Source organism: Polypterus senegalus, chromosome 10 (assembly GCF_016835505.1).
Source record: "Polypterus senegalus isolate Bchr_013 chromosome 10, ASM1683550v1, whole genome shotgun sequence".
Taxonomy (NCBI): domain Eukaryota; kingdom Metazoa; phylum Chordata; class Cladistia; order Polypteriformes; family Polypteridae; genus Polypterus; species Polypterus senegalus.
The window spans coordinates 173,580,117-173,724,295 of record NC_053163.1 but is presented as its reverse complement, the minus strand read 5'-3'; the positions used below and the strand labels follow the sequence as shown (position 1 = coordinate 173,724,295).

At 40.4% G+C, this 144,179-nt stretch overlaps 3 protein-coding genes across 4 annotated transcripts; 2 read left to right on the top strand and 1 right to left on the bottom strand.

Annotated features, from left to right (window-relative positions):
* Nucleotides 1-27,511: 27,511 nt before the first annotated feature.
* Nucleotides 27,512-89,960, top strand: slc43a1b (solute carrier family 43 member 1b). The gene is made up of 15 exons (XM_039767603.1): nucleotides 27,512-27,686; nucleotides 34,331-34,489; nucleotides 37,258-37,438; nucleotides 41,877-41,932; nucleotides 45,447-45,523; nucleotides 70,913-71,005; nucleotides 74,010-74,143; nucleotides 74,535-74,698; nucleotides 75,392-75,538; nucleotides 78,088-78,123; nucleotides 79,321-79,465; nucleotides 84,165-84,297; nucleotides 86,275-86,348; nucleotides 87,559-87,682; nucleotides 89,343-89,960. The coding sequence occupies exons 2-15, from the start codon at nucleotides 34,333-34,335 to the stop codon at nucleotides 89,520-89,522; spliced, it is 1,701 nt and encodes a 566-aa protein (XP_039623537.1). The 5' UTR covers nucleotides 27,512-27,686; nucleotides 34,331-34,332; the 3' UTR covers nucleotides 89,523-89,960.
* Nucleotides 89,961-100,758: 10,798 nt separating this feature from the next.
* tmx2b (thioredoxin-related transmembrane protein 2b) lies at nucleotides 100,759-124,424 on the bottom strand. Of its 2 annotated transcripts, XM_039767601.1 has the most exons (8): nucleotides 124,160-124,424; nucleotides 123,655-123,715; nucleotides 112,785-112,898; nucleotides 105,753-105,829; nucleotides 105,292-105,398; nucleotides 103,533-103,598; nucleotides 103,305-103,434; nucleotides 100,759-101,667 (listed from the first exon to the last, which is right to left on the bottom strand). In XM_039767601.1, the coding sequence occupies exons 1-8, from the start codon at nucleotides 124,346-124,348 to the stop codon at nucleotides 101,491-101,493; spliced, it is 921 nt and encodes a 306-aa protein (XP_039623535.1). In that variant the 5' UTR covers nucleotides 124,349-124,424; the 3' UTR covers nucleotides 100,759-101,490. The 2 variants fall into 2 exon arrangements, with proteins under 2 accessions (XP_039623535.1, XP_039623536.1); XM_039767602.1 differs by lacking the exon at nucleotides 112,785-112,898.
* A 2,646-nt stretch (nucleotides 124,425-127,070) lies between these two features.
* med19b (mediator complex subunit 19b) lies at nucleotides 127,071-137,349 on the top strand. Its single transcript, XM_039767599.1, has 5 exons — nucleotides 127,071-127,361; nucleotides 131,904-132,026; nucleotides 133,752-133,885; nucleotides 134,205-134,301; nucleotides 136,669-137,349. Exons 1-5 carry the CDS (start codon nucleotides 127,193-127,195, stop codon nucleotides 136,824-136,826), a joined length of 681 nt encoding a protein of 226 aa, XP_039623533.1. The 5' UTR covers nucleotides 127,071-127,192; the 3' UTR covers nucleotides 136,827-137,349.
* Nucleotides 137,350-144,179: the final 6,830 nt, after the last annotated feature.

Sequence of the window (144,179 nt, the reverse complement as noted above, 5' to 3'; positions counted from 1 at the left end):
ACGTACAAAATGCACTTGCAGGTGAACTAAATATTTTTTGTGATGTTTTATTGCAAAATGTGAGTTGTGGACACCAACATTTTATTAATGTTCTGGCAAAACAAGCTTATTCAGTTTGTTTGGGTTGAAATAAGCGATGAGAATAAACGTTAGAAAACATGAGTAGCTTTTGGCCATTTTCATTTTGTAAAAGTAGCTCTCAGGGGAAAAAAGGTTGGAGACCCCTGGTCTAGATAATAACAAGCCATACTCCTTACAAATATTCCCTTTTCTCCAAGCGACAAAATATCAGGCAATGCAAATCGGAGATGTAAAATCAAGTGCAGATGTATTGAAAGTGAACGAATATATATACACAAGGACAGACAAATACTCAATATTATATATATGTACACAATTCCCCTATCCCAAAGACACCGGTGAAAAATTCTACATTTAACCTATTTACCCCGAGCGCATGAATATACAGTAATAAAAGAAAACACAAAGCCCTCCCTTGCCCCTAAACAATAAATGAATAAACACGGAACACAAAACACAAACACAGATCAAAACAAACGGCAACTGGAATGGATGTGATATATGAGTCCAGAGTTATTGAAATCCCGAATTAAATGAATACTGTCTGAAATGATATTTTACTCCTTCCTGAAAAAAGCACAAAACGATCTCACCCTCGGCAATGGCTGAATGAAATTCGAACCCGGGGGGTTTCTTCTCATTGGCTGTCGCAATGCAGTTCCGGAAAACGAGAAAACAAACGGTAAAGTTGTGCAATGATTGCAGGTGATGATTTGGAAGATGAACGTGAAAATGACTCCTTTCTCTTCTCTGTCCCTCCTTTCTCTTCGATCCCCTTCTTCTTACTCTCTTTTCGTTTAAATAACAAGTATCCCGGATGTATTTGGTGGCAATAGGAAATTCCAGTCTCGGGGTCACCGTCACCCCGTATCGTCCTTCCCCGTTTGTTTTCCAGGGACAACATTTACACACAGACACAATAGTAAATGAGACAATATGAATAAAACGTGACTCAGCACAAACACAAAAAACACCTACTATTATGTAGCCCCGCTACAACTTACCCTAACCCTACTGCTAACCCTAACCTAACCATGGCTGACCATTGCAACATTCAAATGACGGTGAATGCTGCTCTAATCTCCCACTCCCTTCCTCAAACACTCGTGAGCAAGACCTCGAGGTACTGAAACTCTTCTACTTGAGGCAGCACTAGAGTAGCAGCTGAGAATCATGACTTCCGACTTGGAAGTGACAATCTTCATCCTGGCCTCTTCACACTCAGATGCAAACAACCTTTGCACGCATCTGACATCACAGCCCAGTAAAGCCAGCAGGACCCAATCATCTGCAAAAACAACAGTGAATGAGCAACATGGAACCATCCTCCAGGGGGCCTACGACCTGCAAGTGGTGTCATAAGGGTCCAGTGCATTGTGGTACGGGTGACTGGTGAATCCCAGTGTCTTCTAATTGATTTTTCGTAATTTTTATGGACAGAATTTCCAGGCACAGAGTTGAGGTTTTCCTGTTTCATTTGGTGGCCACACAAAAATGTCATTGTCAGTCCTTAAGGCGATTTGCAAAACTGCTCAGCTTCAGCTCCATGGTGGTGGAGATACACAGCGACTGCATTGTACTTTCTGGCTATGACCTTGCAGTGTGAGTCAATGGAAGGAGCTGAAAGCCGTGATTCAAGGTCTGGCAGCTGCTTTCATTCCATATTAATAATTCATTTTTATTTTATATTTTTTGGAATGAGTATCTAAACGTTTGTTTAGATAGCTTGTTTCATTTGACACGATCTAGTCTGATGAAAGCGGCATTCCTTTCTCTCCCAATTTGTTTATCTCAGATAACATCAAAGGGTATCCACATTCAGAACATGTTCAGACACAAAGAGAGACGTTTACAACAATGAGATTAAATTATGGAATGCTGAGATCTGCAATGTTTATAACTGTGTATAAAACAATGGCAAGAGGAAATTTTTAGAAAGAACAAATGTGAAGGGCGTATGGCCTTCTTTGGAGTGCATACTGCAAATGAAACACTGATGTTAAACATTTAGGTGAAAGTAAAAACAGACTTGACGTTGCCAGCTTATTTAATACTGCGGTGCTCCAGTGCAGGCTTCATCTTGTTTCTTTTGTGAAACTACATGTGAGGAATAAAGAGAAAGGACGTGTCTCTTTTCACCTACAGACTAGACTATCGGTTAATTTTGTAAACACCTCATATACACTCATGGAATGGTGATGACTATATAGGCCTTTGAATCTTGTCAGGTTCATCATGCATTTCCATTTGGTCTAATTATTGGACACATCTCACTAATGAGCATTATACTGGTACTGAGAAATTAGCAAAGAACTTAAAAATCTTTAAAATGGTACAGTAACTTAATTTTGTTCATTTGGGTACTGGAAGTACTGTTAGTTTTCAAGCACCTTGCATGAATGGAACTCGAAGGGGAAGCCCCCTACCGTACTCCTCGATGCAGCTCAGATCACCAAATGGGACCTCCTGCCTCTCTTCTAACATTTATTTCCTCGTAATGATTTGGGGAGTGCGGCAGACCAGAGAACTGTGTGAGTGTGTGTGTGTGTGTGTGTGCGGACTAGTGGACTGAAATACGCTACATGCTGTGATGGAACGAGGGAGCCAGTGAGCCCCAAACCCCAACACGAACACACACGAGGTCCTGGGTTCAAATACATTTTACCACAAAGTCACACAAGCACAGGTTATCTCTCTCTTCTAGTTACCTCTTCCCTTTCCACCACACTGCTCTCCTGCACTCAAGTGTTGTCTTCCATCCTCCCACCTCTGACTCACCCGGATAAGGGAGTGCAGCCCCTTTTTTTATTGCAGACCCGACAGTACTTCCATTGCCAGGGCTGTGCCCCGTTTGAAGCATTTCCAGTCATACGGAAGTCCAACATAACAGGGATCACATCTCCCTGCAGCACCCTCTTTTGGCACCCATGGAACGCAGCAGGGCTGTTCTGCTAGACTACATCTCCCAGCATTCCTTACTGGGTACCAATATCCGGGGTCACTGCCATCTAGCATCCTTGAGGAATAAAGAGTCCCCAGTGACATCTTCTTCTTCTGGTGGGCTGTGCATCCATCCACTCTGACCGTCTCTTCCAGGTCTGGAACCTTGCACTCCCCTGGCCGGGATGCTTGACTCCCTGCTAGCAGCCTTCTGTCTGGGTAAGGAACCATCCTCTCTCTGGTCAGGATGGCCGTCCAACCCATGGGCATTTACAATGGACAAAAGTATTGGGACATCTGACCATTACAAAAACAGGGACTTTAAAGACAGTGCATTCAAATCCATAGACTTTAACATGGCGTTGGTCCCCCCCTTTGCAACTATAACAGTTTCCACTCTTCTTGGAAGGCTTTCCACAAGGTTTTCAGGTCAGGGCTCTGTGCAGGCCAGTCACGTTCTTCCACACCGAACACATCCAGCCATGTCTTTATGGATCTTGCTTTACGCACTGGGCACAGTCATTCTGTCAATGGCCCTGCCCAGGATTGGTTCCTGCCGGTTCCAGCAGACCCCGTGACCCTGTGTTCGGATTCAACGGGTTGGAAAATGGATGGATGGATAGAATCTATGTATCATACCAGAGACCAATCATCACACTAAGACCTTCCTTGCCTCTCAAGCTGATAAGATATTGGCGACTTCAGCTAAACTTTATATAAAAAAGAAATCTTGGCTTGTGCTGTTATTTAACCATTTGCTTAATATGCCTGACTTGCATTAATACTTGCACTAAGATCAAAGCTTATACGTTTTTCTATATTTATTTATGCTAACACATGAATAAAATAATTTCTTATTTTCCATAAGAGTCACCTGATAGCTACACTTTTATTTGTTCTCAGATGGGATTTGGAGCCTCCTGTTCAGATCTACATAGTGAAGAGCCTGAACACGGAAACAGGGTCACCCAGGGACCCTACCATGACGGCACAGGCAGCCCTTTGAGTCTGGAGACCCCCACGCCTCTTGATGGTTGTGGGGGTGTCCCCTTTTCCAGTGGTTCAGGCTGCACGTAAGCACACACCCAAGGTGCATAGGGAACACTGCCGGGACAACTGAGTCAGCATCTTCAGTCAGAAACAAATTTGTAAGACAATTTCACGTACTACAAGAAACAATTTTTTTTTTTCTATAGGGTGTGAACGCGAGGGGTCACTTTTGCCCCTTTAAACCCAACAGACATACACTCAAGACACCAGGTAAAAGCACTCAGAAGTATTTGAATTCTTCTTTCTTCTATAAATAGTGCCCCTAAGCACCACAGCCACAAATAACAGGCAAATAACATAATAATCAACACAACTCTCTTTTCCTCTTTATATATTTCCTCCTCCACACCTCCCAGCAAGCTTTGTCCACCTCCACCCGACTCTGGCTCACTTGCTGGGTCTTCAGCAGTCCTTTATATAGTTCTTGACCTGGAAGTGCTTCTGTTCTTACTCCCACGTGACTTGCCAGCACTTCCGGGTCAAACGGAGAATTAAAGTTCTTTAATCACCCTGGAAGAACTTCAGGGCTTACATCCTCGTGACTTCCTAGTACTTCCGGGCTATAAGTGAAACACGACTCCCCTGGTCTTTCCACCACAGCACCCACGGCACCCAACAGGGCTGAGATGGCGAACTCCAAGTCAAAAGATTGCCCTGCGGGATTCCAGGTCACCGCTATTCTCCAGGGGAGCTGCCATCTAACGTCTTGGGGGAGACACTGTCCAAAAGTAGCTGCCTTCCCCCATCCTTCCATTTTGTTTGCGTCCCAGCCAGGTTGAGTTGCCGTCCTTAACAATGGGAAATTGGGGAAAAAAATTCTTAACAAGACAAAGGTGAGGAGTTTTATAAACATGTCTCTCTAGTATAATAAAAAAAATTTTGGGTGAAGACGTGATTTTCTCAGAAAGACACTTTGACGTCCCGCGAGACTAGACTTTACAACCTTTAGAAGCAAGACCCGTGAGACGGTGACTTTTGTACGACACGTTCTACTTACAAATAATTTAAAACAAGATCACGAACATCTAACCTCTCAGTTGTTGGAATGCTTTTGGCAGAAACACTTCATGTACTCCCCGCTCTTAAAAGTTTCATACGTTCTATATGGCACGTCAACAACTAAACGAAGAAGAAAGAGCAGCGCATCGGAAAGAGACACAAAAGCGTTGGAGAGAAAAGAAGGCAAAAAAGAACAATAATAATCTATGTGCAAATTCAGAAATAAGGAAAGTAATAATCAGCCCGAAAGACACTTTGACATCCCACGAGTCTAGACTTTACAAGCTTTAGAAGCAAGACCCATGAGACGGTGACTTTTGTACGACACGTTCTACTTACAAATAATTTAAAACAAGATCACGGACATCTAACCTCTCAGTTGTTGGAATGTTTTTGGCTGACACACTTCATGTGCTCCCATACGTTCTAGATGGTACGTCAACGACTAAGCGAAGAAGAAGGAGCAGCTATGTGCAAATTCTGAAAATAAGGAAAGTAATAAACATGCCCGCAGCAAGTGGAATTAAAAGCCTCGTAGGTCCAATCGGAGTCAGAAATAAAAGACTTCATAAAGACGTTCAAAAACTTTGGCGCGATACACATGCAGAGGAAGTTAAAGAATATGAAAGTAGTTAAATTCGAAAGCATCAAAAAAAAGGGAGTAAAGATCGCATTAGCACAAACAAATGGAAATTATTACTCAGCGAAATAAAAGAACAACAAAAAGAGATCGAATTTATGGACATAGGTGATATGTCAGAAGTATGTAGATATTGTAAGGCTTTAAAGTTTAAGTCGGAGACTTGTAGATCGTCTAATTCGTGTTGCAATCAGGGAAAAGTATAGTTGCTTCCCAATGAAGAGGCATATCTGCGATTAAAAGATTTATTGTTTGGTGAAAGTGAAATCTACAAACACTACAGGCAAAATATCCACGTCTACAATAATCTTTTCGCGTTTGCATCATTCAATGCTCAAAACGTAGATTTACACAATAATGGACCATACGCTAGGAGAATCTGAGATCTCGCAACAATTAAAGCTACGACAAGTTTAATTTTGAAGAAACCACAATTCGGTCAGGTGTATATTTATGATCACGGAAAAGCGATGCAACATAGAATCGAAAGAGTATGTAACAATTCCCATGAAAATAACAATCTTTTTTAATTGTATTTCCGGATAACCAAACCCAGGGGTGGGCGAGCGAAATGAGCAGGGGGCAGAGCCTCCTAGTTAATAATAAGTTAAATTACTAAGGGACCCTCACAACTTATCAGGCACACTATCTGGTGGGGCTTGTCCCCACTAACCCTTAAAGCTTAACTACTTCCTCCTCGTATATTGGTGGAGCAAGACTGAAGTGGAAAGACCCCACTGCGAACAGAGGATGCCCACACAGACAGATGGCCAGCTGGTCACTGGTAAGAGGGGAGGTTTCATTTCGCTCAACTGGCTAACACTGCTGCCCTCCGCAATCTGATTCCAGCAGTTTGAGTTGATATCCAGCAGCTCCGAGTGAGAGTTTGAGTTGCAACGATGCATGGGTACATTTTCAAAGGTTACACTTGATTTCCTTCCAAATGTCACAATAAATAGTTATGCCAAACTAATTAGCAATGCCAGAAGTCAATGAGTATGAGAGTCCGCCCTGCGGTGGAATGCATTATTGTCCAGGGCTGATTGCACGCAATGCTTCCTGAATAAACTCTTGCTCCCTGTTATCTTATAAACTGGATTAATCATTTTGCTGTTTATAACACACCTCTAATACATTTGACAATACATTGTGAAAAAAAAAATGTTAACCAGTTCTTCCATTGTGGCTGGTCATAATATGATGCTCCTGCGCCCTCTAGTGGTCAACTTTTTTTCAAAAAGGATAAAAGGAAACACAAATATTTCAAATTATGCTGAGTATATATTTTAACAATAAAAAAAATCTCAAAATATTTTTTTAGCAGCCGTAGAAAACAAGGAGCAATAGAAAAGAAAATTTTGTAGTGCCTCGGGGTCTGGACCTGACTGGGACACACACTTTAGGTGGCCTGTATGGAAAGGCTGGCATAAAAGCACTCAGAGATCACTGCAGATGCATCTCCTGTCTGCTATCGTCCATCAGCACTGATGCCAGGCTACCAGTGAGTCTCGGGTATGGACCCCGGATTTGCGTCAGTTCACACAACCAGGTGAAAGAGTGGCATATGGAATGTCTCCGACCCCAGATGCGCAGATTGAGGTGGTGCGTGTATGAGCAGGCAAAGGACAGAAACACCTGGGCACTATACAGCTGAAGGCCCTGTCACCCACTGAGTGTAGGCTAGTGTGGGGCACAACAAGATTGGCAGAATCAGAGGACCTTAGTGGGCAAACAGGAGCAGAGTGATGGAGAAGGTCACACTGATGTAGTCCGGTGAGAGGCCATTTAAAGCTTTGTAGGTTATTAACAGAATTTTATATTCTATCTATCTATCTATCTATCTATCTATCTATCTATCTATCTATCTATCTATCTATCTATCTATCTATCTATCTATCATATAGTGCCTTTCACATCTACCTATCTATCTATAAAATCCAAAGTCTGTCTGTCTGTCTGGTTTTCACGAGAGAACTACTTAATGGATTTTGATTGGGGTTTTTTTTCTAGAATTTGCTTGAAAATTCTGGATGATTTAGCGACTTCTCTCATCTCGCTAAGACTCATAGTTCGCTTGTGCGAGTGATATAATCGTTCAAATCCGAGACAGGGGCTGCGGGTCAAGGGGAGGTGGAAGCATGACGTCAGGAGTAGAGAGCTGAGCGGGGCCCTTCTTCGCTGTTTTGTTTCGCTACTATGAGGGCGAAGCCATGGGGGATGGCTAGTATATCATATAAATGTTTTATATATCTATATACAGTATATATATATATATATATAAAAGCCCAATACCACTGACTCACTCATCACGAAATCTCCTGTACCAGGAGGACTTGGGACTTGAAATTTGGAATGTAGGTTACCCTTGGCCCATAGGTGCTCGCTAAGAAGTGGTTTTAAAAATTTTGTGGTCCAAGCGAGAAATTTCTTATAGTTTTTGACCTGTTTGTATGTCTGTCTGATTTTCACGAGTGAACTACTTAACAGATTTAGATTGGTTTTTTTTCTATAATTTGATTTTGCAACTTCTCATATTGCGCTAAGAATCATAGTTCACTTGTGGGAGTGATATATTCGCGCTAATCCGAGAGAGAGGCTGCGGGCCCAGGGGAGGGAGAATCATGACGTCAGGAGTAGAGAGCTGGTCGGGGCCCTCCGCACTGTCCTGTTTCACCACTCCAAGGGCAAAGCCGCGGGGCATGGCTAGTGTATATATATATATATATATATATATATATATATATATATATATATATATATATATATATATATATATATATATATATATATATATAGTGACAGATAGGGGGCGCTATCGCTCCCTTGAACCCCTGTCCACGACTCCAGACACCAGGTAAAAGTCCAATCGTTGACTTTATTAAATTGCCACAGTGCACAAAGCACCCTCTCCTCCACAATACTCATGCAATAACAATAATCAATCACAAATAAACAATCTTCCAACTCCCAGACGTGTTGCCACCCTTCCAACCAGCTCAGCTCGCCGTCTAGGAGCTCTCATAGTCCTTTTATATATCCTGACCCAGAAGTGTTCCAATCCCCAGTCCATGTGACTCTCAATCACTTCCGGGTCAGGTACAAGACCTTTTCTTCTCACCCCGAAAGCACGTCCATGACTTACCTGCTGGTCTTCGGGGCACCTCCATACTGCAGGGAGGGCTCCATCTGGTGGCCTGGGAGTATTGGCCGGGATGACAAACCGGCCAGATACCACAATATATATAATATAAAAGTAAAGTATAGGAGGTCAAGTGGAATAGTTTCTTTCTTGGTGCAAATAGAATTGTTTGCATCTTAACATCAACAGAACCAAGGAACTGCTTATTGACTTTCGCCTCTACTGTATATCCGGACACTGTTCCAGGAGTGCATATGGAGGTAGTACTCAGCTACTTGGGAGTCCACATTGTTGACAGGTTGGACTGGTCTCAAAATACAGAGGAGCTACATAAGGAAGAACAGAGCATGCTCTTATTCCATAGGAGACTGTGATCATTTAATTTGGGAAGAGACTTCATTCACATCTTCTACAACTCTGTGATGGCCAGTCTGGTGTGCTGGGCTGGTAACATCACTTCAGGAGAAGCCCACCAAATTAACAAACTAATTAAAGGGCACACTCAGTTATGGGACACACTGCGGACCCCCTAGACGTCATAGTGAAGGAGAGAATGAAAACAAAACATGAACAAAGCTGCACATCCACTCTGTGACACACTAACACTGAGGACCTTCAGCCAATGAACTATTTAGTAGAAGTGTGTCAAGAAACACACCTGGGGCTCCTTTATACCAACAGCAATACAAATAACTTTTGCTTTTCTAATTGGAGCACAGGCAGGTGTAGTGATATCCTCGTAATCACACAGTGGTGTCAGCAGTGGGATTTAAACCCACAATCTCTGGGATTGAGGTCCAAAGTCCTAACTACTATGCCACACTGCCTGCCTTTCTGATCTAACTGGAGCACCTCAATATACATTACGAATATTCAGAATCAAAGATTACAGTTTTGTAGTCACAGTAACTTTTTTTTACTACTATCCATACATTTCACCAGATATTACTGAGCACACAATGCACATACTATCAAACATCTGAGATAAATAAAAAATGTCAAGAGACTATGTGGGAGATCTGAGCCCATTGGGTAGCTGTGTTGAGATCTCCGCTGAGACTCAAGAGGAGACCCTTGTGAGAATTTCAGTTTATTTTTTTGTCAGGTAAAAACTCTGGGGAGCAGGAGACAAAATAAAATGTCTTTGTTTCATTTCTTACTGATCTCATTGTTCTCTAACACAGGGCTTCTCAACGTCGGCCCTGGGGGCCCACTGTGGCTGCAGGTTTTTGTTCCAACCAGCTTCTATTTCGAATTGGACTCCTGGGCTAATTAAGTGAATTGTTATTTGCCAGATTCTGTGTTTTGGGAAAATTTTAGAAATTAGAAGAAAGAAGAAAGGTGTTTGGAGCAGGGGCACTGTGTTGTGCGTTGGACTTTATAAAGTAAAGAGTGTGATTTTTGGAACATTGTGTCTGTGTCTGTCTGTGCCGAGGCTGAACTACCACTATATATATATATGTGTGTGTGTGTGTAAATATATATATATATATATATATATATATATATATATATATATATATATATATATATATATATATATATATATATATATATATATATATATATATATATATATGGCGCACGGTGGCGCAGTGGTAGCGCTGCTGCCTCAGTTAGGAGACCCGGTTTGCTTCCCGGGACCTCCCTGCGTGGAGTTTGCATGTTCTCCCGTGTCTGCGTGGGTTTCCTCCGGTGCTCGGTTTCCTCCCACAGTCCAAAGACATGCAGGTTAGGTGGATTGGTGATTCTAAATTGGCCCTAGTGTGTGCTTGGTGTGTGGATGTGTTTGTGTGTGTCCTGCGGTGGGTTGGCACCCTGCCGGGATTGGTTCCTGCCTTGTGCCCTGTGTTGGCTGGGATTGGCTCCAGCAGACCCCGTGACCCTGTGTTCGGATTCAGCGGGTTAGAAAATGGTTGGTTGGTTGGTTATATATATATATATATACATATAAATTATATATATATGTGTAAATGATATATATATTTATACAGTGTATATATATATATATTAAACCCTCGTTTATCGCGGTTAATCTGTTCCAGACTCTACCGCGATAAATGAATTTCTGCGAAGTAGGATTCTTTATTTATAAATCAAATATTTTCGCAGTTAGCGCATAGGAAACCTGTTTACGACCTTCTAAATACTTTTTTAAACATTTTTAGAGCCCTCTAGACATGTAATAACACCCTTTAGTCTAAAGTTTAAACTGTGCTCCATGACAAGACAGAGATGACAGTTCTTTCTCACAATTAAAAGAATGTCTTCCTCTTCAAAGGAGTGTGCGTCAGGAGCAGAGAATGTCAGAGAGAGTGAGAGAGAGAGAGAGAAAGAAAAGCAAACAATCAAAAATCAATAGGGCTGTTCGGGCTTTTAAGTATGCGAAGCACCGCCGGACAAAGCAGCTGCAAGGAAGGCAGCAATGTGATGGTAGTCTTTCAGCATGTTTTAGAGGAGCGTCTGTATCTCCTAGGCCAGTGTGCGAACAGCCCCTCTGCTCACACCACCTCCGTCAGGAGCAGAGAATGTCAGAGAGGGTGAGAGAGAGACAGAGAAAAGCAAACAATCCAAAAACAGTAGGGCTGTTCGGGCTTTCAAGTATGCGAAGCACCACACGGAAAGCATATCATATATCATTGAGGAGTTTTATTTAATACGTAATACATGCTCTGATTGGGTAGCTTCTAAGCCATCCGCCAATAGTGTCCCTTGTATGAAATCAACTGGGCATATAAACTGAGGAAGCATGTACCATAAATTAAAAGACCCATTGTGCGCAGAAATCCACAAACCAGCAAAAAATCCGTGATATATATTTAGATATGCTTACATTTAAAATCCGCAATGGAGTGAAGCCGTGAAGCCAAAGCGCGATATAGCGAGGGATTACTGTACTGTATATACATATTAGAACGTACCAAACAGTTATGCAGTTATACGGGTATAATGTATTTTTTTTTCTTTTTAAAATATTTTCATCTTGATTCTCATTCTTTTTTTTTGCCAGATGTTCTACTTGTTCAATTAATCCATTATTTTCAAATTGTGGATCTAGCGCTAAAGTAGTTGCAGCCTTTAATTATTCAGTGTTGTTGTTTGCCTGGCTGTCTGCTCTGCTGGTTGTCATTATTAAGACACGATGAAGGGAGCAAACTGCACAGAGAAAGGGCAAAATATAATGAAATCAACAAAAGAGAGTTACGCATTTAAATCTATAGCAAAAGCAGAAATATTTCTAAATGTCTTATAAATGTAAAAATCATGCTGCTGTGCTTTCTTAATGTAGAATAAGAGAAGAGGAAAAAAACATACCAGCTAATTAATTGAGCTCACTGTTATCAGGTGTCCTCACTGATTATGAAGCTGGTTGGAACAAAAACCTGCAGCCACAGTGGACCCCCATGACTGACTTTGAGGACCTCTGGTGTAGGAGAAGCCAAAAGGAAATCAAGGAGATCTCTGTTTTTATGTTTTATTAATATGGAGAAGTTGTTGGCTTCCCAGCCAGGATGGATGGTTCCTTGCCTAGCCAGGAAGGCTTTGCGATGGATGGATCAAGTAAAGCAGCCTCCTAGGGCCATGTTCTCTAACAGGGTGATAGGTGGCAGTACTGCTCTGGTGGATCTTCCATGTGCACATCTGCAGGGCTGCATGGGAGTTGTAGTCCCAATAGACAGTCCTTGCAGTGATTCATGGGAGTGCTGCAGTGAGAACTTTTCCTTGTCTTAGTACTTTCTGGGTATAATGTGATAGCAGTGGATGTCACCAATTCCTTACTTGTACCTTAACGTGATGGATTACATTGTCAAAACCTTCAAATGCCATCATGCTGAAGACATTTCCTTTAACGATAATGAGTGTAAAAGCAACTAAACAATCATAAGACAAGCAAGGTAAGTTTGTGATCTCAATGACACATGGAGGTAATACTGTAATTAAATTGTTCTGACAGCCTTAAAGCTGAAGGTGGTCTTGTGAATTTCTTCCCCTCAAGCTTTTAGCGAATATGCGTCACCTGGGATTTTACTATTCCCACGACTAGACTCCTTACATTTCCCATTCACAACCAATTAATGTAAAGGGCCTGAAGGCACACCGTTGAGGTGACTCAACATCAATCGTCGGTGTGTGATAAACAGGCAGCGCATCCAAAGCTGATTCCAGAAGTGCCGTTTCCGCATTATAGGCTAGTGTGCAAAATCAGTAAGGAAACATTTTTCAGTAATTTAACTTATTATAGAGAGGAGAGGAATGAAGGTCAGTAGGACCACCAAGACAGAATACATGTGTGTGAATGAGAGGGAGGTCAGAGGAATGGTGAGGATGCACGGAGTAGAGTTGGTGAAGGTGGAGGAGTTTAAATGCTTGGGATCAGCAGTACAGAATAATGGGGGTTGTGAAAAAGAGAGTGCAGGCAGGGTGGAATGGGTGGAGAAGAGTGTCAGGAGTGATTTGTGAAAGACAAGTATCAGCAAGAGTGAAAGGGAAGGTCTACAGAACGGTAGATATATATATATATATGGGCTGGAGATGGTGGCACAGGAGACAGAGCTGGAGGTGGCAGGGTTAAAGATGCTAAGATTTTCATTGGGTGTGACGAGGATGGACAGGATTAGAAATGAGGACATTAGAGGGTCAGCTCAGGTGGGACGGTTGGGAGACAAAGTCAGAGAGGTGAGATTGCATTGGTTTGGACATGAGCAGAGGAGAGATGCTGGGTGTATTGGGAGAAGGATGCTAAGGATAGAACTGCCAGGGAAGAGGAGAAGAGGAAGGCCTAAGAGAAGGTTTATGGATGTGGTGAGAGAGGACTTGCAGGTGATCAGGGTGACAGAACAAGATGACAAGGACAGAAAGATATGGAAGAAGATGATCCGCTGTGGTGACCCCTAACGGGAGCAACTGAGGGAAAAAGAAGAAAATCTGTCTAACAACCCCTGACTTTGTCTTTGTAAGCATTTCATTTCTAATTTTCTATCATGTGCACCATGTTATTAGCCTTTTGTATGTAAAATTGCATTTACACCGAGTATTGCAAGCCTATTTAGAGTGTAAGGTGAAAGGCATTCTGAAATATAGGATGGAGCAGATTATTTAAGGCTTTGTAAACCATAAAGTCGATTCTAAATGGCACGGGTAGCCAGTGTAGTGACATCAAGACTGGGGTGATGTGCTTGGATTTTCTTTTCCTAGTTAACATTCTGGCAGCTGCGTTCTGCACTCGTTGTAGCTCAGCGTTTCTCAACCTTTAAGTATTTGCAACCCGAGTTTTCATAACAGTTTTAATCGCGCCCCCCCCTTAACATTTTTTTGAAATGTAGATGCATATTTTATTATACCTACTTAACTTTTATCAACATTTATCTAACTCTATATTTATTGTTCTAGTATCAGAATGTATTTTAAGTTAATTTGTTTTGGTTTCAACAGATTTTTTTTCATATTTTTGATTCTTGTTTTCTTTTTTTCACATCTTTGCAACCCCTTTTTGTTAATTCACGCCCCCCCTAGGGGGTCCCGCCCCACAGGTTGAGAACCACTGTTGTAACTGATTGATGTCTTTTTTGGGTGGTCCTGAAAAGAGGGCATTACAATAAACAAGCCGACTAAAAACAAAAGCGTGAACTGATTTTTCAGCATCTTGCAAAGTTTTAAGGGGTCTAATTTTTGTTATATTTCTTAGGTGAAAAAAGACGCTGTCCTAGTAATCTGATTAACATGCGCTTTAAAATTTAGGTCAGAGTCAATACTGTAATTACTCCGAAATTCTTTACCTCTGTCTTGACTTTTAAGCTTAATGAATCAAGTTTACTTCTAATACCCTCCTTATATCCATTTATGACAATCACTAAGACTTCTGATTTCTTCTTATTTATCCATCCATCCATTATCCAACCTGCTAAATCCTAACTACAGGGTCACGGGGGTCTGCTGGAGCCAATCCCAGCCAACACAGGGTGCAAGGCAGGAAACAAACCCCGGGCAGGGTGCCAGCCCACCGCAGTTCTCCTTATTTAGTTTGAGAAAATTAAGCTCGTCCTTTTTCAAAGTCGTTCAGTTTTTAAACTTGAGGTATTGCTGTCCTACTTGCACAAGTACACAGCAGCTCTGAAAGAAAAAGGAAACAGAAGACAGCATGGAGAAGTTAGAATTCACAGAAGGTTCGTAACTGGGAAGATAATTATTATATAAGACATGTAGCCAGAATCAGGAATCAGACAATGGAGGGGCAGGTTGTAAGCCAAAAAAGTACCAGAGTCAAGAAACATGAGACATAAATTGTAAATTCAAAAACTAATAATAAGATAAAGGTTTTTCTTTCACAAATCCAATCGTTTAATTAGTTAGGCACGTGCAGTGCCAGCTTTTGAAATCATTGTGCTGGAGACGTCATGACGTGCAGCCTTAGGGGACCAAATGAACGAGAATCGTGTGACTCATTCTCGGGTATTGATCTATTGACTAATTAAATGAATGAGAATTTTGAGTCATGTGCACAAGTGATGATTCATTCACAAAAACGAATGAGGAGTGTGAGGCTTGTTCCCAAGTAATGATTCATTCACACATCAAATGAATGAAGATCGTGAGACATGGAAAGCAGTGAAGCTAATATCCAATTAAAAAGAAAAGATGGTGCCGCAGGAAAAACGTGAATCAGTTTTATCAATTTTACAAACACAAGGAAGCAAAGGATGACTATCATCACTAAACTCCTTGGACACAGAATGCCCAATGACCGTACTCAGATCATTCTTTTAAGGGTCAATGAACAGGCCTGTGATGGGCTTGTTTCCTGCCTTGCACCCTGTGTTGGATGGGATTGGCTCCAGCAGACCCCCGTGACCCTGTAGTTAGGATATAGCGGGTTGGATAACAAATGGATGGATGAACAGGCGGATTCCTATAGTCCAGGAGCAGCCTCTCAATGTCACTGGTCTGCAGTCATAAGGTGAAGAGCCGTCTGCCTTCTTCGGAGCAGGAACAACACAGGATGTTTTCCACAGCAGCAGCACTTTCTGAAGCCTTAGGGACAAACTGAACAGGTGACAGAGGACACCACAAAGTCCATCAGCACAGGCCTTAAGTACTCGAGGACCGACTCCATCTGCTCCTGCAGCTCTTACTGTGTTTGGCGTCCTCAGGTGTCTCCTTACCTGGTCTTCACTTATGGTTAGAGGTGGACTTGTCACTGGCCATTCCAGCTGGCATGGCAGGAGTTGTTGATGTGGTGGGGAGACTGCACTGAAAAAAAGGGAAACGGCAGGTTGGTACATTTACGAAAATGTTTTTACTTTCTATTACATGTATTGTTGACAGTTTGTTCCACTTTTGAACATAACTGGATGTTTAATGATGTTTAATTTACTGAGCCTTGTGAGATGTACAATATACAATATACAATAAACTACTATACAATATACTAATTTCAGTCATTTAGGTAGAAGTCAAAATAGTTCTCTTTAGTTCTCACTGGAAATTAAAAGACACCAAGCGGATTCATCGTCAGCGGAGGTCGGATAGCTTGGCGGTAAAGTCACATGACTTTCAAAGAAGCGGCAGGTTGTGGGTTTGAGATCTTGTCTCCGGTTAAGAGCAAAAGGTTAGTGAAATAAAACTTAATATACACACAAACACACACGAGAAATATTCAGATACTCATTGAAAACACTTAATCACACAGACTACCGTTACTCCGTTTTGTATTTTTCCTTCCATTCTCTTTGAATGTTTTATCAATCTGTGCTCACTAAGGGTCGTCACAAGTCAGTAAATGTTCTATAAAGTTGTCTCGATTTTCTTGCTTAGTACGGGTACGTTCATGTACTTAAAAAAAAAACTTTTGCTATAATTCGCTGAAAAAAGTAAAACCTCCATTCAACTTAAAATAATGAAGGTAATGATTCACACTTAATATTTTCAATCTGAACCAATAGAATTCTGTTTATCTTGTTGAACCCACAATTTTTAAATGGAGGCAAATCATTTACAGTGGTGTGAAAACTATTTGCCCCTTCCTGATTTCTTATTCTTTTGCATGTTTGTCACCCAAAATGTTTCTGATCATCAAACACATTTAACCATTAGTCAAATATAACACAAGTAAACACAAAATGCAGTTTTTAAATGATGGTTTTATTATTTAGGAGAAAAAAATCCAAACCTACATGGCCCTGTGTGAAAAGTAATTGCCCCTTGTTCAAAAATCACCTAACTGTGGTGTATCACACCTGAGTTCAATTTCCGTAGCCACCCCCAGGCCTGATTACTGCCACACCTGTTTCAATCAAGAAATCCCTTAAATAGGAGCTGCCTGACACAGAGAAGTAGACCAAAAGCACCTCAAAAGCTGGACATCATGCCAAGATCCAAAGAAATTCAGGAACAAATGAGAACAGAAGTCATTGAGATCTATCAGTCTGGTAAAGGTTATAAAGCCATTTCTAAAGCTTTGGGACTCCAGTGAACCACAGTGAGAGCCATTATCCACAAATGGCAAAAACATGGAACAGTGGTGAACCTTCCCAGGAGTGGCCGGCTGACCAAAATTACCCCAAGAGTGCAGAGACGACTCATCCGAGAGGTCACAAAAGACCCCAGGACAACATCTAAAGAACTGCAGGCCTCACTTGCCTCAATTAAGGTCAGTGTTCACGACTCCACCATAAGAAAGAGACTGGGCAAAAACGGCCTGCATGGCAGATTTCCAAGACGCAAACCACTGTTAAGCAAAAGAACATTAGGGCTCGTCTCAATTTTGCTAAGAAACATCTCAATGATTGCCAAGACTTTTGGGAAAATACCTTGTGGACTGATGAGACAAAAGTTGAACTTTTGGAAGGCAAATGTCCCGTTACATCTGGCGTAAAAGGAACACAGCATTTCAGAAAAAGAACATCATACCAACAGTAAAATATGGTGGTGGTAGTGTGATGGTCTGGGGTTGTTTTGCTGCTTCAGGACCTGGAAGGCTTGCTGTGATAGATGGAACCATGAATTCTACTGTCTACCAAAAATCCTGAAGGAGAATGTCCGCCATCTGTTCGTCAACTCAAGCTGAAGCGATCTTGGGTGCTGCAACAGGACAATGACCCAAAACACACCAGCAAATCCACCTCTGAATGGCTGAAGAAAAACAAAATGAAGACTTTGGAGTGGCCTAGTCAAAGTCCTGACCTGAATCCAATTGAGATGCTATGGCATGACCTTAAAAAGGCGGTTCATGCTAGAAAACCCTCAAATAAAGCTGAATTACAACAATTCTGCAAAGATGAGTGGGCCAAAATTCCTCCAGAGCGCTGTAAAAGACTCATTGCAAGTTATCGCAAACGCTTGATTGCAGTTATTGCTGCTAAGGGTGGCCCAACCAGTTATTAGGTTCAGGGGCAATTACTTTTTCACACAGGGCCATGTAGGTTTAGATTTTTTCTCCCTAAATAATAAAACCATCATTTAAAAACTGCATTTTGTGTTTACTTGTGTTATATTTGACTAATGGTTAAATGTGTTTGATGATCAGAAACATTTTGGGTGACAAACATGCAAAAGAATAAGAAATCAGGAAGGGGCAAATAGTTTTTCACACCACTGTAGAGTGATTGGGTGCAATGCACTTGTTTTATACTGAAGTAAATCGGTTTTTAAGTTGTTACATTTAACTGCTGTACTTTTTACATTTATTTAAAAATCTAGTGCAAATACACCAGCATTTTGCAGTGTAAATCTTAAATATTCAATAAACAATTATTAAACGTTTCTACGACTTTCGTGAAAGTATGTTTTATTACGAGTTCTTGTTACTTAAAATTAACAGTTGAGAAACAGGGTTACTTACCAGAAATCCTCCGTTATAAAAGTCTGCTGCTGGAAATGACCAGACCTGTGTAGATAGATAGATAGATAGATAGATAGATAGATAGATAGATAGATAGATAGATAGATAGATAGATAGATAGATAGATAGATAGATAGATAGATAGATAGATAGATAGATAGATAGATACTTTATTAATCCCAAGGGGAAATTCACATAATCCAGCAGCAGTATACTGATACAAAGAAACAATATTAAATTAAATAGTAATAAAAATGAAAAGAATTAAAATAAAATTAATGTTAGCATTTACTCCCCCGGGTGGAATTGAAGAGTCGCATAGTGTGGAGGAGGAACGATCTCTTTAGTCTGTCAGGGGAACAGGACAGTGACAAAAGTCTGTCACTGAAGCTACTCCTCTGTCTGGAGATGACACTGTTCAGTGGGTGCAGTGGATTCTTCATGATTGACAGGAGTTTGCTTAATGCCCGTCGCTCTGCCACAGATGTTAAACTGTCCAACTTTAATCCTACAATAGAGCCTGCCTTCCTCACCAGTTTGTCCAGGCGTGAGGCGTCCCTCTTCTTTATGCTGCCACCCCAGCACACCACCGCGTAGAAGAGGGCACTCGCCACAACCGCCTGGTAGAACATCTGCAGCATCTTACTGCAGATGTTGAAAGATGCCAACCTTCTCAGAAAGCTCTGAGCTTTCTTACACAGAGCATCTGATGATCACAGGGTCCATGAGGGGCCTGGGCCTCCTAAAATTCAGCCACGTCCACTCCACTCGGGAAGTGTTCTTCTTTTAGCAGTTGGAAAGCCAACATGCTGGAAACTTCGACGGAAGAAAATACAAACGGTCCCTGAAACACAGCCCATGAACAACCTAAGATATTAGGTTAACTGAAATAGGATTTTTATGTTTATTCCCTCCGCCATAACTTACTTTGGTACAAACATTTTTTTAATATGATTGCGATCTGAATCTAAATATTTCAAGCTACAACACTAAATGGCTAATCTAAACTTGCTTGAAAGAGAAAATTTATGTTGAATGAACATCAACGTGGGTGGCGCTGCTGCCTCACAGTTAGGAGACCCGGGTTCGCTTCCCAGGTCCTCCCTGTGTGGAGTTTGCATGTTCTCCCCATGTCTGCGTGGGTTTCCTCCCACAGTCCAAAGACATGCACGTTAGGAGCATTGGTGATTCTAACTTGTCCAGTGGTGGGTTGGTGCCCTGACCAGGATTGGTTCCTGTGTTGCCTGGAATTGGCGCCCGTGACCCTGGGTTTGGATTCAATGGATGAACATCAGTGTTATACTTTTTACAGTGGCAGGTCAACAACTTTCAGCATTGCTGTTAATTAGTATTATCATGACATTACTCAAGCAGATATGCTGTACATACTATTAAAACAGACAGATAAATAATACACCTGAATACAATACAATGCAGTTGCTGAATTTGCTTGTTTGAAATCAGTGAAAAGTCAAGCAAAATGACCCCCTTTTATTGGCTAACTAAAAAGATTACAATATGCAAGCTTTAGGGGCAACTCAGGCCTCTTCTTCAGGCAAAGAAGGGGCCAAGCAGCAATTTTTGCACTTTATATTCTACTGATATTAAACATTTATTCCATAATATATACAGTTACATAAATATAAATAAATGTATTTTATAATATAACATTCTATTCAAGGTGCATTTTGTGTTCATAATTAGTTCTAGAGTACATTAGTCATGGCATTCTGCCACAGGCCAAAAAAGCAGTGTTCTTGTACAACTGCTGTATATTTTAGCTTTTGAATACTAATCTTTTGCATGTTTGTTAGTTTGTATATTGTTTTTACCAAATAAAACTAGTTTTGGTATAAGCTGTGGACTATGGCCAGCCGGTCATCCCGGCCAATAGCCCCAGGCCGCCAGGTGGAGCCCTCCCTGCAGTATGGAGGTGCCCCGAATGCCAGCAGGGAATCATGGACAGTGCAGTTTTCTTTTACAGCCCTGCTGGATACCTTGGGGGCCAACAGAGGACTCCGTGCCCTATCACCCGGAAGTACTGTACATCTTAGTCACAGCAACAGGAAGGATGACATATTTCTGGGATGAAAAGAAGACTTTTGATCTGACCCAGAAGTGCTAGGAAGTCAAATGGACTGCAGGTTCAGAAGCACTTCCGGGTCACGGACTATAAAAGACTGGGAGAGATCCCAGATGAGGAGCTGAGCTGGGTGGCAGGGTGGCAGCGCGTCTGGGAGAGGAGGATCGTTTGTTATTGATTATTGTGTATTTATATGAGTATTGTGGAGTGGAGGGTGTTTGTGCACTGTAATATTGTCCGAATCAATAATAATTGGTGTCTGGCGTCTGATCAGAGGGTTCAAGGGGACGATAGCGCCTCCGATCTGTCACAAAGCAAACCTGTTTATTTCTTATTAATAACTTTGAACAAGAACTATAAAATGATACATGGAACAAGAAAAACTGACAACCTAATAAGGTTATAGCTAAGTAACTCTGTGAGATGCATTTTTTAAAAAGTGTATAAAACAATTGTTAAAAAATGATGCTTTATTGACATGTTCATTTAACATAATATAATTAATTTTTAACATCCATCCATCCATTTCCTAACCCGCTGAATCCAAACACAGGGTCACGGGGGTTTGCTGGAGCCAATCCCAGCCAACACAAGGCACAAGGCAGGAACCAATCCCGGGCAGGGTGCCAACCCACCACAGGACATATAATTAATTATATAGAGAATGAAAAAGTTTCATTCATTTTATAGACAAATATCATGTTGTTTCAGGATATACTAATTAAGTGCATTAAGCATCATTAAATATTTTTTGATAAAAACTATTTTATATGTGCAAACCGATGTACATATATATTTTTTTTATTTTAATTTGCCATGCCATTTTTTTCAGTGTTGGTCATTGGGAGAAGGTGTCAGTGGGTGGGAAAAGGTATTTAAAACTTAATTCAGGCCGTTAGCTTTGCCCACGTCCCCTTCTAGCACCTGAGCCCCGTATTGCTCGAGTCCAGTAATGACGGCCAGTCCATTCTAGACATCCTTCATGTTATTCTGACTGAGTCTTTTCTTTACTATGTTGATTAGTTAAGATTTTAACCCGAACTGCACAGCTAGTTATAAATAGTGAAGTGAATACCCAGAACATTGACAAGAATTCCTATGCATTTAAATGACTGTTTCATTCAATGGTTTGTGATTTGTGGGTTAATTCAAAGAAAGAAAGAAAGTTAAGCAACAGAAGGACTCCAGTTAAAAGAAGACATTGATTGGAATGAAAACCTGCAGCCAGAGTAACACGTTGAAAACTGACTGACTGCATTCATCAATTTTCTTCATTCCAACACAAAGACAATAAAACTTGTTTTTTTTTATTTATTTATTTATTTTTTATTTTTTATTTATTTATTAGGAGTGCAGAAACTGAAGTAGCCCGAGCATAAGCCCCACAGAAAAGGCTTTCCGAAATGACGCCCTGTCCCGCTAACGCAGACCCCAAACAGAAGGACAGGACAGTCACCAACTTGTCAAAGAAGACCGCGGGCCTCCCTCCTGCGTCGTAAACACTGCCTCTCCCACCAAATGAAGCCCCTGTGGCTTTAATCTGTTTTGGACAAAAGAGGTGTGAAACGGCAGATAGGGTATCGCGAAACCCAACGCTCCAAAGATAACGGGCTTCGTTTATCGCTCGAAGAGCTCCTTTAGGCGCTGCGCCCTGCTGTCAAGGGTCGGAAAGAGGAGATAACTGTAGGAAACGACACGAGCAATAACATAAATAAAAAAAAAACAAGAAGTGTGCCTTTGTTATTGTTTGGTTTTATTTGCTCGCTTTGCTGGAGGACGTTCAGCTGAATCAACAGAGCATCCAAGGCTTTCCCCCTTCAACCCGATCTTTAGCCCTTTCCTGGAAAAATGCCAAGGAAAGGCACAAACGGACTTTAAAATGTCTAGAGGTGGGACACGGCTCGTGGAACGATGCTCTCCGTCCTACAGTTCCGATCTTTTTTTTTATATGAAGTTATCTGTTCTGCATTATGGCGGCACGGTGGCGCGGTGGGTAGCGCTGCTGCCTCGCAGTAAGGAGACCCGTGTCCTCCCTGCCTGAAGTCTGCATGTCTCCGTGGGTTTCCTCCCACAGTCCAAAGACATGCAGGTTAAGTGCATTGGCGAACCTAAATTATCCCTAGTGTGTATGCCCTGCGGTAGGCAGGCGCCCTGCCCGGAGTTTGTTTCCTGCCTTGCGCCCTAGGATTGGCTCCAGCAGAGCCCCGCGACCCTGTAGTTAGGATATAGCGGGTTGGATAATGGATGGATGTTCTACATTATGCACGCTTTGTCTGGACTACCGATGCCATCTGTCCGAATCGTCACCAGATCATCTAACGCCGGCCTGCTTGCTCTTTAAGAACTAGGGAGGCGGCTTTCAGCGTTACAGAAATCTGCGACACTTCATACCGTTGGGCCAATACACTTAACTCTAAAAACATTAAAAAAAAAATGCTTATGTAATTTGTCTTTCTTGATCGCGTATAAGAAATGACTAGCATTACGTCATACTGAGCAGATGAGGTAATTGGTTCCTTTTACAAGAACCAGCAAACATCTTTTACATCTTCTGCAATTGTGATGACCGGTAAGATGTGGTGTGCTGGGCTGGTAACATCACTTCAAGACAAGCCCACCCAATTAACAAGCTATGTAAAAGGCAAGGCTCCGTCATTTGACACACTCTGGACCCCCTGGAGGTGCACTCTTAATAATGGCATGTTGCGGTTCATTACTGGGTTGTGTGTTCCCATGTAGAACTATGGCTTGACCAAGCACCATTTCATTCAAGGAAAGGTTTCTTTTCATATGAAGTTAGTTCTTTGGGCTTTGAAAAAATTTATAATGTGTAACAAAAAAAAAAATTCTGTTACCATCTATTCGTGGTTATTTGCTGTTTACAACTTATTTTGGATTTAAATAAATGAGGGTTCTTTCACGGACCTTCATGTGGATGGGTCTTTTGGGACCCAAAAATGATTCCCCCTATGGCATCACTCTGAGGAACCGCCCTGGTGCCTTTATTTTTTAAAGTGGAAAGAGAGAATTAAAAGGAACTATAGAAGAAAAGGACAGAGCAGGCTCTTTTTTCCCTTAGGAGACTGTGTTCCTTTAATGTGGAAAGTAATGTCTTCTACAACAACTCTGTGCTGACCAGGGAGGTTTACTATGCTGTGATGTGCTGGGCTGGTAAAACCACTTTAATAGAGGTCCACCGAATTATCAACCTAATTAGAAGGACACACTCAGCTATGGGACATTATGACCACCAAAAAAACTCAAAGTGGAGGGGAAAATGACAACAAAACCAAGTGCCATTATGAACAACACTGCACATCCTCTCTGTGAAACACCAACAATGAGGACCTTCAGATAACAAGTCATTCAGACAGAAGGGCGTCAAGAAACACTAAGGTGCTCCGTAATACCAACAGCAATACACCTGCAAAATGCATACTGGGACTGAGACGGCCAAGTCAGAAGTTTTCTTTCTTTTCAACTTTCTTCCTTTTAGTCATTCTAGTGTGTGTTCAGACCAGAGGCTGTCTATCTATCTATCTATCTATCTATCTATCTATCTATCTATCTATCTATCTATCATATAATGCCTTTCATATCTATCTATCTATCTATCTATCTATCTATCTATCTATCTATCTATCTATCTATCTATCTATCTGTTATATAGTGCCTTTCACATCTATCTATAAAATGCAGTTTTATTTGCTGTTTCATAGGCTGGTTGTTAGTGACTACTTTCTTGTAATTCTATTTATTGTTTTTTTTTTCTAGGTGCCCTGATCTCAATATACGGTCACCTGACATGCTGAGAAGATGATGAGAGGAGTTCCACCAGAGAATTCTGTTAATGGTGGTCCGATCATAGACTTAAGAATGCCCAAAGGACACTGCATGATCTTTTGGTCATGGAATCCCACCAGTTTATTTTCTCCAACATCTTGCAGTTGTAAATTTCTATTTTCCTGCCCATGCAGTCTACCTGACCATAATTTGTTATTGCAATAAGTTGGACATTACAGTTCTCTACTTATAACTGTTTTTTATCTATCACTTTCACTTTTTATTGTTGTAAAGCACTTAGAGCTACTTTCATGTATAAAAATGTGATGTATAATTAAATGTTGATGATGGTGGTGCTACTGGTGTTGGTGGTAGATGACAGTTGATGATAATACAGTGGTGACCTCATTGCACCCTGTGCACGACAAGCTTCAGCATCAGTGTAGAAAGTGCTAGTTCTGGTGGGAGTACCCTCAAGGCTCACTGAAGCTTCTGTGTTGTTTAGTTTAGTTTTTGTGGCATTCTTCATGTTTTAGGACAATCATCTAATATTATTGAGGAACAGACACAAGGTCAATTGCAATCTTGGAGGAATGGATGGACTGGAAATGATAGATTCATTCTATATGCAAGATCTTTAGCCATCAGGTGAAATGGGCAACCTTGACATGTGATATTTATCAGTCCTAATAATGTCAGAAAACTCACACAGATAGATAGATAGATAGATAGATAGATAGATAGATAGATAGATAGATAGATAGATAGATAGATAGATAGATAGATAGATAGATAGAACTGTATTTGTTCTCAGGTGGACATTTACATGTAAGTTGATGAATGTGTACTGCTTTCTTTTTTTAAATATTAGCTATGCTACTCATCTACACTGGGCTGAGAATCTAAATAATCAAGTTTGACTTCAGCCTTAACATTTGCAGTTCACCATCTATTGGAATGTATTGTGCAATGCATGTAGTAATAAAATGCATTGCATTTGTCATTCCAACAGATGGCACACCAGAAACCTTTGCAGTAACAAAATGCATAACTACAAATGTTTGTGATGTTCTGTCTGCTAGAATGACAAATGCAATGCATATGCCCCTGTTTTATGCCATTTGGCATCTGATTCAAAAAAGAAGTGTTTTTCAAGCACCATCTGTTGGAATGAGAAAGACATAGCGACGGACACACAGACACTTATTTTTTTATTGACATTGTCTAGCTGTGCCACCCATCTGAGACGAGTTGAAATCTAAATAATCAATGTAGATTCAGCTTTAACATTTGCAGTGCACCATCTATTGAAATTTATTTTATAACACCTGTAGTAATCAAATGCATTTCAATTTTTCATTCCAACAGATGGTGCATCACAAATATTAGCACTGCTTTTATGAATCCCATGCCAAATAGCTGTTATGATTGGGAGTCCCAAAGCAGAACGTCTAAAATGCACTTCCAAAAATGCCCACTAGATGGTGTTATACAGCCAAACCCTAGTTCGATAGATAAACGAGAAACACAGACACATTATATAAAATAAAAAGGCTTAATTTCCACAAAAGATGCATTACTAAACATGTTTGTGATGCACCATCCGTTGGGATGACAGCACAGTGCATATGCCTTTGTTTGTTAGTGTTTATGATGCAACATCTGGTGGAATGACAGATGCACAGACAGTGACTGGACAGAACCCTGGATACACAGAGACAATTTGATTAAGATGGACTACCCGTACTGCTCTTCTAAAACAGGTTGAAATTTAAGCAATCACTGTAGACCTCAACATTAACCTCTGGAAGGTGTGATCTATTGGAACATATCTTGCAACAGATGTAGGCAATAAAATGCTTTTAATTTGCATTCAAACAAATGGCACATCACAAACATTTGTAGCATTAAGTTACATTTGCATTACTACAAATGTTCGTGATGCACCATCTGTTGGAATGACAAAGATAATACATATGTTTCTGTTATGTGCCATTTGCAATGGGTTTCATAAAAAAAGTGTTAATATTTGTGAAGCACCATCTGATGGAATGACAAATGAAGTGAACATTAAATGTTCTACAGAGACTTAGCAACCGGGGAGACACACAGAACACGTGTCCTTATATTAAGGAGGATATGTCTAAAAATGTAAGACTGACTAATTACGGTATTTTCATGTTAAATGGATTAAGAACAATATTGTATATGTGAATAAAACTGTATAATTTGTTATATTTTTTCAGTTTTGTACATAAATGTAAAGTGATGGAAATATTCTAATAATATATTTTTGATTTTGTTCAGGAATGCAAATAAAAATAACTATTCACCATTAAAAGTATTGTATGAGTTTAATTTTGCAGACTTGTGTTGTTATTATTATTATTATTATCCATCCATTTTTTAACCCGCATATCCAGGGCAGGGGTGCGGGGCAGCTGGCGCCTATCTCAGCTATCATCGGGCACAAATAGGAACAACATCTGGACAGAGCGCCAGTACATCCCATTATTATTATTATTATTATTATTATTATTATTATTGGTACTGGTGTGTTATAACTCCGGCTCTCGACACAGATAGCGCTTCTCCATTCACTCACTCATGCGTAGAACCGGCGATAACCCTTTCGATGTTAATACTTAACGACATTAGAAGCTTCACGACAGAAGTAATTTCTCAAAAGTAATTAAAATTAAATTTTACGTATTCGCGTTTTGTAAACGGGGTTATAACAAACGAGTACTTTATTATTATTATTATTATTATTATTATTATTATAATAATAATAATAATAATAATATTACTATGATTATTGAGAACAATAGCAATAGTACTTCTAACAGCCGGAGGTCACTCTAGGATCTTTGCGAGAGTCGGGCAGCAGGGTGAGCTCTCGACAGAGTGCACTGTTGTGCAGCGATCGCTCAGCGGAGTCATTTTCAGGCACTCACGGGGTGTTTCTTAAATATGAGCCTTTTATAGCAGTGAACGAGAGGCGAGGCTAAAACGTCTGCACAGGCCCTCCAAGTGTATACCAAGTGTTTTTGGTGGGACAATCGGATAAGCCAGAGGGGCTAGGAATTTGTCATCAGACTGTTAATCGGTTGAGGACAGCTAAAGAACGCAGGTAAGATCAACAGGGCAAAAGTTTTGACGGAGAACGACAAGCTGAAAGTGATTTGACACACGTGGAGAGTGGAATGTGTGAGCTCTTCACACACGTGGCATTCACAGCAGCACGCGAGTCACCCTTAATGCTCAATTTCATATTACAATAAATGTGTCTCTTATGGGCACAAAATGATAATCGAACGATTTCGGCAAAAGTGTAATATGTGGGGCGCATTCTTTTGTATTTTAACGTCAAGCTCGTCTGTCAAATTCGTTTAATCGGCATCTATAGCGGAAGGAAGAGAATTTTAAGTGTTTTTTTTTTTTAGTGTTTTGTAACTTTAATGATTCGTTATTAAGCAAATTCAACATTTGTGTGAATGGAAACCCCCTTTTAGTTCAGTAATAAAGGTACCCTGTGCGCATATTACTGGATTGTATTATTCAGAATATCGGATTTTTAATGCCACTCGGGACGACATGAATGCAGTGTACTTTTATACAGTGGAAGTTCCGGCTTTTAACTCCGATGATTTTACTTTGTGTTCGATGGCTTGCGGGAATGACTAAAATCACCAATTTGAAATGGGTATCAGCATGTAAACCAGTAACGAAAAAAAAAATGGCCCCACAACATTAAATGTTACATGTGTGTAAACGTATGGGGGTGGTGGCATAAGGTGTCAAGTTACTCCTCACCATTCATATGAAGCATTTTAAGGCGCCATCGAATGGGGGTAGTCAGGCACTCGCGCTCAGCCTTTCCATTGCAGACGTTTTCCGGGCGGGAAGTGCGTTCGCTCTCCACGGAGATGACAGTCCATGGACAAGCTGGTCATCTGTCTATGCCTGTTAAGGACAAAGGCGCTTCTGCAGCTCCTAAATATGCGCTTCGATTACGGACAGACGCTATCAGCTTCACCGTCATATAGCGCCTTTCGCGCTGACAATCGCCTGATGAAACTGCAAATAACAAGCAAAATACAAAGCTTAATGAATTACACTCTCAAAAATGATGCTCCATAAAATGGCATTTTACCGATTTGTGTGATTTGCCCCCAGAAAAGCATTGCCTTTAAAAATGAAAAATTCATTTCATTCTGGGATCGACTCTTTGCATGTGAAATTGCGTCTTTGGACTCTCAAAAAGGTCCCTAATATAAAAGTTCTCAAAACAGAAATCTTTAATGTATAGTAGTGTACCTAGCAGGATACAACAGATTTTTAAAAATACTAAAATTAGTGTTTATTGTATATGCATCAAGAGTCTCTTTAAAGTCTGGACCCCATTGGTCTCATCCCCTTCTGTATATTTTAGTCAGGGTTCCTCCCCGTGTTGAGCCATTTTAATGTTATGTTTGTGTATTATGCTCCATATGTTTTGTGGGTGCTTCCCAATCCCGCAGAGAGGCATGGTCACTGGAGGGTCTCCCACAGTTGCTGGTGGTTCATTCTGAATGTGCCATGCAGTTGGTGGGTTTTTGTCCCTCTTGCTGTGCTTTTGGTGATTTTCTGGATTTTGACCATTTTGCTTAATTTTTTGGACTTCACCTCCAAAAATCTGTACTGGGACTTATTTGATTTGGATTGCCTTTGTGCTACAGGCACATTATTTTGCCTTTTGTGCTCCACTGAGCTAAGTGAATGTCCTCCAAAGCTTCTCCCTACATTCATATTCAGTACATGTGTGTTAGAACATTCAAAGGCCAGGCCAAATCATTTGTTGCTTCTTATCTTTTCAACAAACAAACAATCTTTCATATATTAGCACATTGCAATATTAGAAAAAAATAGACTAAGTTCAAAACTTGGTCTATTTTGCAATGCATTGCATTTTTCATTCCAACAGATGGTGCATCCCAAACATTTGTAGTATTGCATTTCATTACTACAAATATGTGTGATGCACCATCTGCTGGAATGACAAATGTCTCTGTTATCTGTCATCTGGTATGGGAGTCATAAAAATAGTGTTAATGTTTGTGTGCCATCTGTTGGAATTAAAGAGACATAGCCTCCCGACAGACACACAGATACTTGGACACACTTTGATTAAGGTGGACGAGCTGTGCTACCTGTCTAAGATGGGTTGAAATCTAAGCAATCAATGTAGACCTTAATCTATGGGAAGGAAAAATGCAATACATTTTATTACAACAAATGTTTGTGATGCACCATCTGTTGGAATGACAGAGATATAGCTTCATCATCGAGTCCTTCCATGAGAACCCTAAATACAAAGACGACTGTTTCATTTATGTTAGGTAGATTGCCCAGAGGGGACTGGGCGGTCTCTTGGTCTGGAACCCCTACAGATTTTTTTTTTTTTTCTCCAGCCTCTGGAGTTTTTTGTTTTTTTTTCTGTCCACCCTGGCCATCGGACCTTACTTATTCTATGTTAATTAATGTTGACTTATGTTTATTTTTTATTGTGTCTTCTATTTTTCTATTCTTCATTTTGTAAAGCACTTTGAGCTACATTTTTGTTGTATGAAAATGTGCTATATAAATAAATGTTGTTGTTGTTGTTGTAGTTGGACAGACACAATTTGATTAAGGTGGGCTAACTGTGCTACCTCTCAAAGACGGGTTGAAATCTAAGCAAACAATGTAGACTTCAACATTAATGTTTTTTGTAATGTATTTAATAATAAAATGTGTTTCATTTGTCATCCCAACATATGGTGCATCACAAACATTAACACCATTTTTATGAATCCAATACGAAATGACTGATAACAGAGACATATGCATTGTATTTGCCATTCCAACATATGGAACATCATAAACATTTATAGTAATAAAATAAATAGCATTTTCATTTCAACCGATGGAACCTCCTAAACATTTGTAGTGATACGTTTCATTACTACAAATATGTGTGATGCACCATCTGTTAGAATAACAAATCTAATGCATATGTCTCTGTTATTGTTCATCTGGTATGTGAGTCATAAAAATAGTGTTAAATGTATGTGATGCGCCATCTGTTGGAATGACGAATGCAATGTATATGTCTCTGTTATCGGTTATTTGATATGGGAGTCATAAAAATAGTGTTAATGTATGTGATGCGCCATCTGTTGGGATGACAAGTGAAATGCATTTCATTACTGCAAATGTTTGCAAGGTGCCATCTGTTGAAAGGAAAAATGCAATGCATTTTATTGTAACAAATGTTTGTGTTACGCCATCTGTTGGAATGACAGAAAGAGAGCCTCCTGACAGACACACAGACACACTTTGATTAAGGTGGATGAGCTGTGCTACCTCAACATTAATGTTTTTTGTACTGTATCTATACTAATAAAAGGCAAAGCCCTCACTCACTCACTCACTCACTCACTCACTGACTCATCACTAATTCTCCAACTTCCCGTGTAGGTAGAAGGCTGAAGTTTGGCAGGCTCATTCCTTACAGCTTACTTACAAACGTTGGGCAGGTTTCATTTCGAAATTCTACGCGTAATGGTCATAACTGGAAGCTATTTTTCTCCATATACTGTAATGGAGTTGAGCTCGATGGCCGTGGGGGCGGAGTTTCGTGTGACATCATCACGCCTCCCATGTAATCACGTGAACTGACTGTCAACGCAGTGCGTAGAAAACCAGGAAGAGCTCAAAAAAGTGCTGAAGAAAGCATGCATTATAAAATTGAGACGGCAGCGAAACAATAAGAAGCGAGCGAGTGACATATAGTACCATATTCATGAGTGCTGCTACTTCGGAAACAAAGCACGGTGTAAACCTAAAGTTTAAATTAAGTTCATAGACAGTCTGCCGCCTGCGTTTCTCATGCCCACAGGTAATGCGGGATACAAGTTTAATAAGAGGACGCAGGATATAAACGAGAGTTTTGATCACTTTGTAACTAAGTTAAAATTGCAGGTGAAGGGGTGTGCTTATGCAAATTCGAGACTGTGTTTGTGGGGGATTGACAGTTAAGGCGGGTGGGGGAGTCACGTCATCATCTCCCCTCCCATTCACCTCATTTCGCTCTGAGCTGAGCTCCGCGGCTAACACAGTGTTACGGAAGCGACTTTGTGACGCTGCCACCAAACACTCACAGAAAAATCCACAAGTTAATACACACGCTGCCTCTAGAGATTCTCCACACTGAATCCTCCAGGCACTACTTACAAAAGGTCACATTGACAATCGTGTTACGTTATTTTTAAAATGTTTCCTTTTCTTAGCACAAGCACAGCTGAGAAGCTTCGATGCATGTGCTCCATAACGTTAAAAATCACGCATTTAATCACACTTTGCATTACAAGCAAGGGAACTTTTGTCAATGCATGATTTCCTGGTACACCGATTACATTGATCAGCGCTTCCCGATTCATTTTACCTTCGCACCCCCTTGGTTTGAGAAGAAGTCTGAAAAAATATGAGGTTAACACAGAAAAACAGATCACCAATTCAAGCTTTATGAATAATCGATCCGCCATCAATAATTGTTTCTGTAAAGCCATACTCCGTGTAATCCTCCTTCAATTTTATAATTTTTCCGCGACTAGCCATGATTAAATGAACGGTAAAAAAGTAAGAGTAAAGCGAGGGTGATTTATTCAGGCAGGCAGGTAGGCGACAGCTCAATAGCTCGAATTTGAATATAAGTAGGTTCTATTTAGTCGCCAGAAATATCTTTGTTAAGAATGGAAGTTGAATGTAGTCTTTAAATTTCTATGGTAAAGAAAAAGTTATGCAATGATGACTAAATTTAACTATATAAAGTCAAAACTTGAATATATAAAGTCACTGTCGGTATATATAAAGTCAAAACTTGTTTCTGAATATATAAAGTCAAAACTTCAATATATAAAGTCAGTGTCGGAATATACAAAGTCAGCGCTGGAATATCCATCCATTTCCCTACCCGTTGAATCCGACCACAGTATCATGGGGGTCTGCTGGAGCCAATCCCAGCCAACACTGGGCACAAGGCAGGAACCAATCCTGGGCAGGGCACATGCATCATTTTCAAAACATTAACCGAACAGTGTTTTTTTAATTTATTTTTCTGAATACGTTTTTGTTAACTTAGTTCAGTTCAGAGTCGTTTCAATCAATAGATTTTGACTTTAACTTTATATAATCAGGAATGACTTTATATATTCAAGTTTTGACTTTATATATTCCAGCGCTGACTTTATATATTCAGAAAATCAATGTATTTGCCTATTTGGCACACCATAGTATATGTGTGTGTGTATATATATATATGCCAGCAACACTCATGACAATGACAAAACAATTAAATTGTCAATCATGTTACGTTATTATTAAAATGTTTCCTTTTCTTTTACTTCTCACTGCTGCTGGTATTTTGCTATATATATATATATATATATATAGATATATATATATATATATATATATAGATATATATATATATATATATATAGAGAGAGAGAGAGAGAGAGAGTGAGAGAGATATGACAACAACACTCATAACAGTGACAAAACAATTACATTGACAATCATGTTACGTTATTTTAAAATGTTTCCTTTTCTTTTTCATAACTTCTTTAACACACTACTTCTCCAATCATGTTACGCCTTTTCTTTTTCATAACTTCTTTAACACACTACTTCTCCGCTGCGAAGCGCGGGTATTCTGCTAGTTTAGTAATAAAATTAATTTCATTTTTCATTCCAACAGATGGTGCATCACAAACGCTAATACTATTTTTATGAATCCCATACCAAATGACAGATGACAGAGACACATACATTGCATTACTGTAAGTGTTTGTGATGCGCCATCTGTTTGGATGACAAGTGAAATGCATTTCATTACTGCAAATGTTTGCAAGGTGCCATCTGTTGGAAGGAAAAATGCAATGCATTTTATTGCAACAAATGTTTGTGTTACGCCATCTGTTGGAATGACAGAAAGAAAGCCTCCTGACAGACACACAGACACACTTTGATTAAGGTGGACAAGCTGTGCTACCTCAGCATTAATGTTTTTTGTAATGCATTTAGTAAAAAAAATCATTTAATTTTTCATTCCAACAGATGGCGCATCACAAACGCTAACACTATTTTTATGAATCCCATACCAAATGACAGATGACAGAGACATATGCATTGCATTACTGTAAATGTTTGTGATGCACCATCTGTTGGAATGACAGAGACACAGTAACTGGACAGATGCCCAGATATATAGACACACGGGCAGTTACCTAATGTACGAGTAGTTTCTTTTCTCATGTAGCCCCACTTTCCACCCCCTTCCTCTTTACCATTGCTGCCACCACCTAATTTTAATATTTAGAAAAATGTGTCCTATGTCTCTGTTTCAATCGATGTCTGCCTTCGTCTATAGATGAAATTTAGCTTACAGCCCGCAATACAGTAGACGAGGGCCTCCACAATGTCGAGCCTGCAGACTTTAATCCGATTAGGCTACAGATAACGCAAAACTGTTCAAGTTGACTTGCACGGCCTCATCTGGGAACAATGGCTGTGTGCTGCTAGTCATCCATTTCTAATGTGATCATCTTCAGGGCAATTGAACACTGAGCTAGGGAGCTGACGGCTCTGTCTTCATCGCTGTTTGACCCCCCACAACGTTTTCCCAAGTCAGATTGTCCGTGAATTCCTCTCCCCTGGGCTGCTCATTTTTAACACTTTATCTTTCTTTGTCAGCAATGGCACCATCACTGTCACAGGCCTACAGGAGGCGCTGGTGGATGGCCTGCACGGCGGTCATTGAAAACCTGCTCTTCTCTGCCGTCCTTCTGGGCTGGGGGTCTCTGCTGATTATGCTGAAGAATGAAGGCTTCTATTCTCATCTGTGTGAGCCAGGTATGCAAAAAAGAAAAACAATGAAAAATGAATTTATGTAATCCCTCTTTGCAATTCACTGGTTTTAAAATAGCAGTACAATATATCAACATATTGCAAATGATTAAATTAGATATAATTCTGTATTTACTGTATTATCTAGTTGTGACAGTCAAATTCCCCCCTCTCGACTAAATGAAGCAAAAAAACAAAAAACAAGGAGAGACAATGGAGAAAATAAACGAGAATTTAAAAATCAAAACGAAACAACAGAAAGTAGACCGGCAAAGATTCCAAGATGGCTAGAAGGCATAGAGAGACTGAGGGCGTGCTCAGTGATTACATTACAACGTGGTAGCTGATGGTGATAGTAGGAAGAACAATTCCTGAGCTCTTCTTAGTTGAATGAATGTGTTTGTTCTTAACTGAAATGAATAGAGCGGCATGGTGGTGCAGTGGTTAGTGCAGCTGCCTAACAGATGTGGAAGCCCAAGTTAGAATCCTGAGCCCACTTGCTCTCTCTGTGAAGCCTGCACGTTCTCCCTCCAAGTCTGAGTAAGTTTTGGAAAGACGTGCGTGTAAAGGCCAAGATCACATTACATGACTTCTCCGGTGATTTTCAATCACAGATTGTCGTTCTGTGCTCCCACTCTCGTAGTCTTATATACCTAACGACCCAGTCCAACCAGTTTGTGATTCGCCCCAACTGGATTGATTCCGTCTCAAGTTGTAGGGGGCGGGCTCTTTGAAAGCCAATGAGCACTCAGCTGGAAGTGCGCTGCATACGACGCAGTCATGAGGAATAAGAAACTCCGGCACTTTGAACCTCACAAATGGAAGGAAGGCTCATCCGTCTGATGTCTTGTATTTTATATATTATGACTGAATGTTGTCAGAGGTGGCTGGGGAGGCGACCCGGCCGGGACGATCTGGGGGTGACCGCCCTGGTTCCTTTGGGAGCCACGGGTACAGAGCTTTGAAGCTCCACCCTGCAGGGGCCTGTGGTCGCCGCCAGGGGGCACCCCATGCCTTTGGAGCCCTGGACCTCAGCACTTCCGCCACACCAGGAAGTGCTGGGGGGAAGAAGAGTGGGAACACCCGGAGTGCTTCCGGGGATGCAGCCGGCACTTCCGCCACACATGGGCGTGTCGGCGGGTGATTGCTGGAACCCACCTGGAGCACATTCGGGTGATAATAAAAGGGGCCGCCTCCCTTCATTCGAGGCTGGAGTCGGGTGAGGAGAGGACGAGGCAAGAGAAGCGAGATTGGAGGCGGCCCGAAGAAAGGCAAAGTGTGAGAGAGGCCTGGACTTTGGGGGTTTGTGTGACACTTAAGGACTGTGTAACTGCTGGATTATGTGAATTTCCCCTTGGGATTAATAAAGTATCTATCTATCTATCTATCTAAATATTGTAAATATACGTGTGGTGGTGACTTTGCAACATGTCTGCCCGTCTGTGTCCGGGTCCCGTTCACAATGTAAAAATGGGCAGAGGTTGCTGCCAAATTCATTGTAACTGTTAAGCCTTTAGATAATTCTGCCAGGCAGCACGCTAGTGACTGTCAGACTGCCCTGGAAGGTTGGCACTCAGTCATTAAATATGACAAGGGCAGCGATTTCCAGTCATTTAAATTGACGAGGTCCGGCAGCGAGATCGGCAATGCATTTCAAAAGCGTGTTTGGGCCTGGCCAGTATTTGGATGGGGGACCATCCTGCAAAAGCTTGTGTTGCTGCTTTAAGAGGAGTTGGTGAGACCAGCAGGGGGTGCTTACCCTTGTGGTCTGAATGTGGATCCCTATGGCCCAGTGCGGTGACAGGGACACCGTGCTGTAAAAATGGCACCGTCCTTTGGATGAGACATAAAACTGAGGTCCTGACTCTCTGTGGTCATAAAATATCCCTGGGTATCCTTTGTAAAGAGTAGGAGGTATCCCGATGTCCTGGCTAAGTTTTCTCCAAATTGTCCGTGGCCTGGTCAGTGTGGTGCTGAGGTGTCCCCTGTTGCACAACTACACTTGGATCTCAATCCGGGTGGTTTTGCCGTGTGGTAGGTACGGCAGCACATGCTCCCCAACCTGGTCATTCTGGACTCGTAATCGCTTACTGTCTCTAACTGGCTAACCGTTTCTCTCACCCTTCATAATAGGTCATATGTGGTACACGTACTGGTGCAAAATGGCTGCTTCCGCAACATTCAGGCAGATGCTATACATTAGTGGTGGCTGAAGAGGTTCCCCTCTCACTATGAAAAAAGCACATAGAGTAGTGAGAAAAGCGCTATAGAAATGTGTAAGCAGTAGTTCATGTTAGGGACTTTTAATTAAGTTCATTGATTTATTTAAAAGAGGAAGGAAGAGCAATTTGTGAGAGGTGGTGTAGAAGGGAAGAGAAGTCTTCTTGAGTAGATCAGTGTTGTTCACCATTGTGTCATAAAAAAAAAAAAATTAAACTGGCAAGTAGACCGTAAACTGCGGTGACCATCTCTGTGTGCCATCCTGCACATCGTGGCCTCCTCTGCTATGATACCGAGGTCTCACGAGAGCCAAGAAGAACCGATGCCGGATTCTGGTAAGGTGAGAATAAGGGATTCTCTTCATCCGCTCTTACAGCACCGCATCCAGAACATGCAGCTTTTACAAATGTAAAGAATTATTAATCTGATATACCCTACAAAAAGAAGTTGCACCAGGGGGATGCAGAAGAGACTAGTGAGCCCTACTTTGTCCTTTCCAGATTAGTCTTTTCTTTGCATAGTTGCTCTCTATGTGTCATTCTTTGTCCTTTCAGACAATTCCACAAACGTCTCCAGCATCGAGGAATCAAATGGCGGCTGGCCAAGTTGTGTAGGGCAGGAGGAGATGCTGAACCTGGGCTTCACTATTGGTTCCTTCTTGCTAAGTGCTGCGACATTGCCTCTTGGAATCCTTATGGACAAATACGGACCCCGACCACTGCGTCTTATTGGCAGGTGAGTACCAGTGTTATTTGATCCTGCTGGTAGGTTGCTCCAGGATTAAACACAGAAGAGAGGATGATCTAGTTTTTCCTTTTTTTTAATTTTATTGGATGAAAATTGCATTCCATACAATCAAGTCAAACCTAACAAAAGAGAATTCAACCTTCTCAAGAGAAGAGGAGAGCCAGCAGCATGAGCAGATCTTTAAAAACAACAAAGAAGGGAGAATGTCATTTTCCCCAATATGAATGCTGAAGAACGAGACATGGACAGATAAAGGTTTGGGGCAGCCACCCGTATAATGTGGTATCCTGGCTGCAAAAGTCGTTTTAACAAATAATCAGCGCTGAAGTGCATTCAACTGAGTCCAAAACAAGACTGAGGAAACAAAGGAAAAGGGGCAGGTTTTAAAGGGGGAGACAGGAAGTGAGGTCATATGGATCCGGCACGTGGTCTTCCACCATTGGTTCATAGCCGGACGTGACATCAGAGGGACTGGAGCTGGTGTGGCCGACTTCCATTGGCTCAGTCCCGGAAGTGATGTCAGGAGAGCCAGGTGAAATCCCCCGGGAATGGTCTACAGGCAAGGGAGAAAAGAGTCAGTGCACTCTGCCACACCCCGGCATGCCTCCGAACTGCCTTCACTCAAGCCCTTTAGCTGCCTCCCATGCGCACGTGTGTGACAATGCGTATTCTGAATTTTTAAAATTAGATCTTGCCACATTTTTTAAAAGTTTTGAATAGATCCTCTAAGTGAGAATTCATTTTTTTTCTAATGTCAGATAGTACAGAACATCAGCTGCCTACTGACTTATAAAAGGCGGGTTGGGATTCTTCCAGTTAAGCCGGATACTGTATGTTCCTGTGCTAGTAGTGTGGTATCGACTATCACAATCAAGTTGTCCTTCACCACCTCAAACCCATCTGGGAGTCCACCAAGTACGGCAGTTAATTGGTTACGAGTGATTGTGATACCAATGCTGCCCAATTTCAAAGATTTTTGTCCAAAATGATATTTATTTTGGTTCATTTCCGAAACATGTGGCCCGGTGAGGCTGGAGCTCGATTGCAATGGCTGGATCTTGCCCTGGACACACTTTCGAAACGAGATAAATGTGATCAATGAAACATTGTAAGTTGATTGATTGAATTCTTTGTGTATTCTATGCATGGCTGTCCTCTACTTCTTCTCTGATATAGATAGATAGATAGATAGATAGATAGATAGATAGATAGATAGATAGATAGATAGATAGATAGATAGATAGATAGATAGATAGATAGATAGATAGATAGATAGATAGATAGATAGATACTTTGTTAATCCCAAGGGGAAATTCACATAGTAAAAATATTTAAAAGTGTCCAGGGAGCAATTACACATAAAAGAAAGTGGTAGAAGTGATCAGTGAAATAGAGAAAAATAGAGATAAAAAGGTAAAAAGATAAAGTCATATACGGAGCTGCTGGAAAGGCTGCCACTCGGATGCGGCGCCGGAAATGAGATCTTATTAAGTAAAAGGTCCAATCGATGCTAGGTTTTCTCAAAAGAGGAGTGCTGACCAACAATGAACCCCCGTAGTAAATCCTAAATTCACAGGAAAGGCCAAAACAACGTCAGGTATTTTATAATTAATTTAGTAAAACACATCCGGACGATCTTGTACAATGAGAAGTTTCTCATCATGTATTGAATCATTCAGAAAAGTGGATTTAAATTATGGGAATGCTGGCTGAATGTCAAATCTCAACTGACTACATTATCCACAGTGTCTTTAAAAATACAAATGAAAGGTTACAGGAGCCTCGTGTGGGCCGAATGCCCTACACATTCTGTTTGAGACGTAAAGTAAGTCCAGAAGAAGCTAGTGGACGTGGTGGACAGAAAATATTTTGCAATCAAAATCCCATTCTGACAATGGGAATGATGCCTTAATAGACCCTGTGGAAGAAATAAAACTGTTTAAGAAATGTGTTATATAGAACCTCTTTGAGTTGGTGATCAGGCAGGAGGAGGCTTGTTCTCTGTGTCTTTCATTTCTCTTCATGAAGAGTGGGCATCCCATTACAGCAGTCTGCCAAGGGATAGTACCCTCAGCCTGAGGTGTCAAGGGGATGGGCACAGAGCAAAGATGGAGTCCCACACGTATAGAAAATTGAGCTGACATTGAGAGTGCTGCATTAATGCTTGCGTAACACCTGAGATTTACTCTGATTGGTTTATTAGCTTACACGCCCATCTGACATTTACTCTGATTGGTTAAACGCAAAGCAAAGCAAGTTTATTTACATAGCACATTTCATAACATTAGTGTTTTACATGATAAGGGTAAAATACAATAAAGAAATAAAATACAAACAAATGGTAGTTAGAAAGACACTAAAATGACAGAAAGTTAAAACAATACGTAAAATAAAGAAAATAAAATGGTGACTCAGCAGCATTTCAGTTCAGAAATAGTGCAGCACAGTACGTAATCAGTCAAACGTACAAAAAAAAAAAAGAATTTTTAATTTTGATTTGAAGGCTCTGATCGGGGCTCTCAAGAGACTAAGCGAGGAGTCTGATGGTCTGGGCTTGCAAGTGTCCTGATAAAAACCAACAGCCAGGCCTGTAATGAGCTCTTGGGCACATCAGCAGTGTGTTTGTCGGCAGAGAGAGTGTCGACCTCGTCATCGAGAGGTTTTCTTACCTCGGCAGTGACATTCATGTGTCTGGTGACTCTTCTTATGAAGTCAGTAGACGGATTGGGGGAGCATGGGGGGTCATGAGGTCACTGGAAATTGGTGTGTGGTACTCCTGATATCTCTGCAAAAGGACGAAGGTCTAAGTCTTTCGAGTACTGGTGCTTCCTGTCTTGTTATATGGTTAGCCATAGATTGACACAGGAGAAAGTAGGGTGAAATGACAATCTATTTAGTTAGCCAATAAAAGGTGTCATTTCACCCTACTTTCTCCTGTGTCAATCTATGGCTAACACAGTACAACACTCTACTGCTATGGATATACCAGACACCACAATGTACCGGATTCACATGGAACGTTACATCTTGCCTGATGAAGGGGCCTTTGCTGCTTCAAAGCTTGCATTTTTAATCTATTTAGTTAGCCAATAAAAGGTGTCATTTCACCCTAATTTCTCCTGTCTTGCTATATGGTTGCGAGACATGGACGCTATCCAGTCACCTGAGATGAAGACTGGACTCCTTCGGTACTATGTCTCTTCGGAGAATCCTTGGGTACCGCTGGTTTGACTTTGTGTCTAATGAGCGGCTGCTCAAGGAGTCCCAAATGAGGCACATTACCTGCAGTGTGAGGGAGTATCAGGTACGGCACTACGGCCATGAGACGTGATTCCCTGAGGGTGATCCGGCTCATGGGGCACAAGCGGCTGGACCAGGCCAAGGGGAGCCCACGTAACACCTGGCTGCGGCAGATAGATGGTCATTTCCAGAAGGTGGGACTGGACTGTATGTCTATCTGGTGGGTTGCCAGCCAGGATCCCGAGCTGTTTTATTTTGTGGTGAGTGCAACAATCTGTGCTGTTTGATTGCATGCTCCCCAACCTGACCTGACTAATCTGAAAGCTTCTGCTGTTGGGGCATCTCCAACATGTTTTGGCAGATTGTTCTATTTCTGTGTTGCATAATGGCTATATGCCTTTTCACCCCGATTCAATCTCGCTGTGGGTATAACCAGATGTCCGACCCCTAAGGCTCTAAGAGGTCTAGTGGGTCTATGAATGGTTAGCATCTCTGGGGTGATTTGTGGGCCTAAGCTGTTTAGTGACTTATATACTAAAATCAATCCTGTAACTGACTGGGAGCCAGAGTAGTGACGCTAGTACTGGAGTCATGTGTTCTCTTTTCTTAATTTTGGTAAGCATTCTGGCAGCGGCATTCTGAACAAATTGCAGTTCTTTTAATAGTCTTCTTAGGCAGGCCTGAGAAAAGAGCGTTGCAGTAATCTACTCTGCTGAAAATAAAGGTATGGAGAAGTTTCTCCAAGTCTGTTTTTGTCTGTTAAAATATTTGAGATGTTCCCAGCATTGAGCAGAGCCAGCTTAAATCCCTGCTCCACGATATCCTTATTCTTCTCACACATTTCTAAGCTCAGTTCTTACCCTTGTTTAATGAAATTTTCTGTGTACGTGACAACTGTCAAGTCTTACCATGTACTGTACATGACATTCAGCCATTTCTTAAATCACTTTGGGGCATTTGATCTGTTAACCCAACCACTACTTGCTATTTCAAAAAAAAAAAATGCTACTGTATACATAGTTTTAATGTGCAAAGCCTACCAAGACGCCTCATGTGCAATAACCGTTATCCCAAAATTGTATCTCATAAATCCATCTTCAACCTTTTTTTTTCCATCCTTCGGAGTCATTTTTGTCCGTCCTATCCCTTTCTGGCTAACGTCATTCCCTCTTTATCATTTGTGTAGCTCCTGCTTTGCTGTTTCCTGTTCCATGATTGCTGTGTCCGACTTTGATCCTAAAGGTAAGACTCGCTGACACCTCTTTGTGTGCCGTCACTTGTGTAGCCATTTCATATGTGAAGCTGTATGTCAGAAGTAATGTGTCTCTTAAATATTCTCATTATGGTTGCGAGAAAGAGAATCATTTAAAAAGCAGTCCTTATTTTATGCCTAAAAGAAACAAAGCACCAACTGCAAAGAGAGATAACCAGAAACGTACAATAAAAATCTTTGTTTTTGGATATGCCTTTTAGTCTCCACCTGAAGCTATATAGTGAGAAATTGATGTCCGCACGTGTCACAAAAATGGCAACAGATGTCATTGCTATAAACAATTGGCAGGCAGTGTGGTGTTGTGGTTAAAGCTTTGGACTCCAAACCCTGAGGCTGTGCCATTGACCCCGAGCAAGTCAGCTGACCCGCTTGTGATCCAATTGGAAAACTATAAGAAATTGAGCTGATTGTATCCTAAATGTGGTAAGTCACCTTGGATTAAGGTGTTAGCCAAATAATAAATGTAAATATAGATGTTATGGTACGGAGGTTTTTATGAATCGTTTGTAGAAAAAAATTGGATGGCTGTATGGATGGATTATAAAACACATTTTTGTAAGCTATACATCTGTATAGGGGTGTTTGGACCCAAGAATTCTGAATTTGAGATTCCTTTAGAGCGTATTGAAAAAAGTTGAAAAGTTTTAGCATTGCGCCTCATTATGGGTGCCGCCATTTTAGAACAAAGCATCAATAGTTCCCATGGCGATATTAACCAGAATTGTGGGCTGCACAACACTCGTGATGTCATCAGAGCGGCCACAGCGTGAAAACCAGCCTGGGTGTTTCCGCGGTATCTGTGTTTGTAGATATAGTTTAAGATCACGCTTTCTAAAAATCATTATTATTTTTAATTTTCCAGTTAACAATTCTTGCCCTGGTTTCTGATTTTTGAGTTCTGGTTAGTGTCTCGATTATTTGGCAAAAGATTAGTTTGACTTACAATTTTGACATTGGCTCGTTTCAACCATGTGTATCTCTGTGGCGAAGTGAGTTAAGGGTCCATGGTGGTGCGGGATTTTTTTTTTAATAAAACAGTGTGGCTCAGACTTGATGGCTGTTTACCACTGGACAGATGGGGAGGCTCCAGGGTGTTTAATAGGGGAAATAGGCTGATTGCCTGTTAATGCACAAGTACAAGAGGCACAGCCATTTCCCCCATTTCTTGATTTGCGCATGGTTTATTAGTGAAAAAATCTGCACCCTTAAATTATGTAAAGGATCTGAGAAAGAAAGAAAGAAAGAAAGAAAGAAGAAAGAAAGAAAGAAAGAAAGAAAGAAAGAAAGAAAGAAAGAAAGAAAGAGCACAAAATCAAGACAAATGTTTGTGAAGGATCAAGGAGCAGAGATCAGAAGAACAAGAGGCAAGGCGCGGTCAGGAGACCCCGTTAGCAGTGCACCAGGGGTGGGTCGCACCTTTTGAGCCTAGTAAGAGCTTCTCAGATCATCCTATGGATGGAATGATAATGGAATCTGGACTTTGGGTGTCCCAGTGGTGAGCGGCTGAGGTGGTTGGGATGAAAGCTGCTTATTGGTTGATCATGCTCACCAGGGTCTTAGTGGACCTGATTGGTGACTGGGGGTAGACAAGAAAGAGAGAGACAAAATGAGAAGAAAAGGCAAAGGAACCGATTACAACTCTTGTGTTTTTATTCTTGTTTTTTTTCAACATTCTAGTGGATTTATTTGTTTGACTGATGTTAACTTCCACGAAAAGCACTGGTGTTTATGAAATATTCTTTGGATTATTTATTTGATAAAAATTGATTTTGCACCGCACTATTTTTTTTTTGCCTTATACAATTTCTGGTATTAGGAATTTGTTAGTTTTCACATACCCCTTAGGGTCAGAGCGCAGGGTTAGCCATTGTACAGCGCCCCTGGACCAATTACAGATTAAGGGTCTTGCTCAAGGGCCCAGCAGAGTAGGATCTCTTTTGGCAGTGACAGGGATTCGAACCAGTGACCTTTGGGATACTAGTGCAGATCCTTAGCCTCAGAGCCACCACTCCACCCTCTTTACACTGATGGATTTGAAAAAAATTGTACTATGCACTTTTGCCACCTGTCTTGTTGCTTGTGTCCTTCCATCCTGGTGCATCGTTATCACTGTCTCAGGAAATGAGTGATGCCATGGCAGCGGGCACCCAGGGGCATAACAATCTCTCAGTCAATTTCTCTAATATTACTATCACTCTTCTTGAGTCATTTGTGGCCGGGTGTGCAGGAATGACAAGCTGAGCAAAAATGAAAAGTTGGTATACCAACCGGCTCGTCTCGTTTAATACGATTGGCAAAAAAAAAGTCATAAAGGACATGGCTGCTCAGGCACATTAACAAAACAACAAACTCTCTAGGCAGTCGAAAGTAGGAGTCATTCTTCGAAGGTCCATCCAGTGGGTCACTCGCAGTAGGAAATGACGCCTCCTTCTGGGCGGCCAGCCTCCTTATAGTGTGCAAACCGGAAGGGGCGGGGCTAAAAAGTGCCCTCATTGGGCAGTTTATCAGTGCTGCTGGGGGAAGGAGGAGAGAATGCCAGTCTCAGCGCCCCCTCACACCCCAGCGGGTTACTACATACTTCCATGAGGAGATCCTTCAACGTACATGTGTGACACAGTATAAATGGCATTACCATGTGGTGGTGTCCATTAAGCAAAATATCACAAAACTAATAATAAAAAATATACTGTAATGACAATAATAATCAGAACTAAAATTAAAGAACAAAACAATAATGATGATGAACAATTTCCTAACAGGTGTCCACATTGGGAATGCCAGCCTGGGGTGTGGGTGTGCAACAAAGTCCACACTTCAAGTGGTCACACCCACCAAGATGGATGATGGCACAGACTCAATCTGGTCCCATGGCTTATTCATAGTAATAATTTTTTTCATTCATTTAGCGGTTTTCTCACTACTTACAGTGAGTGGAGAGCCACCAGTAATGTGTAGCATCCACATGGATGATGCGACGGCAGCCATTTTGTTGCGCCAGTACACTCACCACACCAATTAGCCAATTAGAGATGGGGGATGATTAGGGGGCTAGAATGACTAGGCCATGGTGGACATCGGGATAGACCCTGCTGTTTATCATGAATGATCACAGAGAGTCAGGACCTCGGTTTTACGTCTCATCCAAAGGATGGTGACATTTTTACAGGACTCAGACATTGGCATCCACATTCAGAACAGGGTATGCGCCCCCTGTTGGCCTCACCAACCTCTACCAGCAGCAACCCAAGCTTTCCCATCCAAGCTCTGGCTGGGCCCAAACAGGCTTAGCTTCAGGTGGTTGACCTCTTCTGAAGTGTAGGTGGTTTGAACTTCACTCCAAATGATCTTCTTTCTGGCAGCAATTTTTGACTTTGATTCTATTGAAATGAGGGCCATACAAATTTAGATCTATTTTTTTTTTTGGGTCAGGGTGGCATCTGTTCAGGTTTTCTCCACTGACAGTCTCATTGTTTGTCTCCACAGTGCTGTCTCCCCTCATCTTCCTGGCATTGTCCCTGAATGGCTTCGGCGGCATCTGTCTCACTTTCACCTCGCTCACAGTAGGTATCCCGTTCTTCCGTCTCTGTGTTGGCAGTCTAAGATTTTTGCCTCGCTGGCTTTTATTTATTTATTCTTTTTTTTTCCCCCACTACTCCATGTGGCCAGATTGGTTAAACATTTGCAGCACAAGGTCGTCTCTGTGTTCTGCTCACCAGCAGGGTGTGAGACGCAGAAATCTCCACACACGCTTCCTGTTGTAGAGTGGGGGGCGCTGCCACCACGTTTACAGACGGTCATACTTTAAGATAAATGGGTCAGGGCTTGATTTCACAGAGTAAATAAACTGGCCCACGCTGTTTGTGAAGTTGTACATGGGCACATTTCTAATTTGATTTAGTTAACTTCTCAATGGGCGTCACTTATGCTGTGGAATTAACTTGAAAGATCACATCAGAAAGAGGCTGTGACCTAGAAGAACGCTCATTACCTCCAAGTCCCATCGGCGCTTATGTGAAAACACTGAAGGCAGCAAGCGGTGAGAACATGCCAGCTTAGTGAAGTGGCATTTGACCCCACTATGGTTCCCAAGTTAGATGGCCTTCTATGTGGAGCTGCGTGTTCTCTGAGTGGGATTCCCAGCCACGGGTCAAAAATATTTTGTTTGGTTATTAGCTGTTCTTTTTTTTTCCCAGTGTGAAGTGACAATTACATCCTCTTTTGTTGCTTATCTTTAGTCTGCTCAATGACCTTTCATATAAAAAAAAAATAAACGGAATGAAGAGACATGTTGTTAAATATAACATGTCGGCCCGTTGAGCTCATGGGTGCTACTCACTCACTATCTTTTGTACCCGGAAATAAGTGGATTGGCCAGAACCTCACAAAAGCAACACAAAAAAACAAAAAAGGGTAGAAGAAAAGAAGAGTATGGAGTCCTACTTAAAAAGAGAAAGCTACAGTATATCTACAAAGAAGCAAAGAAACTCTATAATATTTGGGACAAGCGCACATTCTGCTCCACAGTTTAAAATTTACAAATCCAACAATTCAGACATTGTGATTAACGTGCACATTGCAGACTTTCATTTAAGGGTCTTTCCATACATTTTGGTCACACAACACTTTTTCTGGGTGGTTCCCCACCACCATTTCCGGGCTCCAGAATGTTTGGGACAATTGGCGTCCCAGGTGTTTGTGATTCCTCAGGTGGGTTTCATGGCTTCATAAGATACCTTGGCTTGTTTCTTCCCTTTGGAGTCTGTAGTCGCCGTTGTTCAACATGAGGACAAGAGTTGTGCCTATGAAAGTCAAAGAAGCCATTATGAGGCTACAAAACAAGATGAAATCATTAGAGACCTTGGAAAAACCTTAGGATGACCAAAATCAACTGTCTGGAATATCACAAAGAAGAAAGAACACATTGTTGGGCTCAGTAATTACAAAGGGACTGGTAGGCCAAGGAAGACCACCACTGCTGAGGAAAGAAGAATCCTCACTGTAATAAAGAAAAAGCCCCCAGATAGATCAGAAACAGTCATCAGGGGCCGATGATCAGCAGAAGATTTCAAGAACAGAAACACAGAAGACACACTGCAAAATAGAAAATATAAAAACAGGATGGCCAGATTACAGTTTGTGAAAAAGGACTTCAAAGAGCCTGCAGAATTCTGGGAAAAGGCCTTGTGGACAGAAGAGACAAAGATGAACCTCATCAGAGTGATGACGAGAGCAAAGTTTGGAAACGAAAATGAACTGCCCGAGATCCAAAGCAGACCACCTCATCTGTTAAACATGGTGGTGCTGGGGGTGTTATCTTATCACCGGTCCTGGCACACTTCTCTCCATTGATGATGTGACTGCTTGACAGCACAATGAATTCTGAACTGTGGAGAAACATCTGATCTGCTCGAGTTCCAGTAAAGGCCTCCAAACTCACTGGACGGCACTTCACCTGACAACAAGATAATGAGCCAAACACACTGCTGAGGCAACATGGGAGTTCTTTCAAAGCTCAAAAAATGGAAAATTCTTGACTGGCCAAGACAGTCACCCGATTTCAATCCAAATGAGCAGGCCTTCCATATGCTGAAGAGAAAGCTTAAGGGGACAAACCCCACAAAGCAAGCAGGAGCTGAAGATGGCTGAATTGGGCAGAAAGGGCAGGAGATCTGAGGGAAATTGTCATCTGAGGTTTTCCTGGGTGTTGTCCTCCATTCAGGGACTAAAGAGGGAGAGAAAGTTAACAACTTTGTCACATCAAGCCTACCCTGGTAGAGCCAACAAAACAGTCCAGGGATGCATGTGATTAACAATGGATGAGACCAAAGTTACACTCTTTGGTAGAAAGAGCTGTGATCATGCAGAGAACAATGAATATAAAATTGTGTCAAAATATGTGGCAGAAGAATGTCAGCATAGCAGTATTTCACCTCGGGCCTAACAGAAGGCGGCTGATGCAACAACACAAGGTTTAACTCTTTGAGGGATGAATAGTTTTTCTAAAAAACTCAGGTTTCTGGAAAGCCCACAAAGCAATGGTGTCACACATAGGTCACCATAAAACTCCTGTTTGCCGTCTCTGGTGGCTTGACAGCCAGGAGGAATGTGTGGTGGCTGTGTTTGCACTGTAGGTGAGCATCGGTGGCAGTCATAGTGCGACGCATTCTGGATTGTAGTCATCGTAAGTGACGGTCCTCCCAGGTGAATGTTGTCATAGCCTCATCATCTACATGAACGTGTTCAGTGGCAAGGTCATCTGGGGACCAACAAGCTGATGACCAGCAAACTGTGTCCATCATATAATATCAGAACATAAAGAAAGATGAAGGCCTCAGGATTGTTGATCTGCTGAGGTCCACAAAACATTTTAATGGTGCTCTTAGTAAAGAGAAAATCGACAATTTCAGAAATGTCTGCTATTGCACATTGAGAGCAGCAACAAGCCATGGAAGTAAAGAACGAGTTTAATTAACAACAAGAATCAGCACCTAATGAAGCAACTGGTTGGAGTTTGAGGCCCTGACTTAGTTGGTCTTCTCTTGGCTCACTCACTTCACATTTCATTTCTGTTTGAGTGCCATTCATGGACAGAAATGAAGAAATTCAGAGGAACGATGAAGAAATTATGGGAACAAATCTACAAAAACAGGTCAATTAAAATGAAAGGAAAAGGATTTAATTAGCAGCAAAAACTGGTCACTTATTAAGGAAAGGGTTAGAATGAAAACCTGCAGCCACTGGGGCCCTCCAGGAATGGAGTTGGGGACCCCTGATCTAAACGAAGCAAAAGTCATACCAAGGTTTTTGTAGGTGAACCTGTGAAAGGATAAATACAAGCCTCGAGGACGTAAGAGGAGGGCCGGTGCATTTGGCCTGATCCCACCTCCCCTCTTGCTCCCATAAGTCCTGTCCACTCATCCCACGTGAGCCGGGAGAGTTACAATAAGTTTGCTCCCTCCCTCTGTTTCTTGGCAACAGAGGTCCGGGTACCTAACATGGTTTAATGACTTCATTCTCACAGCTTCTGTTGAGTTATCAAGTCTCCACAATGTGATACTATTCCTTGTGGTCTCAGTGTTTTACACTGTTTATTAAATATACTGCTCAAAAGAATTAAAGGAACACTTTTTAATGAGAGTATAGCATAAAGTCAATGAAACTTATGGGATATTAATCTGGTCAGTTAAGTAGCAGAGGGGGTTGTTAATCAGTTTCAGCTGCTGTGGTGTTAATGAAATTAACAACAGATGCACTAGAGGGGCAACAATGAGATGACCCCCAAAACAGGAATGGTTTAACAGGTGGAGGCCACTGACATTTTTCCCTCCTCATCTTTTCTGACTGTTTCTTCACTAGTTTTGCATTTGGGTACAGTCAGTGTCACTACTGGTAGCACGAGGCGATACCTGGACCCTACAGAGGTTGCACAGGTAGTCCAACTTCTCCAGGATGGCACATCAATACGTGTCATTGCCAGAAGGTTTGCTGTGTCTCCCTGCACAGTCTCAAGGGCATGGAGGAGATTCTAGGAGACAAGCAGTTACTCTAGGAGAGCTGGAGAGGGCCATAGAAGGTCCATAACCCATCAGCAGGACCAGTATCTGCTCCTTTGGGCAAGGAGGAACAGGATGAGCACTGCCAGAGCCCTACAAAATGACCTCCAGCAGGCCACTGGTGTGAATGTCTCTGACCAAACAACCAGAAAGACTTCATGAGGGTGACCCAAGGGCCCCATGTCCTCTAATGGGCCCTGAGCTCACTGCCCAGCAGCATGCAGCTCGATTGGCATTCGCCATAGAATACCAGAATTGGCAGATGCACCACTGGTGCCCTGTGCTTTTACAGATGAGAGCAGGTTCACCCTGAGCACGTGACAGAAGTGAAAGGGTCTGGAGAAGCCATGGAGAACATTATGCTGCCTGTAACATCATTCAGCATGAGCAGTTTGGTGGTGGGTTAATGATTGTCTGGGGAGGCATATCCATGGAGGGTCACACAGACTGCTACAGGCTTGACAAAGGCACCTTGGCTGCCATTAGGTATCAGGATGAAATCCTTGGACCCATTGTCAGACCCTATGCTGGTACAGTGGCTCCTGGTGCACAACAATTCCTGGCCTCATGTGGTGAGAGTATGCAGGCAGTTCCTGGAGGATGAAGGAATTGATACCATTGACTGGCCACCAGACTTTCCTGACCTAAATCCAATAGAACACCTCTGGGACATTATGTTTTGGTCCATCCAATGCCACCAGGTTGCACCTCAGACTGTCCAGGAGCTCAGTGATGCCCTGGTCCAGATCTGGGAGGAGATCCCCACAACACCATCTGTCATCTCATTAGAAGCATGCACCGATGTTGTCAGGCATGTATACAAGAACACAGGGGCCATACAAAGTGCTGCGTACAATTTGGAGTTGCTGCAATTCAATTTGGGCAAAATGGATTAGCCTGCCACATCATTTTTCACTCTGATTTTTGGGGCGTCTTTGAATTCAGGGCTCTGTAGGTTGATCATTTTCATTTCCATCAAACGATGTGGCATCCTTTCGTTCCTAACACATTACCCAGTCTATATCAGTATAGATATCCAGGAGGATTTCTTTTTCCCATTGAGATCTGATGTGTTTTCAAAGTGTTCCTTTAATTTTTTTGAGCAGTTTATATTAGATGTCAATGGCAGCAAAACACCAGGCTAATAAAAGTGTTTTACCAAGTGCTCCTTGCGGTAAGCTTAGTTGATTTTTGGTACAGGAAATTATGTGTGTAGGGTAACGGGTAGCAAAAGTGTATAGCAATTAGGGACCACCAGATCCTAGTCTATCGCTCCCATAGGTTCAAGGCTTCAGTATCCATGGCTTTCGTTTCCACCAGGCTTTTCAAGAACATAAACCTCACGGATAAAAAGAATTGAGTGTACATTATTCAATGTGTGGTGAGAAGACAAGCGGTGGCCATCCTGTTATAATTAACTAATAAATTGATTATTCAATCCTTTAGCCATTGAGTGATTCAAACAATCTTTTTAACAATACAATTAATCATTTTTAATAATTCAGTAATGACAGCAAATAGCCAATTATTTTATCAAAAAATAAATGATTTCATTAGCAAAGTTTGTTGCGGTGGGCTGGCGCCCTGCCTGGGGTTTGTTTCCTGCCTTGCACCCTGTGTTGGCTGGGATTGGCTCCAGCAGACCCCGTAGTTAGGATATAGTGAGTTGGATAATGAATGGATGGATGGATGTTGCAGGTGACTTATCAATCTCTAGCAGAGAATTAAATTGCTTGATTGATTGGTCAATTGGTTAATTAAATAATTTGTTCATTCAATCCAAACACTGATGCTGTCAATTACAAACTCTCATTCTAGAAGATGTTTTTAAGCAGTGGGAGTCAATATTTGTTTATCGCCTTGTTTCGCAACATTTAAACATGTAAACATCACAGAGTCTAAAAACTGAAAATAACCGAGGGTCAGATATCCCAAAATCCTCTGAGATGAGCTGCTGATTAGAGACAGAGTTAAAGTTAGTCGAGTTTAGAGCCAACTCTGGTCCTGGAGGGCCGCAGTGGCTGCAGGTTTTCTTTCTAACCCTTTTCCTAATCAGTGACCAGTTTTCACTGCTAATTAACTCCTTTTCCCGTCATTTTAATAGCCCTGTTTTTAAGAATTCAATCCTCTGAGTTGATTTGTTTCTTCATTAAAATGGCAGCCAAACAGAAATGAGATGCGAAACGAGCCAACAGATGACCAGCTAAATTAGAACGTCAAACTCCAGCCAATTTCACTCCAACCAGTTTCTTAATGAGAAGCCAGTTCTTGCTGTTAATAAAATTATCGAATATTACGACTTGTTGCTTCTCTCGTTCTGCCACCGCAGACTGTTGATTTTCTGTTGTTTCTAAGACCACCATTTGGCTGACCTGAGCAGACCCACATGACCGAGACCTTCACCATTCTTTATTTTTAGGTTAGCTGGTGATGTGGCGGCTTGTTTTTGGGTCTCATTATTGTTTGGCTGTTCGTTAACTCTTTGAGGGCTGAATATTTTTTTCAGTTTTCTGAAAAGCACACAAAGCCATGGTTTCACACATAAATCAACATAAAACATCTGGTGCTATGTGCTCTGGCTTCTCTTTGGCGCATGTTCAATGGCCAGCAGGAATGCACAAGGGGCAGGCTGCCTGGTTGTCTTCACATTGCAGGTGGGGAGCAGTGGCAGTGTGTGACGCAATATGGTTTGTACCTCTTGTCATCATAAGTGGTGGTCTTTCCAGGCGAGCGCTGCTGTAGGCGTATCAGCTACACAAACGTGTTCAGCACCACAATCAGCTGGGGACCAATTAGATGATGCTGGTCCCTCACTTTCGTTTCTGACCACCATCTCCAGATCACTTGCATCAAATTCCAAGTCCGACAAGTCAGAATCCGGTTCAGCAATAATATGTAAAACATTCATGAAGTATTTTCATTTTCACATTTGCTTTAATCTCTCACCAGATGTTATTTTATAGGTTGTTTGCTTTTCGCTACTCACGCACACGCAGGGAATCGAGGTTAAGTCAGGAAAGGATACTTAACTTTCCTTCTAGCAAAGAAAGTTGAACTAAAACGTAAGGACGAGTTTAGCCAATTAGCGTCCTTTACCCTGAATTTCGTTAAAAGTTGACATCAGCCCCAAAAGAAACAACTAAGGCATTGTTTCCCAACTTTGGTCCTGGGGACCCCCTGTGGCTACAGGTATTTGTTCCCACCAGATTTATAATCAGTGACGACACCTGATAACACTGATCTCATTTAATTAGCTCATATTTTTCTTTTTTTCTACATTCAGAAAAGCACAGAGGTGTGGTTTTTACATTTATAAGACATTTAGAAATATTTCTGCTTTTGCTATTGATTAAAATGCTTAACTCTCTTTTGTTGATTTCATTTTATTTTGCCCTTTCTCTGTGCAGTTTTTCCCCTTCGTCGTATCTTATTAATGACAATTCAAAATGCGCAGAGCAGACATGCTGGCAAACAACATGGAATAATCAAAGGCTGCAACTACTTTAGCATCAGACCAACTGATTAGTAAATAAAGGATTAATGAAACAATTAGAACAGCTAGAAAAGTAGAATGAAAATCAAGATGAAAATATTATACATATACAGTATATACAGTACATCCGGAAAGTATTCACAGCGCATCACTTTTTCCACATTTTGTTATGTTGCAGCCTTATTCCAAAATGGATTAAATTCATTTTTTTCCTCAGAATTCTACACACAACACCCCATAATGACAACGTGAAAAAAGTTTACTTGAAATTTTTGCAAATTTATTAAAAATAAAAAAAACTGAGAAATCACATGTACATAAGTCTTCACAGCCTTTGCTCAATACTTTATCGTTGCACCTTTGGCAGTAATTCCAGCCTCAAGTCTTTTTGAATATGATGCCACAAGCTTGGCACACCAATCCTTGGCCAGTTTCACCCATTCCTCTTTGCAGCACCTCTCAAGCTCCATCAGGTTGGATGGGAAGCGTCGGTGCACAGCCATTTTAAGATCTCTCCAGAGATGTTCAATCGGATTCAAGTCTGGGCTCTGGCTGGGCCACTCAAGGACATTCACAGAGTTGTCCTGAAGCCACTCCTTTGATATCTTGGCTGTGTGCTTAGGGTCGTTGTCCTGCTGAAAGATGAACCGTCGCCCCAGTCTGAGGTCAAGAGCGCCCTGGAGCTGCAGTTGCTGCAGTCATCTTTCCCTTTATCCTGACTTGTCTCACAGTTCCTGCCCCCCACAGCATGATGCTGCCACCACCATGCTTCACTGTAGGGATGGTATTGGCCTGGTGATGAGCGGTGCCTGGTTTCCTCCAAACGTGACGCCTGGCATTCACACCAAAGAGTTCAATCTTTGTCTCACCAGACCAGAGAATTTTGTTTCTCATGGTCTGAGAGTCCTTCAGGTGCCTTTTGGCAAACTCCAGGCGGGCTGCCATGTGCCTTTTCCTAAGGAGTGGCTTCCTTCTGGCCACTCTACCATACAGGCCTGATTGGTGGATTGCTGCAGAGATGGTTGTCCTTCTGGAAGGTTCTCCTCTCTCCACAGAGGACCTCTGGAGCTCTGACAGAGTGACCATCGGGTTCTTGGTCACCTCCCTGACTAATGCCATTCTCCCCCGATCACTCAGTTTAGATGGCCGGCCACCTCTAGGAAGAGTCCTAGTGGTTTCAAACTTCTTCCACTTATGGATGATGGAGGCCACTGTGCTCATTGGGACCTTCAAAGCAGCAGAAAGTTTTCTGTAACCTTCTCCAGATTTGTGCCTCAAGACAATCCTGCCTCGGAGGTCTACAGACAATTCCTTTGACTTCATGCTTGGTTTGTGCTCTGACATGAACTGTCAACTGTGGGACCTTCTAATGACAGGTGTGTGCCTTTCCAAATCATGTCCAGTCAACTGAATTTACCACAGGTGGACTCCAATGAAGCTGCAGAAACATCTCAAGGATGATCAGGGGAAACAGGATGCACCTGAGCTCAATTTGGAGCTTCATGGCAAAGGCTGTGAATACTTATGTACATGTGCTTTCCCAATTTTTTTATTTTTAATAAATTTGCAAAAACCTCAAGTAAACTTTTTTTCACGTTGTCATTATGGGGTGTTGTGTGTAGAATTCTGAGGAAAAAAATGAATTTAATCCATTTTAGAATAAGGCTGTAACATAACAAAATGTGGAAAAAGTGATGCGCTGAGAATACCTACCGGATGTACTGTATATACTGTATATATATATATTAAAATTTACCAAGCAGTTATATGGGAATAATGTATTTTTTTCTTTTTAACAATATGTTCATGCACTGTATATATATATAATTTTTTTTTTTTTTACCAAATTTAGTTTTCTAAATTTTATTTTGTTCCCAAAACACAGAACTTGGCAAATAACACATCACTTAATTAGCTCAATTAAAAACAGAAGCTGGTGGGAACAAAAACTTGCAGCCACAGGACCGAGGTTGGGAAACACTGAACTAAGGGGTCTGAGTCACGTCAATTAAAACTTAAGGCAAAACAAGATAATCAGCAGCAAAAAAGAAGCTGGTTATAATGAAAAGCTGCAACCACTGCGGCCAACCAGGATCAGAGGCGGACATCCCTGGTGTAGGGGAAATGGAAATGGGGAAAACTAAACAGTGGCTACGATTAGAGCGCTTGAAGATGACAGACAGACAGACAGTTACAACCAGAAATATTCAGGATCTACCAATGCAAGTTTTTCAAAGTGCTTTGGTTGACTTCTTTATCAGTCAAGTGATACGCAAAGTCAACCATGAAAATGTATGATGTAGCATTCGTGAGTAACAGGACATCTTATGAACATAGCCATGTCACAGTTGTTCAAGTCCTGTATAATACTGCTGTTTTTAAAACCTTCTGCTAGTTTGTAATTAAGTGTAATTAAGCCTTTGTGAACACAATGATGAGTCTTAATTGGCTTCAAATGTGATGATTATATAAAGCCCACCCATGAAGGTGTTGAAGGTAGTTTGCAATCATGGCTGAGAAACTAAGGAGCTCTCACAAAAGGAGAGAGAGAGAGAGAGAGACAGAGAGAGACAGAGAGAGGGGATGGGACTTCACTGCTTCAGTATAAGAAGATCTCCCAAAAATGGAATATAACAAGATGCCCCATAAAGAAGCATTATAGATTTATGGCACATCTGCAAACATGCCTGGCCGAGGATAGAAAGCCCAAAAAGTTCATCAACAGCCATTAACAACTTAGTCAGGACAACAAAGAAAACCCCTCGTGCAGCAGTAAACCACCTACAGGGTTACACCTGAGGAAGTGCTACAGTGGCAACTATAAGACAAGCACTCAATAAACAAGGACTTCATGGCTGCACTCCACTCTTGACCATAAAGACCTTCAAAGGCCGACTAGACTATGTCTGAAGAAGTCTGAATAGGCCTGCGGAGTGTGGCTCTCCTGATATCTATGCAAATGGATGAAGGTCCAAGTCTATAGAGTCCTGGAGCTTCCTGTCTTGCTATGTGGTTGCAAGGCATGGACGTTATCCAGTGACCTGAGATGAAGACTGGACTTCTTCGGTACTGTGTCTCTTTGGAGAATCCTTGGGTATCGCTGGTTTGACTTTGTGTTGCTCACAGAGTCCCGAACGAGGCACATGACCTGCATTGTGAGGGAGCGTCAGTTACAGCACTATGGCCATGTGGCGCAATTCCTTATTAAGGGTGATGTGGCTCACAGGACCTGAGTGGCTGGACCAGGCCAAGAGGACACCCACGTCACACCTGGCTGTGGCAGATAGACGGTCATTTCCAGAGGGTGGAACTGGACCATGTGTCTGCCTTGCAGGGTTGCAAAGTGGTATATCGAACTGTTTCATCATGTGGTGGGTGCGGCAATGCGCTGTACCAGTGCATGCTCCTCAACATGACCTGTGAAGTTTAAGGAAACTGCTCTATGGACTGATAAAACTAAATTGGAACTGTTTGGACTCATAGACCAGCAGTATGTCTGGTGTGAGAAAGGCCAGGCTTATGACCAGAACACTTCCAACCATCCAAGCATGGAGGTGGGTCACTGATGATGTGGAGATGTTCCTCTCCTGGAGGAAGTGGCAGTCATGACCGTGTAACTGTCATCATGGATTCTTAGAAATCCCTGGCCATTTCAAAGAGGACCGTGATGCCTTCTGTTTGGAAGTTGAACCTTAGTGGTCATTGGACTTTCCAGCAGAACAATAATCCAAAGCTCACCCCCAAGTTAACCAAAGCTTGGCTGAGAATAAACGCTGGAGTGGCCTTCTCTGTCCCCAGATTTAACTTCCATTGAAAGCAGAAGCAGTCAAATATCAGTGAGCTGGAGGCTTTTGCATGTGATGAATGGGCAAAGATTCCAACAGAGAGGTGTAAGAATTTTGTCGGCACTTACCAAAAATGGTTATTAGAAATTACGAAGGCTAAAGGAGGCTCCGCTAAGTCCTGAACCTGGGGTTTGAATAACGGTGCACATTTTTTATAAGCGTTACACTTTTCAACTCAAACCTGAGTCAATTTATATTCTAAAAATGAGTCTATAATTTATGTTTTGTTGTTTAACGAGGCTTTTTGTTATTTTCACTAACCTCGATTCATATCAATAGAAAATCTTTTGAGGTGAGGGGGGTTGAAGATTTCCAAATGCAACTGTATAAACAGAATGGCATGTGGGAGATTTAACAGAAACGCGTGCCTATTGAGGCTCACTGGATTGAACCTGAATAGTATCAGAGCACCAGAAACTGGCTTGAACTGGCGCAAACACTGAACGGCATGACGTCTGTGGAGCTCTAGTCAGGTGCCAGGTATGAGGACATTTGGGCTAGCGCAACACTCCCATCTGGCAAGGCAGCGCATTTAAAAAGCTCAATTTAGGAAATCTGCCACTGTGTGCCCTTGGCAAGTCCTTACCCTTAGCTGTGGGCTTGTCTGGGGGTGTGGCTCCTCCCTGCTCTCCTACTGGCTGCAGCGGTCTGTGAAAAGCATTTGACCTGGTGCTTTGAATTCCTCAGTCCTGTACCAGCAACATGAATGCAAAACCCAAAACAGCAACAGAGCCGGTGACGTGTGCTTCACACAGTCTGTCTCCTTCTAACGCTATTTATATTTATTTATGGCAGGACACCTTGAGGCTTTATACTGCACAGTTGACCCTTATTTTCCAGTGTTGAAAGGTGTGTGGTAATCTAAAGGAAACTTTCAATCAGGTCCCGGTGCTATAAATAAAACCTGTTTCTTGTGCTTCCAAATTTCCAAGGATTCCCAAGGTCCCTTTTCTGAATAATTTGAATTTCAGATTAAATAAGGCCAGTGCCAGCAGTGCTATCCTTTAGACTAAAAATGGTGATCTGCAGTAATGTCAGCAGCACAAGAGCCTCTCAGTGCAGACAAATACTGACTGACTGAAGTCTGATGAGCCCACATGTCTGGCACGGCATTGCTGCCAGGTGTGACCATGTTGTGCATTATAACTCAAGCGGAAAGGTCAAAACTGTCACTTCACACAATACTTTAAATATCAAAATCACTGGATGAATTAACAATTTTAATTAAGGTAAAATCCAAAAAAATACAAAGTTTATGAGATTAATAATTCAACAAGACTTAAAAACACTGAAAAACAGAAAACTGCTTCGAGAATAAACCAGAAAAAGAACAAAAATAACGAAGGAAACAGTAAGTAGCGATAAACTGGCAGTGTCAAAACTCAAATCTTTCTATCTATTATATAGTGCCTTTCATATCTATCTATCTGTCTATTATATAGTGCCTGTTATCTATCTATCTATCTATCTATCTATCTATTTAATCCTACCTACTACACCAATTTCTATCTATCTATCTATCTATCTATCTATCTATCTATCTATCTATCTATCTATCTATCTATCTATCTATCTATCTATCTATCTAATCCTGCCTACTACACCAATTTCTATCTATCTATCTATCTATCTATCTATCTATCTATTGTGACAGATAGGAGGCGCTATCGTCCCCTTGAACCCTCAGACCTGACGCCAAACACCAGATAAAAGTCCAATAATTGTTTTTATTCGGACTAAACAGTGCACAAAGCACCCTCCACTCCACAACACTCATATAAATCAATAACACAATAATAAATCAATAAACAATCTTCCACACCCAGACACGTTGTCACCCTGCCACCCGACTCAGCTTGCCCATCTGGGATCTCCCACAGTCCTTTATAGTCCTTGACCTGGAAGTGCTTCTGATCCCTCAGTCATTGTGATTATCCAGCACTTCCGGGTCAGGTGAAAACTCCTTTTCTTCGTCAGCCTGGAAGCACTTTATTTCTTCCATCCATGTGACTGGGACGTACTTCCGGGCTGTATGGAAAATAAATGTCTCTGTGCCTCCCTGCAGCGTCCCCTGGTGGCCCCGACATTATCCAGCAGAGCTGTGTATTAAAACTTCATAGTCCATGATGCCCTGCTGGAATTAGGGGCATCTCCACGTAGCAGGGAGGGCTCCTTCTGCCGGCTTGGAGGTATTGGCCGGGATAAGCTGCCAGCCATAGTCCACACTATCTATCTATCATATAGTGCCTTTCATATCTATCTATCTATCTATCTATCTATCTATCTATCTATCTATCTATCTATCTATCTATCTATCTATCTCTGTTATACAGTGCCTTTCATCTATCTATCTATCTATCTATCTATCTATCTATCTATCTATCTATCTATCTATCTATCTATCTATCTATCTATCTATCTATCTATCAAAACAAAAAGAAGAGGGGACAGGAAACCAAAGGGAAAATGAATGAAAATGTAGAAAATCTCTTTAAGTGGGCTATTTCAGATACCTGTGGATTTGTATTCAGAGCTCCTGGGGTTTAAAGCTTATCCTCGCACTCCTCAGTACAAGGCAGGAACGAACCTGAATGGCAGACCAAGTCGGGCCTCCCAAGGTACTTGGCTGGCAAAGGAGGATTTTGTGCCTTTTGCATTCTCGTGACTCACACGGCCAGGGGACTGATACCAGGACTTGCCAGCCGGAGATTCCCCAGGGAAGGGAGGTGCTGAGGGTGTGGTACTGACACTTCCACTTGTCAGAGTGTCTCCGCCACAATAGTAACAGAAAGTCACAGAAATGCAAATGTGATGGTTTTGCCTCAGGCTGTTTCTTCAGGTGCTCCCATCTTCCAGGAAAGCTTGTCCCACTTTCACTGTGTCAAGATTAGGAATGAAACACAGTGGGACACGAGGCCTTTACAGGGTTCTTAGTTTGTGTATATTGTACTCATTAATATAATAAAATGGCTTCAGTTTGTTTTTGGTTAATGAACAGGGTGAGATCATAGTCATGTATTACAATTATATGTGAACAGCACTATCTATATAAATAAATATATGAATGTCTGTCTGTCTGTCATCTCTCTGGGCATCACTCATATTTTCCAACCCAAATTAAGGATGCATAGAAACAGGGTGCCGTGGAAGTTTTGGCATAAATTAAAGGTAAACCCACTTAAAAAGCAGCATACGGACTTCAACAGGAAAACATTTGCATTGCAGGTCCGATTTTGCCATTCATGTTCTGTAGAAAAAAGTCAGCATGTTTTGCTACTGTTGTCTCCTTTTTTCCATTTTCACAGTGGAGGGGTTAGTGTGTCCCAGTGACCCCATGCTGTCCGGTGGTTATCGCCCCATGGTAGACTCATTTCTGGTGGGAGTGGGACGCTTCCGGGCCTGCCCTTTCTCATTGAATCTGTTCATAATTTTTATGGACAGAATCTCTAGGCGCTGGCAAGGAGCAGATGTTGTCCAGTTCTGAGACCTCAGGATCGCGTCTCTGTTTTTTGCAGAAGATGTGGTCCTACTGGCATCAGCCGTCTCCTGACCTGTGCCATTTTAAACCCTTCATGGACCGTAGATACAAATAAAGGAAGTGAAGGCCCAGTTGAGTAGACAATTGATTTGGCTTTTGTACGGCTTGCATTAGTATTTTACAAAGCCTTTCATTTACCTACTAAAGAGCTAAATAATTAGGGTGAAGTGTGGCACTGCCCTCTGGTGGAAGATGGTGGCACTATCTTTTCCTCATATATCTGCCCTTTTAAATGACTATTCTCATTGATGGGGTTATTGTAGTGCCAGGGATCTCCTTTTGTTATTTGTCAGCCATTTTCCTCCCACCGACTGAGGTTCCAATTCTTGTTCGATGTCTTTTTTGTTCAATTTGGAGTGGATGAGGTTTTGTTACTTTTGTTAATGATCCGCTGTGTTGTCTTTGCCCTTTTTATTTTTTGTATTTTGCTGGAGGTTCCCCAAAGGCAGGGGGACCTGCCAATCACAGCCAGAAACTGCCCTCCACTCTCGAAAACTGAAGGGTCTCTCATAGGGTCTGTCAGCTCATTTTAAAGTTTTAGGAAGTGCTGAGTTACTGTGATCTTCTACATTTGTTGGGATTTTTGGATTTTGACTTCATGCTCTGTTTTTGACTTGCTGTATCGGAACTTTGGTTGCATTGGATTGTTTTATTCTTTTGGGCAAATCCGACTGTCTGTACGCTCCATGGAGCATCATTGTGATCAAAGAGCATTTTTGTGAAGAATAGAATCTTTTATTTTATAGAGCTTCTACGTGGCCCTTTTTGTATATAGCCAGGGTTTGTGATGGGGCTTCCCCCTCTTCTAGCCATTTTTGGAAGTGCTTTTGGGACTTAGATGCTATGGGACTCCCAGTCATAACAGCTTTCTTTTTGTAGCAACGCATTGGGCCGACCTTTCCTTAAGCGACATTTCCGTCACTGGCCTGTGACTGACCTCTGTCATATCAAGCTGTTGTGACACCCCTCCCCCCCATCAAATCACTGTGGGACATATTTGGACACCCGGGTGCACACTCATCATCCTCTGAAAACAAGTAGACCATCTGTCCGTTTGCTGAAACTGTGAAGTCATTCTCAGTCAGGGTCATAGGACACCTGTTGAAGAGATTCCAGCGTGCTACAAATAAATCTGTACTTACAGCAAACCCAAGTGCCCTCACCAGCTAGCACTGGAAGCTGCTTTAGAAAAGTGAATGGTGGCAAAATTGGATGCCATCATGAATAATCCCCTCCGTCCCCTCCAGGAGACGCTCTTTTGGATCACGGGTAGCTATGGGCTCATTCCACTGCAGTGTGCTAAGAAGTGCCTCTGCTATCAGGCAATGTATTTGTTTAGCAATTGATTGATTAAACGTATTATCTGTCCTGTGAGCCTGTATTCTTGTTTTTTATATTTCTGCTGTTGTATGCATTTGAATTTCCCCATGAGAGTAATAAAGATTATCTATTTGAATGTAAAATATAAAGCAGTGTAGCAAACAGTCTGACTTTAAGGACCTTCTGACCTGGGCTGAGATTGATGAGCTACAGTAGCATGGGCTGAATGTTCTCTTGTTGTCAAAACTTTCTTTATGTTTGTCATGAGTGTGCCCTGCGATCTGCTAGTCCTTGGTTGGTCTGGTTTCTGCCTTGTGCCTACTGCTACCAGGTACCTTGACCTCTGCCACCCAGCAATCCTAGAATTGAAATAAGCATTATAGTAAAATGGATGGAAGGATGAAACTCCATTTACAGTAAATCCTCACTGTTTACGGATTCTGTTGCAAAGATTCGCTTACCCGGTATTATAACAGTGTAACCCATATCCCACCCACAGGCCCACAAAAAAGATAAATAGATAAAATAGATAATGATTAATTAATTTTAAAAAAAAATGCTAATACACAGGATGTTACAAAAAATAAGTAGATAAATAACTAACAATTAAAAAATATATAAATAATAGTAATAAAATAGGAAATAAATAAATAAAGTTCAATCGGGTGCAATTGTTTCCAAGGATCTAAAATAAGAAACAAAAGGTTGCCAGACCTTCAAAAACCCATCAGCCCTCCCTCTCAGACTAAACTTGATTTTTTCAAGTTTTAAAAAGAACATAAGATCCTTCAGCCAGCGGGCCATGCTCGGGGGATGCGGAGCCTTCCAGGACAATAATATTCTACGTTGTGCTAACAGTGAAGTGAAAGCGATTGCATTTAATTGTGTATTATTAAAAGACGTATCATGATCTCCAGGAACCCCGAATATAGCGATCAAAGGACAGGGTTCCAGTCGGATTCCAAAAACATGAGAAATAATGTCAAAATAGGAGGTCCAGTATAACTGGTTTTTGGGGCAAAGAAAAAACATGTGGCTTAAATTGCAGGGAGAGGAGTTGCATCGGTCTCATAGGTCAGGAACATTGGGATAAATTTTAGATAGTTTAGACTTTGACCAATGTAGCCTATGTACTACTTTAAACTGAATAAGAGAAAGCGTTGCACAAGATGAGGAAGTACAAATCCCCTTAACTACACTATCCCAGTAGCCTTCTCTGAAGTCCAGACCCAACTCCTCTTCCCAATTTGAAATAGTTTTATTGTCATTGAAAGAACAGTATTATATATTTGCGAGGTAAGAGATTTCTTATGTGAAGAAAGTTCGAATAAGTCTTCCCAAGACTGTTTAGGTGGGCGAATGGGAAACTCAGAAAAATAGTGGAAGCACAGTGTCTAACCTGAAAATAACGAAATAAATGAAATGAGGGCAAACCATATAGGAACGACATATCCGTAAAGTTAAGAAAGATATTATCCTTATAAAGATCGGAAAAACATGTAATGCCCTTTTTATCCCATAAATTAAATGCAGAGTCTAAAAGGGAAGGGGGATAAAGGTGATTATTACATAGTGGGGCCAGAGCTGAAGCAGAAGCAGATTTGAAGTGGCGTCGAAATTGATGCCATATCTTAAGAGAGTTAAGTTCAACAGGGTTATCTGTATATTGAGTAAGGGATACAGGGAGGGATGAAAATAATAAAGCGGGGAGAGAGGTCGAAAAACATGATTGAGCTTCTAGCTGACACCAAAATGCCTGAGGATCTTTTAGCCAATAAATGTATTTTTGGATGTTAGCTGCCCAATAATAAAACATCAAATTGGGTAAAGACAGACCTCCACTGAGTCGGCACTTTTGTAATAATGGCTTGCGAATTTTGGGAGACTTACCTCTCCATATGAATGAGGAGATCATTTGATCAATAGATTTAAAAAAAGATTTGGGTAAGAACAAAGGAATGCACTGGAAAAGGTATAAAAATTTGGGTAAAACATTCATTTTAACTACATTAACCCTGCCCAATAGAGATACCGGCAAATTAGCCCATCTTTGAAAAGCTGACCTTACATGAGACAGTAGAGGAGTGAAATTAGCAGCCCGTAAAGCCTTAGGTGAGCTAGTCACATTCAATCCTAAATACTTGAAACCAGTATAACTCAGGTGGAAGGGAAGGTCAGTCTGTCTAAGCCGCTGCGCAGCTTTGTTTATAGGCAAGCATTCGCTCTTTTGAATGTTAAGTCTATATCCAGAGAAGAAACCAAAATCTTTTAGTATTTCCATAACATGTGCTAGGAATTAGTCGGGTTTGTGAGATACAGAAGTAAATCATCTGCATACAAGGCCACCCTGTGTTCTATATTTCCACGAGTCATGCCTTGGAACAAAGAGGAAGTCCTGAGAGCTATCGAAAGTGGCTCTATAGCTAAAGCAATAAGTAAGGGGAGAGAGGACAGCCTTGGCGTGCCACGCGATAGAGGAAAAAAGTCAGATGTTATGTTATTGGTACAAATAGAAGCTAGGGGGGAAGTATACAAGAGACGAATCCAAGAAATAAATCTATTGCCAAAGCCAAATTTCTTCAGGACTGCAATGAGGTACTCCCACTCCACTCTATCAAATGCCTTTTCAGCATCCAATGAAATGACCACTTCAGGGAGAATACTATGATGTTTGGAGTACAATATATTAAAGAGGGTGAAAATATTAAAAAAGGAGTGTCTTCCTTTGATAAAACCTGTCTGTTCATCTGAAATAATAGATGGGAGGACTCCTTCTATGCGAGAAGCTAACAGCTTGGCCAGAATTTTCACATCCACGTTAAGAAGGCTTATGGGTCTGTAAGAAGTACAAAAAGTCGGATCCTTCCCTTCCTTAAGTAATAGTGAGATAGAGGCCTGTCTCAGCGTCATGGGGAGAGAACCTTGCTCTAATGATTCCTCAAAGACAGACAAGAGTAATGGGGCTAATTTGGGATAAAATTTCTTATAAAAATCTGAAGAGAATCCGTCAGGACCAGGGGATTTACCCGATTGTAAGGATTTAATCGAAAATATGACCTCATCCAAATTAAGGGGGGCATCAATTTCTACTACTTTAACTGCCTCAACTGTGGGGATAACTAAACTGTCAAGAAACTGCTGCATATTTCCTGAGTTGGGAGGAAACTCTGAGGTGTAAAGACTGGTATAAAATGCCTTAAAGACAGAGTTAACTTCAATTGGGTCAGACGTCAAAGTACCTGATGTATTTTTTATTTGCATTATGTGATGGGCGGCATTATGTTGCCTTAGTTGATGAGCTAACAAACGAGAAGCTTTCTCCCCGTATTCATAATAGTTACCACGAGACTGTAATAACAGCTGCTCCACCTCACTCGTTGACATCAAGTCAAACTCAAGTTGCAAGTTAAGACGCTGCTTATATTCTTCTGGAGAAGGCTTCAGGGCATACTGGTGATCAAGTTTAAGAATTTCTGTAGAACTATATATCTATGTTATATAGTGCTTTCCATTATCTATCTATCTATCTATCTATCTATCTATCTATCTATCTATCTATCTATCTATCTATCTATCTATCTATCTATCTATCTTAAAGTCGTAACAAGGTTTCCGTGCATGAATCAGCAGAGTGATCATTACCGATCCACAGAAAGTGAGAGCTCCAGGTCAGTATATCCACCCCAGCCTACAGCCCATCTCTCCCCACCAGTCGCCACCCAGGCATCCTGCCAGGAATCTAACCCCATTATTCCCATAAGATCAGTGTTTCAGTATGTGCCATTTCCATTTCAGCAGAGTTTTCCAGTAATGTGACCACCACAAATAATGAGAATGAACTGTATCAGCTACTGATACTGGTTACATTTGCCATTCTTCCAAAAAGTAAGAGAAACCAAGAACTGAACAAGCTGAGTAGATCATTGAAATCTGAACTGAAAATGCTCAAAAACACCTAAGCCTGCTTGTAGTTTTGTGGTTCACGTCTGGCTGCTCTTCATTGACTGACTGATGTAATATTTCATCAGGCTCAGCTGCCCTTATCTCAGGGTCACAGTGCCCCCTGTTGTGAACACTGCATAATCACAGGAGAAGGTGACATGATGGAAATCTCAGGACACATAAACACTGGGCTTCGTGCCAAACACATACCAGTGTGGTCATCAGGGGGGCACATGTCAGGTGTGCGTCTCACCCAAAAACACCTGCCATATGATGCAGAAACACTCAGCCTGACCTTTAGTCTTGTGACACGCAGCTCTCCAGATGAACACAGCAGATATAATATGATAATGGCACACAATGGGACATGGGAGGCTTGTGACGAGGCAGCTGAGCTGGTTGGGCTGGCAGAAAAACAATAAAAATCTACATTTACTTCATAGGAAGGAAGGCTGAATGTTAAATAAAGCTTCTGGTCCATTTTGAATGCCATGTGGAGCTATATATTTTACTGATGTGTAGTGCATTCAGCGTAATAAATAAAATATATTTAAAAAGACAGTTAAACCTGGAATTAAAATCGTAACACCACAAGGGTAAAATTCCCCCTTGTTTATTTCTGTTTAGTAATGTCCATTCAATTACTTCAGTACAAATTTACAGGGACAGTAACCAACCCCTCATAGGGCACATTCACCCAAAGGGTCATTTCAGAGTTTCCGATAAACATTAAATGGAAAGAAGAATCTCAACAGAAAGCCAACAAGGATAAGGTGGAAATGTCCAAATGGCAGTATTCAAACCTGAGTCTCTGGAGCTATGAGCAGTAACCACTGTGCCACCATGCAAAAGATTCAATTGAAATAAATGTATTTTCATATTGTATGCCACTAATTCACCATCCACCCATTTTACGAACCACCTGTTATCTTGACAAAGCCAAGGAGAGCTTAAGTGTATCACTTAATATATGGATGAACAGCAGTGGCCAGTTATGGTCTACCTGAAAACCCTCATTTCGATTGGTTTGGATTAGGAAGTCTCAAACATGGCAAAATACGTGTGAGGTTTCCTAAAAGAACAATAAAGTTAGGGCCAACCTGATCAGCTTGTCCAGGGACGTACATTCCAGATTCCTCTGACCTTAAAACTGCTAATTGCAAGTTAAACCAAACATATAGCAAAACCTCCACAAGAGGAAGGATGACCATAAACCTTTGGCTTGTGGCAAAAGAAAAATGAAAAATCTTTATAAATGAAGAATATATTAGAAAAAATAAAATACAAGCAAAAATGGGCTAAAAGACATTGTATAAAAGGCAATCCTAATCAAGCAAGTCCAAATCCACAGTCCAATCCAGAAAAGCAGGGACAACAGCAGCATGAAAACAGAGAAAATCTGATGAAAATAGCCATTCTCACAAACCCCCTTCAATAACTGAATGTTCATATCAAGGTGGCCCCGCCTCCTAGGGCTTCACCCACAAAGCACAAGGACAACTAGAACATTTAAATGAACAGCACTTAACTTACTGAGTTGGAAGAATCCTAAATCACCTTCTCATCTTTTAAGTCAGTGGGTAACTGATGTCATATACTATTTGAAACTGGAAAAAAATCTAATTCACACTTTGAGGATCTGTGCAGAACGTTTTCAAAACCTGGCAGGATCTAATCAATAACATTTCAGAATACGCATTTAAATTGAGGAAGCAGGTTCTCTCCCTCTTTTACTCCATTTATTTCTATTCATTTATTATTTTATCTATTCATTTGTCTTTACTACCATAAAGTTTTACTCCGCTGGCCTAGCTCTCTTTCTCTGTAATTTGTTTCGAACCTTTTTCTTTTTTTCTTCTAGTAAAAAAATAAATGAACAGTACACAATTATAAACTTCACAGAAAATACAGATAATTCAAAAATTAAAGCATTAAACACATAAACATACACTAATACATAACAATGTGTGACTTTACTAAATAAAAAATAAATTACTGATTGATTGATTGATTGATTGATTGATTGATTGATTGATTGATTGATTGATTGATTGATTGATTGATTGGTTGGCTGTCTAATTAATTCATGGAGTAAAATGCTTGTTTTATGCTTCAGCCAGCAACCGTACCACATGTACTTCAGAAGAGGTCACCCACCTGAGGCATAGCATGTTCAGGCCCGGCCATTACTTGAATGGGAGATCATCTTGGAAAAGCTTGGGTTGCTGCTGAAAGCGGTGTTGGCAAAGCCAGCAGGGGGCACTTACCCTGTGGATCTCAATGAGCCAGTGCAGTGACAGGGACATTGTGCTGTCCTTCAGATGAATCACAAGACAAACAATGTCCTGACTCTCTGTGGTCATTAAAGACCACCGGGCATCTTTCATGAAGGGCAGGATGTTAGTAATAGCAATAACTAATGTGTGATGAGTGTACTGGCACAAAATGGCTGCCGTCGCATCATCCAGGTGGGTGCTGCACATTGGTGGTGGTTGAAGTGGTTCCTCCTTCTCTATGTAAAGAAACATGAGAGTCTTGAAAAGCGCTATATAAATGCAGCGTCTTCTTCTTCTTTGGCCTTATTTGTATTTTCTGTCTTGTTATTGTTTTTCTTCATTTTGAAGTATTGTTTTGATTTGTTTGTAAATTCTGTTTAGATTCATTTACTATTTACATGCCCTTTGTTTTCTGTGGGTGATGTCACTGCTCCTGGGTCTTCGCCTGCCTTTATACTGAGGTCAGACATTGGACCCCAGCAGTGGATCAGTGAGAACTGTTTGGAGCGTTTTATTGCAAAGTATTGTTTTGTTTGTATTTCTGGATTTGGGGATTTTTTTTAATTTTTTTTTTGCTTTGTTCTTGAATTTTGACTCTTGGATAACAGACTTGGATTTGTTAGCCTTGGGTTGCCCTTTAATGCATAACTATTTTTTGCCTTTTGAAATTCGTTGCTCTTTTTTTTTCAACTTTAAATAAATGTCTTCATTAAATAAGATTGTCTCATCGAGCCAGGGGTTTGAACCGTTTTTTTCTCTCTCATAAGGCCTTTTGGTGCTTTCTGAACTTTTAGAGCCATTTACGGCCACTTTAGGCCAAAGTCTCCAAGTACTAGTTGGTGTTATGTTTCGCCTAGGACACCGACCCTGACTGGATTTCAAAGTTTCATGTCACCTCTGTTATGTTCATTACTCAGTATTTTATTTATGTTAATGATACATTTGTTAATTAACTACATCATTCCTTATTTGTGACTTTGTCTCCAGTCCTTTCTTATGTGCCATGTGTTTTGTCAGTGGTTCCCCATCACTGCCCTATAAAGGCGAGGGTTTCCCACAGTTCCTAGGGAGTTGTCTGTTGTGAATTTTCCTTGTGCTTATTGTTATTTCTGGATTTATGGCCTTCTCCTCCATTTTTTCAACATCACCCTTGGAGTCTTGTATTGAGACATGGAGCATTGGGCATAAACTTCCACAGTAACAAATTTGTTTTTATTTTAAGTAACGCGGCTATTTTTACTTCAATAAAGTACTCTTTACATTAAAAAATAACCTGACTACGTACCGCACGTTGCTTTTAACACAGTACCCCCCTATACCGCTGACGGATTGATTCCAACATTGATCATTTTTTTGAAATTTTGTACTAAGACTGTTGTGTTCTCTCATGTCTCACCATGAAACCTTTTTTTCCTTACTTTCTTTGTGTAAAATGACTTCACAGTGAAATTATCTACCCACTTAAATTACCAAATTACTTTGTTGTGGAAGTGATTGACAGATGGAAAGGGGGTTTTCAAGCTCAGTGGCTAAGACACTGACCCCAAAAAGACGTATGGATGCCAGTTTGATTTCAACTGTTGAGTCACTCAATGATTTGGTGGACCTGTAACAGTAAAGCATCTTCGGATGATGTTATGCACTGAAATGAATGGTATAAAATAATATTTGTTTTTTAATTTCATATTACATATAGTATTTAATTCTATAGAATGATCAAATAGGCATGGGGCTCGACCGGGCACAGCCCGAAGAGGCAACGTGAGTCCTATTCCCTTGGGTTCACCACCTATGTCAAGGAGGTCGGGTGCAGTGTGTGTTGGGTGGTGGTCGAACAGTGATGTGGGCTCTGCATCGGTCTGTCGTGGTGAAAAAGGAGCTGAGCTGTCAGGAAAAGCTCTCAATTTACCAGTCAATCTACGTTCCTACCCTCACCTATGGTCATGAGCTATGGGTAGTAACCGAAAGAACGACATCGCGAATAGAAGCGGCTGAAATGAGTTTCCTCCGCAGGGTGTCTGGGCTTTCCCTTAAAGATAAGGTGAGAAGCTCAGTTATTTGTGAGGAGCTCAGAGTAGAGCCGCTGCTCCTCCGCATCGAGAGGAGTCAGATGAGGTGGCTCGGGCATCTGATCAGGATGCCTCCTGGATGCCTCCCTGGTGAGGTGTTCCAGGCACGTCTAACCAGGAAGAGGCCCCGGGGAAGATCCAGGACACGCTGGAGGGACTATTTCTCCCGGCTGGCCTGGGAACACATCGGGATTCCCCCAGAAGAGCTGGAAGAAGTGGCCGGGGAGCGGGAAGTCTAGGTATCTCTACTCAAGCTGCTGCCCCCGCGACCTGATCTCGGATAAGCGGAAGACGATGGATGAATGGATGGCTGATCAAATAGTAACAAACGTACATTATTTGATTTTTGACTTAAACAGTCCGTCTTTATTTCATAAGCATGTTCACAAATAGCCCTATCAGAACGCTCTATAAATCATAACACGGGATCAAATACACCGAAAAGGAAGCAGTCACATATCGCAGAAAATGGTCCTGTTGTTACGACATGTGTCAATGATCTCCAGAGCAGTGGGACCAACAGCTGATAAGGTGCTGATTCCTCCATATGTCAGTGAGAGGCTCCTCATACCATAGGCCACAAGTCACTGTCACTTGAGGCATTCAGTAAAAACACACGGTAAGGGGTCAGAGGTCCGGACACTGAATTGGATTGAGCAGATCTTGAGACTCTTTAATTTATGTTGTTGCAGAATATGTGTCAGGTGTCAAGACTCTAATTCTGTGTTTTTGGGTGGAGAGTTCTGTCACCGTATAAACAGATGTTTGAAGTTGGTGTATAATTAGAGTTGTAGGTGTGTGCAAATATTGCACCGTCAGAGCTGCATTTTAGAAAAGCACCATTGGGTTATTTTTTATTTTTAAACTTGTTCTGAACTCTTCTCATTCTTCTCTTGCTCTTATTTTCCTGCAGCTCCCCAACATGTTTGGTAACCTAAGTTCCACCCTGATGTCACTCATGATCGGCTCCTACGCATCTTCAGCGGTCACCTTCCCTGGGATCAAGGTGCGTTGGTCTTGGCTCTTAAGGTGTACTGAGACCCATGGGAGGTGAAGTACAACTCAAAGGCTCTAAAGGTTCTTGGGTTAAAGCTCCAGGAAAAGATACTATCATAAGGAAATGCTGACCCATTTTCATGTTTATAATTGATGTTCTGTAGTAATTATATAGTTTTTATATTGAATTTATATTCTTTCACGGTAATGATTGTGTGAGCTTGAAGGGAGATGGATGTATACAGTATGGAATACCTTTTGTGCCAGACTGAAAAAATGAAATTTCAATTAGAAAATAATAACATGAAAAAGAACAGTTATACATTGGCGTGCAAAAGTATTTAGTCGTAATTTTCTTCTTCGGTTAAATATCTACAGAAAATTGTTTATTTGGACTTTGGGAATGCATGGTACAGCATAAGAGTTCACATTCAGAACATTGAATGGATAATAGATTGATTGTGTACAAATTGTCTGATGACTTTCAAGGGGTTGAATACTTTTGCATGCCACAGCATCCATTCATCCTTCCATTTTCTAACCCGCTGAATCCGAATACAGGGTCACGGGGGTCTGCTGGAGCCAATCCCAGCCAACACAGGGCACAAGGCAGGAACCAATCCTGGGCAGGGTGCCAACCCACTGCAGGACACACACAAACAGCACACACTAGGGCCAATTTAGAATCGCCAATCCACCTAACCTGCATGTCTTTGGATTGTGGGAGGAAACCCACGCAGACACGGGGAGAACATGCAAACTCCACGCAGGGAGGACCCGGGAAGCGAACCTGGGTCATGCCACAGCATACGTAAAGGAATGTGAATAAAACACAAAATTACATAAAAGTCACTTCCTGCAATGAATCTGTAATAAAATGTCATTATTTTCTTTTGATTCCATAATGTACCTACCTTAAATGTATTATTATTTCAAAATGGAATATTTTGTAAAACTTTTTTTATTTAATAATATGAATTTTCTGAATAACTTTAAAAATATTTGCACAGTCTGTTATGATGGTTTAATCCAAGGCTGTGGAGTCAGATTTGGAGTCGGAAGCAATTTTTGTGTTACTGGAGTCAGAGCATAGTTGGGGGGTCGGAGGGTAAGGATTACCCAGAGCCCACTGAGAAAGAGGGTGAGCGTGTGGGGGTCTCCAAGTCTGAAATGGAAAGTTTGTTTTTGAGCGGGATGGGGGGCACAGGGACTGCTTATATACAGGGCCCGGAATTCTGTGCTACACCCCTGGTCATTGGCAGTAAGAATGTGTCAACTCTGACTCCGACTTTGACTAAATCTAAATTGTAATATAACGTATTCAGATTTCCAGTTTCACATATACTAATGTGAATACATTGTTTTCTTTCTTCTAGACTTTTGATTAAAAATACAGCCTTTTGTTTTTAATTTCTGTATTATATAATATAAAAAAGCCACAACGGCCTCACTACAGTTTTTAAACCCAGACTATCAGGTTAGAGTAAGGGCGCTACAAAGAAGCCTGACGATTTATGTTGTGAGCAAATACCTTGCATCTTGCATATTATGTGCTTTCAGTCAGTGCAGTAAATGTATAAGTCTAATTACAAAGAAAGTAGGAGGGGTTGGTGGTACAATAAGCTGAGGAGTATATACAATTATCAGCTACAACATTAATACCACCTGCCTAATACTGTGCTGGTCCCCCTCCTGCTGTGACCCGTCAAGGCCTGAACTCCACAAGACCTCTGAAGGAGTCCTGTGGTATCTGACACCAGGACTATAGGGCCAGATCCTTTAAATCCTGTAAGGTGTGAGGTGGGCCCATCATGAATCGGACTTGTTTTTTCAGCACATCCCACAGATGCTCATTCGGATTGAGATCTGGGAAATTTAGAGGTCAAGTCGACACCTTGAACTACTTGTCGTGTTCCACAAACCATTCCTGAACAATTTTTTGCACTTTGGCAGGGCGCATTACCCTGGCTGCCATTCTTTCTCAATAAGGGGTGTGTGTGGTCTTCAACAATCTTGAAGTCAAAATAGCATCCACATGAATGCTAGGAGCCAAGGCTTCCCAGCTGAACATTGCCCAGACCATTGCACTAACTCCTCTGGCTTGACTTCTTCCTATTGTGCATCCTGCTGCCATCTCTGGCACAGTAAATAATACACACACACCTGGACCTCCACATAATATAAAAGAAAATGAGATTCAGCAAACCGGGTCACCTTCTTCCACTGCTCCGTGGTCCAGTTCTAACATTTATGTGTGCGTTGTAGGCACCTTCAGTAGTGGACAGGGATCAGCATGGGCACTCTGACCAGTGTGCGGCTACGCAGCTTCATACGCAATAAACTGAGATGCACTGTGATGTCCACCACTACCTTTTTCAGCAATTTGTGCTACAGTATGGGCTAGACTTCGCTCCCCATGCACGTCAATGAGCCTTGGGCACCCATGACCCTGTTGCTGGTTCAGCAGTTGTCCTTCCTCGGACACCTTTAGGTAGGTAATAACCACTGCATTCCAGAAACACCCCACAAGACGTGCCATATTGGAGATACGGTGACCAAGTCGTCTAGCCATCACAATTTGGCCCTAGTCAAAAGTCGCTCAGATCCTTTCGCAGGCCCATTTTTCCAGCTTCCATCACATCACCTTGAAGAACTGACTGTTCACTTGCTACCTAATACATCCCACCCTTTGACAGGTGTGCCAGTGTAGCGAGATAATCCATGTTATTCACTTCACCTGTCAGTAGTTTGAATGCTGCGGCTGATCAGTGTATATACTGTATCTCTATATCACTGTACTTTATAATTGTCATTTGGGACAAATGCTATTGCATAGTAAAGTGCTTCTGCCTTTAAAAAGAACAGTTTGATTAGCAATTCCGGCCATTGTGTGCAGTGTATGGTTCTTTATAATCCAGGAGTAGAGCAGTAGAGGATATGTGTTTTAGGTTTGTCTCTTTAGAGGAATAACATCTGAGTCAAATTGAAACTGTTTTATTTTTCTGTGTTCTCAGCTAATATATGATGCAGGCGTGTCCTTCATCGTCATCATGTTTGTCTGGTCAGCATTGGCATGCCTGGTCTTCCTCAACTGCTTCTTAAATTGGCCTGTGGAGGCCTTTCCTGCTCCAGAAGAAGTCAACTACACGTGAGTGAGGGACTCTTGCTGAATGGGGCTTTTTGGGCAAGTGTAGCTTTCTAGTAGTGTATCTAACGTTAAGAGGAACAGCTTTGATGCCCACAACATATCAGGTGCTAGTTTACCAGCAAGGCTAAAAGTTCATGTTTAGGTTGATTTATGGAGCCATCTAACACTTTGCCACCCTCTGGCGCCATGGTTCACAAGTATTGATCAGTCACAAAGTCCTGAATTCTTCTTCGGCCAAATAAGAATAAGATCCTTCACCCACCTGTGTGCAAAATGTAAAGCTAGATGATCCAAACTTGTAAATATTAAAACCAAAATCAGCGCTTACATTTCTAGAGGATGCTAAACTTATGACTCATTTTTTTTTTTTTGTATGTCTTTATGCTTCCAGGAAGAAAATTAAACTCAGCGGTCTGGCACTAGACCACAAAGTGACCGGAGATCGCTTCTACACCCACGTGACTACAGTGGGACAGCGGCTGAGTCAAAAAGAAAATCAGGAATTTCTCTCTTCTCAGGAGAACATTAGCAAAGCCACAGCGGCACCAGCAGAGAGTGAGCATGCCATCCCTCTTCTGTCCCTGTCTTGTAGTTTGCCTTTCAGAAATTCTGTTCATTGTTCTTGCTTAGTTTTCTTTTCTCTTGCCCCAACCACCACCATTCTGTCTTTAATGTTTTTGACACAGCAAGTGCAGAAGTTCACACTTGACAGCTTCTCCATTAATCAATTAATAATAATAACAGCAATAGTAACATTTAGTTCTAGAGCACATTTTCATACAATAGGAGACCCAGGTTCGCTTTCCGGGTCCTCCCTGCGTGGAGTTTGCATGTTCTCCCCGTGTCTGTGTGGGTTTCCTCCCACAGTCCAAAGACATGCAGGTTAGGTGCATTGGCCATTCTAAATTGTCCCGTGTGTGTGCTTGGTGGGGGTGTGTGTTTCCTGCGGTGGGTTGGCGCCCTGCCCGGGGATTGGTTCCTTCCTTGCGCCCTGTGTTGGCTGGGATTGGCTCTCACAGACCCCCGTGACCCTGTGTTCAGATTCAGCGGGTTGGAAAATGGATGGATGGATGGATGGATTTTCATACAAATGGTGTAGCTCAATGAGCTTTACAAGATGAAGAAAGAAAAGTTTATAAAAAATAAAAATAACATCATATGGTCTGAGGGCCGGCAGGACAGAAAAAAACAAAAACAAACAAAATCTGCAGGGGTCCCAAGGCTCTAATCTCTTTTTCTCATTTCTAGGTTCCGTGCCCTTCCGTAAGAGTGTCTGCTCACCCATCTTTCTTTGGAGTCTTATCACTATGGGGATGACTCAACTTAGGATCATATTCTACATGGGGGCCATGAATAAGATGTTGGAGTTCCAGGTCACTGATTGGAATAAACACAGTGAGTTGAAACACACTAAAATCATTAGAGAGTCGTTAGATCAGGTAAAGGAGCCGCATGCATACGTGAAACAATGATATACACTGCCGGTCAAAAGTTTGGGGTCTCCCAGGAATTTTCACGTTTTTAATAAATACCTTTTTTTATCAAGATACCATGAACGTGATTTAAAAATATAGCCAAAGTATTATTACAACAACAAAAATTATTTTTGTGTAGCCCAAAATCACACAAGGAGTATCTCAATGGGCTTTAACAGGCCCTGTTTCTTGACAGCCCCCGAGCCTTGACTCCCTAAGGAGACAAGAAGAAACTCCCCCCAAAAAAAACCCTTGTAAGGAAAAAATATTCGGATGTGAGCGTCAGTAGGCTTTGCGCCCTAGGAACCAAATTACCCAAACTATTCTATAACATTTCACTTCTATGGAGTGACGAGTCACACTTCTCTGTTTGGTAGTCAGATGAACTAGTCTGGTATGGCGGAGAGCGTTACCTGCCTGCTGTGAAGTTTGGTGGAAGTTGGTTTAATGGTGTGGGGTTGTTTATCAGGTTTTTAACACCAGTGAAGGGCAATCTTAATGCTGTGGCATCCCAAGACATTTTGGACAATGCTATGCTTCTAACTTTGTGGAAGCAGTCTGGGGAAGACCCTTTTCTATTTCAGCACCACAGTGCCCCAGTGCACAAAGCAAGATCTGTAAAGACATGGCTGGATAAGTTTGGTGTGGAAGAACTTGATTGGCCTGCACGGAGCCCTGACCTGAACCCCACTAAACACCTTTGGGATGAACTGGAATGGGGACTGCAAGCCAGGCCTTCTCATCCAACCTCATAAATGCACTACATAATGAACTGGCAGAGATTCCCCCAGAAACACTCCCAAAACCTTATGGAAAGCCTTCCAAGAAGAGCGGAAGCTGCAATAGTTGTAAAGGGGGGACCAACTCCATATTAAAGTCTATGGATTTGAATGCAGTGTCAGGCACTATATAATAGACAGATACAACTACAAGAGCCAGAGTCGGGTGGAAGTAGATGAAGCTTGTCTGGGGGAGTGGAGGAGGAAAGGGAGAAAGAGAAAAAAAGAGGAAGAGGAAGAGATTTGTGCTGTTCTGTGACTGTGTTGTGCTTGTGGGAAACAGGGGAAGGTGTTTCCCACAAGGGAAAAATAAAAAAATAAAAAACGCATGCCTTGAACTTGTGTCCCACGCTTGTCTGTGTCAGGTTTGGATGGCAGTGCAACTCCTGGTGGTCCATCAATAGATAGATAGATAGATAGATAGATAGATAGATAGATAGATAGATAGATAGATAGATAGATAGATAGATAATGAAAGGCACTACATAAGATAGATAGATAGATAGATAGATAGATAGATAGATAGATAATGAAAGGCACTACGTAAATAGATAGATAGATAGATAGATAGATAGATAGATAGATAGATAGATAGATAATGAAAGGCACTACATAAGATAGATAGATAGATAGATAGATAGATAGATAGATAGATAGATAGATAGATAGATAGATAGATAGATAGATAGATAGATAATGAAAGGTACTACATAACATACATAGATAGATAGATAGATAGATAGATAGATAGATAGATAGATAGATAGATAGAGTTTAATTTGTCTCATGGAGAAATCTGTCAAGTTTACAGGCATAGTCCCTCACTGGGCACTGCCTAGCCACTGTGGGTGTAATGGTCAACTTTTGACGAAAGTTAATTCCAAATACTGTTTTAACTGAGGTTTGAAAGTAAAGGTGAAAATAATGCATATGTAACAATTCCCATGAAAATAACAATCTGTTTAAATTGTATGTTCAGCTAACCAAACCTGGGGGTGGGCGAGTGAAGCGAGCAGTGGGCTGAGCCCCCTGGTTTTCTATTAAAAACATTAAAAGTTCTGGGTGACCCCAAACGTCTGACTGGTAGTGTATTTATACTTTTATATATTAGTAACGGGGTTGAGTTGTTGATAAATCAATTTATGGAATCTGCTTTGAATTCTAAATGCAAAATCAAGAAATGGGCTGCAGCATCGTTTGAAATGCTCCTCGCCTGTCATGAATCTTTTTGCTATGTAATTATAATGATTGCAGGGTTTAGGCCACAGTATTGTAGTTTTCATTTTTATTTCTTTGTTTTGACTATTGTAGCTGCTGTTAGTGTTGTTTGCTTATATTTTGACCGCCATTTTGTTTATCATAGTCTGGTCAGGTGGCCATGTTGTTGTCTGCAACATGCTCCAGATAGCTGCCAAGTGATGTCCCAAAATATATTTAGGACAGCAGCATGGACGATTTTGGATTGTGTCTCAAAAGAATTTCATTGTCACAGCTCCTTTCTAAAGAGCTCTGGGGAACTGAAATGTTTCAGTGTCTTTTTTACTTGACTGATTTTTGGTTAACACTCTCAAATTCATGACATCACATCTGATCCCCTTCATCAACACACCCAGAATCGTAGAAATTAATATCTACTGAGTATTTATTCCTTACGCTTTGAATGCTGATTGACATTTTCTTTCCTTTAAAGGTCCTGAGAATGTAAGGATTGACGTCAAAGAGACAGGTGAGTTTTAAGAAGATTTAATAATGACCTCCAATCAAATGTGTTGTTGCATTTAGGAGCACGGTGGAATGAGTTGGCAGTGTTCTTTCCATTACAGCTCCTGTTACATCTTCTGAGCACCAGGGGGCTTGGCAGCACCCCAAACTCCCGACACGGTCCAGGGTGTTTATTCCACTGACTAACTCCACAAGTTCCAGTTTCCTCCTTTTCGGGCTGCACAACAAAGTTTTTCCTTCTCCCTTCCACACCTCCCGGGCAGCCTCATCCATCTCCCCCCGACTCTGACTACTCATGCAGGAAACCTGGCTTCTTTAATGCCACAGAAATACTCACTGGAAGCACTTCTGGGTCAGGTGGAAGTTCTTCAGGGAAGGTATCATCATGCAGCTCCCCCTGGTGCTCCCCATGAACCTTGACAGGATTGTCCCATGGGACTGCCCTTCCCAGCCTGCCATGTGGGTATCCATATGGGTGTTCCACCAGTGGGATGCTGTCTCTATGTTTATATAGGGACAGGAGGGACACACTCTAATCTTCAGTGTAGGCCTCCCTTCTGAGACTCATCCTGGTTAAGACACCAGTCCTACCCTGTCTTTCCATTATGGCCTCCCTTCCTGGCTGGGAACTAACTTCCATCCAGGTCATGACACCAGTCCATTCCTTCCCGACATGCAGCCAGCTCACATCCTAGTTGGGATGCTGGTCCATCCAGCATGACACTCACAATTTGCATTAAAGTAATCAGCTGGACAGATTTCATTCCCTGTTCTTGTAATCTTGAAGGATTCCTGCCTACTTAATTATCACATCTTTAAATAGCTAAGAATAAGCTTCAAAAATGTCACTTGCTAAACCCGTGACACTCCTCATCACAGCTGTCACTTCATATATCCAGGGTTCAAATTCCGCATATAGTGGTCTGTATGGTGCACACAGACTCCCCTTATCTGTGTGAGTTTTTCCGGTTGATAATCCAGCGTTTCTCCCAACGTCTCCAAAGATGTTCCAGTTAACTTGACTGTCAGTTCCTAACTGTCCCTATGTGAATGTAAAGGGGGGCTCTGTGAAGTCTTTTTGCCCAGTGCTGCCCGGAATAGACTCTGCCCCACCACCACCCTAAACCGGATCAAATTGGATCAGCAAGTGGAATGTTTAGAATGGTGATTGTTTTCTTCTATCTGTTGCTTTTGCCTTCAGTGTCATTCTACTCTTCCACCTTTGGAACCCTGCAGCTCCTCTGCTTGGTCAGCTGCCCTCTAATTGGCTACATCATGGACTGGAAGATGAAGGAATGTGTGGAGAATTCACCCGCCGGAGGCGATCAGGTGGAAGTCAAAGAGGAGTAAGTGAGGAGTCTTCAGTTTCCTTCTTTCACTGGTTACGGGGCATTGTGGGAAAACAGTGAAGAACTTTGGGTGATTAATGCCTACCATGTGCACTCACCAGCCACTTTATTAGATAAACCTTGCTAGTACCCGGTTGGCAGAGGTGGGTAGTGACGAGTTACATTTACTAAGTTACATTTACTTGAGTAACTTTTTAAAAAAAAATTGTACTTCTACGAGTAGTTTTACTGCACCATACTTTTTACTTTTACTTGAGTACATTTGTAAAGAAGAAACGCTACTCTTACTCTGCTACATTGGGTAACACTCGACTCGTTACTTTTTTTCATTACACATTTATATACGCTATATTTTAGTTGGAGAGAAGTCGCCAGTGGATCTACTGAATGACTGTTTCACCAATCAGATGTGGCAACAATAATCACATGACACCGTTTCACCAATCAGACGTGGCAACAATAATCACATGACTCCGTTTCACCAATCAGACGTAGCAACAACAATCACATGACTCCGTTTCACCAATCAGATGTAGCAACAATAATCACATGACTCCGACTCCGTTTCACCAATCAGACGTGGCAGCAATAATCACAACTCCGTTTCACCAATCAGATGTAGCAACAATAATCACATGACTCCGTTTCACCAATCAGACGTAGCCATGCAGTCACATGACCACACACAAACTTCCTGCGTCTGCAGCCTGTGAGAGACTTTTTGGTCATACAGGGCTCCTGATCTCTGCTAAACGGTCACAGCTTCACTGCAGGAACCTTGAGAGCCAACTGAAGCTTAGACGTCACTTCACTGATTGAAGAACCAGACATGCACAGACACAGACAGTCCTGGTAAAGTGAGACTTGTTGCACGTGCACAAGCTGCCTTGTTCTGATGTTATTTTCTATCAGCTGTGCTATTTGGAGGGCACGTGAATACGCAGTATTATACTGTCAGTGTACAGGAGATCTCGTCACTGTAAGTAGTCTGCACTGCTCAGACATCCATGTCACCTACTGAGGTATCGGCTTCAAAAGCTTTGTTGTGAAATACTGAGATTTGGAACTTTGTGTTATTTGTGCATCTTTATTTTGTAAAGATGTTATTTATTTTTACTCGTTTTTTATTTTATTTGGAAATAGCAGAATTTGCACATTATTTTATATTTTTGTCTGTCTTATTACATTTCTAAAAAATAAATCATTTATTATGATCAAACAGTTACTCAGTACTTGAGTAATCTTTTCACCAAATACTTTTTACTTCTACTTGAGTAATATTATTTTGAAGTAGCGCTACTCTTACTTGAGTACAATTTTTGGCTACTCTACCCACCTCTGCCGGTTGGACCCCCTTTTGCCTTCAGAACTGCCCTAACTCTTCGTGGTGCAGATTCAACAAGGTGCTGGGAACATTCCTCAAGGATTTTGCTCCATATTGACATGATAGCATCACACCGATGCTGCAGATTTGTCGGCTGCACATCCATGACGCGAATCTACCGTTCCACCACATCCCAAAGGCGCTCCACTGGATTGAGATCTGGTGACTGTGGAGGCCGTTTGAGTCCAGTGAACTCATTGTCACGTTCAAGAAACCAGTTTGACAGGATCTGAGCTTTGTGACTTGGCGCTGGAATTAGCCATCAGGTGATGGGTACCCTGTGGTGATAAAGGGATGGATGTGGTCAGCAATAGCACTCTGGTAGGCTGAGACATTTTAAAGATGCACAGTTGCTACTAAGGGGCCCAAAGTGTGCCAAGAAAATATCCCTCAAATCATCAACATCAGCCTGAACTGTTGATAGAAGGCAGGATGGATCCATGCTTTCATGTTGTGGATGCCAAATTCTGACCCTGCCATTTGAATGTTCCAATCTTCTATTGCCCAATTTTGGTGAGCCCGTGCGAATTGCAGCCTCATTGCCTGTTCTTAGCCGACTGGAGTGGCACCCGATGTGGTCTCCTGCTGCTGTAGCCCACCTGCTTCAAGTTTCAACGTGTTGTGTGTTCAGAGATGCTCTTCTGCATACCTCAGTTGTAACGAGTGCTTATTTGAGTTACTGTTGCTTTTCTATCAGCCCAAACCAGTCTGGCAATTCTCCTCTGACCTCTGGCATCAACACATTGTCACCCAGAGAACTGCTACTCATTGGATATTTTCCTTTTTTCAGGCCATTCTCTGTAAACCAGGGGTGTCCAACTCCAGTCCTGGAGAGCTACTGTGGCTGCAGGTTTTCATTCTAACCCTTTTCTTAATTAGTGACCAGATTTTGCTACTAATTAACTCGTTGCCTTAATTTTAATTGGTGCACAACTTAAGACTCAGGCCCCTTAATTATTTCTTTTTTCCTTAATTAGCAACCAAACAATATCCATCCATCCATTATCCAACCCGCTATATCCTAACTACAGGGTCATGGGGGTCTGCTGGGGCCAATCCCAGCCAACACAGGGCACAAGACAGGAAACAAACCCTGGGCAGGGCACGCACACACACACACCAAGCACACACTAGGGACAATTTAGAATCGCCAATGCACCTAACCTGCATGTCTTTGGACTGTGGGAGGAAACCGGAGTACCCGGAGGAAACCCACGCAGACACGGGGAGAACATGCAAACTCCACGCAGGGAGGACCTGGAAAAAACGAACCCGCATCTCCTAACTGCGAGGCAGCAGCGCTACACACTGCGCCACCGTGCCGCCAAACAATATTCAGACACAAAATGAACCAACACATAAACAACAACCTGCGTCCATCACACAATAACTGAAAATAAAAAAATGTAAAGCCTCAGTAACGTTGACCTGCTCAGGTTCACAAAACATTTTGACAGCACTCTCAAAAAAGAAAATCAACAGTTTTGGAAACGTCTGCCACAGCAGTATAAGCGCCATGGAATTAAATAACGGGTCTAATTAGCAATGAGACTTGGCTTCAAATTAAGAAACTGAATGAAGTGAAGTTGAGGCCCCAACTTAGTCGGTCATCTCTTGGCTCACTTCACATTAAATTTATGTTTAGGTGCCGTTTAAGGAAAAAACAAATCAATTCAACAGTCAGAGTCTCAACAAAAGACCATTAAAATAAAGTGAAATAGTTCATTAGCAGCAAAAACTGGTGACTAATTAAGACAAGTTAGAATGAAACTTGCAGCCACAGTAGCTCTCTCAGCAGGAGTTGGAGACCCCACCTGTAAACCCTAGAGATGATTGTGTGCGAAAATCTGAGTAGGTCAGCTTCTGAAACACTCACACCAGCCCATCTGGCACCAACATACATGCCACATTCAAAGTCACTTCAGTCCCCTTTCTTTCCAATTCTGGTGCTTGGTTTGAACTTCAGCAGGTCGCCTTGACAATGTCTACAGGCCGAAATGCAATGAGTTGCTGTCATGTGATTGGCTGATTAGATATTTGCATTAACAAGTTCTTGAACAGGTGTACCTAATAAAGTGGCCGGTGCCTGTTAGTGGAAGTGCCCTTTTTTTAAGTGAATTTTGCCCTTTTCTAGTCTTTGGGAATAGTATTTGCATCTTTGTTCCACGTTTGGAGAGCTCCTCTAAACCACTAGGTGGTAGCGTAGCTATCCCTTAAACTTCAAGTGGAGCCTTAAGGGCGTCAATAGTTAAATGAATTCTGCCCACTCAATTTCTTTAATTCAGTTTCGTTTGAGGGCTGAGGTTGCAAGACAAGATCTAAACCCTCCATCTTAGGTTAATGTTAGGTTTAGGTTAGACATCTTAGGTTAGTTGGCTGTGGATATGTGAATAAATGTGCCTCGACTGGGGTCTCACTCAGGTTTTGTTTCATGTTGTATGCCTGATCTGCCAGGCTTCAATCAACCTTAATAAAGTGGCCTGTGCCTGTTAGTGGAAGTGCCCTTTTTTAAGTAAATTTTGCCTTTTTCTAGTCTTTGGGAATTGTATTTGCATCTTTGCTCCACGTTTGGAGAGCTCCTCTAAACCACTAGGTGGTAGCGCAGCAATCCCTTAAACGGCAAGTGGAGCCTTATGTCCTGTTACGGAGCAGAAATGGCTTGAAAGACTCCAGAGGGTTCTGTAACCATGTGTGTATGTAGACACCCTGGTGGCACCACGAGGAGCTTAACGCAAGGGCCACAGTCACCTCTGTGATGGACTGGCACTCTGTCTAGGGTTTACTTCTGCCATTTTTTAGAATTTAGTGAACTCCCCACACCCTCAATAAAACTGAGCCAATTCGGTGAATGGATGGATGGGTCCCCACTTTTCTCAAAGTTAGTGGTAAGACCGTTGAAATGCAAATGAAAATTAACTTAACAGTCAAGTATTCCAATTTCATGCTTTTTTTCGGATTTGTCCAGGAGTTACCAAATGCAGTTTGTTTTCACAGGTGGTGGAGCGCTAAGCACTGTTGTTGCACAGATTTGCAGGGCTGCGTTCAAAACCCCACGTGGCCCTGTTGACTTTGTCCATTCTCATTAAGCCTGTGGGGTTTTTCCTCTCACACTTTAAAGATGTGCATGTTAGCAGAGGCCCAGAAAGAGACTGATTGAAGAAGATTGGCTTTGTCTTTGCAACCTGGTGGCTTCTAATTTGGGTTATCCGCTAGCTAATGTTGACCACAGGGCTCTTGCTTAATCGTTGCTTTTCAGAGTTGTTTGCTTTAACATCTTCTGGCTCAGTGAACTGAACTGCCTCTGCTTTACAGGTCAAGCAGCCCTAAGCCTCGTCGATATCGTAAGATTCAGAAGTTGACTAATGCCATGCGGGCATTTACCTTCACCAACTTGCTGCTGGTGGGCTTTGGCATTGCCTGTCTCATTAACAACTTACATGTGCAGGTGAGACATTTGATGGTTACCCTGGGTGAGATATGTAACATGTCAATTACCAATTAGCAGTTTACTGATCCAATCCTTCTTTGTATCTTTCTGGATAACATTTGTTCGTTACTTCAAGAGTTAACTGATTTTGACTCTGCTGCACTTTCCATGAACTGTTAGATCAATTCACTCATTTCACTTCACCAGTTTACTTTGGAAGATTATTCGTGGAAAAATTAAATGCAATCCAATGCATTAACTAGATGTATGTATACGCACGCAACGCATTTCATTTTAGCATTGTTCTCTTGTGTCATAGTTAAAAACATATCAACAAATGATTGACGCAATTTTTTGTCAGTTTAAAATGTAATACTAGTGCATAGTGCGTTTTTTCATTCCTGTCCAAAGATCACATGTCGTAGCTAAAAGCAAAAATATTTCAATTAGGAGCAGCTGGAGTGCTTTACATTTCAATTCAGCACCCCACTAAATGTATTGTACTGACCAATCAGCATCAAGAGGTGGGGCAAGGGGCATCAACAGTTAAATGAATTCTGCCCACCCAATTTCTTCAATTCAGTTTCGTTTGAGGGCTGAGGTTGCAAGATAAGACCTAAACCCTCCATCTTAGGTTAATGTTAGGTTTGTTAGGTTTAGGTTAGACATCTTAGGTTAGCTAGCTGTGGATATGTGAATGAATGTGCCTCGACTGGGGTCTCACTCGGGTTTTGTTTCATGTTATATGCCTGATCAGCCAGGCTTCAATCAACCATCTAATGGAATTATAGGGTTGGGAAAATGAATGAATATCCTGATTAATTGATGACCACAGTGAAAACCCTTCTTTGTCTCCTGAAATCCGCCTGGCATCCTTTAACACTCAAAAAAGTAAATTAGGATGCAAAACCTGTTTCTGCAGGAATTCATATGCTACTTTTGGGACCGTGGACAGGAAAAAGCATATAAAAGAAATGGATATTCTGCCAAAATGACACAGGAAGAATCAAAAAGTACCAAAAAAGAAGCACACATGATGACACAAAACTTAAGACTGTGCTAAATAAAAAGCAAGCAGTCTATAAATCCTTCTGTTAGCTAATAGTTCACTTGTATTTCATCCAATTTAGGAAGTAAAAATGTTAGGTTTGAATACACAATGGGCAGTTGGAAAATCGAGAGTCCACCTTATGAGAAGGATTTAGGAGTCATAGTGGACTCTAAGCTATCGATTTCCAGACAGTGTTCAGAAGACATTAAGAAGGCTAACAGATTGTCAGGTTATATAGCGCCTTGATGTGTGGAGTACAAGTCACAGGAGGTTCTGCTCAACCTTTATAACGCACTGGTGAGGCCTCATCTGGAGTCCAGGGTGCAGTTTTGGTCTCCAGGCTACAAAAAGGACGTAGCGGCACTTGAAAAAGTCCAGAGAAGAACGACTAGGCTGAGTCCAGGGCTACAGGGGCTGAATTATAGGGAAAGATTCAAAGAGCTGAGCCTTTACAGTTTAAGCAAAAGAAGGTTAAGAGGAGAGGATGATTGAAGTGTTTGAAATTATGAAGGGAATTAGTACAGTGGATCAAGATGGTGACTTTAAAATGAGTTCATCAACACGGGGACACAGTTGGAAACTTGTTATGGGTAAATTTCGCACAAACATTAGGAAGTTTCTCTTTACACAAAGAACGATAGACACTTGGAATAAGCGACCAAGTAGTGTGGTAGACAGTAAGACTTTAGGGACTTTCAAAACTTGACTTGATGTTTTTTCAGAAGAAATAAGTGGATATGACTGACAAGCTTTGTTGGGCTGAATGGCCTGTTCTCGTCCAGATTGTTCCAATGTTCAATGATTTCCTAACTAAGGGTGTCCACTTTAACTGTGTGAGTGGACAGTTGTGCTATATTCACAATAGTCTTTGTCCATGTGGGGAAGCATTCTCTGGTTACATCTTAATTTCCAATTTATTAATAATACTGTTTTTATGTTCACAGATTATTTCCTTCATCCTTCACACCATGGTGCGAGGATTCATCCATTCATGCTGTGGAGGACTCTATGCAGCTGTGTAAGTAGAAAAGCATCAAAAATTACAAATCATGGGGGACCTCAAATAACTGAAAAGTCACCATATACTACCAGAACGAGAAGCTGAGTTCAATCAATCAACATATTAAACTCAAAATAGTGCAATTACCCCCAACGATCCAGACATAGTCATTCCATGACCAACGTCTTCTAGTGCAGATAAGACGGACCCAATATTTTGGGCTCAATTAACACGAGAGCAGAAGAAACAATTCCAGTCAAAAAGCTCAGTAGTGTACATTCGGATAGCTTTTCCAAATCTTAAAATATGAAGGTTCCCTGGGGGTTGATTAGTCTCATATGGTGTGAAAGAAGTGTGATCTGCCTGATCTTTGGATGTTCTGTAATAGCTGGCTTCTAGGTATCGTGATTTGAAGTTTCAAGCATGGCAAAGAGGGTGTGAGGCCTACAAAATACTTCCCAGACCTTCCCAGACTACCTTCACCCTAAACTAGTCAATCCCCCAACTTCTAACTGCAGGCCTCGCAAGTCTGCCTGGCTCCAGTCCTAAATGTTCTTCACCTTCACTTCCACTGATCCTTTCAAGTATGAAGGACATTCAAAAAGCTTCCGCACTTTTTAACTCTATTTATTAAGAACTTCAAAAACAAATGACATCACTTTTCTACCTAGTCACCTCCCTTTGTGATGCAATTTTCCCAGTCACATGACACTCTCAGACATGACCAATTACTGCTCCTCCCGCCTTCACCGTTTCTAACGTAATTATATAAAAGTACGGAAACTTTTTGAACATCCCTCGTATGAGATTCATTCACCCTTAAGCTGAAATAATTCTTCTGGATCTGCTTTATCGATGCTATTGAGGATGTTGAAGACCTGCCTGAGGTCCCCACGCTGTCTCCTTTCCTCAGACTAAGCAGGTTTATTTGTTGGGGTCTGTCACAGTGGGACACGTCCTTAAGTCCTGGGATGCACTTAGTTGCTCTCCTCTGCTCAGCTGCAAGAGCTGCTATGTCTTTTTTGCAGTGTGAAGGACAGAACGTAGCAGGACTACCATTATAATTGATATCAGGATAAGAAAATGGACGTGTGATAGAAATGAACAGAATGTCATGAGCCATGAGCATGTGGAAAGTGTTTTTCTTTTTCTTTATTCAATGCCCTTTACTCTTTTTGCACACTGTTGTGTTTAATAACACTGACAACCTTCTTTTCTGTTTTTGCAGCTACCCATCTAACCATTTCGGTACCCTTACTGGGCTCCAGTCTCTGATCAGTGCGGTGTTTGCCCTGTTGCAACAGCTGTTATTCATGGCAATGGTTGGACCCTTGCTTGGTAACCCCTTTTGGGTAAGTACAGCAGGTAATGCAGGGCAGAGTACGGGGAATGCTGTGCTATATAAAATCTGCTCAAAAAAATGAAAGGAACACTTTGAAAACACATCAGATCTCAATGGGAAAAAAATCCTGCTGGATATCTCTACTGATATGGACTGATATGGTGATGTGTTAAGAATGAAAGGATGGCACATCGTTTGATGGAAATGAAAATGATCAACCTACAGAGGGCTGAATTCAAAGACGCCCCAAAAATCAGAGTGAAAAAATGATGCGGCAGGCAGGCAAGTCCATTTGGCTGAAATTTCATTGTAGAAACTCCAAATCGTACTCAGTAGTTTGTATACACCCCTAGGGGGCATGCTCCTAATGAGACGACGGATGGTGTCCTGGGGGATCTCCTCCCAGATCTGGACCAGGGCATCACTGCGCTCCTGGACAGGCTGAGGTGCAACCTGGCAGCATCAGATGGACTGTAACATAATGTCCCACCGAGTAGTGTTCTATTGGATTGAGGTCAGGTGAGACGAGCGTGGGGGCCAGTCAATGGGATCAGTTCCTTCATTCTCCAGGAACTGCCTGCATACTCTCACCACATGAGGCCAGGCATTGTCGTGCTCCAGGAGGAACCCAGGACCCATTCCACCAGCATAGGGTCTGACAATGGGTCCAAGGATTTCATCCTGATACCTAATGGCAGTCAAGGTGCCGTTGTCTAGCCTGTAGAGGTCTGTGCGTCCCTCCCCAGACTGAACATCACCAAACTGGTCAGGCTGAATGATGTTACAGGCAGCATAACGTTCTCCACGGCTTCTCCAGACCTTTTCACGTCTGTCACATGTGCTCAGGGTGAACCTGCTCTCATCTGTGAAAAGCACAGGGCGCCAGTGGTGGACCTGCCGATTCTGGTATTCTATTGCAAATGCCAATTGAGCTCCACGGTGCCGGGTGGGCAGTGAGCACAGAGCCCACTAGAGGATGTCGGGCCCTCAGGCCGCCCTCATGAAGTCTGTTGATTGTTTGGTCAAAGACATTCACAACAGTGCCCTGCCTGCTGGAGGTCATTTTGCAGGCTCTGGCAGTGCTCATCCTGTTCCTCGTTGCCCAAAGGAGCAGATACTGGTGGGTCCTGCTGGTGAGTTAAGGACCTCCTATGAGGGGCCCTGTCCAGCTCTTCTAGAGTAACTGCCCGTCCCCTGGAATCTCCTCCATGCCCTTGAGACTGTGCTGGGAGACACAGCATACCTTCAGGCAATGGAACGTATTGATGTGCCATCCTGGAGAAGCTGGACTTCCTGTGCAAGCTCTGTAGGGTCCAGGTATCGCCTCATGCTACCAGTAGTGACACTGACTGTAGCCAAATGCAAAACAAGTGGAAAAACAGATGAGGAGGGAAAAATGTTAGTGGCCGCCACCTGTTAAACCATTTATTCCTGTTTTGGGGGGGTCGTCCCATTGGTGGCCCTCTAGTGCACCAAACTGATGAACAAGTCCCTCTGCTACTTAACTGAGCAGATCAATAGCCCACAAGTTTCATTGACTAGATGCTAAACTCTCATTAAAAAGTCTTCCTTTCATTTTTTTTGAGCAGTTTATATATGAGTGCAGGACAAAGACTGGTGAGATACTTTAATGTGTAAAGTAATCTTTTTTCTTTTTTTTTTTTAATTAGGTGAATCTGGGACTGCTGATATTCTCTTTCACGGGCTTCCTGTTGCCAATGTATTTGTTCTACCATCGCAGAAATCTGATGAAAGAGCTGAAAGAGAAAGAGAGAGAAGCAGCAGTTCAGTCTGAAGACGCCAGCCTGAAGCAACACAGCAATGGTCAGCTGGCCAGCAGCGAGGCTTAGTCAGGGCTGGTGGGACAAGCTGAGGTGGTGCTGGGACACCGTGCTGAAACAGGGCCAGCAGCTGGTAAGGTTACTCTGTCTTTGTTGGCTAACTGCCCGTAACTCTCCAAAGATTTTGTCATCCCTGCTTCATTACGCCTGCCGCCAGTCCAGAGTCCCTCTAAAAAGAAGCCGAATGGAGGGACAAAGGCTCACTTGCACCTTTAACTGCGACAAGTTGAAAGCAACAGAGTTACGGACAGGAGATGCAATGGAGAAAACATTTAGCAGCTGCTTTACTAGGTGTGTGCGTGTCTGTGTGTGTGTGTTTGTGTGTGTGTTTTACCTTGGCCAAAAAAAACAAAATAAAAATACAAAAAAGATCTGAAAACATTTATCGAAAAAGAACACAAACCTGACAGGTTCTTCTCTAAACCAAAGGCAGACCCCCCACCCGCCGAAGACCTCATAGCCAAGAGCCGATAGATGGAGTCGGTCAAACTGGAGACATGTCATGGAAGGAAAAAACTGGCTCAGTGTTCCTACAGCCAGTCATTCCAAAGGGCCATCGTGTCACACCAGCTTGTCACTGCGTGTCCCGTGTATGGCAGGCACTTCTGTCCGATTTATATTTTCAGCTTGCCACATGTGCCAAAGGATTTTTCTGTTTCCTTACTCAGTTTTGGATGCTTGCTTAAATGTTAATAGGAAATGTATATATATGGGATCTGTGTCTGTATGTATATATTAAATATACATATAATGTATATAGGAGTCAGGAAGGGCTGTCATAAGATGAGGGGTCAACAGACTATTTTATTTGTAATTTTTGTTTTATTTATTATGTGTGGAAGAAACCTTTACTTATTTTTCCAAGTAGTATGTATATTGTATATATACATATAGTATATGTACTACATACTGTGTAAGTACTATGTGTAATTATATATATCTATATATCTATACATCTATATATCTATACATCTATATATCTATATATCTATATATCTATACATCTATATATATATATATATACAGGGTGGTCCAGATCTAATTATGCAGATCCAGATTGTCTGGATGACTTTGATTTATCGGGGCGATTCCAGTTCGCACGATATAGCGATTCTTCATATTGTCAGTTATACATATACACTTCTCGATGGTCTGGGATTTTTCAGGTGATTTTCTATATAATAAAGTTAATAAGTTATAGCGTAATGAAAATTCCATAATTAGATCTGGACCACCCTATCTATATACATATATCTATATATCTATATATATATATATATACTATATATATATCTATATCATATCTATATATATATATATACACATATATATATATATACACACATATATATATATACACATATATATATATACATATATATATATATACATATATATATATATATATATATATATAAAATTTATAATGTATATAGATATAGATATATAGATATAGTTACACTTTATATAGGTAATTGTAGTAATTTCAAGAACCAATGACCTGATAAATATGGGATTGTACAAGAAGTTGTGTAACAAATTCAACCCACAGATCTACTGCAATTGTCTTGAAGGAGGAATTACAATTGAATCTGTAACTGTAATCTGAGCCTTGTCAAATCTGAAAAGCAGGGGCTTAATTAATTCATTTAGCTAACACACACACACACACTCATGCACACAATACTCTATACATACAACATACAGCACACTTCACAACATGACGACAGTGAGATGTAGGATAGCTCAACACGTATTACTTGATACAAACACAAATGAACACATCGCATATATGACTAGGGCCTTACTGGGATATGGGATGAAGATTTAAAAGTCAAGTGCCTCTAATATAGTGCCCTGACCCCTAAATAAGATATACTGCACAGTCATATTTTTGTGTGTATTCTTAGGTGCACACATATACAGTACATTGATGCACATGGCCTTTACTAATGCTCAGGTACATTTTCAGGACTTTGATTTTATATCATTTAGGAAGAAAGATACTAAAATACGACAGACAGACAGACAGACAGACAGACAGACAGACAGACAGACAGATAGATAGATAGATAGATAGATAGATAGATAGATAGATAGATAGATAGATAGATAGATAGAGTGAGTGAGTTACATTAATCTCAGACAATAGAGTTGTGAACTAAACTGAGTGTAATTTAAATTTCTCCCAACAGGTAATACAGACTATACTTATAGCATATAGCAACTTCAAGTTTAAATGCCTTGACATTAAAAATACTTCAGATTACACCAACTTCAAAAATCTGTTCATACTTCAACAGAATTGTTCTGTTCAAAACAAGGTGGTTCGGATCTTCTTGATACCAAATACCAAAGTGCTGTAACAACAAATCTTAACAGTCTCAAATCTGCTTAATCCAATTCAGTGTCACCAGGGCCAGTAACAAAGGGCACAATGCAGGAACCATGCCTGAAAGGGGCATCAATCTACTGTAGGGCCCACTCACACACCCTGAAGGGGCCCAGTTCAGAATCACCAATGAACTGAATACACATTTTTAGGATGTGGGAAAAAAAGGAGAAATCCACACAGATGCAAGAAGAATGCACCACCTTAACAGATAGATAGATAGATAGATAGATAGATAGATAGATAGATAGATAGATAGATAGATAGATAGATAGATAGATAGATATGAAAGGGACTATATAATAGATAGATCTTTATGTCTTCTCAAAGGGAAATTAAGAAGCTCAAGAGAGAAACTATTAAGCCAAGGTGTTGAATCTGTAAGGCAGCAATGCCAATCCCTTTGCCATCTTGTCCTCCACTTCCATTTTACACACTGTACACATTAAAACTACACTACAGCTTTCTGTCCCATTATGAAATACCAAAGAGACAGCTCAGGGTTACAAGTCATGTTAAGCTGATCATTTTGTTTCCGACTGCGCGGGTGTTATTTGAATTCTGATGAGGTGCTTCTCCCTTCTTCTATTCGTTAGGTAATGATGGCTCAGATCCTCGGGTTTCCATTTAAACCCAAAGACAAGATGGCCACGTGGACTTTGCTTTTGCGGTGCTGTGCACCTGCTTTTCCGTTAAGACTTTTAAAGACTGCACCATTTTATTAGCTCAGTGGATCCGTCTAATTTCATTTATTTAAACCAAACTAACAAATGTAGCAGAAGCGAACAGCGTCTGACATTTCATAGGCTTTTGTTTTTATTTTCTGGTAATTCCGTTGCAAACTATTTTTTTAAATAACTTTTTCAAGTATTTATACAGAGTGAACGTTAAATGTTGCTACATTATAAAGATTCAGAAATTGAGATGAGGTAAGAATTGTTTCAAACCGCTTGATTTCTAGTTAGAAGCCGGGCCGCTTGCTAAGATGTACAAGATGATAATTCATTAGCCGTCATGTGTCTTGTTGAAACTGAACTGCTTGAATAAAAGGTTGAATATTTTGCATTAAAGTAAATCCCTGGAGGAACGGGGAAATGTTCCAAAAGAAGTGGAGTTGGCTAGATGTTAAAGCTGTATCCAAATTTTGTACTTTTATGGAAAATGTGAACTTCTAAGTGACTGTCAATTGTAGAGAAACTGGTTAAAGAACAACTTTTTTAATTTCTACTTTGTATTTAATTCGATCCAAAATTTTAAAACTGCTGGCAGAAGTGTCACAGCATTGGGCGGTGATACAAATTTCACCTTCGTGTCATTTTTACGGGCAGTGATTCACAGTTGTACCAAAGTGCAGCCAGCTTGTCGTGTTAAACCGCAGTTCCAGTTTTAGATTTCCTATTCTTTCGATGAAAGACGTTTTTGTTTGCCTTTATGTTTCCTTTCCAGTCGTGTGGTGATGTCATACGAGGCCACAGTTCATATCGCCGGTATTTAGTGATCGCGAAATTTTGTCTGCTATTAATGGCGAAGTTGACACAGGAGACTTTGGGTACATTTTAGGTCACGTTAAAAACAAACAGAAAAATCAATAAATTGGAGTATCAATGCAATCTCTAATAAACGTTAACAATGATTCTGTGTGTCAAAACGGATGACCTTCCAATTTAACATTTGCAGACTACCTTGCCGCTCTGTGGAGCAACAACGAAACAAAAGAAACCACCCCTCAAGTGTTATGTAAGCCCCCCGTCCCGCCTCAGCCTTCGGTACTTTGCATCCTGAGCCACGCAATGGACATTCCAAAAATGGGGAGGCCAAGGGAGTGCGAGGAGCTTTTATAGGCACTCCTGCCACCAAAGTGGACTGTCTTGGGGTTACGAGGTCAGCACATCTGGGGATCAAAGTCACTGGTGCATTTCTATTGGATAACCTTGAGCGTTAAAAGACGACAGCCATGCCATTTTTGGGCTATCAGTATATATATATATATATGTGTGTGTGTGTGTGTGTTGTTCTGATTAATCGTTGGGTTTGTTTTTAATATGAAGTATTGTACACAAGGTGCCTTAAACTTCCTGTGCCAAAAACAAACCAAAAAAAAAAATGACTTGAACACAACAATTTACTTGCAAGAATGTTTTTCACAATGAGCGCTTATTTGTATTTATTTAGATAGCCCTGTGGTGGGGATTTAAAGCCATGAAATAACCGTGTGTTTAAGTGTCGGTTTGCAGAATGGTAGGCCACTTTTACTTTGTGTTCTTAGTCTAAAGAAATGTCATTAAAATAAATTAAGAGAAAGTGTCGTGTAAACTGTGTCTTTCTTTGGAAAAAGGGTTAAGTTATATAAAATTGAAACTGATTTTAGTTCAAAATAGTAATAATAACGATGTTGTCATTCTCCCATTGACCCACACATGTATGAGCAGAATTGGGCCTACTTGGAAAAATCACCTCCAGGGGGCGCTCTCTCGGAGCACATTCAGCTAGCATGGAGTGCTAAGAAGCGACTCTGGGGGTCTTTCCTGCCCACTTGCTATCAGTCAATTCAATGCTTCCACCCGATGTACTCATTAAGTTTATTTATTTATCGATTGATTGATGAGCCGTATTATCTGCCCTGTGAGTTTGTATCCTTGTTTTCTTTTTAGGTTTCTGCTGCTGTATGCATCTGAATTTCCCCTTGGGATTAATAAAGGGAATTTAATCAAATCCAATAATCCGAGGATCCGCAAACTCTGTCCTGTGGCTGCAGGTTTTTGTTCTAACCAGCTTCTGTTTTTAGTTGGACTCCCGGGCTAATTACAGGTGCATCTCAGTAAATTATAATATCATCGAAAAGTTCATTTATTTCAGTAATTCAATTCAAAAAGTTTTATATAGATTCATTACACACAGAGTGATATACTTCAAGCGTTTATTTCTTTTCATTTTGCTGATTATGGCTTATTGGTAATGAAAACCCAAAATTCAGGATCTCATAAAACTAGAATATTGTGAGAAAGTTCCATAATGTAGACTCCTGGTGTCCCACTGCACTCGGCTAATTAACCCAAAACATCTACAAAGGGGTCAGTCAGTCAGTCAGTCATGTCAGTGTCCAACCTGTTATATCCTAACACAGGGTCACAGGAAGGAACAAATCCCGGGCAGGGTGCCAGCCCACCGCAGGCACACACACAAGGGAACAATTTCAGATCAGCAATGCACCTAACCTGCATGTCTTTGGACTGTGGGAGGAAACCCACGCAGACACGGGGAGAACATGCAGACTCCAAGCAGGAAGTGAACCCAGGTCTCCTTATTGTGAGGCAGCAGCGCTACCCGCTGCACCACCATGCCGCCCTGGAAAGTGTGTGGGGTGGGGGGGGGGTCCCCGAGTCTTTAAATGGTCTCACAGTTTGGTTCAGTAAGCCACATCATCATGGGGAAGACTGCTGACTCGACAGTTGTCCAGAAGACCGTCATGGACACCCTCCCTCCACAAGGAGGGAAAGCCACAAAAGGTCATTGCTAAAGACGCTGGCTGTTCACAGAGTCCTGTATCCAAGAATATTAATGAAAAGTTGAGTGGAAGGAAAAAAATGCGACAGCAGAAAAAGGTGCACAAGCAACAGGGAAAAACGCAGCCTTGAGGACATTGGCAAGCAGAGCCCATTCAAGAATTTGGAGGAGACTCCCAAGGAGTGGACTGCGGCCGGAGTCAGTGCTTCAAGAGCCACCACACAGACGTGCGTATCGGGGACGTGGGCTACAACTGTCACAGCATTCCTTGTGTCAAGCCAAACCTGAACCAGAGACAACGTCAGAAGCGTCTTACCTGGGCTAAGGTAGAAAACGGACTGGACTGTTGCTCGGTGGTCCAAGGTCCTCTTTTCAGATGAAAGTCAATTTTGCCTTTCATTTGGAAATCAAAGGTCCCAGAGTCTGGAGGCACAGAATCCAAGTTGCTTGGGGGTCCAGTGTGAAGTTTCCACAGTCAGTGATGATTTGGGGAGCCCGTCATGTGCTGGTGTTGGTCCACTGTGTTTTATTTATCAAGTCCAAAGTCAGTGCAGTCGTCTACTAGGAAATTTTAGAGCACTTAATGCTCCCTTCTGCAGACAAGCTTTATGGAGATGCCGATTTCATTTTGCAGCAGGACTTGGCACCTTCCCACATTGCCAAAAGTACCAACATCTGGTTTAATGACCATGGGATCACTGTGCAAACTCGCCTGACCAAAACCCCACAGAGAACCTATCAAGAGGAAGATGAGAGACAGCAGAGCCAACAAGGATTCCATAACACCTCAGTGGTGCCACAGGCTGATCACCTCCATGCCACCCCGCATTGATGTGGTCATTCAGGCAAAAGGAGCCCCGACCAAGTACTGAGTGCATACATGGACAGACTTTTCAGAAGGCCAACATTTCTGTATTAAATTTTTTTTTTATTGGACTTACAGTATGTAATATTCTAATTTTCTGAGATACTGAATTTTGTGTTTTCATTACCTGTAGGCCATAATCAGCAAAATGAAAAGAAATAAATGCTTGAAATATATCACTGTGTGTGTAATGATTCTATATATGAGTTTCACATTTTGAATTGCATTACTGAAATAAAATAACTTTCCAGTGATATTCTAATTTATTAAGATGCACCTGTAAGTGAACTGTTATTTTCTGGATTTTGTGTTTTGGGGAAAATATTGAAATTAGAAAACTACGTTTGGTTAAAAAAAAATATATATATATATATACACATAAGCAATTACATGGGAAAATGTATTTTTCTTTCTTTTTAACCTTTTCATCTCAATTTCCACTTTTCTAGGTGTTCTAATTGTTTAATTAATCCATTATTTTCTAATTAGTGCGACTCACACTACAGTAGTTGCAGCCTTTGATGATTCTGTGTGTCTTCATTATTAAGACACAATGAAGGGAGCTAACTGCACAGAAAGGGTGAAATAGAATGAAATCAACAAAAGAGAGTTACACATTTAAATCTACAGCAAAAGCTAAATGTCTTATAAATGTAAAAATCACGCTGCTGTGCTTTTCTGAATGTAGAATAAGAGGAACAAAATATCAGCTAATGAAATCTGATCAATGGATTCAGGTGTTGTCACCGATTATGAATCTGGTTGGGATAAAAACCTGCAGCCACAGGGGGTCCCCCGAGCAGCAGGTTTGGGAATCCCTGTAATAATCTAATCTACAGTAAGCTCCCCATGATTTATTATTGCTCTTATGTTGAATGGTTGCATTTGCGTTTTATTTGTTAAGAGTATCACTAAATCCAATTTCTATGGAATTACATTGTTATGGCTACACATACTTATTTTTATATTCTGCTTGCAAAAATCATCCCATGGTTCTTTCGCCCAGGAACATTAACAACACAGTAGTCACATGACGGAAAGAACTAACGTGTTCTCAGCCAGACGAGAGTTGCCGAGTTGGAAATTCCAGGTGAACCCACTACAAAGAGAGAAATACAAGTCAGAACAATTCAGGCAAAATAAAGCTACCCGATTCATCCGAGTTGTGATGTAACACCGACCTTTCAACTTACTCAGTTGTTTAAAATAAAACATACAACCTGGTCAGCACCCTAAATGTCATTTGTTTGGTCAAATTACATTTGGAGCAGAGTGATACACATTTAATATTTAATATATTTTGCTTTGATTTCCATAAAAAAGCAAGTTGTTTACAGTAATTTGTTCTGCAAAGTAACAAATCAATAACTACTTCACATTTCTCCAAAATGTCCAAGAGAAATTCACATATACACACTGAAAGGAAAGTATTGTGGAAGACGAATGTTCTCTTCGTTCCCTTCTACTAATTCATGTCTGAGAAGTAAGCTTTACGAAACCAAGTAACAGCATGCTTTGTTTTAGCAAACAGAAAAATGTTTGTGCAAAGGACTCAAGGTCTGAGCATTCCACACATGAGTCTGCCTTATCACGTTGTCCCTTAGCTTACATCTGAACGCCATAACAAAAGGAGCCAAGAAATCATGTTTTACAAGGGACGTTAAAGAGGCTCAAGGTTTGTGTATAATAAATGTGTTGACTGTTACATTTTATAATGATATTAAATCACGCATTCTAGGGGTATAAAACTGGATCCCACCCAACAGACGGGGTTCAGAAGAGCCCTGACGCTGTCATGTATATTTGATTGTCTGCTTTTCTGAAACTCTTCTCACCGTGACTCTGAAAAATAAAGCTGCTTTATAACCACACCTGCTGTCTGGTCTGAAACCTTCATCCACAGTTTCTACTGGAAGGTGTGGAGTTCTACGCTATACCAGAACCACGTGACCTCCACTGTTATTTGGAAGGTTTGGAGGCCCATGCCAAACACGTGACCTCCATGCTCAACCTTCTGAAATTCGACGATTCTTATTAGACTATGGTTAAGACTAGAGTTGTGGAGGGGTTTGATAACTCAAATATTGTGTTTGGGTACAATATGGTTAATATCAGGGTTGGGGGAGGCTTATCTGACTCAACGTCGCAAAAACAAGATCCAGTGGCGGTCATGTGTTTCTCGTCTAATGTGGAGCTCCACGGCTTACAGTGTCTGCAGCCAGACCTTTCTTCACCGAAGTAGGAAGATAAAAGATTACTCAGTTTGGGCAGATGGCCGACTCTAGGAAGACTCAAGATGGTTCCAATCGTCTTCCATTTCACAATTATCAAGGTCACTGTGCTCCAAAGCTTTACAAATGGTTTGGTCTCCTTGCCCTGATCTATGCCTTTCCACAATTTGATCACAGAGAGTTCTTCAGACTCCATGGCTTGATTTTTGTCCTGACATGCAGTGTGAATTGTGGGTTTCCTTATCAAAACGGGTACCTATGTGCTTTTCTAAATGACGTTCAATCATTTCAGTTTGCCACAGGGAGGAATCCAAGCAAATTCTTAAAGAGAAATTAAAGCAAACAGGATGCTGCTGACTACAATTTGGAGTGCGGTAATACATGGTCTGAATATTTATAGGAAAGACTGATTTCAGTTTTTTAATAAATCTGCAAGCCTTTCAGAAATATGTTTTCATTCTGCCATTATGAGTTATTAAGGGTAAACTGGCAAATTTGTCCATTCAAAACGGTGGGTTCGATGCCATTTTGTATCATTGTTTAGCATTGTCACTGCCAGGTACTCATCTTTGGAGATTTGGAACACAGTACTATAGATAAGCACTCTATCTTTCTATAAATCTATGATAAGTAAGCCGTATTGATTTATTTTTTGTTATTTATTCATTAATAGCTGTTCCCTGTGGCTGCGCCCAAGTAGTACTAAAACAAGACAAACTTTAAAAATCAATAAAAAAAAAAAAAAAGTAATAATTTGTATCTCTCTCAAAAACTTTACTCTTCAACAATCTCTATAAGATAATGTGTGCTCAACGAACAGGTATCGCTAGCTAAGCGGAGTCAAGGTACGCTCCAACACGTGGCAAAAGGTAGAGTGACTCAAACGGCGGCTGGTGTGGGTATGAGGAGGTCTCACCTCCACCTCACCTTGGCCCGCCGCCTCTCCCTCGGATTTGCGCAAATAAATTGGTACTGCAACCGAACTACGATAATTAGCACGATGAGAGAAGTCGCAAAATCAACCGGAATGTTTAAGCAAATTATAAAAAAAAAAACACAGATCTAAATCCATTATGTAGTTCTTTCGTGAAAAGTGGACAGACATGCAGACAGACAGTCAGGCGTTGGATTCTCTATATAGATTATTCTTATAACTATTTCTTTGAGATTTTGTAAAACACTTTGAGCTACATCCCAAGTATGAAAATATAATGGAGAAGTAAATGTTGTTGACGACAGTCTCCCTTTATGACTTACTAGCCGCCCCCGCGGCTCCGCCCAGGAAGAAGTGAAACAGAACAGTGAAGACGGCCCTGCCCGGCTCCACACTCCTAATGTCACACTTCCCCCACCCTTCGGCCCGCAGCCTCCGTCTCGGACAAGCGCAAATACATCGCTCCTGCAAGCAAACTATGATTCTTAGCACGATGAGAGAAGTCGCAAAATCAACCGGAACGTTAAAGCAAATTCTAGAAAACAAACGATCAAATCCGTTAAGTAGTTCTCGCTTAAAAAGCGGACAGACATACAGACAGATGTTGGATTTTATATATAAATAAATAAAAGCTAGAGAGAGAGAGGATGCCAAACACTTTTCTACTACAAAATCCCAGTTTCTACATTATTCTTAAAGGGATTGATGGAATGTCAACACAGTGTAGACCATTATTAGTGGAGTTATTGAGAACATTTTGGAAGTTTAGTAGCCTTTTGCTTAGAAATCTGTGAACTTTTTTCCACATACCACACTTTTAGTTTACTCCACCCTGATATTTTGCTTAGGAAGCTTTTTTCCATTACAGAACTGTTCCACTCATCCCCTCTTTCTCTTTTCATCTCCTAATCATTTTTCTAATATTCCTCTCAATCTCTTCATGACCTCCCAAGTCCATAACACATCAGGGGTGAGACAAGCAAACCCTACAAAGGAACTTCCAGTCTACTTGCAATCCAATTCTTTCGGCCACTGCCCAGATCTCAAATGTAGGTGGGCAAGGACAGGGATGTAGTGCGACCAGAAAACTTAAAAGCTTTGTCAGAGGACTTAATTCTTGCTTCATCAACCAAAATTGCTACAAACTTGACACATACTGTATACCACTGCTGCATTGGTTCATTTGTCAGTTTTTGGATCACCTCTACCTCCAATCAAGAACAAGATCCACCAAGGTGAATGGTTACCTTAATTATAAACCTGGTCATTCCAAATATTTGAGACACAAATGTTTACATATTTACACCCAAGACCATAGATAGAAATAGTTCAACATTTTATTGATAATGCTCAATTATAATACATTTATTTCTGATTTCAAACAATAATTATGATCTTATACAATCAAAACAAATCTTTAAAATCTCCCTATTGGCAAATAAATAAAAACATGCTGGTTAAAAAACAAACAAAAAAAAAAAAAACGCTAGATTTACACCTTAGACAGACATTCCCCCCTCTCTGTTCCCCACTCCCTCTTCAGAATGGGACTGTAACGAAACCAAGCACACTCTTAAGTGCAACTTGTAATTTCATGATAATACTAAAAAGGTGAAGCTATCATTTTACAACTTACCCTAGAATTAAGTAACACAATTATTTCAAATTACTCCAGTCCTGTCTACCAGCAATTACCCAATCCAAAAAATACAGTTCTGCAGAACTCAAATTTCAAAGAGGAATGTGCTGGTTGAACATCGATAGTGCGTAAAAAACAAATATCTGTTAAAGCATCTCTCATGTACGTTTTTTTTTTTAATTTGCACTGATTAGTAACTTACTTTTAGATGACAGGAAGCTGCCTGATGGAGTGCTAAAATTAAGACATTTATTCACTAGCGGTAAAGGTAGGCATTAAGATTATGACAAAATGTAATGTCAGAGCAGCATGTATTAGGTATAATACAAGTTTTGCATGTGCCGGGCCTCCCTTTTTCTTCTCAGACAGACTTCGCGTACTTCCTTTTACCAGAGTATAACAGGAAATAAGTTTACTTGTCTTTCTTGCTTTCTGGTGTCACCTTTTCTGTTCCATTATCCTGAGTCTGACTGGCATCTTCTTCAGGAATATTTTCATACTTAGGCTCAAAATCTTGAACACGTCCTTTGGGCAGTTTCTTTAACTTCTGATAAAGTTCATTTAGATTGAATTCACGAATTATGTTCTCCTAAAGACAGAACAGAGTATGAATAAGTAATAAGATATTTAGCTTTAACTTCTATGAGAGGGGACCCAAAAATAACGAGATTTTTTTCTTTTAAAAATATTATATTTCTCTAAACATTTTCAAAATGTAATCACCCTCACAATACACTTGTCCCACCGCTTTTTCCATTGTTCAAAACTGTTATAAAACTCTTGCAAAGTGAAAGCCTTCAGGGCCTTTGCTTCTTGACCTCCTCTACATCCTGAAAACACTTTTCCTTAAGGACCTTCTTCATTCTTGGAAATAAGGGAAAAAAAAAAAATCACAGAGTGCAAGGTCCATGGAGTGGGGGGTCTTTTGTTATCCCGTTGTTTTGTGAGAAACTGCCACACGCTCCGTTGTTGTGATGCAGAAGCCACTCGCCTGATCACCGCAATTCGGGTCGTTTTCTCCCCACAGCATCACACAATCGTTTGAACACTTTAAGGCAGTAGTGTCCAAATCTGGTCCTGGTGGGCCGCAGTGGCTGCAGGTTTTCATTCCAACCCTTTTCCTAATCACCAAGCAGTTTTTACTGCTAATTAACTCCTTTGCCCTTCTTTTTATTAGCCCAGTTTTTAAGGATTTAGTCCTCTGAATTGATTTGTTTCTTCATTAAATGGCACCCAAACAGAAATGAGATGTGAAACGAGCCAACAGATGACCAACTAAACTGGAATGTCATACTCCAGCCAATTTCACTCCAACCAGTTTCTTAACGAGAAGCCAATTCTTGCTGCTAATTAAAGCCGTTATTGAATATCATGACTTGTTGCTGCTCTCATTCTGCCACAGCAGACTGTTGATTTTCTGTTTTTTCTACGACCATCGTCATGATGTTTTGGTGACCTGAACAGACCAACATGACTGACCCCTTGACCTTTCTTTATTTTCAGGTTAGCTGGTCATATGGCGGCTTGTTTTGTGTCTCATTATTGCTTGTCTGCTCATTAAGGAAAAAGAAACAACTATGGTGCCTGAGTCACGTCAATTAAAACTCAAGTCAAGTTAATTACAACTAAAGCAAAACAAGTTAATCAGCAGCAAAAATGGCTCACTAATTAAGAAGATGGTTAGAATGAAAACCTGCAGCCACTGCGGCCCACCAGGACTGAAGATGAACACTTGTGCTTTAAGGTAAAAAACCCTGGCCTGGCCCAAAGCTTCTTCTTTGAAAGCCTCTTGAGGCATTTTGACAGCTTCTGCTGCTGTTTTCCCCCAAAAGGAAACAGAACTTGATCCAAAAACGCTATTCTTTCAAGTCTGCCATCATAAAATCGATGAAGACGATAACAGAGGCTCAAGAAAAAAAAAATGACACTGCAGACTTTACAGACCTTTCCCCAAGGATGCCGCTTGGCCAAATGATGCAGAAGACAGTCTAGGACACTCACCTAGCTAGCAAACGTCGGAACTAACGCCCCTCTGGCCTCCAGAAAAAAAATTCTCGTTATTTTTGGGTACCCCATCGTAAGTATAATAAACTGAACAAACATTTAAGATTTATTTTTAATGAGAAGTTTGATTAATGATGTATAAAAACTATACCAGGTGTTAGCCAAACGTTTTATTTGAGGAGCTTACAGGAACCACAGACAGATACACAGAAAAAACACTACCTCAGAGAAAGTCCAGGACACAGCTCTGCCCTTCTTATCAATCTGGGGTCTTCTCATGACTTCCTTGCCTCCTTGAAACAAAATGAGAGAAGGCAGCTGTTTGGTCAAAGAGGATGTGCTCACTTTGTACCTAAAAGAAACGGGAGTTTAAAAGTAAGCCCAGCACCAAATATGATTGCGATCATAAAGCTATTAACAGACAAATTACCACTTAAAATACAGACTCACTTTTTAGAAACTTCACTATATCGCCCCACATCCACTTTCCCAAACTTTAGCCCAGCGCAGTTATACCTAAAATAGACAAGATTTCAGGGAAAAAATTAAAGTCAATACAAATCTGGTGAGCATGAAGTCTAAACTGCTCCTGGAAGACCACAGCAATTTACTATATGCCACATATAAGTAACTTCGTAAGTCTTATTTACATTGGTTCTCTCAACAACACAATGGGGAATGTAAAAAAAAAATCAAATTAAGAGAATATATGACCTAATGCAGAAATGTGATAAGACAGACAATATTCTGAAATGATCAATTTACGCTGTTTTCAGCAATTATACAATCAGGATGCCCCAGCTATCCGAGACACATACCAGACTGCATATATACACTACCGGTCAAAAGATTTCAAACAAGTCACTTTTTTCAGCTTTTATGTAAATGCACACAGTTTACTATCTTCGTGTTTCATAAAATAAAGTCATAGAACAAATAAACAATGGCAAATAAAAAAATAAGTCAAGGAATCATTAATTGTACAAATTTTGGTTCAACTTTTTGATTCATCTAAGTAGCCTGCACCTTCTGCAGATACAACAACCAAACTGTGGTAACCTTTTTGATTCAGAATGCCAGTCACTCTGTGCAAGTCACCAACTCTGCCTCCAGCAAAAGAACCCCAGACCGTCACGCTTCCTCCTCCGTGTTTGACAGTTGGTGCGAACCATCCTTAACTCTTTGAGGGCTGAATATTTTTTCCAAAAAAAAAAAAAAAAACTTTCTGACAAGCAATGGTTTCACACAGAAATTAACATAAAACGTCTGTTGCTGCATGCTGTGGCAGCCAGTCTGGCAAGAATGTGCAGTAGGCTTGCTGCCAAGCTGTCTTCACGTGGCTGAGGCATTGCAATCTAGTTTCTACCTCTTATCATTGTTAAGTGGCACTCCTCCCTGGCGAACATGAACACGTTCGGCATCACAATTAGCAGGGGACCAGTCAACTGAAGCTGGAACCTCACATTCGTTTTCGATCACTTGTATCAAGATCGGAGTCCGACAAGTCACAGTCCAGTTCAGACACAAGAGGCAAAACGTCGTCCAAACAGTAGTTTGCTTTATGCATTCACTTTGATCTCTCGCTAGATGTTGGTGCAATTTTTGCTGTTGTTTGCGCCTTGCTACTCACACAAGCGCAGGAAATCTCGGTCATAACAATGAAGCTAACTTTTTCCTTCTAGCAACGAGAATCCAGCTAAAACATAACAGTTGGTTTTGCCACAGTTTACAGTCGATTACCATCGTCAACTCCTCCTTTTGACAAAAGCCGACATCAGCCCTGAAAATGTTAAACCAACTCGATGGCACACATACACTGAAATTTCAAATCTTGATTCATCGGTCCATAAGACTTTCTTCCACTCTGTGGTAGTCCATAGCTGGTATTTCAAGGCCTTATTTATTAAACTGGCATATTCAAATCTCAAAATTATTTTTTTCAGACAATGTTAACCAAAATTAGGAAGTTATAATGATGTGTGTGTTTTTGAACTTTTTTTTACATGTATCCAAATAATATTGCAGAATCCAAGCTCACATTCTATATTTCTCCTGAAATCACGGAACTAATAATTATATTTTTACTGTATGTAAAAACAAGAAAGAGAGAGAGAAATCACAGGCATAAAACCTTGTGCAGTTTGTGTTTCCCGTGTTTACATTACTGGGATAAGGGGCAGCAAGATTACTTGCTACTAATGTGCCTTACTTGAGAGAAAGGTCTGCATAAACTGATGCAAAGGACTGGCATTCAGGAGACCAGTTGGCAAAGAACTCAATGAGCCAGGTTACACGTCTATCCTTCTCAAGTTCTTCCTAGAAAAGAAATCAAGCAAAAAATAGTGAAAGAACCATACAAAGTCTAAAGTCACACAATAAAAGAAAACTAAAACTAAAGCACACCATCCCAACACAGCTGCAAAGTGTCCTTTATCATAAGGGGACACTGCATTTACTTAATTTCCTGGAATCTAAGGCTCTTCTGCATGACTGTAGGGACATTTTGTTGTATAAATCTTCCTTCTTTTTCATTCTATCATTAGCATTGTATTTCTTGCTACTTCCATGCGGCAGCCCTTGCACAGAAATGTAAATAATACCTAGCAATGCAGGCTTCTGAAACATGACAAACATGCACCCAAAGAAGGGGGAAAAAAAACAAGCACTCACATCAATGGTCTTGTCGCTGAAGTACTTTACATACTCCGGTCCCATGTACAAGGGAGGTTTGCATGTCATCAGGAAAACTGCAATCATAAATATTGGCCTCCTTGGTTATTAAGAACAGCATAAACGAAACAGAGGCCCGAGGGTTTACACCTCCATCTCCAAATGGCCCAACTACAGTTAACTAACATCTTTCATATAAAGAACCTGGAAAATTCCTGGATTAACCACACCATGAATTTAACAGATTTCATTTGTTTACAATAACCAGCTGACCTGGAAATTTCCAAGATAACTACATTTGCAAAATCATCTCAGGTAAAAGAAAAGGATTCTGAAACTTCAGTAAATGATAGCGATTATCAACATTGTCTATACAAGAAACAGAAACAGAAGAGTATTGCCGATGTAGAGAACATCAACCTGGTTAAATGAGAGGTGAGCACTATATCTTACTCCTGTGTGAAAGTTGATTGCTATACAGCATTTGCTCCGAAAAATTTCATCTATGGTTGCCACTTAGCAGTACCTTTTCACCTATTTCTTAGCCTCCTTAGAAAGGTTTTTGTTTGTTTCCAAAGGAGCAAAACATTTTTTGAGTAAGGGTTGTGTTCAGTTCAGTACTGTATGCAGGTAAGCAGCAGATAATAACAGGGCAGCTTCGTGTCCACTATTACTAAAGAAGCAGGTACAATTTCACCAACAACGAGGAAAGAAAAAGGATTCAAAAAAGATAATTAGTTACTTTGTGTACATTCAGCAACCTGATAATAGTTTATGTTAGGAGAATGGGGAGAATGAAGCAAGCACACATCAACAGATTTCATAATAAACTATTTTCTCAAATCTCCAATTTGTAAATATATACAGAATATGAAGAAATGTATTATTTAACCAAGTCCAGCTGTCAGCAACGACAGGAAAAATAAAACTCCAGAGAAAATAAACCTCTAGGACCTATGGTCAATAGACCTTTCCTCACTTTTTTCTATGTCGTCTATTATTAGTGACAATTTAGCTCTTTAAATGGCATTCTACAACATGCTAGTGTAGACTAGGGCTGTCAGAATGAGTATCAATCTATATGAAAATTATTGTTTGAAGGCAATGCTGATATTCAATCGTAAAAGAATAGACTTTTTTTAACCTCACAGTAATGTTAGTATTCTGTTACTACAGACCTGTTATGCTACAATACGTCTATATTTTGCATTTGTTTTGCACATAAATAATGAGAAATAACTGCCTTTCATTATAATAAGAGCTTTAAAATTGCCATTTTAAAGAGCATCTTCAGTGTTAGGAAAGCGTACTTAGCTACCTTCACAAACACATGTGTTTTGGAGGCTGCTGGCTTGACACGTAATTTCTAAGACAAAGGCAAAATGAAAAATAAGAATTAAGGTTACATGTGTTATATTTAGCATCTGTAATGGGGGAAAGAATCCCACTTTGTTCATTTTTTTTTATTTTTTAACAAACGTTTTAAGTTGTTAATGAAAGTGTCTGGCAAATAAAAAATAAGTTGGGAGTAAATCAAGATCATTACAATGCAACATTTAGTATATTCAGTAATTCCTTGTGTGAAACATGACATGATTCACTGTGCCTCAACTTATATAAAACATAGATGGACATTGGCTTCACGAAACACATAGCAGAGCAGAGGGCTGGAGAAAGGGGAAGGATGTGGAGGAGTAAAGTATTGTATGTGTTCAAATAACTTGAGTGATTCTGTATGAGTTTCATATCTGCATTATAGACATGGAAAGTGTCCCGGTTCCACTTATCTCTTTGATCACATTATTTTCCATGCACGGGTTGGAACAAATTTAGTTTTGTGAAGAAGCATGAGTGCACAAGTCATAAGGACTCCATACTTCACAGATAAACTGTAAGCAAAAAAACCAAAATATTAAAATAATGAAGCATACAAAGGCACATACATAGAACGTTTTAACCTACGTTTGAATATATTTATAGAGTATTTTTCTTTTTTTTTTTTTTTTAATATGAGTATTCAAACCCTTTATTTTGTATAATTTGACAGCCTTGGTGTAGACTGATGACTAATTTCCTTGATTTTGCTACGATAGAACAAAAGCGACACTGCTTCGTTCATTGATAATGCCAGTGGCTTACATCAGTCCAAAGAATCAGAGTTCCAAATACTATAAAAACATGTATATTATGTTCTACAGACACATAAATGGTTAATGTGCAATAAGCTTTTAATTCTTCCAGGCTGTCGTTTATATTTTGCTTCATTCTTACCTACTTTCACTTATTTTGCTCTACCATTTTTTTTTTTTTTAAACAATGAATAATTTTTTAAATCTTATTATACGCTGTCTGGTTCACTTCTGCTCTTTTTAATGAGAGCTATTATAGGGCACATGTGACTGCTTCCTGGCATGGATGTTTAATGCAGCTGACAGCTCATGAAAAGCTGTATGTGCTGATGGGGAGGATTAATAAATTTAAATTTAACTAGTAGCTCATTAAATGGTATATATTAATTAGTTGTTTTGCCAAAACATGTAATATGGAACAATTCTGAAGATAGTGGCATACCCTTTATCCCAAAATCTACAGCACATACTTTTTTTTTCTTTTTCAGCAAAGTGTTACTTGCATCAAGCCCGAACATATTATTTACTCAGTCCTTATACTTTATACATTATGATCTTAAGTAGATTAGCATAATGGTTACCCTCCTAACTTAAAGCTTCAAAATCGTAGGGTTGAATCTTGGCCCTGGAACACCCCGTGTAATGTGAGCACATTCTCTGGAGGTCTATGTGGGTTTTTTTGCTCCTATTTATCTCAGAATACATTAGGTTAATTAGCAACTCTAAACTCATCTGTGTTAATCGGTGTGGGTAAGTGTAGGAGTATGCCCTGCAATAAACTGCCAACCTGTGAAGACCTGGATCCCATCTTACATCAAATGGTGCAGAGATAAGGTTTGCACAACAGGTTGGAGGATGCACAAACACCACATCCATGGCGTGAATGGCCGAGATGTGTTCATTCTTCACAGTTTCCACCTTGTTTATGTGGGTTTTCCTCAGAGTACTCCAGCATTTCTAGAACATCTTCAAAGAAGTGCTTGTTAGGTTAATCTATAACTCCAAATTCACACCTATGATATACTTTCGTATTGCACAGAGCTGTTTCTTGCATTACATACACTGCTGCCAGGAAAGGTTCCGGATCCCCCCAACCATGAACTTTTTTTTTTAAATAAACAGCTTTGAGTTAAGTTTCTTCAATATATATCTTGTTGGTAATTATGGAATGCAGAGAGGTGTAAAGATTAAAATTATTGATTTTATTCTAACCCGATTGGAAACACCCATATGACACTTTAAGGCCCAGCAGCATGAGTAGATGTGTGCTTAACTCCCCTTCCAGTACACGGCTTCTCCTTTTAAGTTTTGTCTGTTGTGAGTTTTAAACTTTAATGCCATAAAACTCTACACTGGAATTTCTACTGAATACTGCCTTTATCTTATTGTTGATTGGATATGATTGATTTTTCAGTGAACCGCTCATGTCATTTAACTTTTAGTGACCCCACATATGATGCTACCCTTACTGCTAGTGTCAAACTGAGACCAACAAAGCTACCTGTTCAAATTAAGTGACCTTTTCACAAACCTTGTATTCAAAAGTGACTTGGATAAATGAACATTACCGGCTAAATTGTCGTTCTTCTGTTATTCATCCCGAGTTTGCATCCTAGCAATGGGAGCGACTCACAGAGATGTTATTGCCTATACGGAATTATGCCTTTAACACTAGCAAAGAACAATCTGAAGATGGGTACAACAAAACACATATCAACCTGTGCCTGAAAATATGATGTAGAGAATGGCGTCCTAGCAATGATGGATGTTGACTTTAAAAACGACACTGACCAGCGGCCACAATCATGAAGAGAGAAAAGCGCAATATAAATGTAAAGAAGATCCAGGGTGAGTCAAAATTATGTTAACACTAATGGTACTGCTATGTATATACTTGTATATAATTTTTGTGGACAATTTATGTACCACATATGGTACATGTGTTGAACATGATGTCGAACAGGTTGAGAGATTCCTGTAAATCATCTTGCACATGTGAAGTATGTTTTGTCAATACAGTAAATTGTTTCTGCCATTCAAATGTTAACATAATTTTGACTCACCCTGTATTATTATTAAATAATTTATTTCAAGTCAGCTATTAATTTTAATTGGTGAAATTCTTATTGTTCAAGCATGGCATTAAAAATACTGAAAAATGCATGTAATCACAAAAAGTGACATGGCTTTCTGCATTCTGGAACGAAATTGGGAAACAATTAGGGCTTTCGGGGTTTATTCTTCATACTCTTACAACTGTATGTAGGGGAAACTGGTCAGACACTGCACCAGCGAATGAACTCACATACATTTCATATCAATCATTTCATATTATCCTTCAACATCTGCAGTAAGATGCTGCAGATGTTCTACCAGACGGTTGTGGCGAGTGCCCTCTTCTACGCGGTGGTGTGCTGGGGTGGCAGCATAAAGATGAAAGACGCCTCACGCCTGGACAAACTTGTTAAGAAGGCAGGCTCCATTGTAGGATTAAAGTTGGACAGTTTGACATTCGTGGCAGAGCGAAGGGCACTAAGCAAACTCCTGTCAATCATGAAGAATCCACTGCATCCACTGAACAGGATCATCTCCAGACAGAGGAGTAGCTTCAGTGACAGACTTTTGTCACTGTCCTGTTCCACTGACACACTGAGGAGATCGTTCCTCCCCCACACTATGCGACTCTTCAATTCCACCCGGGAGTAAATGCGAACATTAATTTTATTTTAATTCTTTTCATTTTATTACTATTTAATTTAATATTGTTTCTTTGTATCAGTATACTGCTGCTGGATTATGTGAATTTCCCCTTGGGATTAATAAAGTATCTATCTATCTATCTATCTATCTATCTATCAGAACAGTGTTGATCTTCTGGTGGCAGCACACTTTAACAGTAATGACCACAGCATAAAGGATCTGAGGGTCACTGTGCTTATTGGTAAATACAAGACCCAACAGGCGCGGAGAGAATGGGAATATAAACTTATGCTTAAATTCAATACTCTACAAAATTGTCTGAATAGAGACAAGAGCTTTATGACCAGATATGTGGACTAACAGACTGATTGACCAGCTGACTACATCAGAGGCCTATCTTAGACATTGCAATTCAAAAAAAAACCTTTAAAGGACTTTCTCTAGTGATGGTTATCTTATCTCTACATTTTATTAGTTTATTGTTCTCTTCGTTCAGGGTTAATTCATCTAAGGTTTATTAATTTTGCTAACAATTGAACAAAAAGGTTGTTCAGATGAAAGAAAAAAATGACTTTGCTGTCCCAATATAAGCGAGAGTATTTTTCAGTTTCTTTGTTACACCTCGCCTGATGAAGGGGCCTTAGCTGCCTCAAAAGCTTGCACTGGTAATCTATATAGTTAGCCAATAAAAGGTGTCATTTCACCCTACTTTCTCCTCAAACACCAAGGCAATGCATTCAAAGAGGAATTACTCTGTATTTTGTATTTTCAATGAAAAACTGGTTAGAGGGATTAATCTAACATTATATATAATAGCTGACTTGAATTATGTGTTAGTAGATCAAAACACAGTGCAACAGGTTATTGCTGGAAAACTGGAGGGTGGCAAACCAATGACACCATTTTCTCTGTATAGCTTTTCTCTTTTGTTTTATACTTTAGGTAACATATTTTATCCTGAACAGCACATTGCAGAGGAAACCTAGTTATGCAGTAATTTGCAGTGTTGCCTCAGTAATCTCAGCGATTCACTATCCTGGACTTGAATCCTGTTCCCAGGTGCCCATGTGGTAGTAAACTCTATTGTGTCTAAATTGGCCCTATATGAGTTTAAGTATAGTTGTATGTGTTATTGTGCCTTGTCAGAGATGGCTGGGGGTGACCCGGCCGGGACGCCCAGGAGGACCGGAGGAGGGCTTACGCCTTCCCCAGACCATGTGGAGGCGGTACCTTTGGGAGTCCGGGAAGAGAGCTTTAAAGCTCAACCCTGTAGGGGCCCGTGGTCACCACCGGGTGGCGCCCCTATGCCTTTGAAGCCCTGGACCTCAGCACTTCAGCCACACCCAGAAGTGCTAGTGGGTGGAGGAAGAGGAGCAGGGACACCTGGAGGGCTTCCGGGGATGCAGCCGGCACTTCCGTCACACTGGGGCGTGTCTGTGGAAGATTGTCGGGACACACCTGGGGCACATCCGGGGAAGCATAAAAGGGGCCACCTCCCTTCATATTCAGACTAGAGTCGGGTGGAAGACGAACGAGGTCTCTGGAGGAGGCAAGGAGGCAGCCTGAAGAGTGAGAAGGTATTGTTGAGGGCCTGGACTTTTGAGGGTGATTGGTGCTGCGGCACTGGGTTGTGTGTGTCACTGATTTGTATATACAGTAGTGTACAATAAACGTGTTGTGGTGCTTAACATCATGTCTACCTGCCTGTGTCCGGGCTGTTCCCCACAGCCCTCTGATGTACTGGCACTCCTCAATGAATTGCTTCATTCCTTCTGTTTGATGCTCCTTGAAAAGTATCTGGCCCTCCGAGACCCAGAATTGGAAATTTACCTTTTCTAATGTATTTGGGTTTTATTATTCAAACAGATGTTTTTTTTAACTTTATTATTATAAAGGTCTTGATGTTTAAAGTGCGACTTTAATTACATTCATACATACCTACAAAGGACTGCAAGTTGAATTTTCATTTTTCACAATTGCCATTTAAAGCTGTAAAAACTGGTAGCATTATATTTGAAAATGTCTTGAAAGTACCAGGTGTCATTTTTCTTTTTTAAAGCAGGAATAGAAATTACAATTATGAAAATTAATTCAAAACCATCTTTGCTAATGACAAAAAAGGGTTATGATTATAACATTTGGGTCATATTAGGGTTAGGGCTTGGGGTATCATGAAACAGTGGGAAAAACAAAGCATACTCACCAATACAGAGTGTTAGATAAAGAAGGCCCATTCGGATATCCAAACGAAAAAATAAAATGACATTTGCAACTTTGCTAAAAAGGAAGATGTTGCCAACATGCTGCTCCACAGTGACTGCAAAATAAATAATTAAAAAACAATTAAAAAAAACATGCTACTTTCCTAAAATCTCTTTTAGGGATTAACTTTTATTAACTGATATTATATCCAGAATTTAAAGATTTAGTACCAGACAAAGCCATCAATGCCCTTTTTTGTTCATATCCACTGGCCCAGAATTTACATAAACATACAGTGTTTTCTTAAGTCATGTAGGTTACTGGCCAAAGGTTTTAGAACACCTCAGTTTTTCTTCAAACTTAATCAGATGAAATGCAACGAATGACCTAAAGTGGTGAAAAGGTATTTAAAGTTTAAATTAGAAAAAGAGGAAATATCTGAATATTACAAATGGGCCTTCCTCAGGGAACAACTAATAGGTTACAACCTACAGATGCTCTGCAGTACATAATGTAAATTAATCCTTGCAAGATGAAGTAAGCAATTTGCACAGGTGTCCCAACTTCTGTTGATTACTTAAAAACCTTCTGTCTGTCTTAAGGCAGAGTTAGAACAGACTGTGTTAATACACCTTCTGAAGTTCTACTTGGACAATATTCCAGTGACAATTGCAAGAAAACAGCAATTTAGACATGAAATGAGTATTGCTATCATTACAAGTGTGGGCCTTCCACCTGGAGAAATTGGGAAAAAAAAATCCAAGTTTTAGTGCATACACTGGTGCCCTACATAATCCAAAGGAAACTGGAAGAAACTCAGATAGGAAGAAATCTGGCAGACTCAAAGTCACAATCCAATCAGAAGTCTGCTCTTTGCACTATACAAGGAAATGGCAGTTCATATCAAGCAATCGAGCTTTTGAAGCAGGTAATGAAAGTTGGTAGAAAGTGCTGGAGAAATGAATCTGGGATCAAGTGAAAGTCAGCAATATGCAATTTGGTTTGATGCCAGGGAAGGGGAAAAAACAGATGTGAGCTTTGTTGTCAGGCATATTGCAAGAAGTGCACTGTGGAAACAGATCTGCAGAAAATGTTTGAGAGGTTGCTTGAAGATGTGGCGAGACTGTGCACATTGAGTCAGTTAGGCATGGACGACCAGTAAGAGTCTGTAGTGGTGTAAACACATGAAGAACCACGAACAGTTGTCAGCGAGGCACAGGGAACATAGTGAGAGTTTTCAGGCGAAAGTAGAACCACCTTAGGAATCTGTGCTAGGTCCAATGCTTTTCATCACAGCCAGTTATGAACTGAATTAGTTTATTACTGCAAAACTTCAGAAAGAGTGCACACTGCAAGTGAGTGGTCTAGGGTATTTGTCTGTTTATTTTCATGCAGTGCTCCTGTTGTTATTCTGCCTTTCTTTATCTCGATTGCCTGCCAAAACGGCTCTCACCTTGTGCTGCTCTCAACATGAAAACTTGGATTATGATAACTAGTCAGGCACTGTGATTCACTTACGGTGGTAACACCAACAACAGGGAAGTGTCAACAATTTAGAAAACTAAGACCTTCTAGGACTTCAGTCTAAAATTTGTTGCAAGTTGTTTGGCAATATGGGCAATAACGTCCCCATTCCACTCATAAAAAACAAAAATGCATTCCAACAATTCTCATCTCCTTTTAATAACTGTACTTAGGATACAAAGCAAGCAACAGTGTTATGAGCTCCTACTTATTATAACAAGTAAGAAAATGTGAATCAATTACAAATTTGGATGCCTTTTTGTGAGCATGCATTTCGTAAATGTGACTTGATTTAAAATGGGCACATGTGGCCTTTTTTTGTAAGTATGCCTTTATTGTAACTCAGTTAAAAATTCAGATATATTCTTTTTGTGAATATTATTTATTGCTGTCATCTCTCTATTATAAAAGAAAATCTTGAGATGAGACTATTGACAAGAGATTTATTTTTAAGTTCCGCCCTCCTCTCAACCATTTTCAACACCCCGCGGTCCTCTCACTTCTCATTCGTATGAATGCTTTTGTCAGACACAGTGCCTGCGCTCTCAGCTCTTACACATTTTTACATTTTCCTCACTTTAAGTTCCCAGTAAAAGAAGACTTATTATGTCCATATCTTACTAAAGAATTTCATCACGAAGGGTCATCAACAGAAGAAATGAGTACAATAATCCCTCGCTATATCGCACTTCGACTTTCGCGGCTCCGCTTTTCGCGAATTTTATATGTAAGCATATCTATATATATATATAACGCGGATTTTTCGCTGCTTCGCGGGTTCTGTGGACAATGTGTCTTTTTACTTCCTGTACATGCTTCCTCAGTTGGTTTGCCCAGTTGATTTCATACAAGGGACTCTATTGGCGGATGGCTGAGAAGCTAACCAATCAGAGCACGCAGTTAAGTTCCTGTTTGCTGAATGGCTCCACGACGGAGCACTGAATTCGATTCTGGGGCGTTAACCAGGAAGTCTTCCGCGGATAACATTAGACACAAAAGGAGATCTTGATATGCCATTCGCATTAAAATGTTTACAGTTTCCACATAGAATAGCTTTTGCTATGACAATTCACAAATCACAGGGACAAACATTTGAAAAAGTTGGAGAGAGAAACAATATTCACTCACAGGCCGTTATACGTTGCTTTGTCACGATGTAAGTCCAAACACTAAATCAAAAATCAATACAATATTGAAAATCCAATAGAACACCAAATATTGTTTTTACTGAAGCTTTACAGTAAGTGTGTAAGTTTAAAAGGTATTTGCGTGTTAATTTCAAAGCCAAACAGAGCGAAAACGTATAATGCAACAGATACCTTTAAATGGAACATGAAACAGAATTTTCTTTCAATTTATTATGTTTTACTATTTTTTACTATGGTTAATTACTCGCTGTAATGTAAAATTGTTAGGTCTATTATGCATATGTAACAATTCCCATGAAAATGACAATCTGTTTAAATTGTACATCCACTCCCCCATACGCAAGCTGCAGATCCATGAAGTGGCTAGTGCATAGCACCCACCGGGAGGTTGGCGAGCTAAGTGAGCAGAGCCCCCTAGTTACATATAAGTACCACCTATTGATGAAAAAAAAATAGATTTACTGTATTAATAAATATCGATTTTTAAATTTTTAAACTGTACTGTACCGTTACTTGTTTTCCATAGTACCCATATCAGAGGCACCTTCAAAGTCATTCACTCTTTCAACAGCAAGTTTAGATCCATAGATTACCACACACACACACACATAGGGAATCCTAACTGTGGAGGGGACACTGGCACACATATGTTGTTGCCACTCTTCCCTGTTATCAACACTTTTTGTTAAAATTCACATTAAACTTAAACTTTTTGCAATTGTTCACTTTCTTTTTATTGTATGTATAGTTCATGGATGCAATTGACTTGAACTGTGTTGATTTGGATTTACTTTTATAGACTTTTCCTTGACTGGGTTTGCAGCCTCAGGGACAACCAAATCTTTCTATGGCACACTGGACGAGCCCTATGGACATTTCTTTGCTAAGTGCCTTGAGCAAGGGAAAGGCGCTATATAAATAAAATAAACTGCTCAAAAAAATTAAAGGAACACTTTGAAAACACATCAGATCTCAAAGGGAAAAAGAAATCCTCCTGGATATCTATACTGATATAGACTGGGTAATGTGTTAGGAACGAAAGGATGCCACATCGTTTGATGGAAATGAAAATGATCAACCTACAGAGCCCTGAATTCAAAGACGCCCCAAAAATCAGAGTGAAAAAATGATGTGGCAGGCTAGTCCATTTTGCCAAAATTTAATTGCAGCAACTCAAATTTATGCAGCACTTTGTATGGCCCCTGTGTTCTTGTATACATGCCTGACAACATCGGTGCATGCTTCTAATGAGATGACAGATGGTGTTGTGGGGGATCTCCTCCCAGATCTGGACCAGGGCATCACTGATCTCCTGGACAGTCTGAGGTGCAACCTGGTGGCATTGGATGGACCAAAACATAATGTCCCAGAGGTGTTCTATTGGATTTAGGTCAGGAAAGTGTGGTGGCCAGTCAATGGTATCAATTCCTTCATCCTCCAGGAACTGCCTGCATACTCTCACCACATGAGGCCAGGAATTGTCGTGCACCAGGAGCCACTGTACCAGCATAGGGTCTGACAATGGGTCCAAGGATTTCATCCTGATACCTAATGGCAGCCAAGGTGCCTTTGTCAAGCCTGTAGCGGTCTGTGTGACCCTCCATGGATATGCCTCCCCAGACAATCATTAACCCACCACCAAACTGCTCATGCTGAATGATGTTACAGGCAGCATAATGTTCTCCATGGCTTCTCCAGACCCTTTCACTTCTGTCACGTGCTCAGGGTGAACCTGCTCTCATCTGTAAAAGCACAGGGCACCAGTGGTGCATCTGCCAATTCTGGTATTCTATGGCGAATGCCAATCGAGCTGCATGCTGCTGGGCAGTGAGCTCAGGGCTCATTAGAGGACATGGGGCCCTTGGGTCATCCTCATGAAGTCTTTCTGGTTGTTTGGTCAGAGACGTTCACACCAGTGGCCTGCTGGAGGTCATTTTGTAGGGCTCTGGCAGTGCTCATCCTGTTCCTCCTTGCCCAAAGGAGCAGATACTGGTCCTGCTGATGGGTTATGGACCTTCTATGGCCCTCTCCAGCTCTCCTAGAGTAACTGCTTGTCTCCTAGAATCTCCTCCATGCCCTTGAGACTGTGCAGGGAGACACAGCAAACCTTCTGGCAATGACACGTATTGATGTGCCATCCTGGAGAAGTTGGACTACCTGTGCAACCTCTGTAGGGTCCAGGTATCGCCTCATGCTACCAGTAGTGACACTGACTGTAGCCAAATGCAAAACTAGTGAAGAAACAGTCAGAAAAGATGAGGAGGGAAAAATGTCAGTGGCCTCCACCTGTTAAACCATTCCTGTTTTGGGGGTCATCTCATTGTTGCCCCTCTAGTGCACCTGTTGTTAATTTCATTAACACCACAGCAGCTGAAACTGATTAACAACCCCCTCTGCTACTTAACTGACCAGATTAATATCCCATAAGTTTCATTGACTTTATGCTATACTCTGATTAAAAAGTGTTCCTTTAATTCTTTTGAGCAGTATATATTAATATTATTATTACACACACACACACCTTCCACATGGAGCAGCAGCCCCACCACCTCTCACTCACTGCTATTCACAATTAACAGTGAAAACTGAAGCCTTCGAACAAAAGTGTCCCAAGGAATTCAGCACCCCTTCTGATTTAGTGCAGGCACATCACATTAAGCGGTGGTTGTTTCTTATCTTTTTGTTATGGAAAAAGATGATCTGCTGTGGCAACCCCCAATGGGGGCAGCCAAAAGAAGAAGAAGTTTCCTATCTTTTAGTGCTCGTGTACTTTTGAACATTTTTCCATTTTATTTAATGCACGCTCAGTTGGTGAACTGAATGCACAGCCAATTTATTGGCTGTTTGCTACAAGAGTCTACATTCTAAGCTTACAAGTGTCTTATGAAAACTTAATTGCGTTAGCTAGTAGTCAGAAATAGCGAGATAAATAAGCTTGTTAGAACTGGAAATGTCATCACAAGCACACTTGTTTGGGAACACAATGACTTTCCATTCTTAACTATAACAATTGGTATATAGTTTTGCTGTTATTAAATATACAGAGTAGAGTGAAGCAAGTGAAATTCTTACTTGTATGTGCTAGTCAACATGCAACATCTCGCTACTCTTTGCAGCTATGATTAGGAAACAGAACTACCTTATCTTGAAACTTTGCCATCTTAACTTTAAACTAGTGACTGGGAGCCGATCGAATCAGGCTACAAATTCTATGTTTGTAAAATCAATACTTTCTCTGCAAAGAATTATTTGGTTTTTTAAGTCCTTGACATGATTTTGTTATCATGGCACTAATTTGTGCTTAAAACAGACCTTTTCGGCCGATGTAATGAAGAGCTTCCTGTTTAAACGGGGCTGCGAGACGTGAACTCAGCTCTTGGCGCACCTCATTTGATTTTTTCCGGCAAACAAATTTTCAAAACAATCCGTATTTTACAACTCTAATCAGAATCGGAGTAATAATTATGTTGGCGTGGTCATTTTCGATCTGAGATCGGCTAAAATTTAAACAATGACCGTTGATAATACCCAGCTGTCATTCTTCAGTTTGCCAATAGATGTCAGAAGGACGGATGCCAAAACCAAAATGCCCAAAGATAGATTTCGACATACCAAGCAAATGGCAATACGTTCTAAATTACTTACGGTTCAGGAGCTGTCAGTCGATGATGTTAGTCCTGGAAAGTACGCCCCACCAAACCAATGTTCCAAAAACTAACCGAACTTACTGTTATCTGTTCGAACCAACACCGACTTACTATACTCGGCCGTCCAGCGGCGTCACTGAAGCATTCGAACATTCTTAGCCAATCATGCAATACTGCGTCCGCATTTGCCACGTGATGTTCTAACTACTGAGGCAGAGTCCCATTGCATGGTTCTAACTTGTACTGAGTCGAGGTATTGACACAAACACCATACATACGGATAGTATCAAATTATATTTAAGGATATCTACTTTACCAATGATGGGCAAACATAAGATATTTAGGACATTAAAATGGAAATATACATCATATTGTGATATTTAATTATTAATTCAGAACAAGAACTCGAGCAAATTGACACCTCTACATTCATAACGACTAACACGGTACAACACCCTAGTACTATCTCCAACCAGATAAAGATACTCTACCATGATTTAACATTCAGTATATGCAATTAATTTAACATGTTAGGAATAAGTTAACCTAAGGAGCACATGTGAGTGAATTGTTAGAAAAAGAATTACGGAGACGAGAAGCAATGAGAAACTGGGCATGAGTTTTACGAACAATTTATCCAGTATTACAGTAGTTTGTTTTGTTTAGCATCACTATACGGTGGCAAACATGTTTAATATTACTAAAAAGAAAAACAGAATAGCTTGTACAGAATTCTGAAACCTACATAAAACTTAAATTTAACCAAAACAGGCATGTGTCTTGTGTTAGGAAACGTCCATCCATTCTTAAATTATCTAAAACTGCTAAATCCATTTGAGGGTCAAAGGAAGCTGAACCCTAGCCCATCATCATCAAGCCTAAGGCAAAAATCCAACACTGGACAGAGAATCATTTTATTACTGGAGACGCTCACGCACTTACCACTTGAGTAACAATGCAACACAGTTGGCTTGAACAGGAGAGCCTTTAACATCAATTTAGAGAATACTAAACTGCTATCAGATAAAAACTTTAACTTGTGTATGTGTGCTTCATGATTAGAAAAGCAATCACTGTAGATAGATAGATAGATAGATAGATAGATAGATAGATAGATAGATAGATAGATAGATAGATAGATAGATAGATAGATAGATACTTTATTAATCCCAAATAAATTCATGTGATAGGGTAAAGAGTCTTAAGTCTGCTAATAACACAATAAGACAAAACACTATGAACTAACAGTATTTATGGTACATGTATACATTATTTTTAATCCAACATAGGGTTGTGGAAAAGTGTAACATTATAGCATTGGGCACAAGGCACAAAAAGCCTCTAGATAAGGCAGCGGTGCATCATCATGTGCATGACAGATATTTCATGAATAACAACACTATAATGCAGTACACTTGCAGCATCATTACATAATCTGAAGAAAAAGCAGTTCAAAAAGTGAGGCAGGATCTTCTCTAAAATATTACAAATTGACAGTTAAAACTGAAATGTATATTAAAATATAAAAACTTAATTGTTTTGTACAAAATTCTGGTAAAGGCTTCAATTGTGGTTCAGTTACACAAGGTGAGGTAGTGAAGATTTTTTTTTTTTCCTTCATATGAAAAACACACTAAAAATAAAAAGCACGAGATGTCCAGTCATGAAATCATCAACAACAGCAGCCTACTCCAGTATTGCCCAACCTCGGTCCTGGGGGTCCGCTGTGGCTGCTGGTTTTTGTTCCAACCCGATTTCTAATCAGTGACAACACCTGATAGCACTGATCTCATTTAATTGGCTGCTATTATTTTTATTTTATTCTACATTCAGAAAAGCACAGCAGCTTGTGTTGCAATAAGATGCTGCAGATGTTCTACCAGACGGTTGTGGCGAGTGCCCTCTCCTACGTGGTGGTGTGCTGGGGAGGCAGCATAAAGATGAAAGACGCCTCACGCCTGGACAAACTTGTTAAGAAGGCAGTCTCTATTGTAGGAATAAAGTTGGACAGTTTAACATCTGTGGCAGAGCGACGGGCACTAAGCAAACTCCTGTCAATCATGAAGAATGTCATCTCCAGGCAGAGGAGTAGCTTCAGTGACAGACTTTTGTCACCGTCCTGCTCCACTGACAGACTGAGGAGATCATTCCTCCCCCACACTATGCGACTCCACCCAGGGCAGTAAATGCTAACATTACTCAAAGTTATTGTCTGCTTTTTAAATTTTTTTTCATTTTTATTAATATTTAAATATTGGTTTTTTTTATTGTATCAGTATACTGCTGCTGGATTATGTGAATTTCCCCTTGGGATTAATAAAGTATCTATCTATCTAGCATGACTTTTACATTTATAAGACATTTAGAAATATTTCTGCTTTTGCTATAGATTTAAATGCTTAACTCTCTTTTGTTGATTTCATTCTATTTTGCCCTTTCTCTGTGCACTTTTTCTCCTTCGTTGTATCTTATTAATGACAATTAAAAATGAGCAGAGCAGACATGCTGGCAAACAACACGGAATAATCAAAGGCTGCAACTACTTTAGCATCAGACCCACCAATTAGTAAATAATGGATTAATTAAACAATTAGAACACCTAGAAAAGTAGAATGAAAACTAAGATGAAAATATTGGTAAAAAGAAAAAATACATTATTCCCATAACACTGCTTGGTACATTTTTATATATATATATATATATATATATATATATATATATATATATATATATATATATATATATATATATATATATATATTTTTTTTAACCAAACAGTTTTCTAATTTCTATATTGTTCCCAAAACACAGAACTTGGGGAAATAACACATCACTTAATTAGCCCAGAAATCCAATTAAAAACGGCAGCTGAAGGGAACAAAAACCTGCAGCCACAGTGTGCCCCCAGGACCGAGGTTGGAAAACACTGGCCTACTCTATATTATATGAAAAGATGTGCATGGCGTTAGACATATTTCCCAAATTCAATGGCACAAATCACACTTTTCAATTTTCCACAAAGCACTTCTAGCCCTAAAGTATATCCTGTTTCTCCTTCTATGCAATTATATTCTGAAACCACTTTTTGCAGTATAGCATTCATACTGCGGTGATGGGGGCTTCTTCATTAGCAGTTAATAAACACAAATCAGGCTTAGAAGGCACATCTGTTTATCAGTGGATTTATCCAGCTATTCACAGTGACCTTCTTTATTGCTGCAAGTTTCTCACAACTACACTACAGTCTTTCACTCAATGAGAAAAGTATTATGAACACCCATACATCTGCTTTTGCATGCAATTTTCTAATCAACCAGTCATGCAGCAGCAGCAACATAATGCATGAAATCATACAAATACAAGAGTGTCAGTTAATGTTAACATCAAACACCAGAATGGGGGGAAAAAAATGTGATCTCAATGATTTTGACAGTGGTATTAATGTAGGTGCCAGACAGGTTGGTTTAAATATTTCTTTTAACTGCTGATCTCCTGAGATTTTCTCTAGAGTTTACTCAACCTGTCGCAAAAACCAGAAAAAAATCATCAAGTGATAGAAGGATGGAAAAACTCCTTGTTGATGACAGAGATCAGAACAGAATATCCAGACTAGCTGGAGTTGACAGAAAGACTGCTGTAAGTCAGATAACCACTCTGTAAAACGGTGGTGAGCAGAACTGCATCTCAGAATGCACAAGAGGTCGAACTTTGAGGCAGATGTGCTACAACAGCAGACGACCAGTCGGATTCCACTCCCGTCAGCCAAGAATGGGAAGCTGAGGCTACAGTGGGTTACAGGCTAACCAAAACTGGACAACTTAAGACTGGAAAGACACACCCTGGTCTGATAAATCTCGATTTCTTCTGAGGTACACAGATGGTAGGGTCAGAACTAGGCATCAAAATTATGAATCCATACACACAAGGTTGCCTTGTGTCAAAACTCCAGGCTGGTGGTGGTACAGTGGTGTGGAGAATGGTTTTTTTTTTTTTTTACATACTTTGAGCCTGTTAATACCAACCAATCACTGCTTGAAAGCCACAGCCTATTTGAGTATTATTGCCGACCAATTGCATCCCTTTATGTGGCCACATTTACCCATCTTCATTATCTTCATGATAATGCAGAATACCATGTAATAAAGCAACTGTTATCTCAAACTGGTTTCATGAACACGTCAATGAGTTTAGTGCTCTTCAGTGGCCTTCCCAGGCACCGGGACACCTTTGGGATGTGGTAAAATGGGAGATTTGCAGCCAACAAATCTGCTAAAACTGCGTGAAGTGATCAGTTCAACGTGGACCAGAACCTCCAAGGCATATTTTCCAACATCTGGCTGAATCCATGCCAAAAGAATTGAGGCTGTTTTGAGAGCAAAAGGAGGCCTAACCCAATATTAGGAAGAATTTGCTCAGTGAGTGTATGGCCAAGTATAAAAATTACACCTTTTTCACAGACATTCAAAATCCTTTTTTTAAAGAAATGTTAACGGAAACAGCACAAACAGATTCCACTACTAAGAAAAACAATATTAAAATTATCATCACTTACTCGCTCTTCTGTTTTTCATCATAACGATGGCACTTAAAAACATCAGAATCTCTACTTCTCTCTGTAAAAAACAATTACATTGAATTTTACCTGTGTGTAAGAAACATCGCCCCAAAAAATTTCAAAAAATGTATGCGCCCATAAAAACAAATACCGAATAGCGGTGCAAAAATCAGAAGGCAAGAATTTGTGGCGATGGGACACGGCCAGCATGATCTGCAGAATGCGAATGACACGAATTTGCTTTCCGGCAGGGCACCGATGATGATCACCGTTTCAGCTGTTAGCTAAGCGTTTCACCAGCATGCACATGGCCCCTAGAAGAGAGCTACTTTGCGTCGTTTGTTAAAAACAAATCTTTGTGATGGTCATGCCATACACTAAAGCTGCGAGACTTTTACCTAAGCTGGTACTGGCTAAATGAGCAGGGGGTACTGTTCTTAAATTAGAATGCGTCTGCTGTTATCGCAGCTTGGGTAACCCGGGATAGACGCAGCTATCTTACCCAGTCGAAGTCGCATGAATTGCCATCCTCTCTCTGCGACGGTAGATTCTCACATAGTCCGGGGCTTTTGCGCACCAATACAAATGCCACCGACATGAATAAGGAGGCAACATAATAGGGTCTCAACAACCACTGGTACACCCTAGGCAAATGATACAAAAACGCGAGTAAAGGGGTAATGAGCGCCATTCTGTTATGAAGTGCTGGATCTCACTAACTACAAGATGATTGCCAGCGCCGCTGGTGCTCACGGTCACTGCGGTCACGACGATGACGACAGTACTGCGCCCCGCCTTTACCTCGATTCTCATTGGACAGAACCTCAAACGGGCACTCATAATAGGCGAGGGTAATTGTCCTTCAAATATGGGGTTTTGCTTGTGCACTGACGTTAGGAGTGTATTCAAACAAACTTTATTGCCAGTGGCATTCTAAATAAAAGTGAAAGCACGCATGTATACAAGCATACACCGATACATCCAAGGATCCGGAGAAAAAAATCGACTAGCACCAGCATTTTGTATTAAAAAATATGAGAAAGAACTTGGTATCAGGATGTCGGATGAATGATCACTTTTTCGGGTGAAATAGTGGTAAGTTCTTTGGCTTTTGAATGGATAATTGAAATAAAGTTTTTGAAAGTTACAGTTTTAATTGATTCTTTATCGCCCTTACCAGCGTTAGAGTCTGTAAAATTTGCTAATAGGGAAAAATCTGATTTTATAAAGCCACACACATTAACAGGACTATCCATTTTACAAAAAGGGCACGTATCTGTGTCTTGCCTGTCTGTCTATCCGGTTGCTCTGTGTCTGTTTGATATGAGATTCGTAAAAGCACTGCTAGTGTTTGTGATGCGCCATTTGTTGGAATGAAGAAATGGAATGCATTTCATTACTACAAGCATTACAAAATACATTCCAATAGATGGCGCACTGCAAACGTTTTTGCTGAATACGTCCAAAAGAGTAACCGCCAGACAGAATGTAATGTGCTCATTCGTCTCAATCGGCGATTCTCAGCCTGTGGGGGGTAGTAACAAAAAAGGGGGCTCAAAGATGTGAAAAAAAAATAAACAAGAATCGAAAATATGAAAAACACATCTATTTAAACCAAAACAAATTAACTTAAACTACATTCTGATATTAGAAAAATAAATATACAGTTAGATAAATGTCAATTAAAGTAGGTATAATAAAACTTGTAGTGTTGTATCGGCAGAAAAAGATATAGGAATAAATTGTATTAGGGTTTCAAAAAATCGTTAGGGGGGCGCGATTATAACTGTTATTAAAACTCGGGTCGCAAATACTTAAAAGTTGAGAAACGCTGGTCTCAATAATAGCTCACATTTCCGTTTCTGTGTATCTGTGTGTTTGTCCAGTTGCTGTATCCCTCTGTCTCTATTATATGTCATCTCCTGAAGTAAAACAGTTCTCGCAGGATGAAAGGAGCTCTTTCCTAGACAAACAGTTGTTTATTGCTGATGCAAATGTAATTTATTTGTGCCACTTGCGCTAATTTCCTAAAACTGAATATAGAACAAATAGATTTAGAATTACCTTTGTGAAAATTGAAATTCAAAATGTGATCAAAAACTAAGTATAAATAAGTGACAAATGGCAATACGATACTAAGGAAGAGGTTGCGTCAGCCCTTTAGGTGACATAGATGGCCACTTAGTGCGCCGTCATCTGAGGGGCACCGGTTACTTAAGACAAGACGAGAAGAAATGTTCTCCTCAATGCTATATATCATTTAGAAGCTGTCTGCACGTTCCTCTCAAACCAAGGTACACACCCCACCGCTTTTCAGTGTTTCATATGACAAAATTTATGCTCATAGCATCAAGAGAAAAAAAGCTGTGCGATTTACCCCTTCATCCAACATTACCTATGGGTCCCAGGTATGATAGCACAGTATTAAACGAAGGTATGTGTGATTTTTACATCCATTATTTATGCATTTATTTTGGCTTTTTTGCCAGAGGTAAATCTTGCCTAGGGCTCCATATGGGCTTCAACCAGCACTGCTAAGGGGTAGACTTACATAAATTAAAACAAACAGTCAAGCATTTAATTAAATATAACAGTCAGTCAAGGACAGAAGAAGTGCTAATTAGTAGATTACGGTTAGGACACTGTGGTTTAAATCAGGCTAAATTAGAAGAGATCATTTTTGGCGGATTATTAAATCATTTTTTATCAGAAAACTCATTTCTGACGCAGAATGTTATGGTGTGATGAACAACTTGCAACAATCGAGGACCGCGTATCATTAAAATACGTGATTCCTAAGTTTTTAGGTGACAATATAGAGTACATCCAAATCGGTGGACTGCTGCTGGATGATTCATAGGGACGCATCAGAAAAACCGCACAAAACGAAAGAAGACGCTACATGTAAATGAGTGAATGAATGAATGAACGAATAGGGGTGGGCAAACGTAGGTATACGCGAATCCGACAATTTGAGCACTTAATCTAAGTGCACTGTGCCATTGTGTCATTCTTTTAAGTTAATACAATTATTAAAACTACTGTAATAATCATAACCTGCATGTCTTTTTCCATACGAATAACTCTAAACATACTTTTGCTCACCCCTATATATTGTTTTCTTTACATATAGGTTTAAATAATATACATATAGGTTTAAATTTTAGATTGACTAGATATTTGATGTTAAATTGATTTACAATTTTATATACATGAATAAACTAAAATTGATTACATTTTAGTTACATTTTGTTCAGTTTTGTACTTAAATGAAACGTTATGGTTACCTAATTATATGGATTCTAGTAATGCGCCTCTTCAGTCCACCACACCGATAGACGGCGTATAAGTAAAGCTAAAAACCGAAGCCAGAAGCGTAATCTCCGCCCATTTCCGCATAATAATAGCGTCACTCGGCGCAGCTCCTCCCTAGTAGCGTAGTAATGGCGACTCACGGTTCATGGTGATGTGAGCGCTTTCTTCTCATCCAAACGTTTTCCAATAAGGAAATATTTTTGTACTTTTTTATTTAAAAATGATGGACAATTTCTCGTCGCTCTTCGGCCAGACAGATTCGTCCGGCCCTCCTGGTTTTGGCCCAGGAAAAGCGACGCAGCCCGTGAGCCAACAGCAGGTCGGGGAAGATGGGGTTCGTAAACAAGGGGTGATCAATGAGCCTTTCTACCTGCTGAGGGAGCTTCCAGGTAATGGGGTGCGGCACATGGGGAAAGAGATCTGTGAATATTTTTGGTAGACTACAGCACGTGCTTTCTTTATTTTGTACTTCTTTTGTATTTGGCAAGACACGAAAGGGGTGCCGGAGTCTTTTTCCTATGCGGTGCCGATAGCGCTAGTGACTGCTTGTGCATCGCTTGTGTCAGGAGTGTAACTGGAATGTGTTGGATGAATTTAGGTGTAACTATTGTGACTTTAACACGATTCCAGATTTTGCGTCTTTGTGATTTCTTTGACTGCAGAGTTAAAAAAAAATCGGAGGTGTTAATTTGTTTGTTCAGCCTTCAGAATACTTTCTAAGCGCAAAATATACACTTTACGTTATTTTTCTGTCAATCAATATGTATGCGGCTCGCGTGACTTGTAGCTATAGGTGAATATATCGAGTTAGGTAACATTTAAGGAGACGCTGTGAAGCCTAGAATGGATTTTCGGCATCGATTAATGGAGGGACACTGAAACCTTACCTCACAAGCTACAACCGTATTGTAATTGATTTCTAAGTAAAACCCAGTGATTTATTTGTGCTACTGGTTAGATATTCAAGATAGTGTGCTTAAATGCTTGTGTTAGTAACATCCCAATTTGGCACTACTGAATGCCAAGGTAGTTTTTCTGCCCTTCTGTTCACTCTTTGTGAGTTACAGTTAGTTTATAGTTTCACACTTCTATCCTGTCTGATGTTTGGACGTTCTAAGAAAGTCTTGAGAATGTGAGATTTTAAGTGTCAGATTCTTATTTTATTATTGCATGTCAATAGTATTCAATATGTTATCTATCTATCTATCTATAATATAGTGCCTTTCATATCTCTTTGTCTATCTATGATAGGCATAGTGGATATGATAGGGATGCTCCAATCATGTTTTTGTGGCCCATACCAATTTCGTGTTACTGAAGTGGACAATTCTGATATCGATTCCAATTATTTTCTTTATCCCTTTAAAAAACGTTTTTACGCTAAAAGCTCCTGCATCATGTAGAAGTCTTAAGTTCTATATTAAAGTATTAACTTTGGTGTTTTCATAAATAAACTATAGGCTACAGGTGTTGCCTGTTCATTTTTAATTAACAGTGAAATTCTCTGCGCAGATTATTAATTAGTCATAAAAATGTTAAAAGAAATAAAATTAACCTAAATACATGCTGTTTTGAAGTAATAAACATGTACAGAAAATATTTATCCATAATGCATATGCCATAAAAGAAAATTATACAGTACTTCTCATAATTAAAAGCTGTCATATTGTTTAATATTGTGTGTAATTTACTTATCTAAAACAAAGCTTCATTTAAAAAAATAGTTTCCACCGTTTGTCTAACAAATATATTTATTCTCACACACTTATTCAGTTAGTGGATTTTTACAGTTAAACACTGCTAAAATGTAAATACACGCTTATGGGTTTTAATCGATTTTTAATAATTAATTGCACGACAGCTTTTTGCTGTTAAAATACACATTTACTGTAGTTATGTTTTTTTTGCAGTGCACCAGCTATACATTCCAAATTCTTGAGGTGTAATTATAAATGTGGATTGCGGTGTTAATTATGCAGTACTTGGTTTTTTATCAACATTTTCACTGTATGACACAAATAATAAATGCAGTGCAAACCATTAAAAAAACACAAAGCAATCAAATGTTCAAAAAGTTGTTTATCAAAAAGATAAAGGCTAACATCCTTAAGAAGTTTACAAGTAAAATGGACACATTTTGCATTTAAGCTAACAAGACTATTGTTTACTAAGCAGTAATTTCCAGTGGTTCATTATCGTTTTCAAATTGAAATTTGAGCTGCTGTACTAAACACAAACTCACTCATAAAAGGTCTGAATTCATAAAAGTAGCTTTTCTTGTTGTTTTTCAAATTGCGGAGGACCGCTCCTCCAGTTTCTTTTTTCTTGGTTTATTACTCCACTTTCTTTAATGTAAATGGTCATATTCCAGTCTCCTCTCTCTATGGTAAAATCCTCTTGGCTTCTCTTTGTTTACAGGAAGTTTGTTGCGTATATATATATATATATATATATATATATATATATATATATATATATATAATATATATATAGAGAGAGAGAGATAAAGATATGGATAGATAGATAGATATAAATGTACCAAGCAGTTATATGGGAATAATGTATTTTTTTCTTTTTACCAATATTTTCATTCTACTTTTCTAGGTGTTCTAATTGTTTCATTAATCCATTATTTACTAATTGGTGGGTCTGATGCTAAAGTAGTTGCAGCCTTTGATTATTCCGTGTTGTTTTCCAGTGTGTCTGCTCTGCTCATTTTTAATTGTCATTAATAAGATACAACGAAGGAGAAAAACTGCACAGAGAAAGGGCAAAATAGAATGAAATCAACAAAAGAGAGTTAAGCATTTAAATCAATAGCGAAAGCAGAAAAAATGATAAATGTCTTATAAATGTAAAAAATCATGCCGCTGTGCTTTTCTGAATGTTGAATAAAAGAAAAAAAAATACCAGCTAATTAAATGAGCTCAGTGTTATCAAATGTTTTCACTGATTAGGAGTCTGGTTGGAACAAAAATCTGTAGTCACAGGGGTGCCACAGGACTGAGGTTGGGAAACACTGATCTAGACATAGCATAATTCAGTGAAATCACATGGTACTGAAAGGAAGCAAACCTATACTATTCTAGACAATTATAAATATCTCCTTTGCCAGGTTAAATACTAATTTTTCTATTTTGTTTCTGTTAAATATTTTGCTATTTTATGTATGTACAGTCATATGAAAAAGTTTGGGAACCCCTCTTAATTCTTTGGATTTTTATTTATCATTGGCTGAGCTTTCAAAGTAGCAACTTCCTTTTAATATATGACATGCCTTATGGAGACAGTAGGATTTCAGTAGTGACATTAAGTTAATTGGATTAACAGAAAATATGCAATATGCATCATAACAAAATTAGCAGGTACATAAATTTGGGCACCCCAACAGAGATATGACATCAATACTTAGTTGAGCCTCCTTTTGCAAATCTAACAGCCTCTAGACGCTGTCCTCCTATAGCCTTTGATGAGTGTCTGGATTCTGGATGGAGGTATCGTTGACTATTCTTTCATACAAAACCTCTCCAGTTCATTTCAGTTTGATGGACAGCCTGCTTCAAATCATCCCATAGATTTTTGATGATATTCAAGTCGGGACTGTGACGGCCATTCCAGAACATTGTACTTCTCCCTCTGCATGAATGCCTCTGTAGATTTCGAACTGTGATTTGGGTCATTGTCTTGTTGGAATATCCAACCCCTGTGTAATTTCAACTTTGTGACTGATGCTTGAACATTATCCTGAATAATTTGTTGATATTGGGTTGAATTCATCCGACCCTTGACTTTAACAAGGGCCCCAGTCCCTGAACTGGCCACACAGCCCCACAGCATGATGGAACCTCCACCAAATTTAACAGGAGGTAGCAGGTGTTTTCTTGGAATGCGGTGTTCTTCTTCCACCATGCAAAGTGCTTTTTGTTATGACCAAATAACTAAATTTTTGTCTCATCAGTCCAAAGCACTTTGTTCCAAAATGAATCTGGCTTGTCTGAATGAGCATCTGCATACAACAAGTGACTCTGTTTGTAGCGTGAGCGCAGAAAGGGCTTCTTTCTCATCACCCTGCCATACAGATGTTCTTTGTGCAAATTGCACTGAATTGTAGAACCATGTACAGATACATCTGCAGCGAGATGTTCTCACAGGTCTTTGGAGGTGATCTGTGGGTTGTCTGTAACCATTCTCACAATCCGGCACATATGACACTCCTGTATTTTTCTTGGCCTGCCAGACCTGCTGGGATTAACAGCAACTGTGCCTGTGGCCTTCCATTTCCTGATTCCATTCCTTACAGTTGAAACTGAAAGTTTAATCCTCAGAGGTTGCTTTTTGTGGCCTTCCCCTAAACCAGGAGACTCAACAATCTTTGTTTTCAGTTGTTTTGAGAGTTGCTTTGAGGATCCCATGCTGTCTGTCACTCTTCAGAGGAGAGTCAAAGGGAAGCACAACTTGCAATTGACCACCTTAAATACCTTTTACCACTCATGATTGGACACTCCTGTCTATGAAGTTCAAGGCGTAACAAGCTCATCCAACCAATTTGGTGTTGCAAGTAATCAGCATTGAGCAGTGACAGGCATTCATATCAGCACAATTACAAATTGCACAGCCAGTTTTTCACATTTGATGTAATTTCATACAACTAAATACTGCTTCACTAAAAATCTTTGTTTGGAAAACACCGCAGTACTCGGATGTTCCTAGGAAATGAAAGACGTACCAGAATAAATTCTTATGCAGGGTGAGAGGGGTTCCCAAACTTTTTCTTATGACTGTACATTAAAATATTGGAGATAATAAAAATATAAATGTCGAGTTTTATCCTTGCTTTATTATTTGGTGAAAGGTAAGTTGGACACTTAAAGGGAAGTTGTGTGTGAAGGCAATATTTAGTGATGATTGTTTTTTTTTTTTTGGGTCTTCAGCTGGAAATGAATTGACTGGAAATACAAACCTGATTACATATTATAACTTAGAGCATGCCTACAACAAGTTCTGTGGTAAGAAAGTGAAAGAGAAACTCAGCAACTTCTTACCAGAGTTACCAGGTCAGTATGTATGTTATCTCATAGTTTGCACTGCACTCTTGTTTAGAATATACCTTGTTGTATAAAGTACAGGGTGACACAGAAAAACGGGAACTTTTGAAATGCTTAGTGGCAGCCATGTACAGTTGGCAGCACTGCGGAACAGGGACCTTGAGCTGTAAACAATCTCGCCATTTAGTAATCAATTGCAAGGCAATCAATGGCAGCTGTGCGAGAATTGTTCGGTAACCGTGTCATCTCAATATTCGGTGACATTCCCTGGCCATCAAGATCACCGGATTTGTCCGTTTGTGATTTTTTTTTTTTTTTCTTGTGGAGCTACCTTAAGAGTCGGGTCTACACGACTTGGCCAAGAACACTGAATGAATTGAAACAAAGAATTCATGACAAAATTCGTGGTATCCCAGCTGAGATGTTGCAGCGATCAATGGGGAACCTCAACAGCAGATTGGAAGAATGCACACGTATAGAAGGACGCCATCTGCAGGACGTAATTTTCAGACATTGATAATTTGGATTACTGTCTCTTAAAAAGCCAGTTCTATTGGTTCAATTGCTGTCAATAAATTTTTTTTGTTGGATTTCTTCTATTTTTATTGGGTTTTTCAAAAGTTCCCGTTTTTCTGTGTCACTCTGTATAAAGCTGCTGCTGTTTTCATAGGAACAATTTCTGCTCACATTATTCCATCTGTTATGTTAAAAAAAAATCAGTAAATCAATAGACTTTTAGGACTGCAAAAGAGAATTGTGCAGAGGTTTTGCACCCAGACACAAGACTGATCATAGATAAAGCTATGAAAGTACAAGGGGAAAATAAACTGTATTTTACACTGTACTGCTTAAATTAACACTTACTAGCAGATGTTTGGTTGGATAGTTAGGAGACAAAGTCAGAGAGGTGAGATTGCGTTGGTTTGGTTTGGACATGTGCAGAGGAGAGATGCTGGGTATATAAGAATAAAGCTGCCAAGTAATAGGAAAAGAGGAAGGCCTAAGAGAAGGTTTATGGATGTGGTGAGAGAGGACATGCAGGTGATGAGTGTGACAGAACAAGATATAGAGGACAGAAAGATGATGGAAGAAGATGATCAGCTGTGGTGACCCCTAACGGGAGCAGTCGGAAGAAGCAGCAGCAGATGTCTCTGTTTTGTCCTCTTTTTTTTTTTTGTGGAATTAAGCTTTCAAAGATCTCTGTTCACCCTGTACTAACTTGAGGAAGTCGCAGTATTAGCATAGAGAGAGCGGTGTGTGCATACTTGATATTACCACAAGCCAGTTTCAAAGGTACATAGGACTTCACTGTGCTGCTCTCATTTAGTTTATGTTCTTTATAATATACTTTTAAGTGACAAACCTGAGAATGCACAATTTGAATAGTCCATTTAGAATATGTCAACTGCTTGGAGTTCCATCCCACCATTTTTCAACCTGTTTAATCCGAACTCAGGGTCACATAGGGTCTGCTGGAGCCAATCCCAGCCAACACAGGGCGCAAGGCAGGAACCAATCCCGGGCAGGGCGCCAAACCACCGCAGGACCCACACACCAAGCACACACACACTAGGGACAATTTAGAATCGCCAATCCACCTAACCTGCATGTCTTTGGACTGTGGGAGGAAACCTGCTTGGAGTTAATGCACAATAAAATATTTTCTTTTTTAAAAATGTTTAAAACACATTTTAGCGTTTTGCTTGTAATTTCTTTTTGACCTTTTCTGTTTAGGTATGATTGACATGCCTGGCTCACAAGACAACAGCTCTTTGAGATCTTTAATTGAGAAACACCCAATCTGTGGGAACACCTTTAACCCACTGACAGGGACCTTATTGACGGGTTTCAGACTTCATGCAGGACCGGTAAGAAAAAGTGAAACATTAAAAAATATGTATTGCAATTCAGCTTGTTTTTTTGTTTAAGTCATTGACTGTTTGCATATTTAATAACTTCACTGAAACTCTTTTTAAGGAAGGCATGTAATACATGTGAAATCAATCCTTAAGTCAAATACTGTACTGTACTGTATGTTGGTGCCGTTTCCGGCCTTAGAAAGGGACTGGATCTCTGTTTGACTTGGAGAATGGTGTTAATTGCCTCTCTTCATTCCAGTTTCCATCTGACATGAATTATGTTTGTTTATGCTGACTTGTCCTGCCTTTTTTTTTTGTTTGTTTTAAGCTTCCAGAACAGTATCGCCTGATGCACATACAGCCTCCCAAAAAGAAGACCAAGCACAAGCAGAAGCACAACCGTCCACAGGATCCTGTGCCACCAGGTGAGGCCTTATTGCTGTTGCTGTTTGAAATAGTAAAATGCTTGTTTACTGATAACGATTACAGTGTTGGGTGGCTTATTGATGATTCTAAATAGGCACAGTGTAAGTGACTGTGTCCTATGATAGACTGGCAGCTTGTCTAGAGGTGGTCCCTAATTTGTACCCAATGCTGCCAGCACAGGCTAAAGGCTGAAAATAGATTGATGTGCTTGCATTGGATTTACAGTGGTGTACAAAAGTATTCAATTCCCTTGAAAGTCATAATTTTCTACATGAGAAAAAAATTGTTCATGTTTATCCATTCTTTATCTTTACTGTGAACTCTTTTATACTGTAACAATACATTTTCAAAGTCAAAGTAACCCATTTTCTGTAGATATTTAACTGATGTAGAATAACTCAAAAGTTCTTCTTTGACTAAGTAGTCAAGCCCTACACATGAAAACTGTGCTGAGAACCCTTTTGCTGCAATAACAGTCTTAATTATTTTGGAGTAAGTATGTACCGGTTTTGCACATTGTTTAGGAGTGACTCTTCCCCATTCTTCTTGGCAGAATTGATCGAGATCCTCTAGGTTTGAGGTATGGCACCCCTGGACAGCAGTTTTCAAATCATATCACAGATTCTCAACAGGGTTAAGATCAGGGATCTTTGACTTGGCCATTCCAAAACATTCACCTTTCTGTTTTTGAGCCATACCAGTGTTTATTTGACCTTATGCTTGGGATCATTGTCATGTTGAAAGCTGAATTTTCTCCCAAGCTGTAGGTTCACAGCAGGCTGAAACAAGTTCACCTGCAATATTGTGCAGTATGTTTGTCCATCCATTGTCCCTTCAGCTCTGATAAGATCCTCAGTCCTGGCGCATGAACAGCATCCCCATAGCATGATGCTGCCACCACCATATTTGACCGTAGGTTTGGTATTTCTTGATGCATGGGCAATATTAGTTTTGCACCACACACAAATCTTTGAAGTCTGGCCAAAAAGTTGTATTTTGATCTCATCTGACCATAAAACCTTCTCCCACATCTTAATTGGGTCTTTCTCATGCTTTGTAGCAAATGCCATACATGCTTTTATGTGGACCTACTTAAGGATTTGCTTCTTTTTGCTGTCCTCCCATTAGAAGCCAATTTTATGGAGAACTTTTGAAATTGTGAACCCCTGCACTTTCACTCCAGTTTCATCTTAAGAGCATTGCAGACTTCTGAGTGTGAACCAGTCAAAGGTGTTGCTCTGATGTTTAGTTTTGAGGGACAGCTTGCTCTAGTAAGAGTCTGGGTGCTGTGATAAAATTACACTTTTTGATGATGGATCCAACATTGCTTAATGGGACTTTCAACCTTTTCAGTATTTTTGTAGCCATTTCCTGCCTTGTGCATTTCAATGATTGTTTTTCACATCTGCAGATTGCTCCATTGTCTTTATTTTTTGCAGTGATTGTCAAAGACTATGGTCCTTATAAATCGGGATTTTATATCGAGAGGGATAGAAAGGACTCACAAATAGTACCTAATTATGTTTAATTATGCCTGTCAAATGACTGTCACCTTTGTGTTGTTTGTGATTAATTTCTCATTTGTGTAAACCTCTTGCTTCCAAAGCACAGAAATTTAAATACAGTACTTATGTAAGCATGCACTTTTTGTTGTTTTTCTTCTTCAGTTTAATATCTACAAAAAATTGTTTATTTTGCCTTTTAAAATGATTTGTTACAGCATAAGAGTTCACATTCAAAATACTGAATGGATAAATATGTGTACAAATCTTTTGTCATGTAGAAAATTCTGATGACTTTCAAGGGGATTCAATACTTTTGAACGCCACTTAATGTACTATATTCTCAGTAGTATATTTTCCCGTAGAGTAACAAATTTTAAGCCAACATTTTCGGCATGTCTAATTTGTTTTGCTGACTGATCATAAAGTAGCCTTCACCGATGTAAAAGCTGTACCTGAAATCCAGCTTCATCTTCAGGTGAAGTAATGCCGTATTTTTTTTTAATGTATTGTTCAATTGCATTTTATACCTTAACTGATTACTCCATCCCGATTTTGATTTTTTTTTTTCTTCACCTGCCTGGTCCGGTACAGTGTTGTGTAGGGGTAGTTCTAATCTTAGTAGCACAGGTGGTAGTCCCAGAGGAAGGTTCATCTAACATTTTTGATTGCTTTGATCAATAAAAAGCTTTCTTTAGTATACACTTCATAGATGATATATTCATTGACTATATAGCTGATAGATTTTGTGACTTTTGTCAATCCAGAGTCTGGAGGACAGGGGAGCCTTAATATTTATAATAGCCTTGGTGTTTATGAGAATACCTGAGTCTTCAGTATTACTGTTTTAATTTTATTTTCCAGAAACACCATCTGATTCAGATCACAAAAAGAAGAAAAAGAAGAAAGATGATGACCCAGAGAGGAAAAAGAAAAAAAAAGAGAAAAAGAAAAAAAAGGTTTGTCTAAGCATTTTTATATCTAATGCAGTAATTCTTATAAATTTGGAAGAATCTGCCTGACATAGCTTGCAGATCATAAATTTATAAAAGTAAAAGGGGGCATACAGATTAAACTCTTAATCAAGCTTTAACATAAAATAAAATTCTCAAACCGAGTAGTGACAGAGAGACACTTTCACTTCCCGCGACACAGTCAAGTCACGTCATACTGACATCCATTGGAAGCATGTTCCCATGAGATGGTGACCTTGGCAAGGAAAATAATAATCAGCCCGGAACAAATGGAATTGAAAACCTTGCAGGTCCAAATGGGGTCAGAAATAAAAGACAAAGAGTAAAAGACACGTAGAACTTCATAAAGACGTTCAAAAACGTTGATGCCATACACATGTAGAGCCGGTTACAGATTATGAAAGCAGTGATATTTCGAAAGGCTCAAAAAAAACTTGGTGCGATACACACGCAGAGCAAGTTCAAAAATATGACAGTACTACAATTCGAAAGTGTCAAAAAAACGAGAGTACAGATCGCAATCGCGCAAACGGAAATTCTGACTAAGTGAAATAATGGAACAGCAAAAAAAGGTCAAATATATGGACATATGTGATATGTCGGAAGTATGTAGATATTGTAAGGCTTTGAAGTTTAAGTCGGAGACTTGTAGATCCTCTAATTCGTGTTGCCATCAGGGAAAAGTACTGCTGCTTCCCAATGAAGAGGAGTATCTGCAAGAATTCAAAGATTTGTTGTTTGGTGAAAGTGAAATCCACAAACACTACAGGCAAAATATATGCGTCTACAATCATCTTTTCGCGTTCCCGTCATTCAATGCACAAAATGCTGATTTACACAATGGGCCATACACTATGAGAATCTGTGTTCCCGCAACAATTAAAGCTATGACAAGTTTAATTTAAAAAAAAATAATACAATTTGGTTAGGCGTATCTTTATGATCACGGAGAAGCGATGCAACCTAGAATCGAAAGAGTTAAACGATTCAATGTAATAGAAATTATACAGCCAATAATGGATACAAATCCATACGTCCAAAAGTATTGTACTTTACACGAAATTGATCGGCAAAACGTGGACAAAGACATTTTCTTGGATTTCTATATGAATCCGAAAGATCACAGTCTCATTTATAATAAACCTACAGCGACGAACTATCAGCGATGATAATTTCGAAAGATGGAGATATCGAAGACAGAGTAGATATTCATGTATATCCAAAGGCAAAGCATGATTCGTCATTTATGTCAAATACAACGCCACATGTCGACCCTTTACTATTTCCTTTGCTTTTCCCAGATGGCGTAACAGGATGATCATACAATATGAAACAAACACATTCAGAATAACGAATAACACCCACACAATATTTCAGGTCAAAATTAGCGATACGTTCCCATGTATTTAACCCACTTCTGTAATCTCAACGTCTATCGCAACATTACATTATTAATGTGTATGTAAAAGTCGCAGGTAATCGTCTCTTCTTTATTAAATCGAATCAAGCTAAACTTAGAATGGAACATGTGCAAGGTCTCATTGATCACGTTCACAATTCAAATATCAATCGTTCAGACAAATTCAAAATAGGTAAAGCAGCAATATTACCATCATCATATCAAGCTAGTCCAAGAGCATTCCAACAGTTGTATCTTGATGCAATGGCAATATCCAAAACTATCGGTCAGCCAGATTTATTTCTTACAAAGACGTACAATCCACAATGGCCAGAAATCCGCATCTTCTTGAGAACAATGCCACCGGCTACATCGTCTCTGGATATTCCCACTTTCGTAAGTACTTTGTTTTATCAGAAAGTCTTATTTTTATTGAATGAACTCGAAACGGTGTTCGAGCAAAAAGATCTTGATATGCCATTCGTATTAAAACATTTACAGTTTCCCTTGAAAATAGCTTTTGCAATGACAATTAACAAATCACAAGGACAAACATTTGAAAAAGTCAGTTTATTTTTAAGAGACAATGAAACAATATTCACTCACAGACTGTTATATGTTGCATTATCACGCTGTAAGACCAAATAAGGAATCAAAATTCAATGCAATCTTGAAGAAAAGTTCATTCCAAATATTGTTTTTAATAAAGCTTTCAAATAAAACGTGAACGTAATGCATATGTAACAATTCCCCTGAAAAAAAAAAAAAAACACTTCAAATTGTATTTCTACAGGACCAAACCCGGGGGTTGGCGAGCGAAGCAAGCAGGGGGCGGAGCCCCCAGTTTTAAATATAACCGGGTGTAAAATATTTAACAGCTGTAATTGAAATTTTTTAAATATATTCACCACTTAAACCATAGTTACTTTATCTAGTAAAACAGTCACTAACTTTTATTAGATAAAGTAACTGTGGTTTAAGTGGTGAATATATTTAAAAAATTTCAGTTACAGCTGTTAAATATATAAGAATATATCAATTATTTAATCAGATTAAAACTTTCCTTTATACTTAACTGTAAAACAAATCATTTACATCATGTTGATGTTTACAAAGTAAAATTTTCTTCTAGTTTTTATTTAATTTTTTTTAGTGACTGTTAGTGATGATGTTGAAATATTCAGAATTACAAGTCTTAATGTCCCAAAAGTCATGGCTAAACGTTTTGAGAATGACACAAGTTTTGGTTTTCACAGAGTTTGCTGCTTCAGTATTTTTAGATCTTTTTGTCAGATGTTTCTATGGCATACTGAAGTAGAATTAGAAGCATTTCTTAAGTTTCAAAGGCCTTTATTGATAATTACATTAAATTCATGCAAAGAGTCCATTTTTGCAGTGTTGGCCCTTCTTTCTTTTTCAAGACCTCTGCAATTCAGCCTGGCATGCTGTCAGTCAACTTCTGGGCCAAATCCCGACTGATGGCAGTACATTCTTGCATAATCAGTGCTTCTTTGTCGGAATTTGTGGGTTTTTGATTGACCACAAGTTCTCAATGAGATTAAGGTTTGGGGAGTTTCCTGGCCATGGACCCAAAATTTTGATGTTTTGTTCCCCAGACTACTTAGTTCTCACTTTTGCCTTGTGGCCCGGTGCTCCATCTTTGTTGGTCACCAAACTGTTCTTGGATGGTTGGGAGAAGTTGCTCTTGGAGGATGTTTTGGCCCAGAAGTTGATAGACAGCATGCCAGGGCAAAATGCAGGGGTGTTGTAAAAGAAAGAAGGGCCAACACTGCAAATATTGACTCTTTGCATAAACTTAATGTCATTGTCAATAACAGCCTTTGAAACTTATGAAATGCTTGTAATTCTGCTTCCGTATACCATAGAAACATCTCACAAAAAGATCTAAAAACACTGAAGCAGCAGACTTGAAAACCATTCAGACCAATACTTGTGTCATTCTCAAAAGTTTTGGCCTCAACTGTAGACCATTATCTAGAAATATTTTCTCCTAAAGGTATCCTCACACTGTTGATAAAAGCAAGAAGAAGAAAAAAGTCCTGTCTTCTCTCTGACACAGCAGTACAGAGCCTGTAAACCAAGGACGTAAGAACAGTTGGCTTGAAGCAGCATATCTGTTTTGACTAGACAGACTTTTAGTGGCTATTACTTGATTAACTGTGATTAGGAAGCAATATATTCTCATTTGTTTACAGTGCAACTCTGAAAAAATCCTCAAACCAAATAGTAACATATACAGTATACATAGCATGTAGACAGAAGACTAAGAAATGGAAAGTAATTTTGTCTGCACATTTCCATAGATACTACAATAACACATCTCTGTTGTAAGACATTACAGTGCCTTCTTTCTTTATCAACAAAGCAATACACCACCTTTTCCTAACCAAGCATCGGTTGGTGCAACTAGAAGGAAGCATTGTACTTATTAGTAGCCCTAACCGTAACCCTAATTGTTCAAAAATGTATTCACATCCAATGTCAAATGATAGAATTACAGGTTGCTTTATAAGATTTTACAACTGGGAGAAATAACAGACAGTGTGAGAAACAAAAAAATGTAAATTAAATAAATGGGCATAGAGCTAAAAAAAAAAATTCTAATACATTTCAGTCATAATTAGTCTTGCATCTTGACTAACATTCAGTTTAAAATGGCAGGAAAATAATAAAGTAGAATGAAAAAATGGTACAGAAGGAGTGAAAAGCACTTTTTATTGCCTGGTCTCTAGGAGACACAGCATATTAATACATCTTGCCATAAAAGTGTAATTCAGGAGTGTTCAGGTTTCTTGGACCTTGGCAAGTAATTAAAAACATGCCAAACAGATTATGATACACGTGCAACATGTAATAATTAATTGAGAACATCACATAGAAGCAGGAACAATAGTTTTGTTTATGGAGATGTTTACCAAAAGCTTGTTCAAAAACAATGTTGAGAGAAAGAGATGGTTGATAAGCCCCTGCTGATTTTTAGAAGAATGTTTTATTTCTGTTTTAATTTAATGGGAAAGATTCCATTAAATGCACACTTGAGAGTTATCATATTTTCAGTCTATTAAATACTAGCTGTAATTAAGAGCTGTGGCATTTTTGGCAACTGTTAATTAGGCTTTAAAGAATTTTATTTATTGTATGTACACCAGCAGCGTCATTACATTTTAGATTGAGTAAAAGCAGATGACCTTGGTCAAATTAAGTCAATGAATGCTGCATAAAGTGGAAGAAATTCAAAGTTGAGACCAGGGCCACTTACAGGCTCAAATTTTGGCCAGTCACCAACATTCCAAAACTATACAGGCAGACCCCAGGTTATGCACGAGATAGGGACTGTAGGTTTGTACTTAAGTTGAATTTGTATGTAAGTTGGAACAGGTACATTATTTTAATAAATGCTATTGTTGACCGAATGTATCCAAGTGCTCTGCCAATGAATGATAGAGTTTCACCTCTCTCTGAGCTTTTTATTATTTCTACTTTAGTTTCAGTGCTGATGGTTTTTCTCTTCTTTACTATATCACCAGCACTTGCATCAGATTTGTGTTTCAGAGACATTCTTGAAGGGTGAAGACAAAAGGTTAAGATGAGTTCTTCTACACAGCACTGTACACGCTATCACAGCAGGAAGGCACCCGTCATCAACACGTCTGATGTACTGACAAGAGACAACTTCCTGCTATGTGCATAACAGTACAAGCAGGCTTGCTATTGTGAATGAATGGGTGCGGCGAGGTGCGGTTCATCACCAGCCCACCTCACAGTCACCTCCACTACAGTATGCTGCCTGCAGCATCCGCTAACCGAGAATGAAGATGGTGCGGCCAAACGCGGGTAGTGAATCGCCCACCACCGCCCCCATTCAACAGGCAGCCATCCGAGGCACACTACAATGCTACCTACCGCCACCCCGTTCACCCTCAATGGCCTCCGTTCAGCCACAACCAGGTCACCGCTTGCAGCATTACCAGCCGCCCACTGAGAACGAACGGGGCAGCCGTGTGTGGTGGGCAGGCGGGCAGTGAAACCGCTTGCCGCCGGGAGCCGCCTAAGGGACGCTACACTGCGCGAGCAGCAAAATCACCCCCCTCCAGCCACCGCTTGCAGCATCCCCAAGCCGAAGATGACGGAGCGACAGTTACTGAGGTGCATGCGTCGCAGCTGCGGCCTCGTTTGTAAGTCGTAGGTCGGAAGTCCGTAACCTGGGGACTAACTGTACATTATTTTTGGCAATTAATTTGTTGAGGGTTCATTTGAAACAAATCCTTGAATTAAAAATCCAAAATTTACAAGATTGTGCTTTAAGTTTGTTTTGCATTAAGTTGTCTGGAGTTTGCAAAACAACAAACCTGAAAGTAATATCATATTTATTTAAAAAGAGAAGTTGTTGCCCACAAGGTAAATATGTAATTAAAACTAAATTACATGATAAACCCTGTTTACATTGTCACCTTAAAGTGTCCAGTCACGGCTAAAAGCATTATCCAAATGCATTTGTGTATACGTTTATTCTCTGTAATGTATTTCATATCCTGACTGACTTAATGCCATGTAGGGAGTGTTTCTCTAGAGCAAAAATTATCCTATGTGACATTGCTGTGAGCTTAAAATAAACAACAATTGTGTAAATTATAGTACCTTTGAGAGCCCTTTAAAAATAGCAAGAGTCAGCATAAAGGGAATTACCAAAAATAAGTGACATTGCTAAATGGGAACACAAAACAATCTGAATAACAGCTGGACCGCTCAGGATTTTAAAAAGGAAAGCGCTTTGTACCTAATCCAGAGCAATAAAAAATAGGCCAAAAAAGAAAAGAAGATTGTATTGGTTTAATATAAATAAGCATGGTAGAGCATAAACATATAAAGGATTAGGTAAAAGTGGAAAATACAACAGACAGAAATATTCTGCAGACGTTTTGGACCAATCCATAGAGCGATCATCTTTCCTGTTTACTTTGATAGCATAACACTTAAATACCAAATGTACTACACTAAACACTCCCATGTTTACCTTCTATCTGTCTGTCCTTTTGCACATTGACATCTTCCTACTTTCAGATGAGAACAGAATTTTCTAACCCCTAGAAACCTGCTAGAAATGCGCTCAAGAAGTATTGGTACTATCTTTCCAGAATTCATCAGGCCAACCCAAGTATTCCTGGCAGTTTTTATTTCCTATCTGCTAACAAAAGGCTAGTTTGTCCTTCACAACAGGTAACAGGGCCCAGTAAGTTTTCTACAGGAGCAGTGTGCTGCTACCCTTTTGTTAGGGGGACTTGTAAACACTTGCCAGTTCTGCACAACAGTCATCCTGTGCCTGCTGAGTAATAAACATCAAGTCATGACACATGTCCCTTCCTGTTGTTCTACTCCTTACCTTACCTCCCATCTGTATAATGTATATGTAACATACAGACACATTATTTCACTGTTGCATCTGAACAGGTGGTAAGGATGTAGCATTAATATGCCTAGAAGCCAATTTTAATGCATTCTCAGCCAAATGTTGGTATGCAAAAAAAAAATGTTGCATCAGAACAGCATGTTAGGTCTTGTTTTTTAGTTCAATAAAATCAGTAAGCATTAGTACTGAGATGAAAAATAAAATAAAAACAGAGAAATAGTTACTTAGAATGGCATTGACGCTCAAAAATGGATTACTGCATGCTATAATTTATGTACTTTGCAGTAAAATGGTGAATTTAAGTAACAGCATGAATTTTACAAGAATGTACTTGTTTAGAATACTGTATACGGTGCGACTATCGTGCATGGTTGTTGATAAACTTTAAAGATACTTGGGGGCTTAGTCCCCTGCTCGCGTCACTCACCAAACTACATGCCAGCCACTTTGCCCCTCTGCCGCTTGCGTATGTGGATTTCACTTTCACCAAAAAACAAATCTTTTCATTTTCGTCTATTCATTGCGAAGAAACACTACTTTTCCCTGATGTCAACATGAATTAGACGCTGGGTGT

Coding starts and splice junctions, on each gene's coding strand:
- tmx2b (XM_039767601.1), bottom strand. CDS start 124,348: ATGGCGCTCATTACCCCTTTACTCGCGTTTTTGTATCATTTGCCTAGG. Junction 105,830..112,784: donor TTATCTAACACTCTGTATTG/GTGAGTATGCTT, acceptor TTATGATTGCAG/TTTTCCTGATGACATGCAAA. Junction 105,399..105,752: donor TCAGCGACAAGACCATTGAT/GTGAGTGCTTGT, acceptor TTTCTTTTCTAG/GAAGAACTTGAGAAGGATAG.
- slc43a1b (XM_039767603.1), top strand. CDS start 34,333: ATGGCACCATCACTGTCACAGGCCTACAGGAGGCGCTGGTGGATGGCC. Junction 34,490..37,257: donor TTCTCATCTGTGTGAGCCAG/GTATGCAAAAAA, acceptor TTGTCCTTTCAG/ACAATTCCACAAACGTCTCC. Junction 87,683..89,342: donor TGCTTGGTAACCCCTTTTGG/GTAAGTACAGCA, acceptor TTTTTTAATTAG/GTGAATCTGGGACTGCTGAT.
- med19b (XM_039767599.1), top strand. CDS start 127,193: ATGATGGACAATTTCTCGTCGCTCTTCGGCCAGACAGATTCGTCCGGC. Junction 133,886..134,204: donor TCAGACTTCATGCAGGACCG/GTAAGAAAAAGT, acceptor GTTTGTTTTAAG/CTTCCAGAACAGTATCGCCT. Junction 134,302..136,668: donor ACAGGATCCTGTGCCACCAG/GTGAGGCCTTAT, acceptor TTTATTTTCCAG/AAACACCATCTGATTCAGAT.